The sequence below is a fragment of the Chelon labrosus genome (genome assembly GCF_963514085.1).
Source record: "Chelon labrosus genome assembly, chromosome: 2".
Lineage (NCBI taxonomy): Eukaryota > Metazoa > Chordata > Actinopteri > Mugiliformes > Mugilidae > Chelon > Chelon labrosus.
The window spans coordinates 28768553-28912731 of record NC_140338.1 but is presented as its reverse complement, the minus strand read 5'-3'; the positions used below and the strand labels follow the sequence as shown (position 1 = coordinate 28912731).

The window sequence follows — 144179 nt, the reverse complement described above, 5'->3', positions numbered from 1 at the left end:
CATTAGTGAGTAGGTACTACGGATAAAAATAAGACTGTGTATGCGAGGTTACAGGTTTTAATGTGTGTGTGTGTGTGTGTGTGTGTGAGAGAATTTGTGGGTGTGTGAACTCCAGCGTGCAGTACATTGTTGCTCTTCTGCGTGCACGTGACACAGCAGAGCATTGTTCGTCACTGTCACCCCGCTATTCAGCATGGATGATGGATGTCGATGGGTCAGCTGCCAATTATCCTCTTTACACTGATGAGGGAGGCCCATCCTCCTCTACATCCTCCTCAGTTCCCTCACCCCGCTGCCTTTCTTTCTCTTTCTTTGTCATTCATGTTCTCTCTGCCTCTCGCAGTGTTTTCATCTATTAAGAATAACAATGAGCATCTATATTTATGTAGCAGATTTTACTGTTTATAGATCCATATAAATGTGTTTCCGGCCACACATATCTTAATGGTTTTATCTGCAACAAAACTGAAGAGTATAAAAGGGTAGATTATAGGGAGGGTTAGTTCCTGACTCCACAGCTAATTAGCGCTGCTGGTCGATGAATTTTGTCACTGTTACTTTTACAAGCTAGCTGTCTCTCCAGTTCTGCTCTTTATCAAAAGTGTATCCAACCATCTGTTGGCTGTTGCAAACAAGCGAGCAGACCGGGAAGCAGAACTGTGAGGAAAAAATAACAAAATAAAAGTCTGACAAAAATGTTGCAGCAGAAATCTTTCTTTCTTTCCTTTCTACATCGTCAACCACCTTCCTCCACCTCAGATTGATGTTGCAGCCACCATGGATTGTGATGTTGTTATAGTCAAATAAAATATATTGCAATGTAAAAAAACACTGAGTGCAATATGAAGAAAAACATTTGTTCAGTCTGTTCTGTACTATTTCTTTGTTATAAAAACAACAAACTACACCACTGTGGGTTGGTGGTAGTTTGCAAACAGGACTTAAATTACTTCATCCGTGTGTATGTCATCTAAGTGAGATTAGATAGGGACTGAAATGTTTGGAATTTATAAAAAAAAAAAAAAACTTTTTGACTAAAGTGCACACAGCTATTGAACAAAAAAGTGCAGAGACGACAATGTAAGAACGCTACTCTGTAACATTTGTCATAAGACATTGCGGCCCTATAATTAACTTTGCTCTGGCCCACTAAATGTTGCAACATTACCCAGTTATCCAAGGCGACAGCAAAATGCAGACGTTAACTAACGATAATGCAATTTATGACTTTGCTGAGTGTCTTGAGCCGTCACACAGGCTCGTTAAAGAGGCTCAAACACACCGGCACAGCATATGGCCGTGCATATGTTTAAATACTATACATGCACCTGTGAAGTTGCATACCTCTGTGACATTCACAACGCCTGCCGCTGTAAAATAAAATAGGAGGAATAAGGATATTTACAAAAGCGGTGGGTGAAACAAGAAAACAAGAACTTAACGTATGGGTCATACAAGGCTGTAGTAGCTGGAAGTGGAAATGAGGTGTGAACACTGTATGGCAATGAGGGCACAAACAAAGGAAAACCCAGCAATTAGTCTGTTAGTCTAAATACTACTCCATAACGGCTGCAGTTAATTGCTCTTACTGGCTGGCAGGGAAGAATATGTCCAGGCCGTCCCCTGGAGAAAACATATTGTTCCCCTTTCTACAGTGATCCAAGAAAATCTCCCCACAACGCTACCCCATCTGAGCCATTTAACCTCTCACAGAGGGTGACTTTTAGCATAAAGTTAAATGGGATTAATATCAGCTTTTCCTAAAGTGTATGATTAAATTTAGTCTCTGGCACAACATGTTGACAGAAGGTGTTAATCTCATAACATGCATGTTTTGACATCTCTCTTCCAACAGAAGTCTATAAGCTTAGAGAAGGGATTTGAACTCAAAAAGCTATCCCAGCCCTCCATAATTTCCTCTTCCTTCCTAGCAAATAAACCTTTATGAGGCTATATAACCCACTTACACTTAGTACTAATTGGTTTATAATGGAACTTAATGGGGTTTGGATCCTCCCAAACTGTAGGTGGTTGAAGCTATTGGATTCTTATATTCTTACATTTATTTGTTCTTACGCTTTACTTTTCTCAATGCTGTCCTTTGGCTTAAGCAATCCTCCTTAATTATAGTATCCCAGTAATTGCTGAGATCTCAGGATGCAAACACACCAATAAAAAAAGGTGCAACAAATAAAACAAATATGACAGTTGGGTGATCACACAGGTTGACAGACCTACAACCAGGATTGATGATGAACCCTCTGTTATGTTAACCACAGGTTTCCTCAAGAGTGGACCGGAAGCTCAGTGTGGTGTCTCTGGCCGTCAATTTGGCATAACTCCTGAATAATTCAAGCGTATGGAGCAGCCAATTAGCTTTGGACCCCAAAAGTGGTTTGGTCAGTAAACATGCTTGTTTCTGCTGGATCAGGATCCATTTGGACTGACCCACTTTTGGAGCCAACCTCAAGTGGCTGTTGTAGCTCTCCCACGCTGGCTTAATTTTTTTGGCTCCGGAAGTTGGCGCTTGAGTCAAAGGGAGCGCAAGCTCACCCCAAAGTCACCAGTGGTCCTCCCAGTTTAACAACAATGCTGAACAAACAATTTGGGTAATAAATTTAATAAATGCTGTTTGCATTTGTCTTGCGCACCCTGGACACAAACTGTTTGCCCTCTTGCCCTCTGGGAGGAGATATAGGACCTTGACAAGCATGACTAATAGACTTAACAACTGTTTTTACCCCTGGACATCTGTACCATGAATGCTGCTAATTCATAATTAAAAGCAATGTCTTGTATGTTAAACACCATAGTAGTTATTATTTTTAAATCACGTATTATTTAATGCATTCATGACTGTATGATCATGGATCTTAGTGGCTATGTGAATGGGCATCTTTTATAAATTTTTTTGTTATCATATTGACAATAAAGTATTCAAACATAAATTCAAATTTGATGGCCTGGTGGACCTATTTTTAGTGATGTCAGTATTTACTTTGGTGAGTGCAGTTGTATTATAACTGAAGCAACTAATACCCTGAACTACTATGAAAACACCCAAGTTATAATAAACCACAGTTTTCCTCTAAAACACCTGTCAGAGCTAACCTGTGTTTGTGAATGTGCGTGGTCTTTAGAAAATGTTCTAAAAAGATTCTTTTGGTGAGTATTAATTTCTGAAGTTACACATAAAACCCCCTCATTTCCATCCTAACCCTGACAGTGTTAATCATAAACCCCTTCAATGACGGTTTCCCCTCATAAAGAATTTCACATAAGCTTTTGAGATTCACAGTGAGTGGACAGATCACGTGTGAGGCTAACCCTCCTGTACAATGTGACTCTGATTAAAGGACTTTATGGGCCCCTGGCCCTGACCTGCCCTCTTTAACAGATGGGCACACTGGCCTGTACCATCAACAGTTGCAGACAAAGCCATGGAATGGATGGTCTAATTGATTTGGTTGTGTTGAGTCTGAGCAGAAGGTGTCACCAGCAGCTATACATTAAAAAAGAGAAGCATATGTGTAATTACTGAGGAACATTGCAGGTCTGGAGGGTCACTCTCTAATTCTCTACTAACATGTGTGCCACTGTGTGTGTGTGTGTGTGTGCAAGTGTTAGGAGGATATAGCAGCCATGGAAATGAAAAACACCCACTACACTGACACTGACACATAACCACACATGCAGAATAATTTCTCAAAGCTTTTCATCGCCAACAACCTAAACGTTACACTGATTTTGCACTTGTTGAGGCCCACGCTGGAATTGAAACATCAAATGCATTACTGCAGTCTTTTTTTCCAACCATTTTAAAAGGTCACTCAGCTGCAGCAACATACCCAAAGTCACGTCACTAAACTCTTCAAAACCCATTAGAAAGGTTGCAGCAACATTTTGCACAGACTGAATATCAAATGCTGACACCCATTTGCACATTACTTTAAAAATGAGAGGAAATAAAACACATTATCAACTCAAATGTGCATTCTGTTTTATTGCTACCAGTTGTCCTCCCCCTGATGGACTGCACGCGATAACAAAGACAGGAGAGAGACTCGCTTCGGTGTTGAATGTGGTGCTCACTGTTGACTGTCGCATCAATGCTCCTGTTAGATAAATGAACCCTCTGTGCAGACGCTGTGATCCTAGACGCTTTGCTTTGCGGATCACCATTAACCCGAGCGGTCACTGGTTCACACGATGTGGAGTTTCTGTTGATTTATGCACCTTTGCTCAGCGGACAGCAGAATCGCATGGTGGTGGCAAGAGATCCGGCTCGACATCCTTCATCCAGGGCCCATCATTCACTATGTCAATGCTGCATAACAAATTACAACCTTCAGAGGCACTTGGTGTGTGCGTGTGTGTGTGTGTGTGTGTGTGTTCCACTGCTGGTTTCTGTTTATATTTGCACTGAGAGAGTGTATTTGAGCATGATTGCTCTTGTTTGTTCATGTGGGAGGATTCTGTTTCAGTACAACCAAGGATTAACAACATCCTTGTGATAGTTGTGTCTGCACTTTTGTTGCCATTTACGCACTCCAGTAAACCAGAAAAAAAGTTTATTTAATATCTTGTTAGTTGATTTGTTTTTAACCTTTTAACAATGTAAAAAAAAAATATGAGAGGTTGCTGAGAGGGCTCTTTAAATGTCATGAAAAATGCAAGAACCGAATCAGTGAACAGATACAACAAACTTTTCTTTGTTCACTTCATCTGGCGCAACTTGAAGCCAGATTATAAATTTTTGTTTTATGTCTGTCAGGGCCAAAATGTAAAGGCAGTTAGAGGATCTATTTTTGCCACGTATTAGCCTCGTTATTAATCAAATATGTGAGTTCTGCATGATTTTCGCCACACTTGAATGAAACAGGGGGGTTCTGTATACTTGGACCTAACACACATACATTATGCAATGACAAAACCAAACTGTTTCTGAGTCCTAACCTTAAGTCAGCATCGAAACTGGGATTAGACAGGATCTAATTATCACATGAAATATTTGAATACTTCACTGTGAAATTTTTTTCAAGCATAAATGTCGTAAATGCAGTTTCCAGCTTCTTCAGTGTGGGGATCTGAACAGTTGGTCTCATAAAACAATAAAGACACAATTCCTAGACTACCAGTCAGTTGGGGTATTGCACTAAAGCACTGAATGCAAACGTAGGTTGAAATTAACAGATAAATTGTGTTGTCATTCAAAGATCTGACACTGTGACGGGGTTTGGAGAAGTATTTTGCAATACTCTAATGTGAAGCTTCTGTCATTGGCAGGAAACGTATCTCAGAATCTACAGTACAGCCCCTTTGTACAAAATAAAAACACCTGCCATCACGATGACTGTTGTAAAAACACACGGCAGCATATGATGGAAGGAATAATGGAACCAGCCTATCAACCACCAGCCATTATCCACTCTTTAATCCACACATATCCGTTTTAAGTTCTGTTTCTGTGCGTACGTGTTTGTCCCTATACCTGCGGCTGTTGAAATAGCTCACTGAGTGGATGTGTAATGGGAGGCTGGGGTCAAGAATGGGTGGCCTCCATTACCTCTGTTGCTTCTGCTCTCAAACTGTTTTGTTCAGATGTTCTCCACTGATCTGATGGATTTATATCTTTATATATATATATATGACCATTATGTGCTGTGTGTGACAGAGGTGAAGGTTGGATCGGAGTCTCTGTCCACTGGTTTCCAGATGATCTGGCTTCACTGCCTTCCTCCACCTTCTTCTGATAGTGATGCTAAGGTCATCTCACATCTTTATTGACATCCACAATGAGCTTCTTAATTTCGTATGTGCGTTAGTTTACACGATTCACACATGATTCATCACTGTAATATCTAGTGGGAACACTTGTTCCAGCTCCTCCTGGAAGTCATTAGATGGAACATATCACAGTGTGTGTATCCCATTCATTGTAAACATCATTAAAACATCATAAAATGCAGTAAATACAGGAACATACAATAGTAACAGTTTATACCACGGACTGAAGATACAGATGAAGTATACTTCAGTCATGATAAAATCAAACACTGACAAACAGAGACTTGTCACACCATAAGAAATAACACCTGGGATTTGCTATATGCTAATGTTAAAGAGGCAGACAGCTCCACCGCTGTTCCCCTTCGAAAAATCCGACCACTCTCTGTCAGAGCTCACTCCTATATACAGGGCTGTTAAGCGAGCCTACCACCCACAGGACTGTCCCGCTGTGGTCTGCGAAGCCAGAGGAGCCCCTGGTGGAGCGTGACAGGATTACTCAGTGGGAGCTGTCAGGGAGACCCCAGGGATGATATCGAGAGCCTCACTCAGTGTGTAACAGAGTAACAGATGATATCCTGATATCCCCACAAACAAAGCCAGAATTACAGTTATGCCTCAGAGTTTATGACGTAGCTATGCCATAGCACCATAGTCTATGCTGTAACCTGACATGTGATCACAGAACGAATCTGACGCACCAGTATAAAAGATTACCAAAGGTCTGCTTTTGGATTCTTTGTGGGAGTACACAGTACAACAAGCTTAGGGTTTCTCCAAGATCAAGCCCCAGTTTGACTAGCACATCAAATGTTGCGTCGAACAGAAGGTGGAGATTCTTTATTCTTTAAGAGAGTAAAAGTATGTTAAAAGAACAGGACTGAGGAGCATTACTGGTATGAAAAAGAAGGAGCTATAGAAGGGACTAAGGGACTCGGTCGTTTCACTAGTTTTTTCAACAGGGTTCAATCACACCACCAAGCTAAACCTTCCTCCACCTCCTCTAAGGTCCCCATACACACCACTGCTCCCTATGTCATGCCTCCCTGTGGAACCAAAAGACAGAGCCAAGGAAGATACTGCAAGAAAAACCGTGGCGAGTTTTTGTCTTGTTTCTTTTGTCTCATGACTTCCTGTTTTATTATGAAAGGTAACTCTCCTCTCGTTTCAGGTCACTTGCCCTTCCCTCGTGTGTCACTGGTTGTTTCCACCAGTTTCCCATTACCCTCCTGTATATATGAATGAATGAAACCTTTATTGATCCTGCAATGGGGAAATTACAATAGTGGGGGGAGGAAAAAGGGAAGAAAAAACAAGACGAGAGGGGAGGATAATAAAAAGCAGCTCCCAGACTACACTCATCTCGGGGAGTACAGTGTGGGACCGGAAAAAAAAACCTCAGCAACATAAGCACATATGAGCATATGGTCTGCGTCTTCTGCGAGTGTTTCATCCTATCGTGCACCCCAGCCGGAAGTCTAGTTCAAGACATAGCTAAGTCTATTCATCGAGATTGTTTATTGATTCCTTTTTTGCCTCCTCGCGAGTGATTTTTTGTTTGTGAACCTCAAACTCTCAGTTTGTTATTCACCACCGTTGTGTGAAGTCTGCCTCCTATTTGAAGTGGTTTTGAGTTGTTAGTTTTGTTTTCTTGATCTCTCCTTTGATCGTTTTTTTGAGAAACCGTCTCTGCTTCCGACACGAATGTTCTGTCTTCTTTTTGACTGCTACATAAGTCTCAGAAAGGTACCCAACATCTGGAAAATGTAGTATATGGCATTACTGTTCAAAAACAAAGTAAAGGCTTTTAGAAAATTAATCTGCTTTTGAAATGTTGTGTCATCTTCCCTACATTCATCATCTCCATCTGAATCATCTTAACTGCTTTGCCTGTACAGTAGTTTTCTGCCCTAACAGCAAAGGTGCCGACCGTCCATTAGCTGTAAGCTAATTAGCAATGGACATGCTAATCGTGTTTGTGTTCAATATTCTCACCACAAACCATATTTTCATCAGCCTCAAGATTCTCATGACTTTGTTGCTCAAGTGGAAACAGTTTCACTTGACACACACTATGGTTCTTTCCATGTCTGCCTGTGCACATTTGCATGTAATGGCACTTTTTCGTTGCCTTTCAAAATTCACTTTGTGCTCAGAATGAACACTCAGTATGACAGGTTTAATTGTGAGAGTGGTGCTTCTTGAAATTAAACTGAAAAGCACGGCTGTGTTTTCTCTCACCAGGTGTGATCATAATCACTTGTGATGAGAAGAAGAAAAAAATACTGATGCACCCTGAACATAGTTTCACAGAATTTAGACTGGATTCTGAATATTTGTTTCTGATTTAGGTTGAAGGCATACAATACAGTGAGTTTACAACGTTCACTCACCTGTTAGGAATCAAATGCTCTTTTTTTAAGCTCATGCAAATCCACTTCCTCCACAAAGTCTTAATATTGCACAAACATACACAGAGGGATAGGTGACACTCCACAGATGGTGTCCAGTCTTGCAAAACAGCATACATATGCAGATTATTACTCAGCCAAATTCTCTACACTGAGACCTGGCAGAGCGCTGAAGGTCTGCAGCCAACTGACTAACATTTACAGGGAAATCACCCACCTGCACTCAAAATCCAGCCACAGATGGTGCTGAGTTTCTGGTCAGGAAAAGCAGAAAGGATGTTCGGCCTCATGTTTGTTTACAGACGTAAGGAAGAGACAGTTGGATGTGACAGATCATTACAATGAGGACCAGGGGGATGTATTCTTCTTTCTCAGGGCCACCGCAGCCTTTGAATTGTTTGCTGTCAAGGTGTCTCAAGTGATACGATGGTGGCAGGGTCGCCTTGCAGTGAGAGATCACTCTGTTCAATAGCAGCTGGTGTCTGAATAGCTGACTGGTCACGCTGGAGGTTACAGGGATGCTAAGTTCCTTAAATGAGAACTGCAAGCTGGTTATCTGCCACGGTCAGAAGTGTAGCGACAGCCACGTTGTGTAATGTTATCCTTCTGCATCAGTGCACCATCACAGATGACAGAGAGATAGCTGCCAACAGTAACTCATGCTTCTGTTTTACGTCTGTTTTTCAGCCACTTCAGAAAAAAATTATTTTACTTTCAGTTGAATTGGCTTTATCTTTTTGTCTCAACTGAATGCATAAGTAAAAAGGCTGCTGTTATGGTTATTGTCAACACATCCTATATTCATTCATTCATCTTCTGTAACCGCTTGTTCCTGTTAAGGGTCGCGGGGTCTGCTGGAGCCTATCCCAGCTGTCATGGGGTGAGAGGCGGGGTACACCCTGGACAGGTCACACATCCTATAAAACAATTAAAACAAGAATGTGGCAGTCTGCCTCTCAGTTACTTACCCTACACTGTCATGCACCTGCTACCCCCTAAATAAATAATTTCCTCTCATTTAGAGACCCAATCACACATTACCATTACTTCTCAGCGGGACATATGTAAGCATGGTGATATAATAACATTACTCTGAAGTGAGCTGGATTTAAATAACTACACATTTAGGTAAAGCAGAGGTGCTTCCTTTAGGGTAAACTGAAAATGTTAAGAGAGATTTCCACAAAAGGCTGAACATAGACTGATATCGTAATCCAGACAAAATTTAAATTATGAATAGTGGCTAATTCACATTTGAGAATTTAATTAGGTAATATTTTCCTCATTATTAATACAGGCTATTATTCCAGCCAACAGTCAATTTGCTATTAATCACAGTGTTAATTGTCATGACCTGACCTGTGGATTAATTGAGCTGACTGCATCACTAGCTGGTAAATATTGATAACAGCTCCCTTGCTCCAGTTCATCATAATGACAGGAACGTCAGTCATTGAAAAGGGTATGGCTCGCTGTGGAATTTATTTTTTTAGACAAAAATGTAACTCAAAGAAATGAGCTCTAACAGGATTTGTCTACCCAGTTTATACTTGCCAATGATTTTATCAAACAAGTCATTGTTGGTTTTGGTTCTTCCACTGACAACACCCGGGTCAAACCTTGATAGCCAGATCCTTTAGGGCCTGAGTGACCTTGGTGAAGCCATGCTACATCAACACTGATTATGAGTTAAAATAAAAAACAACAACACATAATTGAGCAAAAGACTGTGAATACAGAGATCCTTTGGAAGATCAGAAAAATATCGACATGGAACGTGGTATCAACGACAATTCATGAGTGACTCACAGTCACTAATAAAAGCTCAGAAGCAGTTTCAATCGTGGGCTGCCAGACATTTAAAGCAGATTTATTTCCCTTCTGTCGGCTACGTGCCGAAATAGCAAATACAGTGAAAGTGATCAACCACATTTTTGTGCATTATCTGTGTGACAGACTGTGATGAGTTCTCCTGGTACAACACACAGAGACACAAATAAGTAATCAAACAACTCAACTGCTTAGTCCTCTACAATGATGTGTTTTCAGATGTGCAGTCATGTGTCCGCTTCAAGCTATGGATTTCAGATCTAAAGCTACAATTGTGGTATAAAGAAAATTTTATTTTAGTAGGTCGCTGTGTTTCATCTCCTATCTTTCATCAGGGTTATCAAGAAACACAATGCAAAGAACAATTTTAATAGTGCATAAAAGACCCAATTATAGACATCCATATACACATATGAGCCAATGGGGCACTTGTAGAAGTGGAAAAGGCATACATGCGGCTTTAGGTCAGTCAGGAGCAACCAGTCCTACATATGTATATATACAGTATATATACTGTACATATCAGCAAAGTGGAGCTTTAAAATGTAGGCTCAGCATCTGATTAGGTGGCTTTTCTCCAATCATTATCCCAAGATGACAAAAAAGAGGCAATGTTAAACAAATGCCAAGTTAGTGCCAAACTGTAGAAACAAGGCATTGTAAAAAAGCACCAAAGTGTAAAAACAGTAAAATTACCTAAGGCTGGGCCTTGATTCTCTACAGAGGTCAACTTTCTCATTTGACAAATGTTAAAGGAGTTTATTGGTCAAGGCCCCCCAGAGTGCCTTAAAAAATAAATGAAATGAAAACAGGATATTGTCAATTTAGGTTACACCACAGAAGGCCTTTGAAGGTGCAGAAGGTGCTACTTTAATGTGTGTCACTGACAGGTAACAATAAACAAGGTGGCATTAAAAAGAAGAAGCCGTTTGTCAGTAGATGTTCACATAACAGGTTCCATGGCAACCGTTAATGCATTTATTCAACAGGGCAAATAAATAAATAGGTACTCCTAAGGATCAGTCAAGCCTACGTGCAGCAATGTTGGTAATGACTTCCCCTCATTTCTTAAAGGTTCATGGTGATGGTGAGTCTCCATACTGTTAAAAGCAAATACAGTAAATGCTTCCATCTGTAATCGTCAGATCTATGAGATTCTGCAGAATAAAGCTTCTTGATTTTGTGCTTTGTGTGTTATGCAGTTTTAATGTATAAAGGTTCAAAGGGTCAAAAGATGTAATCTAAAGAGGTAGGAATAAAAGTGAATATTGTCTAAATTCAATCTCAGAACAGGTGCAGGACAAAGGCAAAAGGAAGAGGAAATGGTGCCTGCTCTCCGCATTTTATTGGTGCATTGTTTTGATCTGTAAGGTCATTATTGGGAAAGTGTGTGGGGGAGTAAAAGACCCTTAAGGGAAATGTTGGTTGACCCAAACCCTCCCTTTGTCCCACAACTGCACAATGTCTGAATTTGAAGCATCCAAAAATGAATCTAAAACCTAACAAGCATGCAAAATGTACTCTGACATGAGAAGCTTTTCATTTCCTCCAAATAACTACTATGCCACTTTTCACTTGATGGACGTTCCCATCTAAAAAATCATGATGTCTCTCTGCTCTGTCTGTGACGGTCAGAATTTCACCATGTCTTTGAGCGTGACCATTCAGGAATGCGTTAAATGCATTTATATTCAGACCTGGCCAGACAACATATGATACAAACCGTTTCTTTCATGCGTACTCTCGCTCTAAAGCCACACTGAGAACAGCATCAGCTCTGCATGAAAAACATAGCCCCCTCATTCATTTTAATGGCACAGCGCTGGCTCAGCGGGGGGGGGGGGGAATTCAGCAAAAAAACACTCAATTGTTGCTGGAAATCTTGTTCTACTGGAAGATTACTCTCTGAACTGACGATCTCTGTGAAGATTCTCAGTCGTCCCGGTCATGGTATATCCAAACAACAGCTAAAACAAAGGACTTGCTCAGTTCCCTTGAAGAGGTTTCACCACTGATCCAAGTGGCTTCTTCAGTTCTAAATGACTGGGTGAATTAACTACTTGTATTAATTTCATATTTTACTGTTTTGGTGTTGTTAAACTCATGCATCTGTTACTTCAACTGGACATCCTGGGTTATATTTCATCTTTTAGTTGTTGTAGTTGGAGTGTAAGGAATGTAATCTACTAAACTGTTAATTGATTAGCTTTGTTCGATGTTCAATGAGGCCTCAACTGCCACACCAACCTGCATCAAATCCACATGAACCCCTCTCACACAGCTAAAACTTTGTTTGAGTTAGTCTGCGTTCCTAATAAAAAAATAATATCATTGATTTGTGTATTCCTCTCAGCTTCTTTTACATGGAAATTGGAGCTGCGCAGCCAAATAAATATCCACGGGGGCAGGAGGTTATTTCTTGTAAATTTCCCTAAAAATTCTCAGCCTAACCATGACTGTCCTTATCCAAAGCACCGGACTAGGCAGTGGAACACACAACCCCCCGTGAGGATCAAAAATCCCTTTCCTGTCCCCCCACAACGTCTTCAAGTGACGGTAACCAAGCAACCGACGGCAGCGTGATGATCATTCATGTGGTAAACCACTTACTTTCACAGAAAAACAGAAAAAAAAAAAAGTCCTTGCTGCCCCGCCCTGCTCAGTTTCCAAACATAAATGCTGAGGTCAAATAACAGAGACAGGGACTGCCACTGCTGTGGAAGAATTGTTGTAAATGCTGTTTCCTTGCACAAAACAGACTGGGAGATGTATCAGGCGCTAATAGTAAATAGTATATCAACATTACACTGCAGTGTTTTTGTGGCACAGGGTGTCACATATGTTGATCCATTATTTGGACATAGTGCCTTTGACCCCCTGACCTCTCCTAATTTTCTATTGTGTTGGAAGCACCAATTACTCTACATGGAGCCTTTTATTTACCTAATAATGTGAATAATGCCTCGTGTAACACATCCCCACAGAGCATAAATGGTCCCCTTTCCAAACAAATTCTTTTAAAAACACTTTGTATTCTGTTCAACAGACTACATTTTCATGCAAATGCACTCTCTGATTGCTGTGTTTTTATGTCTGCGCCGTGCAAATTTGGCCACGTCTCTAAAAATCCATTTTATCATTGCTGTGATTTGCCCTGTTTGAGTGTATTTAATTACAAATTGCACACTTAAATTATTGCTGACCATTTTCCGGAGCAGATTGTAGATTGCACATTGATTCCCTTCCAGCGAGCACTTTTCATTTCAGTTTTTTATTTCAGCACACAATGGAAATCACCCAGCAATGACTTGAAACTTGAAATTACTTTATTAATTAGTTATCTTTATTCTGTGTCAGACTTAGTGCAGCTGCAAGCCAAAACCATGTGCTTCATGGAGGTTTAATTCTTGTTTGAGACTGATACTCCATACGCAGAGATTAGCTCAAGGCCTTTAATTTTGTGCCGCAGTCGTATGGAGTGACTATTTTTAAAACACTTTTGACTGATTTGTTCAAGGACACTTGAGTGTGTGGTGCTTGGTAACGCATACCTTCTTGACGCGTGGTGACCAAAATTATGGTGTCTCTTTAAACAGGACTTTTAGCATGGGTTTTCAAAATTTGATCTTATGACATAAACTATTTACAGACTGTAATAATTATTCTAGTACAAATGCATTGTCAGCTGCACAAAAAATGTATGAATTTTCCTATTTAGCAAAGAAACATTTCACTCAGAATGTGAATATATGTTTTCTTTTCTGCCATTAAATGGCCATTAATGAGACATATTAACGCTGCAGGTAGCAACAGGGGCAGAGAACAGAACAGAAGTGACATACAAGAACACAGGAAGGATCACAGAGAATGCAACAGAGAACAAATGGAATGGCAGGGCTATATGTACACAAGGGGGCAGAGGGTGAGGCAGGGGTGAAACTAATGAAGGCGGAGCACACCAGGAGAAACCAATGAAACAATCAAAAGTGGAAAACACAGGAAGTAACACTAGACAGGAAACCAAGGAAGAACTTTACAAAATAAAACAGGAAACTCAAACAGGTTAACAGGAAAACTTCAGACACAGAACCATGACAAAACCCAATAAGATGCATACTGTGTAAAAATGAAAGGGCCCACCACAGCAGCTAGGTGCAAGCATCTCAACAAAGAAGATGTGCGGGCTGTGCAACCTCAAAAACAACGAGACAATCAGTGTTTGGGCCATTACGGTGGCTTAGAAGTTGTAGTTATTATTATTTAGTGGTTAGTTAAAATAAGATTGATGGTAGCAACCCTGCTTCCTGCATTTTATTATTGTTTAGTAAGACAGTTTCTTTAAAAGTGGCTACAGAAATGCAAGCTAAAATATTTCAGAGGTACATGCCCCCTCGGGTTAAATGGGCGCGTCTCCTGTGCTGATCGCTGATTTTGGGTCGCTAGCTACCTTAAAATCAGCTTCCTAACAATCTGCCATAATAATTTTTTCTTCAATTTAATTTCTATTTATTTCTAAGTCCGGCAGACTTTAGACCAGTGACCAGCGACCGAGTTTTACTGTGCCAAGTTAAACTCGGCCAGTGTAGCAACAGAAGGGTATTACTCGTTATCTCTCGTTTTATGATGCCCAAAGAGGACATAGGTGTTTTCTGCATACATCACCCTCCGATGACCCCCTCTACTTTCCTTTACCCTTTTCTTGTTTCAGGGAGATAATTGGGCCGTAAAGTTGACTCAAGTAGTCCAGCTCAAATAGAATTAGCCCCATTCTGCCTCATTTGGCAGAGGCAGAATAATCTAGCCTCCCTTTACCTGCTGCTGGCAGCCCGGCCTGTCGGCTGTTCTCTGGTTAAACAGCTGCGGGTAAACAGAGAGGAGCCTCTTTCTCCTCCAGTAACGTTTGGATGTTCAGTACACAGTGGAGCTGTTCTGGTAACAAAGCTGCAGCGCCAAAACAAACACATGTTTTCTGTTTTTGACAATAGATCACTCATTTTATTTCCTGTTATGTCTCTGATAGAACTGAGTCAAACATTTTAATTTATCATGAATTCCTCTCATCTCCAATGGACAATGCATTTGCCAAGTCTCCAATTTAAAAATAAATCTGTCTTCTGTTCATGGACAGCAGTTATTTGGAATTCATTTGTTGGATTGCCAAAATGAAGATGGATGGCAAATGATAATCACAAAAAAAATCTTCACAGGTTCACAGGAGTTTCTAATTATGATGATAGGTAAATAAATTATACCCTTTAAAAAAAGTTAACGTAGGACCTGCAGTTGTCTGAAATGTACCATTACAATGTGCAAATATTTACTTAGGTAAGAGAACAAGTATCATTTACAAAATACACTGAACGCATCAAAAGTGAAAGCAGTCCAGTCATTGGTTTGTCATACTATCATTAAATTATTGCTGTCATAAACTATAAGCTCATTATATTAACGACTACTGTATGTATGCTAATGACACATTCATTTAACTCCTGTGTGGAGTAATATCATTGCAGAAGGAGGATATACATAGGCGTAAATGGAGTCCTTCTTCTTTAAGACTGCAGAAAACATTTTCCTATAACTTGAGAAAGCACCCCCTATTTATGTGTCCACACTGCAGGAGCTGAAAATTATCATAGTTCCTGGAACTTCAGCTCTTACTTCAGAATATGTACCTTCTCAGCACAAGTTACTTGAGTGACATGATATACAGACATGAAAGCATGAATACAGCACCAGCAACCGGTGTTTAGAAGGAAGCCATTCAAACGCACGTAAAACGTTTGCACTGTTAACAAAGGTTCTTTGTTTCAGCACTGGCCTGAAAACATAGAACAAAACACAAAGAAATGAACTGACAGTGATGTCCTGGTTCTATTGAGCATACAGTGTATGAGACATTGTCGTAGGTCGATGTAAAACGTTAGCCGTGTAAACAACAGCCTCAAATATTGGCCTTAGCAGTGGAAGAAACACTAAAAAATGAAGAGACATGCTTGTCGTTGTATGTCGCTAACCAGTCGGCTATTGCATCACTTCAGCGCTTGTATTGACAGTCCATGTTAATGGAAAAAAGGCTTTGATGCTATGTAGTTCTAGCATCAGCCCCTCCACTGGCTTCTTGTTCCGAGAGAGTCTTCAGCACTGGCTCAAAAAGGACAAGTGTTGTCACTTGGCAGCCGTCTTGATAACGTCAATTTCTGTTCAAATGCTGGTCATTTTGGTCTAACCATACCACGCCCTTCTCGAAAAGAACAGGGAGAGCACAGTCATTAAAATAACTGCATGTATGGAATAACCAGTTAAATCTGATTAAAAAAAAAAAACGTTCAAAACGTTGAGTAATTATCACGATCTTTCCCTACAGAGTTACACTTCTACCACACATGTGCAGGATTTCCCAACACCAACTTCATTTACTGCTCAGCACAGTATGATGATGTGACTGACGTTGTCATCACAGTTGAACAAATGCCAAATTCTAAATCACGTTAAAAATGGAAAATGATATGTACATTCACACTTAATGTTCAAAGTCTGTCCAAATGTGTTTATGGGTTCAGCTTTTACAAAGCAGATGATTGGCCTTTTTGGGCCAGTGATGACATATGTGTCATAAAAGCTCCATTGCAGCTACAGGATCACCCTGTAGGTTTCTCTTCAAGATTCTTCAAGTGGTTTGTTTCTCCAGTTTAACATCTGTGTTATAAATAATGTACATGTCACTCCAAGCTTCAATACCTGAGTAAAGTACAAAATATCTGTAGATTACTTCATTAAAGGCAAAATATGATTATCAGTAGCGCAGAGAAGCTTCAGGGTGCTGTAATGTATTTAGAAGTCAAAACCCAAGACATTCTTACTCAGTGAATATCCAGTAAAGACTGTCATGCTTTTTGAGCCAAGCTGTATCTTCTTTTGAGCCAAGCTGTAGCCTGCATCCTGTCTGTTGACTTACTATGCTGTACGGAGCCTGCACTCCTCTTTCCTGACAGTCACTTTAAAATGCATTTCAGCTGAGCTACTCTGTTTTGCGGAATTACGTTGTGACATTCCCAATTTTAGTTTCTTTTCTACAAATCAATGCACTTTCTTTCCATCTAATTTTCTCCAGCAGGCTGTTTGAGAAATAAAATGTCTCAAATAGTTCACATCTTGTGGAACACTGAGATCTTAGTTTGTGGACAATGACAAGGCCATGTGCATTTGTGCAAGTTGAACATCTTGACATCAAAATGTCTAATTCTGGTGTGCCGGCTGGCTGGCTCTGGATTTTGGAGGAACTGTCTCCTGGTGACACTGAGTGGGAGCAGATTGTACTGTGTGGTGGAGTATTTGTATGAAATACTATGCTGGAACATGAGGAGGAAGAAGAGCTAGAGATAGAGAGAGGAAGGAAAGGAGAGACGGAGTAGAATACAGCCCAGAGCTACTAAATAACAGTGGCTCATGTAATGAGCTGCAAGCTGAGCAACCGCATCCTAAATTTGCTATTGATCTGGACACATCAGCCTGAGCTGGACCACTGTGGTCACATCTACAGGTGTGAGGAAATAAACAATGATAAAGTGTTTTGGTAAAATACCCTACAACAACAATTCTTGTCACATTGTTTGAGTCTTCCAATTGAATAAGATGACACAAAATTCATAGAGCAGCTTGTGTTTGAAGGCGGTGTTTGCATGACATATTTACCTGCACATGCAATATTCTTTCAGATTTCTAATATGTTCTTAATAAATCATTTAATTGCACAAACACTTGCTTTATGCAAGGCACCACACATTGCAACAGAAAATAACAATGAGCAGCCGCATGACTGAGACATCGCCTGAACCTTCCCAAACATTAATAACCTTTTCATTGACACGGTCACTGTTGCACCACCAGCTTTGTGGCCCTCGTGTGCTATTTCGCACCATTAATCTTGTTCTGTTTGCTCTAGTTAAAATCACTCACCCAGACACCTGTTGGGAGGGTTTAATGACAGTTCCCGTGGACAGACCCACACGTTCTAACTCTTTTTCTTTTATGTGTAGCTTTTTATTCTCCTTGCAGCTTTTATACTGACTTACAAGCAGGCCACTCCCATCATCCAGTCACACATATGGGTTCAAAATATTCCTCTTTCCTGCTGTCCTCTCAATCTTTAGACACTTTTTCCACAAGTACCAGAATTATACATGATGACAGAGTGAAAAATGCGTTCCCCTCTCTCTCTCTTTCTTTCTCTTCTTCCATACGCTCAATTTCTCTGTCCAATTCTTTTTCATTTTCTTTCTCCTTGTCCTCCTCCTGGTAGATGGCTTTCGTGAAAAACTGTAACCCATTTTCTCCTGTATCTCATTTCTCAAGGAGACGTTCCTCTCCCCAGAGATGATGTTAGCCCACAATAGATGGCAAAGTGAACTTCTGCTCAGAATCATACCAAGAGTTTTACTTTAGTTGAACAAAAAAAAATATGTTATTGATAAATTGTTAAGAGTGGAATGAACTGGACACACAATGCAGACATATCATCGCATTTTAAAACTGCTGCGGTTGTTTCGTGTTAGCAGAATCGCTGCTTTCACTTCATAAGTGCCACAAAGTCAGCATCTTTTTTTTAGCTCTGTTTTTGGTCTCCACCAGCTTCTCTGCAGTTCCAACTCCAACGTATAAAGCTAGCTTCTAACTTCGCCTACAGTTTTGTACTTACTGCCTGTGTATGGACTGTGTATATATTTTATTTATGTTTTTGCTAAAAACCAACAGCTGATTTACAGAACTGAGGCTACAGTGTTGCCTTCCTCATTACACGGCCAGTTGATATATTGCTGTTATGAAACTATCGATTAGTGCAGCTTTAAACTGTTTTATTTTCACTTGTATTGTCCAGACCGTTGAGAATTTCCTGATGTTTAGTTTTTTTTTAAAGGTTCAGATGAAAAAAATAAAACATAAGCATGATTCAATACAAAGGAAGCTTAAATGAAAAGCAATTTTTTAAATGTCTGTACGCACAGATTCATCTGAAGCTACTGTATGTCATCATGATCGCAAATCAAACATTTCTCTTCCTGCTCACACAGCAGCAAAAGCAATCAAGAGGAGTTCATTGCCTGGAGGTGGGAGGTGGGAGGTGGAGGGGTTGGTGTTAGGTATTTGAAAGTTCATATTCAAGCTCCTTCTCTCATTTACCCCTCAAAGTTCATCATTGTCATGGAAACCGTTTCCCATAACTGTAGCTATAGAGGCATGGAAGCACTCCTCCAGGCAGACTCACGCACTAAGAGTCTCTGGTTACCTCTTTGTGCATATACTTTCAGACTAACTTTGATTCATCTCAGTGTTAACGCCATTCTTTATTCCAACAAATTCAATTTTCCTACTGTGAGAGAGGCAGAAAGAGAGAGGCACTATCCTCGTCTGAGTCGCATTTAAATGGGAAGCACAATGGATGTGTCTGCAGTGGCTGACAGGGTTTCAGTGTAAAGTGTGTGAGACAGCTCTGGGCTGTGAGTTTTCCTCATACAGCTCATCTCAGCCTCGGCGTTCAAAGGTTAACATTGTTATGGATTAATTTAGCATGAACTCAGATATACATCATTGGAGGCAGAACGTGTAAGTTTCAGACTCATGAAATTTCACTACTATGCCGTAATTAACCAATTAACCCTTCACCTGTTTAAAGGACCCGCTATGAATGCACATTAATCATGCCTCATCATCTATGGCAGAAGTGAGATTTCCCGAGCTGCTGTTTTGACCTTATTTTTCTACTGTACGACACCTCAACACTTACATAAGGCAGACTGAGCACTCTGCTCCGCTGTTTTGTGGTGGAAAGCAGATCCGCAGATGTCTCCGGCCTTTCTTGGGAGAGTGCCAGTTTTTGGAAGTCTTGGCACAGTTTTCAGTTTCTCTAGCTGTGGCCACAGCAGCTGAATGCCAATGTTTTCCAGGAGAGTGCAAGTTTGTGAGAGCTTCTTGCTTTTTAGGTAAACTAAAAAAACTTGTGTATTCATAGGAACAGAGCTGAGGATCCAATGTGAGATTCCCTCATTTGCTGTAACTTCTCTGGGGACTAATCTCGACCTCTGATCACATATCACGTATCACATATCATATGATGTGATCTGTTGATGGCACAAATACAAATTCTCTCTCATCACCAGTCGATGCAGCCTCATTAGAGTTACTGTCATTAAAAACTGTATGCAACAACAACAGCTAATCATTGTAACAGAGAGAGACCAGATCCACAAGTCAAACTGGAAAAAAAGGTCTCATATGTTGGGACGCTGTACAAGCCTGTACAAGTAAAAAAGCTTTTTATAATTCTTGTCATTTTAATGACTTGTTTGATGAACACCAGCAATTCTTTTAGTTAAATGAACTGAAACTTATTTCATACTTCAGCTCCACACCAATTGAGAGGGGGTTATTACCCTATATTGTCACTCTTTTTTTTTTATAGGTTAAGATTTTACAAAGATATGAGGTGATGAGATAAAATGGGTTTTATAAATTGCATTATGTCTACATTGTCTCTCTCTCTAGCTCGCAGCATTGGTGTAAACTGTTTTTCTTATTGACCAACTATAAAAGTGCAATGATGTTTGTTTCATATTTGTATTTGTGTGAGCTGTGAAGCCCGGTGGACGGATGGACTATGGACTTAGAAGGGACGGGACATTGATTCGCTGAGTTTGTCTTCAAGGCAGCGCTTCTCCTGAGACTTGCTGCATTTCCATCGTAGTATGTGACCTAGGAGGAAGCTCTCCCTTAAAGTGGACATTGAATGCACTCTCACCTGTAAATAGATGAAGATGAAATTGAAAGGCGTGTCGAGTTCGTTAGGTCCAATTGCTTATTCTTCGAAGCCAATACGACGTGGGAACCAAAAAGTGATGCTGTCAAAGGCTGGAAAGGTTGCGGAGCTGGTGGTCTGGAGTGAAGAGTGCGTTGGAAAGCCTACCTGCTGTCAGTGTGACTGCTGTACGCTGATGCCCACCATGCCACAGTCCATCTGCTGTTGGGAGGCTGATCTGGCCCTTGCATACTCTGTTTATCTCTCTATGCCGGTAGATGGATGTGTGTGTAGTGGCAATGCTTTTCCTGAAAGATGTCTAAGTAAATACTACTAATGTTAGGCAGCAGTAAAAGCCACAGATTATTTGCAGGCTTGCATGGCAACATGAGTATCCATCCAGGGGTGGGTACACTGCATGCTGTTTATACCTCTTACAGTGATGAGAAATCATGTGAGTGCATGTGAGCGGGACAATCCAGAAAAAGACATCAGCACATTTATTAATAGAACAGGATGTTTTCAACACAGGAATGACGTCTAAAAATACTGAAGGAGTCACGTCCTCCTCTCTCAAGTTTTAGTATGCGAAAAGTCCATGAATTCACAAGGTGGGTTTCTTTTAACTTTGCAGGTGAATAGGTTGGATGGCGATGGTAATTAGTTTAATCAGTCCACCACTTTCACCCAGACCCGACAAACACTGGACGGGCTGTAAAGACATCTATCGAGCCAGAAGGTGAATCTTTATATGTGGAATGTACGTGTGTAACAGTGCCTTCAAGTAGAGGCTGTCTTAAAATGTAAGCACATATTTAAGTATTTCCTGTTATAGCTGTTTCCGGACCCACTATCAAGCTGTTTACTGATATTAACCATCAAAGGCCAATTAAATTTGGGGATCTGATTTCCTGCCTGTGCGCCAAGTACTTGATTACGTCTATTCAGATGTTCTCCGTGTTATTTTAAAGCCTCTTCAATCTGATGCTTGTTGAAAACACTGCGTCTTTATTTTGTGTTTTGGATAGTTTAGTTTTCTGTTTTAATCAATGCAGCCAAATAAAATCAGAGATTTTCTCTCTTTGTGCAGACCTCTATGGATGCATAGGGGAAGCCAGCGCTTTAAACTGTATTTGCACAGTTTAACTAGTGTAAACATGCAGGAAATGGGAATTCAGGAATTCTGTATCTTGTTCAAATGTTTTCGGTACATTTCGAGCAGGCAACTGAACCTTCTGACATTAACCCTCTATCAGCCATAATATGACAAAAGCTATGGTATATCAAATTTTTGACAGGACTACACTTCATATGACCTAATGACCATTTCTGATATTCAAATACGGAAAAAAATGCAAACTACATATGCTTTTAACCATCGTTTGCCATTTTTTAAGATGTCATCAGTTGGTAGTTGCCATAACAAATGAATTATGCCTGCATTATTCCTCAAGATACCTCCTTACTGTTAAAAGTAAAACTACAATGTGCAAATGCTCATAAAACTTAAATCCAATAGATAGAGCTCAGCTGTCATGTTCACATGCTTTTCCTACATACTCATTGCTAGTTAGAGAGTGCATGGGTTCAATCCGGTGCATGCGCTCAACTTTTTTGATCACCTTTTTCATGTATTTACTTTAATTTATTTATTTTTTACTGTAATTCTATCAACATTCTAACTCAAGTTGACCATGGGTGACATAAAAATTCATGAGAGAAAAAAAACAAAGAGTGTTCAAGCGTCCTCAACCTCTCTGATAACTAAGAGAGATCACAGAGACTGAGAAAACAAAGGCATCCACCACATTTTGAACAAAGGAGTGCAACAATTATAACGCCACTTTTATGCCATCCAGAGTTCCAGACCTGGCACAGGATGAATACACAGCATCATAAGAGCGGTATTTAAAAACACTGATGCATCATTATCTGCTTATGTCATTGTGCAAATATACCAGTTGTGGAGGATCATGTGTGGAAGCCATATAAAATACTGGGTAAACAGCATTTTCTCCTAAATGATCTTCCCACATCCTCAGATACAGTTTATAATCTGTATTCATCCCATCTGCAATGTATGTTTTTTTTAATCCACATGTGTGTGTAGAGCAGAGCCAAGCAAGCCACCTCTCATCCACAAGAGGCTACAGCCGGTGGGAGGTGTGCCATCGCAAACAAAGCGCTAAATTACTGAACACCGTCACAACACGCAGCTCTGTGTGATGTAAACTCTGCGTGTGATCTTAGTGAGTCAGGGGAATTTTGATTTATAATATTTAAAGAGCTACAGATGTGAAAATAGTTCCGAGAACATATTTCATAACCCATTCAGTGATTCTATTCAGCTCATACTGTTTATTTGGTACAATGTGGCTCCATGGCTTTACATTAAGGCACAATCAGATTTAAAGTACTCACTCTTGGCTTTGAACTTTATTCTTTATTTCTTTCATATTAAATGTGCCCAAACCTTTCAAGCCAAGGACCAAATAAAGATAAAAGGTGCACTTTAAAATATTAAGTTAGTGATGAGCGAATTGTAAGAACTTCATACACTTCTGTGAGTTTCTTTATGAATGTTAAATTGAATGAACAAATATGGTGGTGACAGCCTGTGGTGGTGGAGAGCATCATCACATTTCATGAAGCTCCTATATAGAAGCGACATGAAATGTGATGATATTACACTAATGTTCTTCTCAATTGCAGCAAAATCTTGAAAGTCTAAATCCACAGTGACCAGCTGCTGAATGACCGTCTGTATTCTGAATAGCGTTTATCCTTCAAGCCTGATTAAGCTGCTTGTCCGAATGACTGAAGAGCTCACTAACTAACACCTTGTACAAAAGCTGATGACCAAAGCGGCAACAGTTTCCAGGCAACTGGATAGCATCTCACCCGACACAATAAAATAAAATAAAAGTGTCCTTCTCAAAATGTACATTACTTTAATGTTCAAAACATTTCTATCAACACTGCCCACAGGATGTGCAGCAGTCCCGTTCTCTCAGACTCTTTTTCCTCACAGGGTGCCATTTTGCAACAGTTTTCTTTCTTCAGAGAGTTCAACTCCACAATCATGAGTCCAGACACGTTCTTCGTATCCTACACCTAACAACCAACAGCTCACAATGACCCTGTATTGTTTAATCACCTCCCCTCTGATCTTCACCTCTGCGAGGCTTTTCTGACCGCATCAAACTCATAATGCAGCGACCGGTCCATTTGGTGTTCTGCAGAGCCGACGGAGTGAGAACTGAGCCGACCGTGTATACGTGAAGGGCATTCATGCTTACGTCCTCACTGAGTTTATAAAACCATTATGAACATTTTTTCCCACCCCACCTGCTTTTCGAGTCTCTGTGATCCCTCCACTCCGCTGCCCCCCCCCCCCCCCCCCCCAGCCCCCCAGCCGCCCAGCCGAGATCGATTTGAGGCGTTGTGGGAAAAAAGCTTTTCTCTATAGAGCCGTGGAGCTGACCTACACACTGGTCACAGCAGAATTCGCAACCAGCCTAATTTAGAAGCCAGAGGGTTTTTATATCAGTAATAGAAAAAAATAATAATAAAATGGAACATGGCATTTTTTATTTTTTTTTTTAGAAATATAACACTTTGTTATTTGCAATTTAAAGGTAAAATTACATATCTGTACTCCATAACTTCTTTTTAGGTTTAGTTTCTTTGCTGGGCTCTTTTTCAAATGTCTTTGCAATGACTGCTCAGCAGTGAGAATCTGTCAAGTCAGTCACTGTGACAGTCCTACTCACGTCTCTTACAATCTCACAGTGTTGTTTTGAAAACCTAGATGCATTTTTTTGATAAAATGACATCAGCAAGCAGACAGAGTGCTTATTGTTTAGTTGTCTGGAATAAGTTTGCTAGTCACGTATCTTTATGGTTTCTTCTTAATAAAAGCCGACTTCTTCTTACTATTGTGTTGCTTTCAGAACAGTTCTGAGTTTGTTTTTCAGCAGACTTTTAGTAAACTTTCAGTCACAATTTTAGTTTTTTTTTCTGCTTTTTATTTGTTTCACTATATAGAGTGTTCAGTCATATCAATCCATCAATCAACACACAATAACACATAAAGTGAAAACACCATCAGAGCCTTAGTTCAATACTTTGTAGATGGCCTTTTACCATTAGTTATTTCTTCATGTTTTCTTGGATAAGTCTCTAGAGGCTTTGCACCCCTGGATTAAAACAGTTTGTCCTGACCATTGTCATAGTTTCTGTCAAGCTTCGTCAGCTTGTACTCCGACCATCTGTGAGTTCCAATCTAGGCAACTCATAGACAATCAAGTCACTTTTTGAAGCAACTCCAGTATTGTCCTTGATGTATGCTTTGGTTCATCATCGTGCAGAAAGCTTGCTCCGGGTATCTGGAGCAAGCTTTCTTCTAATTCTTCTCTGTCTGTGCCTGCATTTATCGTGTTCTCCCTTTAACTCTGATCAGTCTGCCTGCCACTGTGGAGCACTGCCATAGTGTGATGCTGCCAAAACCATACTTCACCGTAGAGAATTGCCTGGTGTCCACCAGGCATAGCTCTTGGAGTTCTGCCCAAATAGTTCAGCTTGGCAAGCTCCTAGAGGCTATTTAAAGTAGCTTCTGTTCAACCAAAAAGATCGGACTGATGTAGTGGTGCTGAGATGGTCGTCCTTCTAGCAGGTCCCATCTCAGCAGAGGAATTCTGAACTTGGGTTCTTGGTGACCTCCCTGACCAAGGACCTTTTTGGTCTGATACTCAGTTTGGTTAGACTGAATGCTTTTTTTTAAAATTGATTTTTACCCCGTCTTGATTTTACATTTGCTAAAATATGTTTTCACACTGTCACATTGTCATTTTGAGTTATTGGGTGTAGATATGTAGTGGACATTTCTCTTAAGATTACATTTACAACATTAAAAGTCAGAATACTTCATCCACTAAAGTGACCATACAGGAATCTCATTTGTGCACAACCAACAGAATGAAAACGACATCCAACAAAAAATAATTATGTTTTAGAGGCATTTAAAATTATGAAAAGGAGAGGTTAAGAGTCGTGAACTACTGTGAAGAAAGAAAGGACAGGAAGTTGCCTGCCAAAATACAAAGACAGATGTAGTGACATAATTAAAAAACAGTTGGATGTCTCCTCTGTCTCTGACAACAATCCCCTGCAAGGCCATTTTAGACATACTGAGCTCTACTACAGTCACCCATCTGAGTCAACAACAGACTAAACTGTGGATTTATGACACACATGTACCTGATACAAAAAGTACACGTGAAGCATTTTCTATGTTTCTGAAATGAACAAGTCTCCTGTGGGAGCAAATGAAGGATAGAGCGGCTGAACTAACAGAAATATAGATAACAACAATGTGAAGTTCTACATACTGAAAAGTAAAAACAAATGTAGTTTCAAAAGCTATAACGCAGCTAGGAGTTGCCAAGGACATGCATTCTTATTCTTAGTAAACTTGTGTAGTCAGGGTCCAAATGGAGGTAAGAAACAAATAGTTTCTGGCTGCTAAAGCTGCATCAATAAATCTCATAGTGCATCGGTGTAGAAAGTCTTCATTACTAACGCTCATAGCAAAACAACCACTCGGTCGGAACTCAGTAAACTTTTTGAAGTATATACTTTAGATTATTTATCGGATTGGACTGTCAAAGTCAATGAGTCAAAACACTTTCTTGATCTTGTTTCTTGATAGCCTGGTGTCTGTGGCTGTGACATTGGCCTATGTTACCTACCAGACACATAAGAGATAACATTTTTGGCAAATCCAGTTCATTCAAAGTGCAGTTAGATTAAAAGTAAGCATATCTTAACAACACGATAAACAACAATGGAGAGAGATTGACTTATTTGGGGCTAATCCTGATGTTTTTTTTGTTGTTTTTCTTTTCCCCTTCTGGTTTTGAGAGCTCATTAGTCTCGTCAATTGTGAAGTACGCAGCAGCAACATCAAAGACTACAACGCTGCTGCTAAACATCAAACATATACTTGAGGTGGATGACCTTGTTTTGGCGCTGCAACATTTTATTCATATTGCGCCATGTTATCGCATACAGAGCAGATACTGTCGTGGTGGTGTTTTTAGCATGAAAGGTATATAAGGAAGAGTGCTTTTGAAGCTCAGAGGGGTGGCTCTGGTCGTCACCATATTGGCAGCAACGGACTGTGGGTGTTTGTTAACGACACAAATTTTAGATTTGCACATTTGGTAGTTCAGACTTGACAAGGATGGAAGAATGCAGGGATTCTGGAATTGGAACACAACAAAAATGCATTCTGGGATACTTGTCCCGAATCCAGGGAAAGAACACATCAAGGTGTTCTGACGGGGTGCGTACTTTGGAACTGGAACAGAACTTGGACAGCAACTGATGACATTTCACAACTCTAATTTTGGTGTCCACTGACCCTTAAAGGAAAGATGTGTCATTTTAATTTCCCCTTTGCTAACCAGCTATTGAATAATTTTGTCTTTCTGTGGTTTGGCGCTGGGCTACTGTAGCATGTACTTAGTGTTGATGCTGCTATTTAATGTCGGGAGTCTAATGGTTGTCTTGTTTTTCGTTTAGATTCAAGTAGGTAGTCTAACTTTAGCTACCTACTCACTCTGTGCTCTTATGTGCTGTGTTTTATGTCTAATTTTGATGTATTGATTTTGAAAAATCGTGCCCTGCAACTACTGATGTATCCATCTCTGTTCAGATTTTAACCTCATGCTTGCTGCTTTGCTATTATGCAAAGCCAGGATTCTTCTGAGTTTCGTGTAACTGAAATATTCAAACCCAGATTGTCTCCCCGTCCTGTAGAACAGACTGCTTCTTCCTTGGTTGGCAGTGCAAGACTATGAGCGCTCTGAGAGATACAAGCTGCACCGTGGTGTATGATTACATCTTTCAGTAGGCAATTAAACTTTGAAAGCATCTGTGTTGAATTTGTATCTGCAAGGTGAAGAATATAAGCCCTGACAGTGAATTTGTATGCGTCCCAGCACCTGTCTAGAGACAAGTGACAGATGTGAATTCAGCATTTGTTTTCATTGTAAAGCGTTTAAACAAAAAACTTTTAAGGATACAGGCTAGTAGATTAAGAAGCAAACTGTCATTTAATAAAAAATGCCCGGGGAGGTAAATGTTCTCTTCCTAGTGGGGGACCATGTTGTTGGGATTCATATAAAAGACCAATAAAACACTTAGCAGAAGGAGAACGGGACAGAGGAGCAGACAGAGATTGTAATGAGCAGCAGATGAAGCCATGAGGGTAGCAAACAGCTGCAAAACAATATAAAGTGATCAGGAGCACAAATATAAGCAGGAAAAAACAGAATAAAAGCAGCAGCGGAAGACGACTGCCACAAACAGGAATAACTTGAGAGGCCACTTACACCTCAGGGGAAACCTGTTTGTTTACGACAGATGGACCAGCAGGAGCAAACAGGGCCAGAACACGTTGAAACGAACACAGAAGCGATACAGAATTATTCACTAATTACACCTGTTCAGCCATCGTAACCATCCACCGTTTAATAGGATCTTGCAGGGTTTTCAGATGCTGTTTTGATGCTGTAAATTCATCCCATGTGACTCATACCTATTATGGCATTTATCTGTTCTCTCATGTAACCAGTAAGAACCAATGTTGACGAAAACAACTTTCCTTGCTTCCACTCTACACTACGATGTGTCTTGTTTCCTTCACTTACATGTCAGTCTTTCCTTCATTTGACAGGATGAATATTTTTAATGGGGAGGCAGGAGGTAGGTTTCCCACTCAAAATTTTGATCAGTGATCAGTTTTGTTTTACCACACATGCATGGTCAAACGCGACAGGCATAACATTATAACCACCTTCCTAATATAGTGTAGGTCTCCCTTGTGCCTCAAAAACAGTTGTGACTCATTAGAGAATGGACATGATCCTTCTGAGGGTGTCCTGTGGTGTCTGGCAACAGAATGTCGTTAGTGGGGGCCTTGGGTCCTATGGGTTGATGGGAGGGGCCTCTGTGGATCATCCCACAGATACTTGATCAGTTTGGGATCTAGTGAATTTGGAGGCCAGGTCAACACCTTGTGCTTTTCTTCATGTTTTTTAGTTGTTCCTAAACTGTTTTTGTGTGTGTGTCTGTGTCAGGCTGCATCCTGCTGGGGATGGCTGCTGCCATCAAGGAGTGTCATTGCTATGGGGTGGGAGGTGGGGTTTCCCAGCAGAACATTGGATTGTCACAAAATGGTCAGTATTATTTACTTCTCTTGTCAGTGGTTTTAATGTTGTGGCTGATCGGTGTATATTGGTAGCATTTTTTTTTTTTTTTTTTTAATTTAGGTAGATCATTTTGACTTTGTAAAAGCAGTTTGCACCCAAAAAAGTGTGGGCATCCCTGGTTTTGAAGATCAGTGCTGGGATGGCCATTGACACCTTCAAAGTGCCTGCTTCATCTCACCCCCGGTTAATTCAAAAATAGTCAAACACTTGGAATGTGAGTAGAGCTGAGGTGGAAGGATGACGCACTACACTAATCTGTCACCTAATGTGAGGTCACTCACTGTTCCTTAATTATGCTTAACTGTACACCCTGATATAGTCTATATGGGTGAATTATATTACCACCCACCTCCTCATACAGTTGTCATGAATAGGCATTAGCTATTGAGACCTAGCATCTCTGCTGCAGAGTTAGACATTTCAACATCTTAACCAGCCTCAAGTGGCCATTTGAGGAACTGTTTTTGGCTTCATTTCTTATCCCTGAAGGTTGCTGCTTGATAAAAACACAAGTATTTTAAAGTATTCTGCTTCCCTTACAGTTATGTTCACTAGTCTGCAGTTGTCTCTTCCCTACCTTTGTCGGCACATTTAAGTATGTCTTTCCACATACCACATTTCCACCACCACCGTAGCAGAAACTCTCCACACTCCACAACCTTTCTTCTTGGATGCTTACTACTGGAAATCCTACAGGGACTGCAAAGCAAACATTACATCACTCAAGCTATGCTATGATTGCTCATTGGAAGGGCTTAGGTATGAGGGCATTACAACTGCTGGTACTTGACACCCAGAGTGGGTTAAAGCTTGAGATGTTGTAAGATAATAAGATTAAACACCCAACACACTCCTCCCATTGCAACCCTTCCCACATTATCTTCCACTTAAACCAACAAGCTTTTAATTGAGCATTTTCCTCCTTCAGCTCTCTGGCAGTGAGATATTAAGAGCTAACACTCACCGTTTCCATAACGAAAGCTGCCATCTTAGCCAGGCAGAGCAGATACCAAACCCCTGTTGTCTTTGCATTAATTAATTGTACTAAATGTCAGTAGCTGCTGGCGAGGGTGCGGGCGATTAAAGGCAGTCATCATTTAGCAGGTCATGATTTTGATAAGGGCAATTAGACCGCAAGCTGCTGCAGAAAATCAATGGGCAAGGGAAGAGGCTGCCTCTCAGAAATTACCAGGAATGAGTCTCCCAGCGATAGGAGAGGAGGCGGCAGAGGACGAGAGAGCATCACAACAAAGACTCAGCTGAATAGAACACAACAGAGATGGATACAGGTGAACCCTGAGGCGTCATTGCTTCCCAGCCAGCTTTGAAAAGAGACAAAAAAGTGAAGATTTATGCAAAACAGCCTATCAAGTTTTTATGAAACGGCTGATGGATGATTAATGTGAGAAGTGAAGGCTGGAACTTTGTAAACTTTGTTGGTTTATCTCAGATGGGAGAAACTTGTATCTAACTTTTTGTTTCATCAAATGAAAGCCCAATTCTCATAGTACTCTCCAGTCAGAAATGTGCTTTCTTGTGCTCCAAATCATCCGGCAGTTTCAGAGACCATTATTCAAGCACAATAAAAACCCAGCAAAAGCTGAATGTCAAAGCATTCATTTCTAGATTTAAATAATAACAGTCATTTCCAGAAAACACTTGATGTGTCAATAAAAGGCCTTGCTTCTCCTGCTCGTTGGGCATTCATCTCCATTCCTCTGATTACGTGTCCTGTGGCCGGTTTTGTTCACATGCATATGAGTGATGCCGAGAGAAGATAAACCACCCTCAGGTAATGAAATACTCTGCAGCTGACTAATGGCGTTTTCACAGGATTATTAGGTATAGCCATCTTTAAACGTCTCCTCTGTGGCAACTTTCAACTGAAAGGATCCCAATGTTTTGGGCCATTAACTTACTATCAAGGTATAACTGACGGTCGCTGCCTGTCTCTTTTCTCCCGTAGCTGTGTTCTCTGAAAAACAAAAAAAACACTCATGTGCTAATATTGACGAAGGGCTGAAATTTTTCTGTGACATTTAGAGTCTCCTACACAGAGGCCACCATATTGACATGCTGCTTCTGACACAAGAATCTGTCAGCTATATACCGTGACATACAGAGTTCAAAGGATGATGAAAAATATTGTTAGCTTGGGCCCACAGAACTGACCAGAAAATGAAAGGAAGAGCCAAAAGGTTTTCATACCAGTGGTACAGACTGTGCTAAAGTCTTTTTTTTCTTTTTTTTTCTTTTTAGATTTCTTTGTCACATTGTGGAAAAAAGGATTTTCTTTGCCCTTTGGTTTCCATGAAATGGAATGGTGAGCATTCCTCACTGAAACCACAAAGCGAGCTCTTTTTACTTTTTCTGTGTTTAGACAATAAAAGCAATCCAGTGTATTGCACGTTCAAATGTGAGACGCTGAGACACACAAATACAGAGCATGAACGCATTTGCCTGAGATTAGTATTACCTGGGGGCATCATGAAATTTAAAAATAAGCCCCCTACATCTGGTGCATTCGCACAGGGTATAAGATAACTCTGTGTTTTACTCAGATCTACTGATTATACAGGATATGATGTCTGTTATTTTCTGCTTCCACTCTGCTATATTTCAAAGGTACATTTAATAGCTTTGGTCAATTTGCAGATTCAGTTCTTGTCGTATACATATCAGCTCCACCTTTACTAATGGTGTGATGAACACATTAATCCATAAATAAATGAAATCCAGCACATCAAGAGGTGTTAGCCTGCACATCACCCGTTTTACCACCGTGAGCTTGCTTTTTCTGTGAACGGGTCTCCATGGTAAGTGTCAACATCCTCCTCAATTTGCAGCCAAACTGCTGTCAAAACCTTCATTTATAAATGTCAACAACGCCTCCATACTTCTTGAACACGAAAGAAGCAAAAGAAAAGTGAGGAGGAAACAGAAAAATTATAATAAAAAAAAACCCAGAACAGTTGTGTTTGGAGAAATATTGTAATTTGCTGAGGATCTCTGTAATTATAACAATTACTAGAGGTCCCTAGGTAATATTAGTCATGTGAATAGGGTTTTATTGCAGTGTATAGCTTTGTGCAGCAGAATCAATTCTTATCCGAACGAGTTGGGTAACTAAAATTTTATTATGGTGCATGTTTCAACCAGAATAGAGATAAAATACATCTGCGCGCAAATGGATAGTCCTACAACCAATCAGGTTGTAAACAAAATCAATTCAATATTGCTCTTCTGTCAGTCAATGAACAAAGCTTGCCCAAATGACTTGACTGGCAGATCTGCGTCGAGGCATCATCATTTCCCAATAGAGTGACTCCAGAACAACTGTCCCCACAGATATGTCGTGGCTTGGGGACGCTTGGGCTGGTTTCAAGCCTAGTTTATTCCTACATAACAGAACTCATGTATTAAGGTAGATGGTAGACAGAGAAATAAAACTAATTATAATTTTGTTTTTAAGGTATGCTATGGTAATGTGAATAAATGCTTGTCTTGTTTTTCTCTATCAGCCTAATGTGTGATTCTAAAAAATATATCTTCAAAAATAAATTCTTGTAAAAACTGTTTTACTAGCAGTGAAACTGAAATTTATTTGCCTTTCACTAACTCCACTTTGCTATTTTATTGTTCCACCTCCACCTGTGTGGCCTGGTTTCATACTAGACAAAGATAACACCCCTCTGACCAAAGTCTAATGGATGTACGGTTGGCAACGAGCCATAAAAGCAAAACTGGAGTGTCAAAACCAGACCATGTCATAACCATCGGCAAACAATCACTGTTCTCAGTTAATTTCCATCGTGATCGTTTGAAGTTTAAAACAACAGATGATAGAGAGGGTGACTCATGAAGGGAAAAAAAGAGAAGGCATGGAAGGTTTTATAAGCCTCGATTTTACATTCATGACCAGTTGGTGGTATTTGATCAGAAGCTTTTTTTCTAATGTGTTAATTTTTTGCTGCTTTCAATCTGCATTGCTGACTGCTGTGAGTCTAATTTCAGGCACAACCCTGGGTGACTTTTGATGATTTGTATTGGTCTCAGTGAGTAGTGAGTGTGAATGCAACAAAAGTGTTTATGAATACCGATGCACAGAAGTGTTTCCACAACAACAAAAATATAAAGTTGGACAAATCCTACGTGACATTAGCTACTTATTACTGTAGAATGAATCTTAAGCTCGGTAGCCTGTCTGAGCCACAGTCGGTTCTTATCGGAATATGAGTCTGGTAGCATTTGGATTGCATTATGGGGCATGTTTCAACCAATAAAACCAAAAAAGAAACACCTCTGCATAAAACTGGATAGTCCTTCAACCAATCGGAGCCATTGTGTTGTAAACAAACTCAGCTCTGCAGTGATCAGATGACTTGTATGAGTGTGCATATGTTATTCTTCTGTCCATCACTGCATAAACAATTTGATTGGCCTGGCAGATCTTTGCTGAGCATAATGACTTCCAAACAGAGGCGCCCCGGACCAACTTTCCACCACAAAAAAATGTATAGATGAGGAAGTCTGTTTGTCTTCCAGGCTAGGAGCTCAGTGCTGTAAATTTGTCATGAATAGGGAAATTAGCTGTAGAGACCAAATCCTGCACTAGGCTAAAGCTATGAACATATGTGTCTCTGCTGTAAAGGTCTATAGGGACTGACACACTTTCAGAGCCACCCTTAAGTGGACATTTGAGGAACCGTTTTTTGGCTCTTCAGGGTTGGCTTCATTTTTAATCCCGGGACATGTCCAGCCCTGGCGTTATAGTCTTCTGAATTGAAGAGGAAGATGCTGGTGTCTCTTACACTGTAAAATCAAACACGTTGTTTCGACATAAAAATATGTGTGAACTTATTGACATTAAATGGTCAAACTCCTCATTTGCTGCCTTGTTTAGGTAAAACTTTAAACTTTAAAACCAGGAAATGGACCAGCTTTGGAGGAGGTGGGTGCTAAATTCGAACAGATGTCCATCCGTCTGCTGAAATGGGTCTAAATAAATTTGTTTCTAATATCACATCTATTTTTAATGTCATTCGGTGAATCTGACTCAACATTCAGCACTTCCGAAACGATTTTCTGAACAGATTTTCTTGCTTAAAGGGAGAAATCCTTTACATTGATCTCACGAGGTTTTCTGCCGCCCTTGCTGCTTGAATGTGCTGTATGTGTGAATCACTGACCTGAAAGAAGCCTTTGATTTTATATTTCAAGGGGAAGACACCAAACCCTGACCTTTCATGCTGATCCTGTCGTTACAATCGAAGTCATCTATGTTTGGTTAGTCATCCGAGCTGCAAAAATATACACCAATGAACAAAGTGTAAATTTCACAAACCATCAGTCAGTACCTTTAATTACTTTTAAAGCATTTTACCTTTCAGACCTTTCATTAAATAATGGTTGAATGATTTGTCTAAGTCCGATGTTTTCATTTTTACCTGATTACTTCTTTCTACATACACAAATATTTTCATGAGGACCTGATCATCTAGAATGAATAAACTGTAGACCAACTGATCAGCATGATTTAGGAGATGCCAGCTCTGTATGACGGTTTGTAGCTCTCCATAGCCTCCACACTAATAAAAGCAAAACGTATGTGCCGGCTAGTCACTGGTTTTAGTCTTTGCTGTGTGTTCAAGTGCAACTTTTTGGCCAAGACATGGGCAGCCGGTGATATCACAGTTGGCCTCTGTTGCCGGTAAGTGTCCATTTGGTGTGTCTGTAACATTACACATCAGGCCATAGATCAGTAGGTGGATTAATTCTATGTCAGTAGATACACTAACATTTGTTAAGTAAGGCTGAATAAGGACCAGATATTTATCAGTGTCATATTGTAGAGTATGAAAATGCTTACTCAGGACCCCTGTCAGGTATGAATCTGCCTCCTCTGGGGTGTTCATTGCCGATCTGTTTAGACAAAGGCTGAAAAGTGCTACGAAGCAATACATACACAGTCAGCGCAATAGATCGTCAATCATCTTAAACCAATCTGTTCCAGACTTCATCTAATTGTACAAAAATTGCTGTCTGAAATGCATAGGTGAGTCACTGAATGAAAATGCCTTAAAAACAAACACTATACAAGATTAGTGTTTAGTTGTATGCTTTGTGGCTATGTAGAATATGTTGAGGAAATGTGAAATTACATTATTAAGAACACGGGTCCTTCAACAGCAATCTTTATATTGAATGTAAAAGGTTTAACAGATAAAGCTGTGCTAAGGCAGTCCAGAGTAAATAAAATACTCTTTTTTTCTTCCAGGAAATAAGCTTTTGAAAAGCTGTACCGCTTCTCTTTGCTGCTCACATTTTATTCTCCTGTCTCCGTCAAAATAAAAACGCCACAAATTGATACAAAAATAAATCTTATCCCATTAAGAAAATGCAGCGGTCTGTGTAAAGCTGTGGGAAGACACGTTCCCTCTCAGGCTATGTGCGTCATGACAACTCTGTTGTTTTTTTACATAAGTTGTTTTATTCGTATCACCTCCGTACACTTTGGGGAGATTAAGTGGAAACGGAGGGGTGGTAGGCAATGTTAGGAGCAAACACTAACCAGGGGAAAATCACCCGTTCGAAGGGATGAATGAAACACAATGCATCAAGAGGCAAGCGGATATTGCAGAAGCCAAAGCGTCATATGATGAAGCCATTTCTGCAAATTAGATATTTACTCATCTTTGGGAGAAAAACGGAATAGAGCAGATTGGTAGGGGCTCATGTAATGTGAATTCACAGCACACAGCAGACAGTACTTAACGATAATGTGTAAAAATACAGAACAGACCCCGGGGTTTGTTTGTAGCCTAAAAACACTATAACCATAACCAACAAATTACTACCATTAATAAAAATAAACACTCCATTTTCTTAGCGTTTGGATCGCTAAACGCTGGTACAACATGTTCATGCCATTTTGGCTGTGATCAAATCAGAAAGCACAGCAGTGATGTCTCTGTTTTGTTTTATGTCATATTAGAGACACATATGAAGCAGTGGATGGTCAACAGGATAATATGCACATCGGAATAATAAAACATTTGATTAAGCAATAAAATCATGTCCTAGTGGACATTTTAGAGCAGCGTGACACTGAGATGTTCATGTGACATGGATGTACTTGTGTTAAGCTATACGGTTCTGTATCTGCCAGGCTAATCCGAAGCCAAGTCCAAGCTATCCCTAACCATAGCCTGGTGTACACTTCCTAAAAGATTTAACTACATGATTCAGACCAAATCAACTGGGATTGATTCAAAATGCATTTTCTAGTCCATGTCTCATTGGCAAATTCAGCCTTCTGCCTCAGACAGTTCAGTGATTACACACACCATCGACTCTGACGTCTTTTTTACCTCTCTGCATTGTACTGATTCCAGAAAGAGTAACTATTGTTCAGCATTTCTTAGCTTCAACAAGAGCCGCTCAGTTCCAGTTGGCTGAAGGACGCAAAGAAACCCAACACAGTCACACAGACATCACATCGCTGACTAGCATTTTAGTGGCGGAATAAAAGAACCATGCAAACACACCAGCAAAGGCCACTCACGTAGGATACAACACTGGCTCTGCAGAGATCTGATGCAGAAGCACATATCTAGCGGCTTTGCACTCCTACGTCAGTCAATACCACTCAGTTTAAAACTCACCTTACAGTCTCCTGCTATATATCTCCTTTACACCTGCATCTCAAACTTACCGGAGCTACCAGAGTTAAAGATTCATAGAGTCATACTGGAAAACCAGCTATACATAAACAGTACGTTGTCTAAATTGTACAAAATGCAAAAAGCTAAACAGAGGTGACCTAAAGCTGCGTACTGTGCGCAATACGTCAAACTAGTTCCTGATGAAGCAAATGCACTAGTTCAGTTCTCTCAGTCTAAAGTGGCACACAAATGAAGCTTTGGCCTTGCTTCTCCTGTCTTTTATTAGTCTCAAAATGGAATTTTATCTGGCAGAGTCAATTCAGCACTACAGTGAATTTCTTAACAAACTTCACAGAGTCAAGGCAGGGCTAATAATATTAGGCAAAAAACACACTGCCAAATGAAATTAGAAAGCAGAGAACAATATAACGACGGACAAATAAAGGCAGGGCAACACAGACGGAGGAAATCGGGAGTGAAATAAAACAATTATATGAGTCATTTTTCTGTAAGTATTTTTTGTTCACGTTGTCTTGTGTAATTTAGATGACTTAGGATAATAAAGAACCATGTGGACCTGTGGAAACCACATGACACCAGCACGAGAATACGTGATCACAACAACATGAATTCAATCACGCACTTACACAAAAAAAGCATGGAGACACAGTGGTGTGGGGGCTCATGGTTTTCTCTCACTCGCTCAATTAACTCTGTTTTATGATGGACAGACCTTCCTTTGAGCAAACACTTTAATCTCTTTCCAATCACATTTCACCGCAGGCCGTGTCCAAAGCAGATGCCTCCACACTCCCTTAAAACCCCTCCTTGTCCACACCAATTTTGATTTGCTACTTTTCGCTGTTTTTTTCTTTCTAGTCTGCTTCAAAGAGGGAAGAGAGAGATTCATTTTCTGCTCGTTCCTTGTGAGCTGGGACATCATTTGTAACCCTGGTCCCACACACCCATGGTTACTCTTTCACTGCGGTGGCTTTGGCCGAGCGAAATGCTGTAATATTAGTTGTACGGTTTGTGAATGTTCCTGTTTGTATTGCATCTCCCCAGTGTCGCATCAGAATGACAAGTTCATCATCCCCTTGCAAAATAACACCGTAATGGGAGTATGGATGCAGAGCCTTTGGGAGGTCCCTGAAATTACGCACGAGGTCCCTGCAATTGAATCGCTCGTTGGTGTAATTCCTATCCACCAAAACAGAGCAGCAATTACCTACCTGCTCTGCTGCCACACATATGAGAGAGGGCGGGTGTGTGTGTGTCTGTGTGTGATGAGGAGGGAGTCAAAAAGTCGCCAGCAGTTTGCCTGTTATCTCCAGGCGGCAGTTGCATCCCCCAGCCTTGTGTCTGGCTTGTTGTTTTCATATTTCTGATACAAGTTCCCACTTAGTCAAATAGTCATTGGGGAGGAGAGGTCACCCGATACAAGAGGAAAAGGAGGAGGAGGACAGAGGATGGACAGAGTGAGTGATGACAGGGAAGGAAGTGAGAGTAGACGAGGAAGGGAAAGCATAGAATAGTAGAGGAGAGGAGGAGAGAAGATATAAGAGAGTGAAGTAGAGGGAATGAGAGGAGAGGCAGAGAGGAAACAATTTAATAGCCAAGAAAATGAAAAAGAAGAAGACAGGAAATGAGATAAAATTGTGTCGAGAAAAGGGAAGAAGAGGATAGGAAAGAGGGAATGAGAGGAGGGACAAAGAGAATAAGGAGAGGAAAAAGAATTAAAAAGAAAAGAACGTAAAGGAAATAAAACAGCAACAAATGAGGGGAGAGGAGGGAGCGCGGGGGCGTGCAGTTCCAGAATAAGCTGGGCTGTTTATCGTTCAATCCCCTCAGGGAAGTCGAAGTCTTGTGAGAACTGACTACTGTGGAACCCTGGACGGACTCCATGTGGAGAGGGCAAGAGGCACCACGCACGCACGCACGCACACACACACACACCCACACACACACAGCCTAGAGGGTCCAGCTCCAATCATATTTGAGCAGGACGCTGCGTGTCGAGGACCGTTACACAGCGGGCTGCCACCTGCTCGGTTAAATTCCATGTTGACAGCTGAGATATTGATTGAAACGAATATGTTCAGCGACAGTTTTATCAAGGCGTTAAGTCGTAAGAAATAGATTTTCCTAGCTGTCAGGATGTTAATGATGAATAACAAAGACTGATAGGCGGTATGTAAACATCCGCCCGCTGAGCTTGATCGACTGCTCTCAAGACAAGGCGAGAGAGATGTCTCATGGGAACAAAGGTGGTGAAGTGTCTCTCGTGCACACATGCATTTTGAGCATCACATCTCCTAATTCTTGACTGATGCCCAACGACGTGCAGAGAGTGCTACTTTGATGTTCTATTTCTCGTCTGCATGTTATGGGAGATTGATGTCTGTATTTCCTTCAGACAACTCCCCCACGGCCTGAGTAATTCCCCCTGAAACAAACAAGAGCCAAAAAACGTGACGAGGAAAGAGTGCGAGACTGTGCCAGATGTTGTCCACCGCAACTCCTGCTTTTTCTCTCCTCCCTTTCCCCCTTCTCCTCTCCGGTCCAACGCCGACTAGCTTTTTCATGCGCAATCGAAACGCCAATGATTATCCCATCAGTATTCACCGCCAGGCCCTCTCCCCCCCGCCGCCGTCTACCTCTCTGCTGCCCATGTGTTGCCATTTTTTTTTTCTCCCCGCCTCATTTTTCACATTCTGCATCTCTTTATCAGCTCCCCCTCCGCCTCCAAGTCCCCGCCGAAATGCTCGATGAATTAAGTCATGAAAAAAAGTGGAGAGAAAAACTGAATAAATTAAAGCAGAAGTTTGACATAAAAGTCCGCGCACGTGCGTGTGTTGGATGTTTTGGAGTTTTCTCGAAAAGTATCCGCATGGGATGGGAAGGGAAGAGGCAGATGGATGAGAGGTTAAAGGGGGAGTACAGTGTGGAGGAGTCGGAGCTGATCCAGTGAGAAGGATCTTCTCCTTCTGGTACTGCTCACTGTAGATCAAAATGTTTGAGAGTCTGAGTTTTGTTGTTACGCGCACGTGCATGGGTAGATGGACGAACAGACACCAAGACACAGCGTCCATTGATTAACAGTGCCCTGTGAAACCAGGAGCTAATATTGTTGCTCCCTGCAGACCGGCTAGGAGAGCAATTTTAAGGCTGACCTTTGTTGGGAAGGGATGCTGTGAATTCATTGGCATAGTTTAAAAGCCTTTCTGCCTCACACAACATGAGCAGAGGCTTCATAAAGCACAACCACTCTGACATGGCTGGGTCAGTGTTTTTTTGTTTGAGGTTAGAAGACGATTGTGCGACTTTTTAAACGGAATTATTTAGAGTGAGGTTAGAGATTGCGGAACAATGCCTTGTGATCTCCTGCAAATAATAAACCTTTTATTTATACAGTATAATGCAATCTAATGCGCTGCAACAAGCCAGTGTTATCACATCATTTGAAAGAACAATGTCAACACGGTGGCAAAGTCCATCCGTAGCCACCTCTCTCCCCTCGGTCCAACAATGGAATATTTGTCTCGCACCTGATTTTTTCTTGAGCAATTATGTTTCATGTTTCACAGCTCAAATATTTACAAAGGCACCCTCTTGGGAAGGGAGGGGGGTGGGCGTTAAACTCAATTTGTGAGTAAGCGCTCTCTGGAAGAAGACGTGCTGTGGGAAAGAATAAAAGAGTATTTTTTGTTTAATATTTTAAAGGAACATAACCTGAGGTGCACAGCATTAGTGCTGAAGAAAAAAAGAATGAAGGTGCTCAGTTGAAGTGAGAAAGCAAGCATTTTACCAGCGCTTTATTCCGACACATTACACTATGCAGCTGTTTTTGTAATGATTTTTTTTTTTTCTCAATTTTGCACAGTGTCCCAGGGGTCCCAGATCCATATTCTCCCAGCTGCTCCAATGTTTAATGTACACACTGCTTGTCCACTGCCTTCCGAATTGCTGGGAACGTTTCCAGAGAGAATACCGGTGGTTTTCTTCCATTTGTGTTTGCCAGCCACATAACCCAATTCATCCATAAATATGGGCTATCATGTCCATTTTCCATGTCTGTTCCTCAGACTAATTTACCACTGGCACTGATATGAAAGATGAGCCTTTTCTCTCAGGGAAATAGGATTATTCACAATGATGGGAAGAGGCAGAATCTCATCCGCTTTGACAAAAAGGGGCTTGCTACAAGAGAAGGTGACAGTCACAGTGCAGTTTGGGTGGGCAGCATTGACAGGAATCATCACGGCAGGACTTGAACTGTAGAGCTTTCAAGGAGGTTTCATGCAAACACAGAAGAAGGTTTTAGCATATAGATGAGACGGACTTTATGTTGCCACCAAAGTGGCCCGTGGATTCACTTCACTGTCTCTGAAGATTCTTCCAGCCATTATGCGTATAACATGGCTGCTTGTGAACCTCTGGCTCTGATCTCCGTTGGTCATTTGTTTTCACAATATCAAATCATCCAGGGAATATAATGGCCGCTTTTTTGCCTCGCTCCTCATTTCTGTTTGCTTCTTCCTTTTTCACTTTCACTTTCTTATATTTCTACTCACATTCCCATGCATATGTTTCTGAGAAACAAACTGGTTCTTTGGAACATCCACATATTAGATAACATACACTGTTTAGATTCAGAGTCACTGGCACGCCTCTTCCAATTTTCCACAGATATGGATAATTACCTGTAACGTGTTTCTCTTTCAGGGATTTGCCAGCAACTGAGAGTGCTTTAAGTTTCACCTAAAGGCTTTAAAGTGCACATAAAATACCATGCTTCTGAATGATTCATATTTACCGGGCTCAGGCTGGAATTTCTTGTGTCGTAGTTATTCTGAGCATATATGTGGAAACATTACATGAGGAGTGAATGAATGCGTGAGTCATGGAGGTGACAAGGGGACTTCACCTGTACATGAAATAACAAGCTGAATTGTTTCTACATGTGTGTGCTTAATTATATCCTTATGATGCGATGTCTTACAAGAGCCTGTCACTCAGTTTAAGATCGGAGCTCTGACATATGGTTGCAAGAGAGCAGCTCGGAAAACAGTGAGGCTGCTGTCAGTTAGATGGAAGTAAGAACAAGAACGTAGGAGTGGAGCAAAGCACAGAAACTAGGTTACATAAAAACTACAGAAAGCTCTGCACTGTCAAAAACAAATTTCACTTTCTCCATGGTCTCCTGCATGACTTTGCTCAGCCATTCATGTACATTACTTCATGTCATTTCTCTACTTCTTTGGTTATATTTCTGACCTCTCCACTCTACTTTTATTAAGTGTCCTATTAAGTATAAAACCAAAGTGAACTAACCTGTGATTTGCCACCACAAGCAATATTGTATAGCTGGGCAACCACAGTAGAAATGCTCTCTGACATTGGGAATAAATCTTGATCTTACTGAGCCAGTGGGAAAATAATAAAAGGCCTGGTAGTGTCTTTAAAATGTACAAACATATTGCCAGAACAAATAACAACGAACGAGAGACCTGCAATAAACAAGAGGAGTGATTGAAAATCACCTCTTTGTCGCTATGGCAACTTTTTTTTAGCATAACTGTTTTCACTCTTCTTCACAGCTAGTCAAAATCAATTCTGTGTCATTTTGAGACAACTCAAAGGCCCTCAAAGTATATCTACCTCTCAGTGGTATAAAAAGTGTATTTTCATGAACCATCTGGGATCTAGCCACAACAGAATTCAAATGTGATTCTGCATTCCCTGACAAAAGTGTTGTCGCTTATCCAAGTTGTAGGAACAACAAATAATGACTTTTAGCTGATCAGTTGGAATCAGAAATGGCTTATATGAAAGGCAAAGGCCTCTAGAGTATGCTAATTATACCAAAATAAAGTCTTATCATTTATTGATTTTTATCATTTAATTAGGACAGAAAGGTCAGATTTTGCTTGGATAAAAGTCTTGTCACATACACAAATAATGTACGGTAGAAATTATACTTAATTTGAAATACACAAACATGCTACAATAAAGTCACGGTGCCTTGGGAAAAAGAATAAATATCTTCAAAGCCTTCTCCTTCAGCTTACCCCAGACATGCTCAATAGTGTTCATCTCTGGTGACATGAGTGGTTTGTAGTTTGTAGTTTGTAACGTAATGGGCAGCAAGAATTTCTTGATACTTCAGGCTGTTGATGTTGCCATCCACTCTGCAGATCTCTCGCACACCCCCATAGTGGATGTAACCCCAAACCATGATTTTTCCTCCACCAAACTGGACTGTTTTCTGGGTGAATCTTGGGTCCATGCGGGTTCCAACTAGGCTGGTCGTTACCATCCTACGTTTCCGGCCAAAATTTGATTTCGGTCTCACACGGAGTCTGGCCCAATTGCACTTCCGCGGTTCGCGTGTAACCGTGCCAATCAGCCAACAGTTGAGTGATGACGCGGAACTCGCCTGCCAAGTTGCTTGTAGTCCAGCGAAGCTTGTAGTTCAACAGCATAGCAACAATGGCAACTCTCGAGAGCATCACGGAATTAAAACCAGAACAAGAGGCTTGTCTTGTCAATTTTATAAATGGCAAGGACGTCGTAGCTCTCCTTCCAACTGGCTTTGGGAAAAGTTTGATTTAGCGGAAGTGGTAAGCGTAAGAGCCTGAACTTCGGCGCACAATATACGTCATTACCAAACGTTGCTGATTGGTTAAGGGAACTCCAATGATTTTAAACCTCAAAATAAGCATCCGCCCATTACGGAGACAGATTCCTATTACATTGTGCCAGACTCCGTGCGAGACCGAAATCAAATTTTGGGCGGAAACGTAGGATGGTAACGACCAGGTCAGGTAACGACCAGACCAACAGGTCTTCTGCAGTTTTTGCGGCGATTGGGACACAATTCAATAGATGATTCATCAGAAAAATCATCTTTTTGTCACTTGTTCCCCGTCCATCCTTTCTGCCTTGGCAAATAATACACAATTTCTTAGTTGTCCTCTGTTTAATGCTGGTCTGTGAGCACTAATTCAGCCATGGAGACCACTGCATGAGAGAATTTGACAAACTGTCCTTGTAGATACAGGGGTTTCTGGTGAACAGTTCTCATGTAGCTCTGCTGCAGTTTAAAAAGGGCTGACCCTGGGCTGTCGAAGCAACAAACTGTCCTCTCAAACAGCTGTCTTACTGGGTCTGCCTGACCTGGGCCGGCCTGTCATGAACTTCGCCGGTTACTTCAAATCTTTTTCTTATCCCCTCCATGTGACGCTTGGATACATTGAAGATATCAGCCACCTCAGCAGCAGACTTGGTCTTCAGGCTCCTGATGAGCAGCACTTTGGTCTGTGGTTGAATCATTGGCATGTTGTCAGAGGTCAGGTTGCACTTCACAGGAAGGTATGGTGTGCTGGGGTTCTTTTACACACACCTGGGAATGTGTTTACCAACATCAGGTTTCATTTTGCACCCAGTTATTAAAGTGAAGGACTTTGACATTAAAATAAACCATTTATTGTAACAACTGAATGATTAGAAATAAAGTTATATGCCATTTTAAGTTACTATGTCCCTATGCGACAAGACTTTTGTCAGGGGCAGTATTCATAGGGTTGTGTGCTTATGTTGCCAGCACTGCCAGTCAAGAAAAGGTCAACTCACACCTGAAGCAGATAAACTAACTTTTAATAAATGATGAAACAAATAGTGAGAAATGAGCTGTGGACACAGCATTGACATATTATCACATTTTGAGCATTATTTACACTTCAGTCAGGACCACTTTTGTCAGAAATTTTTATTGCAGTTGGGGTAAATTATATTTGGTGGTATTGTTCTGTTCTGGGACCTCCCTGCCCACCCATGTGATTATGTGGAAAGCCCTAGGAATGGAGAGTAGCACTCACACAGAAGACAGACAAGGAAGAGAGTTTTGCCAATGTATGCTTCAGCTTGGCTGTCTTATAGATCAATTATGAGCTGAAAGAGCTGGCCTTGTGAGCTGTGCCTGAACTAACTCTATGCTGCTTATTCAGCAGTTACAGAGGAACTTCAGCATTCAGTTAGAGTCGAGAAAACATTTGACTTTTTAGCAATGACTACACAAAAAGATGGACTACTTTTAATGTCACCCAGAGGTTTGCTTAAGGGGGGGGGGGGGTGAAACAATGTGGTGGCTGTGACTGTTGTTATCTTGGCAGTGCCTGACTCAACCAAACCACTTAACAACATCATCGCTATCAAAATGCGGCCACATCCCCAGACTGTTATTTTGTACCAGGATGTAAATATGTTTAGTTGCTTATTGTACTGTAAACTTGACTATTTTAAAATGAAAACATGAGAGTCCATGGGGGATTGACGCACTTTTGGAGACAGCCTCAAGTGGCCATTTGAAGAACTGCAGTTTTTGGGACTTTCTCTCTGGCTTCTTTTTTTGGTTGCTGGTTGCTTTTTAGCTGCTAAGCTCAGCCTTGTGATTCAGATGAGAACATGCACAGCTTTTTCAGAGGAAACAGCTGCCTCCTGTGACTGAAAATTACAAAATCTACCCTGCAGAGACTCATGTTAGCGTTTTAGGTAATTGTTCTCCGTAGGTTCATCACTGCGAGTGACTCCTTCCCCAGTGTGACATGGATATCAAAATATTATTTTAGGTTTAACCATGTTTAGTAATTAACATCTTGTGTTGAAGAAAGTCATTTCTAAGATTTTTATCCAGTGTAATCCGCAAGCACCAGACCACTCCACGGGGCCATGACTGAGATAAGTTAAAGACCATAACCTTAAAAGAAAAATATGAATCTATATATGTGCTCCCTTAGCAATCATCATCAGAGTGTAAAACACAAAATTAAGGCGCAGTCACGCTTTCAGAAAAACTTATTATTACTTATTATGTTTGCCTCCCTCTGTCTTTAAACCACTCAAACACTTGGCCAAACTCATGCCACACACAATGAGCTGCTATTCACAGCTGCTTTCATTAAGTCACCCTCATTAAAGGCTGCAGCGATGAAACAGAGGAGTGCTCTGGTATAATCTCCTTCAAACGCCCACCGGCCTGTCCATCAGTACACACTAGACAGTCATTACACACACTACAGCAACCCACTTCAACTGCCCTCTCTGCCTCGCGCTCACTTTGCTGTTCCTGTGTCACCGCACAGATATTCTTCTCTGCTGTCCGTCGCTCGTGAAGAGACTGGGATTTCCAGCACAAAGAGTCCAAACAATGGAGAGAGAGTGCTCAAATCTTTGTTGCTTTTATCTGCGGTAATTACAGAACCACATGTTGTACTTGGGACGAGAAATATGTTGGTTGTTTTTTTAATCTTCCACCTCTGTTAAACACTCCCTTGTAATGCTTTTTTAACCACCGTTCTGCCAAAACACCACTCTGATATATTAGCTGTCTGGCTTGTGCTTATTGTGTGACAGGTGTGTGTGTGTGTGTGTGTGGCATCTATCAGTGTAACTGTATAGAGTCTGCCTGGACAGATTTTATGGGCAGGCTCTATTGCTGTTAATAAAGTTAATCATTTACAACAATGACAACAATTAGTGTATATAATATGAATCTGCAACATTCTTAATAATTAGTTTGATCTAATGATTTAAATATATATATAATTCATTCATTCATCTTCTATACCCGTTTAGTCCTGTTAAGGGTCGCGGGGTCTGCTGGAGCCTATCCCAGCTGTCATCGGGCGAGAGGCGGGGTACACCCTGGACAGGTCTCCAGTCTGTCACAGGGCTAACACAGAGAGACAGACAACCATTCACATTCACATTCACACCTACGGCCAATTTAGAATCACCAATTAACCTAATGAGCATGTCTTTGGATGGTGGGAGGAAGCTGGAGTACACACAGACACAGGGAGAACATGCAAAACTCCACACAGAAAAGCACAGTCAGCCCATGGATTCGAACCCGGGACCTTCTCGCTGTGAGGCATCGGTGCTAACCACCTCGCCCACATAATGCTGTGTGGTCCCATTTCAAAGCCAAATGGATCATCGAACACAGATTGTCATGAGATATTTTACAGTTCATCGTTTCCATGGGACAGCTGTGATGTGTTCATCATTGTGTGGAGCTACATCTGTGGCGAAAACTGCAGTTCCTCGAATGACCACTTGAGGCTGGCTCCAAAAGTGAGTCAGTCTCTATACATCACCATGGTACAACTTTGTAAATCTACAAACTGTGAAGGGTCGTGGGGTCTGCTGGAGCCTATCCCAGCTGTCATCGGGCAACAGGCGGGGTACACACTGGACAGGTCTATCGCAGGGCAACTTTGTAAATAGTTACTATATTCTTAGCACATACCTATATGCAGATTCTTCTATATGCGGATTCTAATGCTGCTGTGTTGCCCCGAGTTCCTTCTACAGGAGATCAAGTGGATCTTATCTTATCTTATCTTATCGTAGATGTATATATGTGCAAAACTGTTTTTTTGTGACAGGACCGGCTCCAAATGCACATATGAAGGGCTTTTTGTAAACTAACAAATGCATAATGATTCATAGTTTCAGGAAATTATACTCTAGTGAAAACATAATTAAGAACGGCATGTTTTACTGCTGCTGATAGATCCTCTACACCCTACACACTAGACATCTGTTTAGACTTTTAAACATATGTGGGCATAGAGTGAAAACATTAATCAACGCAACGCATTAATTGCACTTCTTTTAATTGTATGCATGCATTAAATTGTATGAATCAGTTTCAGTCTTTCAAGTGCTGCTATTAGTGTCATTAAAACTGAACCTGAACAACGTAAAAATACACACAGTTACTTTTGAGTCTGCTGTATTAAAAGCTCCTAAAATTCTGTTCAAAGTCAGACGTTTGTATAAGTGTTTGGTGTACTAATTACAACTACAACTCTAAAGCTCTACAGGTAGTCTAAATGTCTCTACAACTTCTCTTCTGAACTGCACATCTACAATCCAGATTGTGATGTAAGGGCAGTCGAGCCACTTTTGATATTGAGCCCCTGTTGCTCCAACTCACAAATCTTTCGTATGCAGGTCACAGGAACGTTAAAGCCTGCACCTGCTCCTTTTCTTCAGCCAGAGCGAATTACCTCACAGGTCTAATAATCACGCCACATAATGCTGTGTGGTCCCTGGGACGATGGGAGCTGATTGCTCTCGATCATAATGAGCTCCCAGAAAATAGATTTGTCTAGACAAATTATTTTCCAGGGAAATATCCAATGCCCGGTGTCGTTTTGTGTCTTCAGTCAGACCCAGAGGCCTGACAGCTAATCAGCCTGCCGTTAATGAGACTGGGACTCCGTTTTAAATGACAATCTCTCCTTACAAAGAGGAACTGACAGCCAACCAGGAAACTGTTAGAAAATATGATCCTACTCCAATAACATGTTCGGGGATGGTATAATTTAGATGACAAGCACAGAGCTCCTGTGAAACTGCATTGATGGAAGGCGTATACAAGTAGGAGCAAACAACAGTGAGTCATTTGCGACACTGTGAATAATCATGCATACTGCAGGCACCTCAAAAAGGCGGATGTCACTGAAAAAAAGAAAAAAAACAAGTTGTAATATGTGGGTGCCAGAGCCAACATTCATCGTCATCACGACCTTTTCACCCCGAACACCTACAGAACATGAACACAACACAGGCACGCCCATCCTCCCACAGCCACTTAGAAACACTCAAACACACATATGCACAGGCACAGACTGTTATCTCGGAGCAAGGCAGCCAAGTCAAGCGCATCTTTATCCTCGCTTGCATCCGCCGATTACAAATGATTCTTTGTCCTATATGATTTTTGCTGGCTTTTTGAATGGTAGCCTCGCCGCCAAGCTTAGCCTTTTGGAGATGGATGTGCACTCTAACCTGATGATCCATGGCCCTACTCCCACAGGCTAAATGTGGGCGTGTCTATGTGCGTGTGAAGAGGGTCTGCTGACTTCAACAGCTGGCTTCTTCCAATAGGCTGTCAGCAAGCACATCCGCCTAATGATATCACTGCTGCTTGTTGATGTGAAAGGTACAGAGCGGCAGACAGAGAGGAACAGAAGGACAAGACGAGACAAACACACATAAATACTGTATATCACTCTTAATAAAGGAATATACTGACATGCCTGAAACGTGCATTTAAAGCAGCTGCAGCCGTTATCATTTACATTACATTAGTTGTATCAGGTGCAATGCAATGCAGGCAATGCAACCTGCTCAGCGCCAAACAAACAAACAAACAAACAAACAAACACAGGAACTAATTGAGATATTTCCCTCAAGAGTTGGTGGAGACCAAAAGTAGAGGAAAAAAATAAGTAGAGGCAATATAATGGATATATTCACCAGACGTCCACAAACACAACACCGAGGGAATAATAATGCTGCTCCGTGACTGCTAGATGTGTAAACAAGCAAAAAATAAAAATAAATAAATCATGTGTGTATCATACAGTAACAATGCTGGTTTAATTAATCTTTGTGTTCAGCAATGACAATCACTAATGTGGGTTGCTGAGTGATGCTGCTCGCATTAACACATTAACAATAACATTAGACAACGCAGGCTACTGGTCAGACGAGACCTCAACAGACTGTCTAGACTGTTTACTCTAGAAAGAGGAAGAATACACAACTATGACACAAGTAACACAAGTTCGCTGTGAAAATGTATGCAAACAGACATATCAATATATCACTATTAATAAAGGAAAATACCAGCATGCCTTAAAGTTGGTGGAGACCAATAGCAGAGCCAAAAGGAGAGAGACTATTACCGATATATTCAGTGTGGGCTACTCAGTGATGTTTGCCCACATTGACAATGATATTAGGCAACATAACTACTGGCTAAGAGCATCAGACCGCAGAATGCGATGTATGAACTTTGTGCCCAGAGGTTGCCCAAGGAAGAAATAGAGAAGGAATGGTAACACCAACCAGTAACTCGCTCAATGTACTGTAAATATGGGCGTGTAAGTATCGGAATATACTTGAAAAGTTGTTTCCCTTGGGAAACGGGGTCCTCTATCTTCCTTCATGAGAGGGAGCAGGATCTAAATGAAGTTCCTGCCCAAGCCTGGGAACTTTTGGGGTCAGGCTTGAAGTGTGTTTGCTTTCAGTATGTGGCTACTGGTTATCAGGACAGTGCAGCCCAAGAGATTTTACAGCCAACGTGCCAACAATGAAGGATGAAGGCTTGGATTTGTTTTCCTTGAAGTAATCTTTTTTTTGTTTTGTTTTGTTTTTTACGGCAACATCCTTATGCCTTCCACAAAATTTCTCCTCTAATTTAAATTGAACGTGGAGTTTCAGCACGACTGCAAACTCGTCTGTCCAGTGGGAGCTCACCCCGTGTTTATATGTGCTGCAAATACACATGCAGATTCTCACACACGTACACTCCCTCTTTCTCACAGACTCGCGGCACTTACACATTTTGTAAACGTACGGAGAGGCACTCCAGCAGCTGAATATGAGTATACATCAGGCTCTGCTGGATGAGGTGCTGGGTATACAGTCGGAGAAAAACTCCCAGAAGGACCATTTAGCTTTCTGAAGATGGTGCTGCTCTGTTGCCTCCCTGACTGTCAAAAGAAATCCATTTACTTACTCTCCGTCCGCTGGGGAGAGCTCTTTTCTTTGTATTCAGTGCACAGATGATAGTCACTCTTTTGTTTTATTCTCTCATTCTTCGAGACTTAATAGAGGGAGCAAAGCAACACAGGGAGAGAGACCAGTCAATCAGGTTCTGGTTTGACAGGCTCTGTGTCTTAACTTAATGACGCATATGGTGGTAACACAAGACGGTAAATGAACCGTTACTTCTCCGCTTCCCGTGCCTCTCATTACAACTGTATTCACCATACAGACTTAATTCATAAATTCATAAACTCTGAAATCTGAAGCCTCGCTAAAACACACTCTTGGACAAAAAAAATATGTAATTTAATTTTGGGAATTTGATATCTCAGACTAAAGAGCCCCATCTTATCACTATGAGTGATTAATCCGGGAACCAAAAGAACATTTGCACATGTTCTGTTCAGGCTCATTAAGAGCTAAGCTCCTTGTTAATCTCTTGCAAAGGTCAGATTCAGCAGACCATCGAATTTGCACTTTTCTGTTGATAGGACTCTTTGCCTCTACGTTTTCACACCTTGGCATATGGCAGGTAAAAGAGCTTTTCACTTCGGGAACTCTCCTTTAAATCCTGATCATCTCCTCAGTGACTGTTCGTGAATCTGCGGCTTCCTTCTGCCTCTCCCCCACTCTCTGAGCCTCTTGAGACGCTGTTTATGTGTACGACAAGTGCGCGAATCAATGTGTGTCAGCAATGTAATGAGATGACGTCACCAAGTCAGATGTTTTACATGCATCCTTGAGACAATTTCAGGAAATGGGTTTTATTTATTCTGCATTGTTCCCACAAGTCGGCATCATCATCCTAACCGTCATCATTTCATACAAAATGGCACAATACTGTATCCATAACAACGGAAATAAAGACAAATATTTAGACAAGTCATTGTACAACATACTGTACTAGAAAATACAATACACATCATGGATTTCACTGTGTTGCTCTTATAAAAAATAAAAATAGCAGTTACAATAAAAACATGTTTTCACTTTAACCGGTGTCTGTGTCGAAGCTGTGGAATGTTTTGACAAGAAGATGCAGCACGTAAAGCTCATCCTGGCCTTTCCAAGCAGTTACACCTAGAGTTCTCACAAAACAGTCACCCATGCACAATAGTCAATGTGTTTACACCTTATGTACAATATAGTAAAAAAAAAGTATGTACATAAAGATGGAGTCAGTCATACGTATCTCCTAGTGTCCCTTCTGCACAGTATCTTTTTAAACGACCTCCTAAAGTCGTTGTTGAAGATGGTGTAAATGACGGGGTTCAGAGCACTGTTGCAGTAGCCAAACCAGAAGAAGAACTTGAAGAGTTTCTCAGGTACCTGGCAGGTCACGCACAGAGTCTTCAGCATGTATGTAAAGAAAAAGGGAAACCAACAGATGACAAACACTCCAATGACCACGGCCAGGACGAAGGTGAAGCGTTTCTCCCGGTTCTGGCGGCCCTTCCACCGGCTGCCCTTTGTGCTTGGCACCCGCTTTTGGACATCACTGTCCCCCGGTTTGATTTGGCTCGATCTGGCTTTGCCCTTCGTCGATTTCTTTTTAATCGAGCATGGATTGTTCACTTTGTGGTCAGAGGAGGATGACTCCTCAATGTCCACCCCGTTGGCCTCACCTTTCTCCTCATCTGCCCTCCCTTCTCCTCTCAGTCCCTCCTTCAGCTCAATGTCCTGTTCACCGTTTAGCTTCTGGTGGCCGTTTTTTTGATCGGCAGCAGCGACGGTGGCTGTCTTGGGCAGGTCCTTCCGCTTCCGGTCTCCTGGTGGTGCCCGAGTCCTCTTTTTGGCGATCTGGTAGATCCGCACATAGACCAGCACCATGATGAGGCAGGGAAGAAAGAAGGACCCGATGCAGGAGGAGATGACATACCATTTATTATCATTGATCTCACAGGCAGGGTTGACCTTGCCAATTTCTTTCTCCATGGTGATCAGAGGTGGGAAGGAGATAACAGCTGCTATGACCCACACAATGAAGATGATACACTTGATGCGCCGTGGCGTCCTCTTCAGGTTGTACTCGATGGCCTGTGTGATGGACCAGTAGCGGTCCAAGCTGATAGCACAGAGATGGGCAATGGAGGCAGTGCAGAAAAGAACATCAAGTGCAAGATATATCTCACACCACACCTCCCCAAAGTACCAGTATCCCATGAGCTCGTTGGCCAAGGAGAAAGGCATCACGAGGGTAGCCACCAAAATGTCTGCCGAAGCCAGGGACACCAAGAATAAGTTCTGCGGCGCCCGCAAGGCCCGGCTTGTAAACACAGCTATGACCACCAGCACGTTACCAAACACTATCAGCAGAATCATGATCCCCACCAGCACAGTAAGCAGCAGGGACACCTCGAGGCTGTAAGGGGCCTGATTTGGAGCAGTCTGGTTGGTCTTGTTCGACTCCATCGAAGCAGATTGTTTCGCTTCCTCCATGAGTTCACCTGAGGTTAACAAATATCATCCACCAGGAAGAACAGAACTAGTAGCTCGCAGCAGGGCTGAGAGGGAAAGGAACTGAATCACTCCTCTGAGGCTTTCCCGGATTTTTCTTTTTCATTGTGTACTGCCTCCTCAACGATAAACCCTCATTGATTGTAAGGGAGTCAGTTCTGATCTGAAAATATGAGGCAACAAGGGGGACAAATCAGATCCATCAAAGCTATTAATACTATTTTAAACACTTATCTGTTATCTGTTAAATTATTACTAATAAAACTGTCTCAGACATCGGAAAAGCACTTTAACCTGAATGACACTGAGAAAAAAAAAGCCATATAAAGAGCGGAATAGTCTTACCTGTGGCTATGAGCGGGGACACAACCTCTCCAGTGCCGGGCATTAAAAAAACTGGCAGTGGGTAACTTCTTTAGGCAGATCAGTAAGAAGCAAAGGAGATCCATGAGACGGATGAAACGTTTCCTCCGCGTCTCCTCTCTCTCCCCACGCAATGATCTCTGCGCTCCATCTAGTTGCGCTCAGGAGCGGACCTAATAGAGCGCTAATCACGTTATCCCGGGCGCTGCCGTGCTCCTGTCTGTGTGTGGAGTTTCTCTCCTCAGTGTTAACCAGTGCGCCACTCCCTCTCTTTATAGCCCGCACGCTGCAAAAAGTGTCCCGCTCACTGGGTCACCCTGCGTCCGCAAGACTGTCAACACTGGCACTATGCCATGCCGTGTTTGTCTGGCAACACCTGACAAAGACGGCAGGATCGGCTGCAAGCGTGTTGAGTCCGGAAGGAAGGAAGAAAAGGAAGAAAAGAGCACCAGAGAGAGAGAGAGAGAGAGAGAGAAAAATACATGCATTCATGAACATGAGCATGCATAGGAAACATACAGGTGCAGAATTATAAAATGACAGGTAGGGAACTCAAAACGTGGTTAGAACGATGCAAACATGATGCAGAAGTGTGAAACATAAATTTACATAAATTATAACTCATGAGCAGGTTCAGTTTTATTTAACAACACGTGTGTCAACCAGAATTTATTATACAAGTAAAAAATAAAACTTTTTTTTTTTTTAACTGACACAAGTAAGCAGCTTTTTAGTGAATGATTATTATTTTCTTACATGAATTTATCCACAATTTAAATCACTTGATGTGATGCCAATGCTCTATGTGTGTTCAACTTTATACCTCACACTCATGATCATAAAAACAGTGTATAGCCTAAGCAAACACATAATAAAAGGTGAGCTACTCCCAGCCAAGTTCATTTATAGCACAAATGTGAAGGTTGGGCCTCATTTGTTTTAAGAAAAGCGTGTTCCAGTTTGAAGATTCAAGTTGTTTCTTTCTTCAGATAGAAACATTACAAACAGAGTGAACTGTAGGATGTGGTGGGGCAGACATTTTTTGCAGCGCGGCTGCTAGTCTCTGTTGCTAAGCAGCAGCCAGAGCCACACCATGTGGACATCAACAGAGGCATTTTATTACTTTGTTCAATTTAATTTATTTAGCCACCTTTTACACTTTGTGCTGAACACGCCGAGGGAGTTCCCCAAACTTCGTCAGGGGCAATGCCCAGGCTGATTCTCTGGTCCTGTTTGCCCAACGCACTCATCTGACAGCGTAATTTGGTGTTTACAAAAGTGATGCTGGAGCAGTGGCACGGGCAGGTTGGAGGAGATTAATCACTGTGAAGAGTCTGAAAAAATGAACCTGCTGTTGGGGCGTTCCTTACGTGGGGCCTCATGCTGAAGTGAGTTTGGCGAGGGCTGTTGGGAATTTTAACGTACTAAAATGAAGGAAACCTCCCATTTATTTTTATGAATTCAACTGAACAGCTGACCTGCTGCTTAAAGACAAATATTTAACTTTATCCCTCGCCTGCATTAATGGCTCCAGTGCTGTTTAACCACATCGTATTTAGCTGGTAAACCATACATACACATTCTGTAGGTCTGCACCGCAGCAACTGGCTGAAAATGTTCAGATGTAGCAGCATAAACTGCAGTTTATGTTTCGTTTTCACTCCCACAGACACTAGTATTCCACTCATGTAACCACCTCATTCAGGAGAGACCCATCTGATCAGAAGGAATTTTCAATCTGATTGAGAAGGGTGGTGTAAACCTTTGATAATCCATTCTATAGGAAAAATATTAGCTCCTATTAATCATGTAAACATGTGATCTGATGGTCTGTTTCTCTCTGGTTGGAATAAATCAGTTCTTTCTGAGCATGTTTGTGTCCCGTGGGGTAAACATGAGGCGGCGTGACGAGTTTCCAGGAGGGACAGAAACATGGAGGTAGCAAAGCAATCAGTTGTTCAAACAAGTGTTTAAAAGGATGAACGAAGCTGGAAACAACATGCTCGTCTTTGTCTACTAATTCAGTCCAAGGTTGGAGAAAAAAACATCTTCTTCCTCTCTTCCCCTTCTCTATTCTTCTGCTTCTTCTCATCATCTTGTCTTCATCCTCCTCCATCCTACTTTCCTTCGTCTCTTCTTCTTCCTCCTTCTACTATTTCTTCTTCTTCTTTTCCTTATCTCCTCCTCACCCTCATTACTCCTATTCGTCATCTTCTTATTCTCCTCCTCCTCTTCTTTCTCATCTTCCGTGTTCTGTTTCTTTTTCTGCTCCTTGACTTCATCTCCTCCTCTTCCTCCCTCTTCTTCTTTTATTGTATTCTCAGCAGATCTGACGCTCCACAGCAGCAGAGAAACTTTGTCAATAAAGTTCTTTAGTGATTGCTGTTTCACACACACATACATCTGATCAGAACTTTATTTAGCATCTATGTAAACAGCTAAATTGAAATCTCAGATTAGAAGTATTGATCTGGTGTAAGACATATTGTTCATGTGAACACTTCATGCCCGCTATCAGCATGGTGAATTCAGCTCTGTGTTTCATAATGTCATTTAACTATCAGTTTCTCCCACTGGTCCTCAAAGTTGAGATTAGTTCAGCTTGGTACCACCCACTTCATGTCTCCAATTTGTTTCTCTCCTATCATATAATAATAACTCAGAATTTCATTAACTTTCACGGCGTCTGGTCGACACACCGCCGCTGTCTCTTCCTGCGTGGACGAGCCTTGCTGCTCATTTTAACAGGATGTCGGTGTGCCTGGTGACATTACGGAAACCCTCCGTGCTGCTTCACTCGGAAGATCCCACACAGTGTTTGTACATTCGGACTCATTGTGTGTAGTACGTTTAGAATAGTTGAGCCTCAGCTAACTGCATATGGAAATCATTTTCCTCTTATCGCTCCTGTGATAACAACAGTGGCCATACAGGTAACAAACTCGGATCAAACGTCCAACAGGTGCTTTGGGGAAAAGAATGTGTGTGTGTTCTTGTTTTTATTAAAGTGTGAGTAGGAGAAGGCCCAAATGCTGACCTTGTGGGACCATTTTGAACGTGTATGGGCTCCACAACAATTTTAGGGTTAAAACCTGTTAAGGCTGCATGGTTTTAGGGTAAATGTTGCAATTAGTTGCACTTAGTTGAGATGCTTATGGTTAGGGTAAAGGTCAGGGAATACGTCATGTCAATGGAAGTTGAAAGAAGAATTTGAAAGTGTGTGTTTATTGCCTCTGGCATTGCTGCCTGTTCTCCACATCATCAGTCATGTGGTTGATGGATGTTTCCCTGACACCCTCTCCAAAAATCATTATTGTAACAACCATTGCTGGTTGCTGTTTCTGACCAACATTTTCCTTACTTCTCCGTCATGTCCTCTCATACCTCCATCTATCTCTGTATCTGTGCTATAAGTAAGACCTCCAGCTGCTGGCCTCCTTCGCCAAAGAACGTCACATGGTTTGTAATGTCTGTAATGGCGATGCAGTGCGGGATGGCATCGTCAGTGTCTCCTGCAACATGAGCTCATTACTGATATGAAAATGTGTCTGATACTGATACTGTTTTCTTACCTGGACTGCATATGGGTTTCTCTATTTCCGTCTAAGGTGCACACAATCCACAAGAATGTAGTGAATTGTATCAGAGGTTTGTCTGAAAAACACATTTGATTGTTAATGAAAAGCTAAAACTGAATCGAGGTTAACCTCTGTATGAGCTTTTTCCAGTACTTCATGGACTCCTGATGCCACAGATAAGGCCTTCTCCTACTGAAAGAGAAGATGCTTTACAGAACTTAGAGCCTGAAACCTGATTTGTCTCTGCCTTAACGGCCCACTTTGTAACAATGGACTACTTGCAGGATATCAGGTTTTAAAGTATTCCCGTGGCTTCATAGGTGATGTTGGAACCAAAATGGATCCACAGGTATCACTAACATTAATGTTTTGACTGCTGCTGGTAAACCTGCTTTACTTTGGGCTCAATTTGGGAAAAATTAGTGGATAACTGCTGCACTTTTGAGCATCTCGTCTTTACTGGGAGCTCCGATACCTCCTCAGAATGGAGACCACTACAGTCGGCACCTGGGATTCAAACTGGAAAAATAGAACGAAAATGAATCTTTTGTAGCTCAGATCCCTCCAGATTTAAACAGCTTCAGTATTTTATTCCTACAAATTCATCCAAAAAGGCATGTTTGTCTAAGCCCTGTTTTTACCAGTTAGTTGTAATGTTCATCCACAGCAGAGAGCTGAATACCAGCCAAACCTATCCTAACAAACCAATACATCCCTGTTTATTTGAACTAGGTTTTATTTGCTTTCGCTGCTTTTATTGTCCTGACTTGATTTGAATTGATTGCGTTGAACTGTCTTATCCGAGTGTGTAACTGTCGCTTTTTAAATAAAGTTATTATAATTAAGATCAATGTCCTGCAGCTATGTTTGTGTGTGTGTGTGTGTGTGTGTGTGTGTGTGTGTGTGTGTGTGTGTTGTTGCAGATGTTTGTACTTGACTGACGGTGTAAACTGTTAATGGGACTAACAACAAGCAGCCTAATAACACAGACTACCAGAGAAGAGAAGCACACATCCCCGGCTGTCGGTGACTTCCCTCCTCTTTGCTGTCACATCCACTTACTGATTTAAATTTGAGCAGGTGTTTCATGTGCAGTACTCCTGTGCTGTAGCTGGCTGGTAGCGCACAGTAGTCGTCCTGGCCGTCCATGACTGACACCAAGTCCCACACGTTGTGGCTGCCTCCTGGAGGCGGCCGCATACAAACATGCTCATCAGCTTGAAAAAAAACAGAGATACCCTTAGCAGTATTTTACATCTGTAGGAAACAAGATCCGACACACACAGCTGGAAATATTTCTCTGCTTCTGTGACGTTATTCAGCTCGTTTGAAATATGCACCATCCTAACATATGCTTTATTTGTGGGCACCTGTTAAATCTCTCAACATGAACAGCAATGCACAAAACATCACAAGAATGAAACAATGTCATAAAACAAAAACTCTTTTAAAAGTATATTCAAATGATTTAAAGGAAAAAGTGGTTCAAACGGAATAAGTAGTTGGAAAACAGAGATGATATGTCATGAAGCTACTGCGTTTTCTTTGTATCCTACTGAGAAAAAGCTTGAAACTTCGGGGCTTCAGTCACAGCTGAAACAGTGAATTCTGGTGGCTTCCAAAGCTCATAAGCTTTCAGTTCATGGTTTATAATATAGACATAATTGAGCAGTGTAAAATGATTTAAAAGTGAGCTCACTATAGATAGGCATTGTAGATCTTACTGCTGTAGTTAAAGTGGCCATTTTATGGCTGATATTTATAGAATATATTCACTGAGTAATCCTTTATGTCGTTATTACTCCAGGAAGCTCACCTCTTCTCCTGTCATATAGGCCGGTGCTGTTTAACTAGATCATATTTAGCTGTCTAATGATACGTACATCGCGTCCATCAAAAACAAACACCGTCTTGTTTACTTTGTCCACAGTGTTGAGATGTGGCCGGTAATGGAAGACACTCTTAAAACGAGTTCAGCAGCAGTTCATCAGACCGTCGCTTTGTCTTAAACCAGCAGGTACACTGGAAAATCCAGTCACTTGACTTTAAATCAAACAAGGTAACATGGTGAATTAGAGCTAAGTTGTTCAGTTAGTAACTACTTAGTTACTATTACCTGAATATATAGTACAACTAAAATAAATTGAGTTTGTTTATGTCACTTCATTTAGCGTCCACTGCTTGACACACTTCTTAACTCAGCTATTAACTTTAAGGAATATAAATGTTGGCATGTAAATGATCAGTGTATTGTTTTTAGAAGATTGTGTAGATTCAAACACTTAATTTGATATAATTAAGTGAATCGGAACTATTGAGTGAGTGTAATTAAATCGAAATATTTAACACAACAGGTCAGGAGTTAACAGTAAACCAGGGGTTACTGAAATTAAATATATAGGCGACTCCAATATCAATGCAGAGGAGATGAACTAGAGGTAGAACCACCCTATACCGTGATGAATATCATCAGTATGAAGAACAGTCACCACCAGTTATGAAACAGGTAAAAAGGTGGTGAGTAGAAGTGGACTGATCTGTGCATGTCCAAATGTTGGAAAAAAAATAAATAAATAAATCTTTATCCAAAAACAGGGGACTGAACTTAAAAACAATGAGCTGGTCCAAGTTTTCGAACCCTAAATCTCTGCAAACTTATTTTTAGTAAAAGTAGACAACAAGTTGACAAAAACTAGGTTAGGGCCACTAAATGTATTTGATTAAATACCATGTTAGAATTTACAGTGTATGAAATAAACCAGCAGTAAGCAGGACAAAGCTTCCACTTTTATTAACATCACTGTTATTTTAAAAAGGCTAATCCTGACTATTAAAGTCTTATAACAACAATATCAGTGTCAGTCGTAAGAAGAATGTGTTTGTCTTAACTCTGGCACAAGTTACCAACTTTGATTTATATATACAGTATATTCCTCTTTATTCTTTCATTTTAGTTCTTTATATTCCTCTGAAATTACACACATAACTAAAAATTTGCAAACTATACATAAAATAATATATTAAAAGTAATTGATGGTTATTTTGCATCCTTTCTACAGATCAGACATTTCTTCATTTTCTATCCCTCAGGCAGATTCAAACTTCCAGACTCCCCCTGAAGCTCTGTTTAATGATAGGTTTGTGTTCCACTGCTGTGCTAGATTTGAAATCACTCCAGGGGCGTGAGCTGGATAAGGAAAGTCCCGAAAGAGCTGAGCTGAGGGAGGACACAGCGTTCGCCGCTCATCATCAGAGTGTGCCGGACAAAGTCTGACTCAGAGGACGAGGATGGCAGCGTCACAACAATCCTCAGTGCAGTTGTAAAAATCTTCACATTGTGCTGCTGCTGCTACTCTCTGCATAATAAAGTCAACAAATTATATGTTTATAGATCAAGGATGAAGGTCATACAGCGAAGTGTTGACCTCCATTCGGCTAATGGCGTTTCTCTCTTATTATGTTTCATGTTTTCAGCTGAAGAGTCCCCTACTTGTATGTGTGTTTGCTTTTTGTCTGGCTGGCCTTGATCGTGTGTCTTTTACTCTGATTTATTTTTAAATCCGGTTTTATATTTTTAAATTTTGTTGAATGCCACGTGGTTATGTCCAATTCAATCATTTCCAGAACAGTTGCTGAGAAATGCCCTTTTCTCAAGGGAAATAAAGAACGTGTTGAGGTGATAATAGTATTTTAGTCTTTATCTGTAAGCAGGCATTAAATGAAGAGTAAATGTTTTTCTCTCACTTGCATTAAACTACCTGTACCCCGCTTGGCTGCTATAGTGGCTAGTAGTGTTTCACTGTCAGTGTTTCCTTTGGAGGTCAAGTACCTGAGGGTGGCGTCGCTCACACCTGTTCCCACGGAAGTGTGCCACTGACCCCGTGCTCCCTTCAAGAGAGAGAGACAAGAAGATGGACCGGGTAATTGGCACGAATGTACTCCGACGGAAGCTTAATGGCTTGTTAGGGATTCAATTTGCCCCGCGATGATTGGTACCTGTTGAAAGCCCTCAAACGCGAAATATTTGACGAATGCGCGGAAGGCTTTTAACGGGAAGTGGGTGAATATTCAATGCGCCCACCTGCGAAGGCGACGCAAACACACAAGACGCACACACACACAGACACTTGCTTCGGGTCGGCCTGATAACCCGGTCTGTGCGTTGTTTGTGGATAAACACCAGGCTGTTCTGTTTCATGGCGGCGCACGCAAAGCGCAAGGATACAGTGACACCTGTCGTCTCCTGCAAGACAAGCTTCAGGAGGACGATAAAATATACTATTACTGCGGGCATGGCGACGACTGAAGAAGGACGAGGGGTTGGAGGTCACTGCGGCTCAGAGTTTTCTCTTGTCTGTGGGTCCTTATTTACTTTGCTGAGGACAAAGGTGTGAAGGAGGCTGTAGTTGCACTCCAGTCACTACAAGATGACAGCATCAGTGCGACAGGAAAACCAACTTTTGGTTGATCAGTGTTATAAAAGGCATCGCACTTCTTAGTATGAAAAGCTCACAGTATGATTATGATAATTATTAATAATTATTACAGAAGCGGAGGCTGCTTCAACCTTTAGAAAGACTGAGTTTAATTCACCAGCAGGGGGCGGTGTTGTACTGGACAGAGACACTCAGTCATTTGCAGTTGATCTCCCCATCTCATGCTCACACAAAAAATACAACTATGCACACAAGTCTGAAAACTTCAACCTCATCTATGAACAACATGCTAAATGCAAAGCAAAATGTCAGTCTGAATCACAAATCTCTCAGCACAAACTGTACCATTTAGCACACTTTGTTCACCTGCAGACTGTGGCTCTCATTATGCAACACCCTGATTACCAAGTAGTCTCAGTCATGTTGTCGACTGTGCAAACTCACTTGGAGGGTCAGGTCAAACATGTGTCCGTTCAGCTGAACGCTTTGTATTGCATTGATTCTCTTTGTAGTGCTTCTCCTTGTATTAGCAGTGGGTGAAATGAATGAGTTACCACATACTATATAAAGTACATACACGAGTTACTGTGAATACATCAAAACAAGAAAAAGAAAATGCATTTCCATACACTTGTGTGCATCTGACTATGCAACCACTCCCCACGAAGCCAAGACATACAGTGCCAGTGTTTTGAGAAATTGTTTCATTTGTTTGACTGGGTTCTCTTTGTCTACTTTCAGGACTTGCGTGAAAATCCGCTGATGTTTAGAGTGATTTCGGAGCAGAAATGTAGAAACCTTTAAGTGGCACTGGACATGAACACTTGAGAACGAGGGCAGTTTGTGTTTAGAGCTTTGAGAAACGTGCTTAAACGCTTGGCAAAATGTGCATGTGAACCACTGACCCTTTCACCACACGTCACATTACACATTCTGTATGATATAGGAGAAAATAATCACGGCGCCCAATCATGTCTGCGCGTGAACAGCCGGCCTGTGATCAGGTTTATGCAGCAGAGCACATCGTTGTGGGAGAACATAAATCACGATGCACCTTATTACCGCTGCAGTTTCACAGGGTTTAGGTTATAAAATGATTAAAATGTTATTAAAATCATCAATCTGAATAATAGGAAAATGAGTTGTGAGAAATGCCGCATATAAATACACGGAGACAAGAGCAACCTGTTTACCTCTGTGGTTCTAGGTAAAGTTTGCGGGTGTATGCTCTGAATGATTGTACCTGGGTATGAAAATAATGAGTCACATAAATATTTCCAAGAAGAGCTGTGGAGAAGAAGAGGCTTGGCTCAGGCAGGCCAATGGTGACACGTACTGTAAATAAGGAATAATAACACCATTAAGGTAAAAACTGACATGAAACGTGCGGAGTAACACAACAGGAAATATTACAGCAAGGGCTTCTGTTCAGAAGAGTGTACATGAGTGAATAATAGGTTTTCTGCATGGCATAGACTGCAGTGTATGTGCAAGATGCTATTAGGAACGATTACTTAGAGGAAAATGTGTGAAAAAGTCTGAGGGACGCTTTTGTAAAGTGCCTCAATAGGTGACGAAGAGGAGGAGTGAAGATTCCTCCATGTGAGCCTTGAAGACAGTCTAATTAAATAGCTGGCGTTCACTTTAAATAGGACATTAAAAATGTAATGATGTGTTTTATTTTCCCCGCATGTGTGCTTTGGTCGACAGATCACCCATTAAGTTTCATGTGTATTGTATATGTACATTGTATATCTTTGAGGAATCTGAGGTTTAGATTTCCTTTTTGTTTGGTTTAGCTGATGTGAAATGCAGAAGTTGTGATATTCTGGTGTTATGACAGTTTAGGCAAGAGTTCAGAATGGAAGGTCTGCTGACAGGTTCTCTCTCTATCCCTTTAGAGCCAGTTATGGCTTATTTGTTTCACTTCTGCTTTGCCATCTCATCCCAGCTGGCCAGGATGAAAAGCATAAATAATAAAATTATTCCAATTTCAGTTCAGGGAACAAGAACATGCACCATGTCATTCTATTTCCTGTGCTCACTTACACCGATCAGGCATAACATTATGACCACCTTCCTAATATTGTGTAGGTCTCCCTTGTGCCTCCAAAACAGTTGTGACTCATCAGAGAATGGACATGGGCCTTCTGAGGGTGTCCTGTGGTGTCTGTAAACAGAATGCTGTTAGTGGGGGCCTTTGGGTCCTATGGGTTGAGGGGAGGGGTCTCTGTGGATCATCCCACAGATACTTGATTAGTTTGGGATCTAGTGAATTTGGAGGCCAGGTCAACACCTTGTGATGTTCTTCAGGTTTTTTTAGTTGTTCCTAAACTGTTCTTGTGTGTGTGTGTGTCTGTGTCAGGCTGCATCCTGCTGGGGACGGCTGCTGTCATGGGGTGGGGGTTAACACTTGTTTTACACAACTTTTTTATATATATATATATATATTTATTTATTTTTTTAAGAAAACCTCTCTTTAAGCAATAATCAGTCAGTTCTTCCATCTCAAGATTCTTGTGTTAGAAATTAGCTTGTAATACCTATACCTATTTTGTTGGATTAAATCAGTAGAGACAGGGCCGCAGTGCCACACATTTTTGAAAAAGAGTCCAAGTTGTTTTTCGCTCTGCAAGCATGTATGATTGGCATTTCCCATATGTATACAATTAATTAATTAGCCATAGCTTTGTTCAGAATATTGGATAACACATCTGTTATTGTCAGTGTTTCTTTGTACCCGTTTCTTTCAAATCAATAAATAAATGCAGACTGAGATGTGAAAAAACTTTTGGATGCCATAACCTCTGTGGTCATTGTAACTGAAATATTCACACGCATCATAAAGTTGTAAATATTTATCAGTTTATTACAGTTAAAAAGATGTATGTACATACAGAACATCACCAAACATGGTCATTTTCACTCATTTGCAAAGTAGCACTCTGCAACTAGTTGGTTTCAGGGTAACTGTCTTACAATGGGGCGGCATTGATTAAGTCTGTCATTTACAACCAAGCAGGTACGGTAAAATCAGTGTCTTCGTCCTCTTTTTCATTTGCCAGATAATGCTTGAGTAAAGGCATATATCCAAAATAAATCAACAGGAGGGTGCTGTGTTAAAACAAACTGTTGCTGAGTTGCTGGTCCAAATCCCAACACAGGTAGAAACCCCTCAGACTGGATCTTGGTCACTGTGGTTAGCAATGAAGACTCACATAGAGGTAGTCATGTCTGCATCTGCTCGTCCAGTCAAGAGACAACCGACCCAAAAAAAAAAACAAACAAAACTTTTAACATCTGTCCGATCCAAGGTCCCTTTACTGACGTTAAAGAAAGAAGAAATGATTATCTGTCTTTGTGGTTTAAACGGTCATAAAGGTTTTGCTTGGTGCGCGTAAGGCAGTCAAGTAAATGTGTGAAGTCACTGTAGAGAGGTTGAGTGGATGGGGATCAGATGCAGTGGGGAAAGAGCGGGCAGCTTCACATTGAAGGGTCGTTCCACCAAAACTGACATTTAAAAAAAATAAAAAATAAGGATGTTTATGACATTATGTGCTCTCACCATGAAGAATACATGATCCTAAAAAACAGAAAAGAAGTTTTATTTTGTCTAATCTCGATATTAACAAGAACAAAAAAAATGAAATGAGTTTAGTCCTCCAGATGCTGCAATGTAATGACTAAAATCTGATTGACCTGTAGATCATATTTAAAAAAAAAATCAAGATAAAAATGTTCCTGGTAAAATAACAATACAAGTCAGTTTTGGTGGAATTCCCCTTTAATGCCAAAGACAAGCGAGACGTAAGCTAATGCACATCCACTTGGTAGCATAATGGCATCATCTTCCATTGCACTCTTCTTGTAAAACTCTCATCACATTACAGATCTTGTAATACTGAGTCTACCAGATTACTGTACAGAGTAAAAGGAAAAATAAGACAGAAGAAATTAGACCCAAATTTACATCGTAACGACCAGTTGCTTGTCATCAAGTACAGTCAGTGGCCATAGACACAAGGAATAGCCAAACGAACACATAAAAAAAGACCATTAAGGCTGCTTGTCAATGTAGATTAAGTAGGATAAGCATTGCCACACAATGCTTTCAACACCCTTTGCAATATACAAAAAGGGAGCATTTGCAGATACACCAAATAGCCACTAAATCGAAGTCTTCTATGCAAAAACGCCCGATTCTGACCCAGACAAATCATGTCAAATATGTGTTCAACATGCTTGTTTCCTGTACAAAATAACCAGGCAAGAAAATGAACCGGGAACAGAAAGCAAAAAGGAGCGAAATGACTTTGATTCTGTGGTGCTCTCCATGGCCTAAAATCACAGACGATAGAAAAATAAACACAAATACTCCCAATTATTCTGGATGCACCAGTATGCAACACGTCATCGCTTTGAACCAGCAACGAGTCGCGCCTCTGACCGGGCGGGCCAGTCGGGTGTTCTCCATCTCGCCCCAACAGCACGTTAAAACTACATTCCACGATCAGGTAAATGCTCTCCAGTCGATTTAGCCCGCCTCGGATTCACCTCCCATCATCCTCTGCGCCTTCATGCACTGGCATTCATTCTCAACCTTGCAAAATGGCACATGGGAAAAAGTCAAAACAGAGAGACTGAATGTAAAAATGGGTCACAGCACTCACGCTGCATACCTAATGCACATCTCACTTTTGAGTACTCGTTGAAGGCATTTTTCACACAATTGTTTACAGCTAAAAGTAAATACACCAAAAAAAGAGAGAAACTTCCAAAGCTTTTATATAAAACCCAGGAATGCAATGCCTCCGGTGTGTTGTTGAGCGTGAACACAGAAAGCCCTTTTTACAATTTTTTTGTCTTTTTCCGACAGTCTTGTTGTACTGTAACTGCGTTAAGCTCAAATATGCACCTTGTTGTTGTGTCGTCGCATCGTTGTGTCCGAACGATTTGATCTGTGTGAAAACCACCGGGCCTGACGCCAAATAAAAAAAAAAAAAAGGTCAGTGGATTTGTCCCCTCATCAGGTTTTTGAGTCAGTGTTGGGAGTGGATCGTTTTCCCGCCTCCTCGCCCTGCTCGGCTCCCTCCGTCACAAACAGCATATGTTTGAAGTCCATGAAAAGCAGCAACAGGTTCTGCTGGTAAATTAGAAGCAGCGTTTTGTCGTTTTTTGTTTTTTTTCCTCCCGGATTCCGTCCCCCATGACCCCGAGGTGACCGTGGGAGCTCTGGTCACCCAGGAGGCCGGACCACAGCCCACCAAAACACACCAAGCTGCTGCAAAGAAAGTCGACCCACACAGTTCAATAGATAAACAGAATCATGATTGAATATAGAACTGGGATGCAAAACATTTTCAAAAAAGAAAAAAAAAAAGTTTGGTTTGATTACCTTTTGTTGGGATTTTTAATGTACAGTCTCTTGAAATAATACTAACTGAATACACATTTCATCATTTAGAAAAAAGAAAAACACTTGATTTAAAATAAACTATGCTCATCTGAATCGGTGTAAGCCTTTTCCTTGCAGGATGTGAGAATCTCAAAATGTCTCAGAGACCCTTATACAGTTCAAGAGAGCAAGCTCCTTTTAAGATTGACAGGATAAAACTTCCCCAAAGAAAGTTACCGTTATATTCTGAGCCCACAAAACAAATATTTAATCGATACAAATTTACAGGATAAACCGCTTCAACAGATAAAATACTTATGAAACAAAATGCCCCTCATTTAAAATAACCAATGAGAGGCTATTGCGTTTTTGTCTAAATATAGAGGATGCCAATGTCTTCAATTAAAAAAAAAAAGTGCATAAGAGCAGCAGCATTGCTGGGACAGTGTGGGACAAAAGATGTTAAAAAATAAAATAAAATTACAAATCAATATAAATCAAGGGAGTATTTTCCTTAATGTGATTTATATTCTAAGGAGACTGTGTCAAAGAAAAGACTAAAGAATATTTAAAAAAATAAAAATAAAAAATAAAAATTAAGTGTCCAGAAGGAGTTACCTGTTAACGTTTTATTATCAAATCTTTTTATGAAGCTCCAGAGACTCATCTTTTGAAAACGCTTGATATGTCGGTCAATGATCAACTGGGTGACAGCTATGCAACACTGAATATCATATGAGTAAACAGGACTAAAAAAAAAAAAAAAATGTACTCAAGGCAACAACCAGGATTCGTATACATACATTAAAAAGACATCTATCATTTATCCCATCACCTATGCATGTTTGGCTTTTTCCCACCAATACCTATTTTGTTGGATTAAATCAGTAAAGTCGGGACCGCAGCGCCACCCGTTTTTGAAAAAGAGTCCAAGTTGTTTTTTCCTCTTCAAGCATGTATGATTGGCATTTCTCATATGTATACATTACTAGCTTAACTTTGAACAACTACTGCTGCTATTTGTTAAAAAAGGTCTCCTCAAACTAATAGTGACGGATTAATGCAAGAGGGTCACTAAAAAAAACATAAAGAAAAAACAAAAAAACAAAAGTAACAGCAGTAATAAAAAAAGTTATTGAAATAATTTATATCTTTGTATTCTCATGGACAATTGTGTTTAGAAATGAACCACTGGATCACTCTAAACATAGGCACAGTTTTGTTTCTTTTAAAACGTAAGGTAAAAAAAGGAAAAGAAAATACAAAAAAAATATAAGCACACCCATCATTAGACCTTTGTTCTTTATGGTCAAGAAGCAGGTAACATAAGTTATGTCGAGGGAGAATTATGTATAAAAAAAGGGGAATATCAAAAGAAAGTAAAACAAGATGACAACGTTTAAATTACGGCAGCAGCAGTAAATGAGAAGTTCCAAAGACTTTTTTGTTTGTTTTTGCATACAGTTGTATCCTTGCTCACATAATAGATGCTTGTAATTACTGTAAATACATTGGCAATGGGAGCACGGTTTATATGGTTGAAAGACTTGCCACTTAGCTCACAGTTACTCAATATATATAACTTTATATATCTTCAGTTTTGGCAAATAGATGGAAATATTTTTCCTCTCGCATGATTCGGAATGACAGATGAGCGGGGGGCTTGGTGGTGGCTGGGGTCCTAAAATGACCATGATAAACTCTGGAGCATCACAGAAGTCAAGTTTCTAAAGATTCGCCTTATTTCTGCCCAAGGATGGTGAAAGAAACGTTTTCCTCATCAACCTCCTCCTTGTATTCACACCCCCAACACCAGCTGTGGCGAGTCTGTTTTCTTTACAGTGTATGATACACGTAGTGGGGGCGGGCAGGCGAAAAGGGTGCAGAGCGATCGGAGGGTTTGGAGTTAGCAGGACTGGCATCGAGCTGCTCTTGGCTCAGACCATGGCACGGTACGGTCCTTGCATCTTGAGGAACTGGATGATGAAGGATGGTCCTCCTGCAACAATCTGGGGCGGCAGGTGGGTCAGGGGACAGTTCTCAATGCTCATGATGGACAGTTTGCTGCAGAGGGCCAGCTCGAACGGGAGGCTATGCAGGTTGGGGTTGTCGTTGAGGTACAGTTCCTCCAAGTTCTCCAGTGTGCCTGAGGACAGACATCCAGTAGTGTTAGTTATCATCTTGTACTGACATCCAGGAAAGGTCTTATATCAACAGGCTTTCAGCAATACATGACAACACAATATTATTTTTAGGAATTAAAGTGGTTAGCCCTGGTGACTCGCCCACAGTGTAACCCCACCGCTCATCACAACACCAGATGAAACTGTCTCCAACCAAGTGCTTAGTATCCCTTTGAGGCACCTCCTTGATCCAGGTCAGAGCTTATAAACATTCACTTTCACTTAATTTCACAGCAACATACAAAGCACACTGAGCTTACTGATTTAGGCTCTAACTACTAATTCAACTAACCCTTTGTTGGTCTTCTGATTGGTCTGCTGGCCACTAACCAGAGGGCGTCTAGCTTTTGTCCAGTCCTGACTTCCTATGTTACTGTTGCTATACAAACAATGTAATTCCCATAAAAAAACGTAGGAAGTCAGAACTTGACAAAGGGGAGGAGCCCCAAGGTGGCTAGCAGACCAATCAGAAGACAAATTAATCTTTGTTTAGTCAGGAAAATGTCAAATGGAAATCTCCAAAGCATTTTAATTGCTATTTTACACCATCTCCTATCTTATATATGACAATATACATGTATTTTTTTTTCAAAAAAAATGTTAATCAACCTTTGGAAAGTCTATGCCAATCTATCCTATTATTTTAATTCAAATTCCAGCACATTTAAGGCTGTCTAGAGGAGACCTTAAAAAGGCTGAGCAAAACCAAGCTTAGGGGAAATCATTTAGATCCTTAGGGGATGATGGAGAGCCTGCTGCGGTCTCACACACAAACATGTATTGAGTTGCGTAGCCACAGGTCACTCTCAATTCTTCATGCAGTCTGAATGCACTAAAAATACACTCACCTCTAGCGCCTTTCTCTGCTCATTTAAATCTCTGGCTTAACTCTTAACCTCAGTAACTAACCTGTCCAGCTCGAACCAAAGAGAGGAAGGGTGAAAGGTGGGATTTACTGTTGACTACTAAGCTCTTAAATCCCAAAGGTTAAATAAAACTTTAAGACAAAATAAACCAAATGATCAAATGAAACAAAACATTTGATCAGATGTAAATGGAGATTTTCAAAATGTGGACTGTAGTCGATTTCAGTACAAATGAATAACAAAAGATGTTACTTATTTAATATGAATAGTCAACTTCTGCCCATTACTGAAACTCTTACACCCTGCATATAAATATAAATATAGGATGTGCAGGCCTCAACACTACCTTCGAAACATGTGTTATAGAGCAGGTGTAGGCAACAGTATGTCGAAAAAGTGTCGGTGGTCAGCTGTGCATTTCCTCTATATGAGAGGATTGTGGAATTTAAAGGACAATGTGTTTTTGTTTGTGTTTAGTTTAATGGTACATGGTTTTTAAAAAGACTCTCAGTTTTAACAGAATTGTGAGCCATAAAACAGTATTGTGTTTTTATAAAGACAGCAACAATTTCTGTTCCATCCATTTTCACCTCCAGGAGAAACACAGAGTGCAGTTCTCTCATAGTGGAACATCCCTGGACCAGTTCTGATTCATCTGATTTTGTGGTCTGATTAGTACTTACCAATCTCTTCAGGAAGGTGTTGCAGCAGGTTCTCCCCCAAACCAAGATGAGTCAGGTTGGTGAGATGGCCGATGCCTCTGGGTAACGTTGTCAGCTGATTATTTGTCAACACCAATTTCTAATGTGTACAATAAAAATTCTGTTAATTTACATGTTAGTCAAAGCGTGAGCGCTGCAGAGGAATAAATCACATTTACCAGTCCAAGTGTGCAATTAAAAAAATCACAGTTCAGTTTAAATTAGTAAAGATATTGAGGGAATGGACCTCTGGTTGTCAGCAGATAAAAGCCTTACAGACCCCAAATTCAATACTGTGTGGAAACTCCATTGATAACAATTATAATGTAAAGTCTTGTTGGGCAAGTCTCAACTAGGTTAGTTTGGGTTAGGGTAGTTTGTCCTCCTCTTCCTGGCAAATGCTCTCTAGCTTCATTACACTAGATGAAAGGAATGGAGGAACTTCGATATTCAGGTCTCTTCACAAATGTTCTGTAGGGTTTTGGTCTGGGCTTTGGTTGGGCAACTTAAGGATGGTTCGAGACCTGAGGCCACTTTAGTATTGTCTTGGCTGAATGCAAACTGCTGCAGCAGTCTCAGGTGACTGGACTCAGGAGTATGTTTTCTGTATTTGAATGCATTCAGCTTCCCCTTCGTTCTGACCAGTCACCATGAGAGAAAGTAAAGAACAGCAGATGATGAGCTGTATCGATGTTTCCCAAACACAGTGCTTGGAGTCCTGCCCCAAGATATTTAATTTTTGTCTTGCAAGGCCAGTCAATCCTTTTCTATCAATTCCTGCCAAGCGCTTTTGGAACTTTGTTAGAGATCATTGGATCTTGGCCAAATCCCTGACAAAGGCTTCACACTCTGGTACCAGACTGTCAACTCTAGGAGCAGTCATGGCGGTTGCAAATGTCTTGGTCTTGGGAACAATCAAAGCTAATAATGGTTCTATAACTTCTAGGTTTATAGAGGGTAGACTTGATGTATTCAATCTCAGGGTTTCCACACTTCATAGAATAACTCTTAAACATTCATTTGAAGATATTTCGATGGCACATGGCCATGGAATGGGAATTGTGCATTTTCTTCAATATGACAGTCTCCTTTGAAACATAGTAACTGGAAAATATTTTAGCTACTTCCGATGTTTGCGTTTTACTCCTGCATGGGATCTGTCTCAGAGTCATTCTGCAGCATAAGAACAGGTCCAAACATATGGCCAGAGTCATAAAAGACAATCTACAAAAAAAGTAAAACAAGGAATCCTGGAACAAATGTTATAATCTCCATATAATCTTAACAAAACTGTGTCTATGTTTAGAGTGATCCAGTGGTTCATTTCTTAGCATGCCAAGTAAATTAAAAAGTGTCTGTTAGTATTCTTAGGCACTGTTTCAAAGAAATGGTGCTGTTTCAAATGTGAGGAGTTGAGCTGAGAACTGTCTATTCCACCAACTGTGATTGATCATTTAATGGTAAGAGAGCATGTACAGTAATTTGTTCCTTAAAACTAAAAACATTTAAGAGAAATAACAGAATATATATCAACACAAACTACACCTTTTAGACCAAATTTAACTGCAGCTGAGAGAATTGTGTGTTGGGAAAAGTACCTGTAAATCTTTAAGATAAGCGATTTCATTAGGTAGACATTCCAACTTGTTTTCCTCCAAGTCAAGTTCCCGTAACTTTCTCAAATTCCCAATACCATGTGGTAACTTCTTGAGAAGATTATTGGACAATATTAACACCTGTAAAAACAAGAATGTATTTCAAAATGAGGAACAGTTAAGTAACAGTCTGGCCATGAAATATAAGCTATGAAAGTATTAGTAACAGTAATAAATCAAGTGCTCCAATCACAGAATTGAATTGTATCGTGTTAAACTAATGATTAAACTGCCTAAAGCATTAACAGATTTGAGAAATGTGTGCAAAGTTGTACAAATTCATACATGGACCACATTGTTCATTTGAGAAAAAAGTATTCAAAGTTCAAGAAGTGGCCTTCCCTTTAAGCTTAGAAAACAAGTATGACCTTTGAATTCTGCACCAGCAACCCAAAATCATACTCCGTGTGTGTGTGTGTGTGTGTGTGTGTGTGTAAGAATTACCTCAAGGGAGACGAGTCCACAGACATCCTCTGGGATCTTAGTCAGCTGATTGGTGGCCAGGTTAAGCTCAACCATGCTAGTCCATGTGCCAAAATCCAACGGCAGAGATGTTAGCTGGTTGTCCTAAGGAAGTCAGTAGCATACCTATATTAGCAACATGACTGACAATTCAATGGATCGACACAAAACCAGCACTGTTCAAGAAGCTAAACAGCTGACTGGAATATGGCAGATATGTAACACCAGGGTAACGTGTTTTCATGGGACACTGAAATACAAACAAGGTTCAAATGTACATGCCTGACAAAATGATTGATATTAACTTCAACAGGCGTGTCGTTCAGACAACTGTTCCACTCGAAAACGAATATGACTAAGCAAATATTGTTTAAATATGACAAAAATAACATATAACCATTCTCACGGTTCCAGCTTAGCATATTAAAAGCTGTATTATAAATAGCCAGGCCCATATTAGGATAATGAAGATGTATTTTTTTACGTGAGTGCATAACTTTGGTTTGTCAAGTATAATACCTCAAATGTTTTTCAATGAATATATTTCAACAGATCGCCTTACTGTCTTGTGGTAAATAAAAAATTACACACATTTTTACCAAATTGTTGTAATAAGTACAGTAATTATTAACCTGAGACAATTTTACAGACAAACATGTATACCTTCATGTTAAGCTTGCTTAACACTTTGGCCCTGGAGAATATCCCAAAGGGGATCTTGTTGATACGGTTGTGCTCCATGTTGAGGGAGTAAATGGTGGAGAACTGGGACGGCCCACCCACAGGGTATGACTGGAAGCAGTTCCTCGCCAGTGTTAAACTTGTCAGGTTTACCAAACTTGACAGCAGGCCCTGACCAAGAGAAACAGAGACATGGCAGAAATCACATGATTTAGACAAGACTCTATTACCATAGGCTGTGTTATGTTTATGCTGGATGCACTAGTAGCCCCCCGACATACGGAGGAATTTAACAGATTAAGATATAAGCATAAACCGTTTTTAGTGAAGAAATATCCCAAGTGCTACGATTATGTTGTAATTTGTGGCTAAGTTGCCCATATATGATGAAAACATGACATGACAATGGAGTTATCATTTCTGCATTCTTTGCATTTTAACGGCACTACAGGAAACAACAGAATACAGATTAAGGCTGCAATAACTCAAATGTTCAATATTTAAATTTGGATTAAAATTAATCTTCTACTTACCTCTGGCAACACTGAAATGTTGTTGTTCTCCAGATTTAGCTCCTCCAGTTCTCGACATTTGGCTAATGATCTGGGAATGGCTGACAATCTATTGTATCTCAGACCTAAGCGATTTATGCTTGCAAGATTGCCTGAAATAACAAAAACACGTAGTATCAAGATGTTTTTCCCTCCACAAATTTTCAAAACTAGCTGGAATCACTGATTGGTAAAATAGAACAAATATACAGACAAAAATGAACACATCTTTGCACTGGAGTCCTAAAACATACTGTTATGACATACTCAACTCACCTATAGTCTCCGGGAGGTCCAAGAGCTCATTGTGCTGCAGGTCAAGGTTGGTTATCTGTGTGCAATTTCCAATCTCCTTCGGTAGGTGTTCCAATTGATTATGAGCAACATCGAGAGTAATTAGGCTGCACAGCTCCCCTGCAGAAAGCACACCGAATGTAGAAAAAATGTAGAAAAAAATGAGTCAAGCTGGGTTTGTCTATTATGCATGATCAAATTTAAAGCCATGGCTACTTCCATACACTTAGACAGGCCCAATGATAATCATCAAAACGCTGAACAACAGGATATGTAGTACTGTTGGAGTTGGGTTAGGGTTAGATAGTGACCATCAACACTAGGGTCCATAGGATGAGAATGTTTTGTGAGAATATAAATAGAATATAAACACAATATCTGGAAAATACATACACAAAAAAAAACTATACCTTGGATGGAAATGAACAAATGATATAGACTTGATATTTTCCAACACTTATCTGAATTCTTATATTCACTAAGAAAAAGATTTACTTATGGTTAAGCGTCTTTACACGTAGGTCTCACTCACCTATCTCTGCAGGTAGTTGTTTAATTTTGTTCTCACGGATGCTAAGCATGGTGAGCTTGGATAGGTTTCGGATGTCCTTCTCCACAGTTGTGATGCGATTGAAGCGCAGGTACAGAGTGGTCAGAGACGTCAGTCGATAGACGACAGCCGGTATCTCTCTCAGCTTGTTGTGCCGGAGGTCGAGCATTCGAAGCATTTTCAGGCAGTCCAAGGAGTCAGGCAAACTGGTCAGGGAGTTCTCGCTGAGGGCCAAAGTGACCAGGCCCGATAGGCAACCCACCTCAGCCGGCAGGCTCTGCAGCTTGTTGCTGTATAGGTAGAGTTCAGCCAACTGTGTCAACTCCTTAATGGAGGTGGGCAGCATGTGAATGGACCGTTTGGATAGGTCCAGTCTCATTGAGTTCTCCTCCCGACACTTGTTAAGCTCTTTGATCACCTCCGCATTACTGGATTTCTTGCGTGTACCTGGTGCCGGGTTTGGCCGCTTTATCGTATTGTCAACAGAGAAGGCAACACCTGGTGTTGAGCTGCTAGTGTCCTTCTTTCCTTCTTTGGCATCTTTCCCTTTGGTCTTAGCTTCTTTGCCCCCATCCTTCACTAGGCTGGCCAAAGCCTTGGCCTCCTTTTCCCTTTCTTTACCCGCTGGACCACCTTTGGGGTCCTTTTCTTTTGAATCTTTTTCTTTACCTAAAGTACTACTCATGTCGACGTTATCGGGCCTCCTGCAGAGTTGCTCATGAGAGTCTCTCTTGTCAGGTTATTTATTCAGAATAAAAGGGACAAAAACAGCCAAGGAGGCTTTTAAAGAAAACATCCCCGTGCAGGCCCACACATTTATGATTACCCTAAAAAAAAAAGGCTTTGTGATCCAAAGTTTTTTTTGGATACTTATGATACTTTGTTCCTTTGTTAAAATGCCATGGGAGAAAAAATCCTTTGAAGTAGCTGGACCGTGGCATCCATGGGCCACATGCTTGAGTGTTTGAACTACATACAATCCCAGGACCTCCAGATACAAGTTCTTTCAGGCTGCAAAGGTCACCAAGTTTTTTTATAATCCCTCTGTTGTGGCTGTTGGGAGGAAAAAAGAAATTCTGTTCACATTTTCAATTTCATTTTTACATTTTACAAACATTTTCTGCAGTTTGAATTTTTAACAATTGAGTTACTCTGCATGAAAAAGGAAACACACTTTTTTTGTATTTGCTACATGCTATAATAATAATAGTAATAATAACAATAACAAAATTATTTCAAATCAACATTACAACTGCTTCACATCAACACAAAAACCTGCAACTGTAGTTAATAAAAACAGAAAAACAATAAGTCAAGAACGTAAAGTTTCAATTAAAACTCACTTCTATACTTCAAAGTATTTGCTTCTGACAGTTTTTACAAAAAGAAACTATGTTGTACTGAAAGGAAGACAAGCCACAAAACAAAAAGATTTTCTGTCTCTTAAACATTCAGCAAATGTTAAATAAGTTAGACCTAGCAATATCCATTAGGTTGGCATGTTAACAGTGTGTAGGGGAGAGTCCTCGTTATCAAAATAATATGGCCAATTGTCAGATGGATAAGAGGATACTGTCCAGCCAGTTGATCAGTACAGTGGTCGTACTGGACCAAAAATCATGTCTCTGAAAAATTGTTAAGGTGGCAACATTTAATCAACATAAACTGGATTGTCTTATCGTATTTATTGTTAGATATCTTAAATATACCACAGAAGCACTACTACAGCCCTACTTATTGACAAGTTGCACCTATAGTGAAGAGATTCTTCACTGACAAAAATGTTTGATGAATAACGCAATTTCTTGAGTGTAATCATCTACCATCATTATAACAAGGGAATTTACAAGGTCACCTGGAGTATCTTTTGTCTTTTTATCGCATTTTCATAAAAAGACAAATTCAGTTCATTCAGACCCTTTCATTGTTTGCAACGGAAGGCAACATTCATCCCCACATTGCTCTATACAGTGACGGCAACGCCAAAGTGAAATCAAATAGTAATGAATGGTTTCAAACACTAAAAACGCATGGAAGAATACGTCATTATAAATTTCTCCACTGTGTACATATTTCACTGACACTTAAGTTTGCTGAAAACTTTTTTCATGCAGGAAAGAAGGTACACCCCTCTTCCTCACCAAGCCCATGCTTACGCAGTTCTCTCAGCGTTTAAACACGAGCACACACGCTTTCACTTAAAAACAAATATTAAGTTGGTCATCTGTGTGTACATCTTCTTTGTATATGAGCAACAACCAAACATAAAAGACTCTGTATATTTCAACAGGTTTGGTTGTATGTCACTACCATGAGATGTATAAGATATGTGGTATCACTTGACAACCCAAGAAAACCTGTGTAATACACAGAACACAACCTCACATCAACTGACTCCACCCAAACAAACATGGCCCAGCAAAGGGTTGACATTATGGTAAGCCTACAGCCCCACCTAAGCATGAACTGAACTAGTTAACATCCATATCAAAACCTGTAGCACAACAATCATAAAGAATACTTATGTCTCAAAGACACCCAGACAAAACATGCTGTCCTTTGGATCCTTATATGACAAACGTGTGTGTTAGCTTGCTTTGGCTTTGTCTCTATTTAGTCTCTGTTGCTGTTGAACCTCAACGCCTGTGTAAGGCTCTCCAGCACTAGTACAAGCTAAGCTGTGGCAAAACGAGAGGCAGGTTTGGCTCAGGATCAGAGCTAAGTGAAAAGGTTACGACTGCTGCGAGTAATCTTTAGAAGTGGCCTTCAAAGCACTAAGTCCCCACAAAAACAGATCATATGACCTTTTGGGTAAAAGAAATGTTTGGTCAATAGCAGCACCTCTTACATGACAGAATGCCTTAGAGTTTGTTCTGTAAATAATAAAAGGTATCCACTGCTCTTTTTGCCTGTCATAAATAAAGAGATGGACATCTAACTCTTGCTAAAACACACATACCTGTGCACTAAATAATTCTTAACAAAAAATGAGAATAGCCAGGCCAGCCCTTCTGTTGGGGCCATGTAAACCAAACTGTGAAAGCCACTTCCTTTTATGGTTGTACACTCTGTCCCTGTACTGGTACATCACCCTGGTTATAACAACTCCATGTAAACACTATCTCTATAGATTTATATCTGCATTCAAAGTCTAATGATTTCTTTTTGAACATAGTGAAAGACCAAAAACATCAGAAGTAAATATTTAGCATTCAATTGAACATGTTAATTTCCTAAGAAATGTGTTATTTATGAAATTTACAATTATACTAGCAATAGTAATTTGGCAAAGAAATCAAGCCTTTATCATGAAGGAAATCTGTATTGGCCTTACTCATAGAAACTAAATATTAATCACAGCAAAGACGTGTATTCTTATTTACATCATTCAAATGAATGCATATGTTTCTGCAAAATAACTCAACAAAGTAAACCACAGGTGCATGATATTCAGTCACTTTTCCACTGATAATGTTATGGTTGTGTCCACTTGTTGAGTGTGAATGTAATACCTAGATGCACAGAGCTCATTTCAGTTTAGATCCCTTGATTGTTTACTCTGGTAAGAAGCATTCAAAAACTCCAGACTGTGTTATGCGATGACTATGATAAAGCAAAATCAAAGAGGGATAAGCACTTTCAAATACTAAATACTGGTGACACATGGCACCATGCGATGAATGCATTTCTTCACCCGTTTCAACGACATTTGGGAAGAGCTGCTACTAGTTGAACATTTTTTCGTGCTGAAAAAAGCAGAGAATTCTTGTCTCAACGCATCCTCACTTAACAACTCACTCAACAAATATTATGCATACTACTATAAATATGGCACTAAACATTACTAATATGTTTAAACAAATTGAAACTAATATCAAGATGGGTTTTCATTGAGCTTAGTATGCAATTTAAGCAGACAGTAAAAGAAGTATTAATATCTTCATAATATTTATTCTGACAGATGCCAGGAAACACAAACACACTTGAAAAATGTTGGAGGGTTATCAGTGTCATGTCATAGAATTCAAATGTGCTTTACCAGACCACAAAATCTGTTTAACGTACTAAGCAAAACCTCACACCAACTAACTGTGGCTAAACAAACATGGCCCAGCGGGTGTTGACATTACTGTAAGTCTACAGCCCCACCTAAGCATGAACTGAGCTAGTTAAACATTTCCTAAAAAAAATCTGTTGCAAAACAATCATAATGAATACATAAGTATGGCTGGATAGCCTAGACAGTACATGGAAAAAGGGAAGAGATGACCAGAAATTTAAATTAGCTATGCATAAAATGATGGAATCACATAGTGGCTCAACGGTCCAGCTTATTTAGATCAGAAAAACTGCACTATTGATAGGCACTCTTCTTCAAAGCCTACACTGCCCTTCACTGCCGTCTTCGATACTGATCTGTGGCTGTCTTAATGGGTGATTTTATATATGCACTCGTTGTGCCTCTTTTTTTTGGCAAAAGATACTGAATCATTTTGAATCAATGGGGAAATGATCCAGCAGTGACATAACTTGCAAGCACCCTGTAAGTTAGAACTACTCATTTAGCCAATGTAAATATGAGGATCAACTCAAATACAGTTTTGCAGAAAAGGCTAATGTGTGTCCATCAACACTACCACAACTCCATCATAAAGTGCTACTCGGACTTCCCACATACGGACTAATGAAGTTTCCATTAAGGATATCTTGGGCCTATCTGCTAATGCCAGTGCATTTAGGCCTGTTCTCCTTTGTTTATCCATTACAAAGGCTTTATGATCAAATAAGACAGGCACCAATGTTAGCTAATCAGCGCATACAATAAAACACGCGTGTAAAGCAAACAAACTTAAGTGCTGTGATGTGACTAAAAGCAGCACAGATTCAATCATATTCAAAAAGATCCGAGACCAGTGCCGCTGCTTGACAGAATGTTACGACACCAGTAGGGAGGAATACCAACTCAGAAATGATCTGGCCTGTGAGTTGAGACAATTACCAGTGTGATATGGTAAGCAAAACTGAACAACAAGAGGTGAGTTGGCAACTACTGCTACTACACAGCACTCCACATGATCCAGCTAGCTTGATGGCTACGTGTGCCATTGACAAATCCTTGGAAACAGATTACCGACAAAACCGTAGCTACCAGGTCAGGAAGTCAAGTCGCCCTGCAAGATTAATAAATCCACATAACACGATGACCAAAGAAAAGCAACGGGCTTGGTGACGCTGTGTTGTCGCTGGTATGATAGTTGTAGCCTGACGTTAACAGTAATACTGCGTTAACGTTGTGACTGTTGACCTAACATCTTCAACTAGCCAAGTAATAGTCGTTAGCCAACTCGCGTAAGCTAAAAATGTTTCATGTTAGCTAAACCGTCCATGGCACTGACATCTCCAGTGAATATTCCAATAGATAAGTATTCAAAATGAGCTAAGCACAATAGCAGAGCCTGCTAAAGCGACTGACAACAAGACAGGAAATAAACACAGCTAAGCTAAACGTCAACAGCAAAGCAAACGTCCGTTATGCCAGACTGCTAACTTGCTAACGTCAGCTAGCAAGTAACTTAGCCCAAAAGCTAACACGATTTTAGCGAGCGATTTTCTCGCAAAATGGAGAATAACATTACATTCAACGTGGCATAGTGAAAGGTTGCTATATTAATAGACGGTGCAGGGAGTGTCAGTATTTATCACCTAGATCTTTACTACTAAATCCAGCGGTTAGCTTGATTTGAAGCTGAACAGTGAGTGTAGCGTAGGCCCGAGCAGAGCGACTGTCGGACGCAGACCGACCCGTCCGCCGAGTTCGACCGAGAGGGGAAATCTCTGCTGCAGCCAGCTGGGCGCAATCAGACACCCAGGGAGGAACAGCCGGTGGAGGCAGCTGATATCCCAAGCCGGGCATACACAGAAGGCGTACAGGGTGCGGATTCACTGTAACACAGCATCCAAGCGCCGTTCCCGTGTTGAATATTAGCCGAGGAAAAAAAGAAAACACTCAGAAAAACAGCGGCCATTCCGAAGCTGAACAAAAGAGTACGTTCGTACTCGCCACCGCAAAATGACACTTGAGCGTTACATACGCCGTAATAAGGGGCTGGCGAAAGTATTATCTATTGAGTGTTGCGTTGCTGCGGCGCGGTGCTCAAACGTCAACATTTAATGTGATAAAATAACAGTTTTACCTTCAGAGGTGTGACTCCGCCATCCTTGCTGCTTCCTCCTCTTTTCCTACACTGCTGCTCCGCTCCCCTCCCTCCCCGGACACCAAACTGCGTCATTCGCACGCCTAACCAATGTTATCACGAGACTTTGAAATACAATCAAACCTTCACCATTTCATAATTTTTATACATTAATTGCAAAAGTCCCACCAATAATAACTTATTATTATTATTATTATTATTATTATTATTATTATTATTATTACTACTAAAACTGCCAACGTATACAACGTATTCAAATGTTTGCTTTTTATATTACATTAATAATAACAATAATAATAATTTTAAAATATATGTATTACTATTAGTATTATGTTATTAGTTGTGTATTTATCGTACACAGTAAGTAAATGTCTTGCTTGTATTTATTAATAATAATAATGATAATAATAATACAAGTGTTTTTTCTGTTCTAAATGACTGGTGGGAGGTTTAGAGGTTTAGGTTTTTATTTGGAACATCTGTGGGTAGTGCACTCTTGAAACCCACATGACTACACACCAACCCCAAACTCATCTGAAAATATATGAGCAAATACATGAGGAGTGTGAGCATTGGAGGCTCCATGTGTCCACATAGCGCTTGTTTATTAGAACATTCCTTGAAAATGTGTTTTCATGTTGGAGCTGGAGCTAATTTTAAGTACTATATGGTGCGTAATTTTATCAATGTCAATACATTAGGATTCATTAGGGTATCCTCATGTTTTGTATAAAAGTAGTAAGATAGCTTCTCAATAAATATATTGCTGTGCAGAGTGCGCATGATTCCGAGCATAAAAACGAAGTACTCAAATACAATAAAGCACGTTCTGTCCAATGACTGTAATACAAACATTATAATTTAATATATTCAGTATTTATCACTAGAAAATGATGCAGTATTTTATGGGATTGTATCCAGTCACTGTCTAGACATGATTTAAACCTCAAAAGAATAGTACAATGACAGAAGTATGAGGCAATTTTTAGTGACTGTCCTGTGACTATGCCGTTTGAGTTTAGCTGACTGTCCGAGAGCTGCCTGTAGGTATCAGTATAACACTATGCAAGTAAAATAAAGCGCAGAAGAAGGTCACGTGATACTCGCGGAAGTGTTGGCTTGACAACTGCTGTAATCTCTACCTGGCGCTAAAGGTAGGATTGACAAAAATCTCATTTATATTCATACATGAGAGCGGTGACCTAATATCGTGTATTTTAGAGATAGAAAAGTGTACGTGAGAAGCTGCTTGTTCAAAGAAAATGTACCGTTAATTTAACTGGGCTTACTATGTTAGCATATCTTGCGTGCTAATGCTAACAAGCGTTGGAACTAACAATCCAACTACAGCATTAAACGGATCAACAGCTCAGCTCGTCACTTTGCTTCCATGTTTATGGCGACATATGCGGACATATACCAACATTAACGCTAATATACCAACGCTATCTAGTGTAAATATGTCCGCCATCTGTGTATTAAATGTACGATACCCTGAAATATTACACCGAAAAAAATGAATTAAAAATACTGTAGTTAGATAAACCACAGGACAGCTGGTGCTGCTAATATATGTTTTGTTTATATCTACTTTGTGTTAAACATTAACCGATGTTTAAATTAGTGCAAGCCATATTTTTAATTTGTATTTTATTATGTTCTCTTTTACTGAATCTCCTTTATCACCCTCCATATGTTGAAGCTCTTAAGTGTTACAAATCCTGGTTTATTGCAGAAACTCTTAATTATTGTGTTCCTTGAATCTATAGATTATGTTAGAAGTGTGTCATATTTAATAAACTAATATGCTTACCTTTCAGCAAGCACTCGGAAGACACAATGCCAGAAGTCAAGTCAATATTCAGAGAAGTTCTGCCTAAACAAGGTTTGTAGCTCAGCAGCTAGCAGTTTGGACTGCAGTGGTTACAAAAGGTTGTCTGTGGAGCCCAGTACAACGTGTCAGCTGTTTAGAAAATGCAAAAGCTTGCAAAATTGGTGAAGGGGTGCTGTGTGCTCCCTCTTTACTGACTCTTTTATAGCTCAGAACCATTAGACATTTTGGGTCAGTATCACGACTTACTGCGATAATGCATTTATAGTAATAATAGTAATAAGTTAAATATGTTCTAGGCTATCTGCCAGATGAGTAAACTATCCAGATGTTTCAAGCAGTGAGACAAATTAGTAACAATCAGTAAAACAGAAATCAAAAAGATTAGTTAGCTCTATCAAACAAGTGTCTCTCCACACATTACAGGACTGTGAATGCAACACTGGGTATGTAAAAAACCTGCAGATCAATTTGTCTATGCTACCCGACCAATTGTGATACTTTATTTAGTGGAGAGTATTTCTCACTGCTAATGTGCTGGGTGTTTTGTGAAAGATCGCACCAATACAGCCAAAATTATACGTATAAATGTGAGAATTCATGTTTGTTCCAACATCCACAGGGCAGCTTTCCATGGAAGACGTCCCTACCATGATTCTGTGTAAGCCAAAGTTGCTCCCACTCAAATCGGTCACCCTAGAGAAACTGGAGAAGATGCAGTTGGAGGCTCAAGAGGCTGTCAAACAGCAAGAAGTGGCGATGAGGGAGCAGACGCAGTAGACATCTAATGGAAGATTCGTATGAACAGAACTAGTCAAATGTGGCAAATTGATGGCACAGGTTAAAATGTTTTTTTATGGCCAGTGAATTGCAAGTTCATGAAGCTACTGATATGTGGCTTCTCAGAGCAGAGTGCTCAGGAAGTGGTGAGAAACCACTCTTTAAGTCTTGCTGTTCTTTAGCTATTGTTGAATGATCAACAGCATGTTGTTAGTAAGGATCACATCTATTACTTGTCAGTTTGTTCGGTGTGATTGACTACCTCTGTGCTTCTTTAAGCTTTTCTTTTGTATTATTGTGTCTTTACTTTGTGTCTTTGTCTTTACTTAATTTAACGATTTCATAAAACGAGTGAAGTTGAGGTAGAACAGTTAGTGTGGGTAGAGCAAAGCAGCAACATGCAGTTAGTACTGTGTTAATATTGCAACACTCAACAAACTTAGGTCATTTAAGTGGTTTAATTAACAAACAAGGAGCAATATGTGGTGTAATACACACACTAGTACTCTTCAAATACAAAAATAAACATTCTCAAAACACCATTTTCCTGAAGTTGCCCGACTGGTATTTGTTTTTGCACGTGTCATGACACCTTCAATAATGACATATTTTTATTGTAATTTAAAGAGTAAAAAGAAACAGTCAAGCACAGCATAGAAAAAGCAGCTAGTCGGGGAAACAATTGTACTGAACCAACATGCTCCCTTTTATTTTTTGATACTTTTTTTTTAATAAAGCTTTCGACACTAACCAGTCTTCTCTGTACAAACACTGCTAGAAAACACAAAAGGAGTGGCAGTGCAATCAAGAAAATACTGTACAAAACAACATGGAATGACTGACACTGAGAGGTGTGGCACTTTGAGGGCTAGCTTATGTAAATGTTTATACTGAAACACTTGGGACAAAGTGATCTACTTCAGTTTCAATCAAAAGTGCAGTTTTGCTGTTTTTTTTTTTTGTTGTTTTTTTTTACCCCACCTCAGTTTGAGAAATGTACATTGTTTTGACCAGTAGAAGAAAGAAAATTGTACTCAACTATTTTGAAAAATATGCCTGTAAAAAATTAGCTTCATCCTCTTCAGGAAATCTGGCACATAAAAAGTTTTCTTCAGTAGCTTTCAAGTTTGACAACACCTCCGTCTCCCTCGCTGACAAACCTCTTCCGGCCGCTGATAAGTGACAGAACAACCATGATTAACAAGGACAGGAAAATTCATCTCCAGAGGTAAGTGTATCTGAGAAAGATGGTGCACTCACCGACAGGGACAGAGATCTCTTAGCTTTATATCAATGATTCCCATGCTGAAGCTCTTGTCAACAAGTTGCTCCAAGATGAAGTATGCACGAGGGACATCTATGTTAATTTCAGCTATGTCCATATAAACTCTTTCATAGCCCTATAAAAGAAAGAAAAGTCACTGTATCTGCTACCACAAAAACTGATGTGGTGAAATGATATCCAGTGCATCATTTCAACACCAGGTGGCACCATACCCTTCTCATTTGGTCCACAGTGATGATGGAGGACACAGAGAGTGACTTCAGAAGCTGCAAAATCATTTTGAATGTTTTGTCTCCTTTGGACTCCAACACCATAACTATTGCCTGCAGGAAACAGAGGATACATTCAAAGCTTTGCATCAGTACTTACAGACTCTGTATTCACAGACCGGGCAAGAAGTGTTTGAACTCGTCAGTCAGGATTTTAAGTACACAACGTTACTATTGTTCCAGTAGCTTGTCAAAAGTATACAGCCTTTTACCTGAACACACCTTAGTAATCAAGTGTTAGTCACACCCACATCTGTGTTTCAGTTTGATGTCTTAGGAGTGGTTTTTCTGCGTGTCGCTAAGTCAAATGTAGTCAAGTATTCACCTCATAGACAAACTCGTGATGGAAATGGGGAACCTCTAGATCTCTCAGGCACCTCTCAGCTTCCTTGCTGTCTCCAGACAGGATGTACTCCTTCAGCAGCAGGTTCATCTGGCAGGACAGAGAATATACATCACTGACCTTCATACACGAGATGATGCACTGATCAAAGTGTATCATAGTGTATCACAGTGTATTATAAATGATGGCTTCACTTTCATGAGTTCTGTTGAAATAAATGGTCAACAGGTCATAATCCTTCCCCTGTTCAAATACCAGTGTGTCTTCAGTTCTGCTTTATATGAGTTACCTCTTTAATGAGCTGTAGGACAGGTCTCTGGCCGCCCCCTGTTCCCCACAGGTTGTCTATGCGAAGCCCGCCCATATTCATCTTCAGCAGCACGGCCGCCCGATCTAGTGCCGCCCTAAGAAAAAACAACACACATTAGAATTACGCGAGAAAGTGAATGCTGTGGTTCAACAAAAATAAATTGACACAACTTGATGTTCAGATTCTATGGATGTCTTATTATTCCTTCCTTATTAAAATGTTTTTTCCTGCTGGAATTATTGCTCCTCTTTACACTGGCTTTTTAGAGATCCCTCCCTGTGCACTTTTAATGTAGAAGACAAAATCCGAAGCCATCTTTCCATGCTAAGCTAAAGCTGGGCTCAGACTACAGGAGTTTTGGGCTGATTTATCCCCAAATTCACCACTCAGTACCAGATTAAATGGTACAGACCAGCTCTTTAACCTCTTAAACTGCTCTCACACCCATCGGGGCCATCCTGCTTAATATCAGAAATGTCTGATATTAAAAGATTTAAAATCTGAATATGTCAGTATTTTCCTAATAACCAATAAGAGAGACAGGACTACAAAACACAGAGCAGCTGGCAGTGTTGTCAAGAAATAGCAAACATATTAGCAGCCTAACAGACTAGAGTGCGGATAAGTAGATTTACAACAAGTTGCCTGAGAAAGCATATTCTTCAAACTAAACTGTTTTCTTTCAGTCACATGTCTGACTTCAGAAGTCTGAAATACATATTCACACAAAGCAAGGCTATTTATTTTGAGTCCCTGTACTTACATCAAAATCACTTTAAGAAAAAATATTTTCAGTATGAACAGGAGTGATCATGACAAGAAAAACCTATTGTGCAAATAGTCTCCTGATAACTGGTTCGAGACAGACTTAGTAGCCTGACTGATTATATGCAAGAAAAGCTTTTGTTTATTACTGAACAAATACCCTCTCATCTTTAATAAGCAGCATAATCTCAATATTACACATTTTGGGGCATCTGCCTGACATAACAACATATTTTTATGCTAACGGAATAAACAGGAAACTTAGAGCTTTGCCAGCAATCACATGCCTGGTGTATTCACAGTCAACTCTGCCTTTGTAGCCCTCGATGTAGCTCTTAGACAATATCTGGTCAGTAACGGCGCGTGCAATGAATTGACCCACCAACTGAAAGACAAAGACAAAAGAGGGAAACATGTAAACAATCCCAAACACAACACATAGCAAGTACAAGGTTAATCCTTAGACCAGTTAATCTCTCTACTAAATCAGAAAACAAGTCATGAAAAAATGCTGGAACACATTACAAGGTAACAATTACAAAATCCTTTCAGTTTGGAGGCCCTACAAAAAACACTGACAGGACAAATGACTGACAGTCGCCTCTGGGGCACGTGTCTTTGTTTACAGTAGTGCGATTGGGGGAAATGAAAAAGCTGGCTTTGCTCTTCTGGCCTCCACAAAGCCAGTGCCCGTTGCTGCTCATTGTTCCTGAATAGACAAGAGCTATTGCTGCATCTCATCTGACCCGTCGCTGTGGCTAGACTGGCAGGCATACGAGGAGAAAAGGAGCGTGTGAAAGCGAGACAGACAGGGTGAAAGAGCATGGGGAAGAAAATGGGGGCAGGGCAGAATGATAACACCCATTTAGAGCCACTGAGAACTGAAAGAGAGGGACAGAACTGACCAGCGAGACCAAATGAGGCGGTGAAAGGAGGGGGAAAGGGGGGAGGGACTACGAATAACCCTTTTCAGCGTCCTTTGCAGCGTTTGCATTTTGCGAGCGCAGAGAGACAATAGCTAGGGATCTCATGTCTGTGTAGGCTGAAAAAGTAAGAGGCTCTCTCACACATCAGTACATCCAACCACAGTGCTTCCTCTGTGCTCTACCACAGGCTGCAAACAGAAACCATTATTTTAGCTGAAAAGGAGTTTCGAGTATTTTCTATAATGGGACTGATGCCACTTTGTTATATTTCCTGGATGGTAACAAAAGGGCAAAATATTCTGAAGCATAAATAAGACAGATTGTGTAATGTGGATTGAATGTAGCTCCATTGGACTTCATTTGTTGGAATGAACTAACGCCCATGTCCTTCAACAAGTTCATTCTGTATTACTGCCTTCACATAAATGCTTATCTAAAAATGCAGCTCTGAACGTATCGGCCCACCTGCTCGTACAAATTTCGGTCCAATTAAACCCAACTGGCACAAACTTGGAATAATACAACATCTGAAGGTGATAAAGTCGTCTGGAGTTCATACAAGAAAAGGGCTCATAATTCACTACTATTTTAGGTGATTCTGGATAATATGTTGTACTATAACAAACACACACCCACAAAGTTTCTAAATGATTAATAGACATATACTCCCGTATCTCAGGAGACTCACCTGAGGGGCTCCGGGTGTGTCCAGGACTAGATCGGGCAGCTCTCTGAGCAATTTGTCAAAGGAGGTTTCCATGTCGCTGTGTGACAGAACAGGCCCACACAGGTCAGACAGCAGCCTGGAGGTGAGCTCTCTGTGACTGGCTTTGGCCTCCAGGGCCAGTGACACAGCCAGTGAGGGCACCTCGCTCCGCATTGACCCCAAGTTAAGTTCTGCAAGCAGCTCCTGGAAATGGAACGGGATGTCAGTTTTTACTATGGCGTTCATGTTACCCGAGAGAACTTTGTAAATGTATGTGGATTCCCGTTTCTGTTTCTGAAGCACTTACAGCTACTTCATTTGTGTCTCCGTGTTCAAAGTACTCTTGCACTATAGGGCTGACTGTCTTCTCAAAGTCATTCTCATCCAACGGGGGAACCACAGTCTCATACACACAGTTTTCCTGTCAAAACATAACCTTGTGTTAAAGGGACACACTACAAAGGAATACTTTACAATATGACGCACTTTAGTAATTTTCAAACATCTACAACAATGTATCAACAGTCCTTACCTGAGCTTCATCATAGTTGGGGTCTTTCTCATCTACCTCCTCTGGTTCATAAACTTCACCAGATCTGCCCCACACACCTTTTCCTCCAGCTCCACCTGCAAACAAAGGTCAATGTTGAATGTGATAACAACAACATAATTGCTAAGGCATTATAAGGAACAAACAAGGTCATGAGTGATGTAATTTTCAAAAGATATAGTGGCCTACATATTTCAACTACAAGAAACATGAGTTATTATTGGACATGTAGCTTTAACTTCCATGAAAAGAACCTTAAGTAGCACCTTTTCATGGTATGACTTCTCTGAAAGCAAGACTTTTCAGAGGAGACACAATAAGGGTGCAGGGTAGTGACAGTACTGAGGTTTATGCTGACACACTGGAAGTAAGTTATTGTTAGGTTAAATCTCACAAACTGAGATTTTGCTGAATATTTTGCTTACTGGCCATGTAGTGGCAAGTCTTAATTAATTTGTGGGTAAGGTTTTGATATGGAGAAGGAAGTTACAGTCGAAAATTGAGATGCAGTTCAACAAATTGTGGGTGGATTGTTTCTTCACACAAAAATCAAACCGGAAAATAGCACATTCTCTATCTCACTTCCTTATCTCTGACAGCACAGTCGCACTCAGCTTTAGCATTTAACATACGTTTGACTTCAGTAAGGTCTTGTCCAGTGAGCCACGGTACATATTTTTGGTATTTTATTATTGCTTATGTTAAATTTATCCCCGTCTGTGCGTGTGTCTATTAAGTTAAAAATCCCAAAGTACATTTTTCAATCCTGGGACCAAAAATGCTGTGCCATTATCCCTCTATGGGGACTGTATGTATTGTGCTGTGTTAAACATCCGTCTGTCTACACAGGCTGTGTAGCATTTCAAATCTTACTCATGCTATGTGCCTTTTCATGCAACCCAAAGTGGATTTAACTTAAATCTGTGATGTTTACATTTTACATGTGTACCAGTGATAGTGTCTAGGGCCTTGAATGCCTCTTAACATGGGTAACCTATACCTCCATACTGTGCCCTGTTACCAGTGAATACACACACAGAGCATTGAAGCTGCTGCTAAAATGCAGCTCAGACTACACAAGCAAAAAACATCTGCTGGGTCTGAGGTCAGCACCAGCAGATTGCAGACAGTTTAAGAAGCCCAATACCAAAGCTGCTTGTGAGACACGCTTTAAACCCCCCATTAGTCCCACCCAGTATGTGGCATATGACATGCAACTATATTTAGCTTAGCCCACATTCGGTGCCAGCACAACAATGTTTACGCTAAATTTGCTCTCACCTGACAGTCTATACATCAACAAAACTGAAATGCATAAAGTTTTAATGCAGGAAAGTTTGTGGATAAAATTACACAGGTCCTCTGGTGTGCCAGTTCGGTTATGCAACAACAAAAAAAAAGAACTGAGTTTGTGCCAGGAGTAGCTTGATATGCTCCAGTTCTACATGGGCAGAGGATGGTGCCTGGACTGTACTGCAGTCTGTAGGGATATATAAGTGGGCACGGTACTCTTAAAACTAAAAATAAAAACCTGCAGTGAGAGACGCTAGAACAATCTTAAATTCTGATCTCCTAACACATTTCTGATGTAATAGACAAAGGGCAGTGGAGCTGGCAGGTCAGAGGAGCTAACTCTGGCTAGTTAAATAAATTAGATAAGGAATCACAGGAAGCATTATGCAACATTTTCAGCTAAATGGCCAATGCCATTTTCAGCATAGTCACAGTATTAAATAGTATTTATCTATGCCTTGGCACACGAGATAGTGTTCTTTAGCAACACAAACACTTATAACAAAAAGAAAATCAGAAGGTCAATAACCCCAGTGAAAGTACATGTGTATCTAATATTTATCTTAGTAAAATGACGGACAGCTTTCCCTGTTAGGTCAGATAAGCTTTATTAGCACAACAAGAAACGTCTGTTGCGTTGCATAAAATGCTGCCAAGACTTTAACTGAACCTGTCATGGCAATTTCCAGAAAAGCCTGGCGAGGCAGATGGCAAGAAAACAAAAGAATACATTTAAATGGCCACAAGCTGCTCCGGATCACCTAGCCATTTGCTAACAAGCTAATTGGTTTATGGCTCCAAGATGGAAAGCCAACAGGTGATGACAACACAGGAACAAAGTGATGCAGCACCTTCCCTTTGAAGTACTGGCATGTGAAACACTTGTGGCACTTTCACTCGTCTGTGGCAATGACCACCAAGATGTTGACATTCAGTGAAACCGACTCATTTGATGTCTTTGACAACATAATAATTATCTGTACATTCATTAATATATCAAGTCTTTTTACCTTTCTTTGGTAGTCCTCTGCCTTTCCCCAGTCGAGACTTTCTGTCCAGCAGCTTGCTCTTTGGGCTTGTGGGAGCCGCAGAGTTTCCCCTAACCACATCGCCGTTATCGCTGAGGGAGTCCCCTCTTCCAGAGTCCCTGGAGGAGTTCTTCCTCAGCCTCCGCTTGGCCTTCGCCTTAAGACGTGCCTCGTGGATGCTGTTACTTGATGATAACAGCCAGTTACCATTGATCTCGTTGTTGATATTTTTATTGGAGACAGCTAGTCCTCCATTGTCTTCCTCTGCAGATACGAAGGAGTCACTCAGGTCCTCGGCCTCTGTTGAAATAGAAGTATAAAATGAGATTAACTTATGTTTAAAGGATCATTAATGTCATAATAGTCACTAGCCAAAATATTAGGGAAAACAGTAAAAACAATGCATTCTGATATGACAGTCCAGCACTAAATCCCCCTTCATGACTGTTGTAATGTTAATAAAAGTGTGTCTGATATTTAACCTAGCCCACTAACAAAAATGAGATTGTCAAAATAATATAAACAATAGTCAGTACAACACAATGCAATTCAATACTGCTACCAACAACAGCTTCCAAACAGCTTTCAAGGGCTCTCCCTGTTATTTCAAACTAATGCTGACTATCATAACCTTCATGAAGCAAAGATTTAGTACAGGACTGTTATACTGCAATGCATTTGTTCACATTAGTATAACCAATAAACTGCAAAGTACGCGTATATTCAATTTCTGTCGGCACAAAATAGGAAGGGCAGAAGAAAAAAAAACATATCGACAGTGCGTGAAAACAAGCATTCAACCACTTCCGCACGAAAAAGTCCCAGTACCCTACATCACATCACAACACAACCAGCTGAGGAGGCATTTAAATGGCTCACACTTACCAACAGGGTTTGCGTTCAGCCAGGCCACGCAGTCAGTTGCCATGTTTTACAGTATTAAACAGATTTTGCAGCAGAACCGTGCAGATATTTAAAGATACACCTGCAATGTTGGAGAAGAAACTGAATTTATTAACAGCTAACATGCCCAGACATGCTGCAACACAGCAGCTCCCCTCCCCCTTATTCATTCAGTCATACTGTTGACAAACAATGGCTAACGTTGCGTTGGCTAGCTTGAATGTTCACAACCAAGAGAAGCAGCAGGTTAAAACACTAGACTATATATAAATACGCATTTACAACCAATACTTGTACATTAAACCTATCTAGTTAACAGTTAACCAACAGTCAATGGAGTTTTCGTCTGTCGAAGCACAGTCGAAAACGACCAAAACAAACTGCTCACTCCGCTAGCTTCGTGTATAAATGATTGTATCGATTAAATTGTTAAATTCTTGACCTCATATAAAATCTCGTTTCCTCTAACAATTTAATAAGTTCCAATAAAATCACTGACCGTCTGTCGTAACCCAAGCTTCAAACTCTGACACAAACGCCGTTGTTTTTGTTTTACCTTCCCAGCAACGCAGGCACGTAGGCTGGTGTTTTCTTTATCTGATTGGCTGAAGGGTCGTGGGTTTTTTAAGCAACCAACCAATGAAAATGCAACACGGGAATCGTTCTTCTCGTAAATTCTGTGAGGTCTACGCAGTTTATAAAGTGATGCCCCCTATCGTCGGTGCTGCACAGCTGCAGAGCTTGTGTCTGGGATGCTACTGTTAATCACAGCAGTCTGTTTTATAACGATAATAATGACATGCACTCACTTGCAAAAACACCAGGGAAAACTAATGCAGTCTAATACAACACCTGCCTGCACCAAATCACCCCTAAAGTTCAGTTTATGTAAAAAAGGTGGTCATTCAACTGTATGATCATGTTAGAAGTTGTAGTTTGTGGTGCAGTTAAACTAGATTTAATTAATCACAAGAGTGTTTCTGTTATTTGGACTCACTGACTAAAAAAACTAGAAACATGTATTGGCACAATAGAATGTGATAGTACAACTTCACCAGATCTGCCCTACACACCTTTTCCTCCAGCTCCACCTGCAGACAAAGATTAGCGACTATGTTGAATGTGATGACAACACTATAATTCCTAAGGCAGTATGAGGAACAAAGCCATGACTATAGTGTCTTTTTTAAATGATCTAGTGGCCCACATACTGTTATCTTAGTAACTAGAAACATTAGTTATTTGTGTAAATTAACAGCTATAATCTAATTTAGTAGTGTGCAATTCATAGATCATATGGAAATAAACTAAGCAGCAGCTTTTAACAGGCTGAATACCATAACCTTCATGAAGATATGTTTTTAGTGCAGGTTATATTAGAAGGCATTAGTTTTTACCAGTGGACTTAATGAACTGCCACGTGAGTGTATATTGATGTTAACTATTTATGGATTGTGTCTAAAGAGTTATAATTTGGGGCAGAAACATGCTAACTACTATGGACAGGTCATATATTATCATGTGGTCCTATATTCATTAATAAGCTGAATAAACAGATGACAGCAAACAAGCAGAATAACAAATAGGACTGTAATTTTGGATGTGTTCTCTGCCTCAACACTTGGGGGAGCTCTTACACAACAGTCCCAATCTAATCTCACCGCATGAATACAGTAAGTGAGAGCGATGGAAGTGTTATGTTACCACAATATCACATTAAAATACATTACTAACCTGTTATAACACTGACAAAATGATCTTTACTTGGGAAAATACAAGCTACCCGTGGAGACAAGCTGAATGACGTGGAGGCAGCCAAACTTAAACATCTGCAACGTTTATTCAAGTTTTTGGCATCAAAAATCATATTAAAAGTTCCTCAAAAGAAAACAGCACTATCACTGATGTCACAGGATCAGCGTTATTCACAGTATACGAAACCGAGAGTCTGGCCTGACTATCCTTCTGTTACAAACCACCGCAACATGAAACACTTCATGTTTAACTGATTCATTAAACACATGGTCCAGTTTAAGGTCTTTGATATTTAAGGCATTACACATAGTGGCAAATATGACTGGGGTCGACTTATGAATGAAATGCAACATAAAATTTCAAGAAAATAAAAAATAAAAAACGTCTGCATAGTTGCATCATTATTAATGATGTACATTTTTACCTCATAGACAGATATAGCGCACAAACAGAGTGAAAGAAATTTACCCTTAAATCTCCAAATATAAATGTTATGATCTATACACCGAAATCCTGAGAGTCTGACTCAGTCTTTTAACTGAGAACAAAAATACAGAGGCCTTGAGCTCGATCTGCGGCAGCAAAAGGCCATTTTGATAATATCTGTTGAGCATTTTGAGAAAAACTGTTGTTCTTTGCTCAAGTCGCAGCTCACTGAGCTTTCAAGCCGACCGTAAAAAAAAAAAAAAAAAAAGCATTTCTTAACACAACACATTCAAGTCATTTTGCAGCTGTAAATGAATCACTGTTGATTGGATGATGTACAGAGAAAATTAAAAAGCAGACAATGCCAAGAACTGATTTAAACACAACAAACTGACATACTGTAAGCCCCTATTGTAAAAGACTGTCTTCTCATTTTCATGCCAGTAAAATAACAAAACAACTTAAAGTCACACAAGCCAATGAAATAAAACTGTAAGAAAAAGCAACAGATAAATTAAAATATCATGGCCTTAATATACATTTCACTTCAGATATGTACAAAATAGAAAGTATCCATGGCACAAGACCTGCAAACATCAGTCCACCTAAATATAAAAATCATTGCAACCATCCACAAATTCTAGCCGCAGTGCATCACATCATCCATGCTGTGGTTGCTGATAGCTTTCTTCTGCTGTTCGCTATGCGAGAGGTGAGAGGTCGAGCTGTCACTGTGCAGCCGAGGGTTCAGTGAGTGCACCTGCCAGACTTTCCTCCGCCAGCTGAGACAAGTATTTCTGTGAAAAAAAAAAAATTAAATTAAAAATGTAAATCCAAGCAAACTAAGCATACAGAGATGGGCCACATCATGAGAACACCCTGGGCTACTATGCTGCTGGGCCTTTGGTGCCATACCCGGATGCTTCACAAGACCTGTGACGGTTTTCCTGTGGTATCTGACACCAGGACATTAGCAGAAGATCCTTTAAGTCCCGTAAGTTGTGTTTTGGAGGCCGCGTGGATCTGACTTGTTCCAGCACATGCTCCAACACCCTGTCACCTTTTCATGGTTTGTCCCTCCTCGGACCTCCTGCTGATAGGGAGCATCTTTCAAGCTTTGCAGTTGCTCTGGAGGATTTGGCTCATCAGCGTGCAAAGGATTTGATTGCACTAATGTCTTTTTGGCTAAAATAATGTAATGAGCCATGTGTTGTACAAATCAGAAACTAGGAACAATATAAGAGTGAACTTTTAAGCTAAAGCTAGACAGTGTCACTCAACAAACTAGCATTGTAGATAAGAACTGTCATTTCTTTTAAGAAACATTTTTTATGAAAATAGTTTTTAGCCAAGTGTGGGAAGTATTAGTAACAACAGCCGTAATCACCAGTAGTCCAAATGCTTTCTAAAGTGACAATTAAAAGCTGTCTTGATATGCAAAATATTCAAATTAGCCTCCAAAAAGCCACATTGGCAAGTTGGCTTCATGCAACGATAATGTACACACAGGCCCTGTACAGACCTGGTTATTTGAACACGTCTTGAGTGATCAGATCATAAGTGACCAGCTGAAAATACGTGCCTGCAATCTTCATACCTAACATTCGAAAGCCGCCTCCAAATCCGTCTCGAGATACGATCACAGTTTTGCACTCTGAATGCGAATAAACACCAACATCATTTGGCAATAGTCCAAATACTTTATGATGTGACAGTTATAATCTGTTAAATTAATTAGTTATCGGCATATAATATCAACAATTATTAGTTGTATAATGAAAAATTTTAGAATTAGCCTCCAAAAACCAAAGTTGGCTTCATATCGATTAGTAAGCTGCATACTTGCTTTTTTTTTTTAATATATATATATATTTTTGTAGATACACAGAGACATGGATCTACGGCCAAAAACAAATCTTAAACACCAGAACACACATATACACACAGAGCTTTGACAGACAGCGCAACTGTTTAAATCCGTTTTTTCTTTCCCTCTTGGAATGTAATCCATCAAATGTGAGGGAATCACGCTCCTCTGGTGTGCTTCAGCTGTGCAGCTGGGTACGAGAGAAATGCAAGATGGCTTGGTGCTGACTGGCCAATGATCAGAAACCTAATACTGTACATGTGCAAGTGTACATGCAATGTATATGTTGTGTGTGTGCTAGGATGTGACAGAATATGGTATATTCTGCATTTGATGTCTTAGTGTTTACTAATCTGACATTTTAATGTTCTGTTGATTTCAAATAATTAATTCAATTATTTTTAAAATGTACTTTTATCATGGTGCGTATGGAAGTATGCATCAAAAAATAATTCTTCAAGGTATAAGAGTTACTTTTCAACTATAAAATGTTAAACTAATGTGAATATGTTTTTTAGTAATATTCTTTGTGTCAGGTCATACAGTTTAAACAGCACAGGACATTACTGAGGATCACGCTAAACACACTTGTATCAACTTACAAAGAGTTTCTGAATTTATATAGTAAAATTTATAAATCAAGATTTATTCCAGAATAATCCAAGCATGGGAAGAACAGAAAGTTGACATAATATGCATGTGCTGTATGTTCTTACGTCTGAAACAAAGAGATTAGTCACCCGGCTCAACAACAGGTGGTATAATCTCAAGGTTTGTGCTACCAGACCACACTGCCTGTGTGGACCACACACTAACAGTAACCTCAGAAGAAACGTGCAGGCATACAGATCGACGAGTATATGCAAACGCGTAAACTGCCAGATACCTCCGCAGAAGTCAGTATTCCTGAGTACTTCACGGAAGAGAGTCTGAATAAATGCAGAAAGGTATAATTCCCTCTTGTCTTCATCAGGAGTGTGTGATCTTGTGGGGTGTACCTGTAGGTTCCTGTAGTGTACAGTGCTGCGGCAGTGAGTGGCCTTGGCGGTCTCCTCATTGGTGTAGAACAGCCCGCAAAGTTTGCAGTAGAAGCCAGTCCTCGGCACAACGAACTCCACGCCTATGACACGGTGAAAACAAAAATTCAGTTACAGAAATATACACGTGACTGATGGGGGTCTCAAAAAAGATATGAATCATAAAATTTGAAAACAATGAAACATCTTAGACTCATTTCTGTGCTGTATTGAAATACGTGTGAAGGAGAAACACAATCATGTCTCTACTATCATGCACCCCTCACTACACCTTCTTATGTACTGCAGGCACAAAATGGGGCCAGTTTGTTTGACTACAGATGAATTTAATGACATTAGAAATCTTTCAAATAGACGAAAACCTTTTATTTTTTTTTTAAGTTAGAAATGTTTAATAAAACTCAGCTATAAGATCTAAATTATAAACCCACTACTCTACAGAGACTCCTCTGGGTCTGTGTGGCTACAGGATGGGCTCAGATTACTCCATTTTTATCTCTGGCGCCCGGGTACTAGGGGGGTATATCATTTATTTATTTATGTTTCTTAAAGCGGCTGAGAGTATTTTTGTTGATCTCCCTACAGACTGCCTCCAGTTGAGTGGGCTGAGGCGCTGTTACATCACGACCACCAGAAACTACAAATTGTACAATTATCAGACTGACCACAATTACTCTTTTCTCTTTCCTCGATAATAAGCAGTATTCTTTATTTCACTGGAGCCTATCCCAGCTGTCATCGGGGCGAGAGGCGGGGTACACCCTGGACAGGTCTCCAGTCTATCTCAGGGCCAACACAGAGAGACAGACAACCATTCACACTCACACCTACGGCCAATTTAGAATCACCAATGAACCTAACCAGCATGTCTTTGACGGTGGGAGGAAGCAAGAGTACTCGGAGAGACTACCAGGCATCAGTGCTAACCACCACATCACTGCGCCGCCCGATTTCTCAAGTTATGTCTATTAATTAAAAATACATAACGTAACGAAAGGGAATTGCATACATATTCATCTCAGTCAAATCAGTATTTGGCTGATGCACATTTAGCCATAATCACAGCAATCTAAGAATCTTATTTGATGACTCATGGTTAAATAAGTTATCCGGAGGGCTGCAGGTCGCCAAGTCTGGACAGTCCGGACTGGTCGCCAGTGTATCCCAGGGCGAAGACAAACAACCATTCACACTAACGTCAACACCTACAGCAAATTGAGAATCACCGATAAATCTAAGAGGCACGTCTTTGGACTGTGGGAGGAAGCTGGAGTATCAGGAGAAAACTTATGCAGGCACAGGGACAACATGCAAACTCCACACGGTGTGTTCTTGCTGTGAGGCGTCAGTGCTAACCACTACACCACCGTGCCACCCTGTTATATTATTAGTATATATAAAAAAAAACTACTAATATTAAGTGACATGTTATTCTGAAAGCAAGTCTTTAACTGCAACACTTACTTGTATTGCTATTTTTACTCAGGTACAAGATCTGAGAACATCCACTACCACTGCTTATACGTAAATAACCTAAAATATATACATCAAAGTGAGGGACTTCACACACGCAAAGCAGGACGTGCAGTACCTAGAGAAAAATACAGTGTCATCTTAAACACCTTAAGCTGAGTTTCTACAATCTTTAGCAAATTAGAGAGAATTGGAAAATATTCTCCCAGCATCATGGCACATTTATTGAGCAACTCGTACGTGTCTGCCAGCTTTCTCATGACAGATCAAATGGAAGCAGCCACAACCAGACGACTCATCAGTGCCAAAGTTGTCTCAGTCATTCTATCAATGCACACAGTTTGCCACATCTACACACGGACGCACACGCACACACACCCTTGAGGCATCATACCACTGAAACAGCCACACAGATCATGACACACACTTTTTTTCCCCATATCTTGTCGCTGCGTTGTCGTGACACAGCACCACAACTTAAACACAAGTCTCCATACATCAGGCACTCCTAACACTGTCCATGTGCTTGACCATGTCATTCCAACCTTAATGATAACATAAATACTCCTCTCTCAGGGGTGCACTTCACAACCTACAAACGGAAATAGGCCGGCAAATGGCGGCGCAATACCAGTCAATTAGAGTGCTAATTCAGCCGGTCGTCAGTGTATTTATTAATGGGGGGCAGGATAATGCATTATCTTTAGAACTAAGGCTGCAGACTAACGGCTCCATCAAGCTGTGTCTGTGAGAAAGATTAAATATAGCTGTGAGTGGTGATAAGCGGGTCCCAAGCACATTGTTTTGACATATATGGATTAAAGAACTGCCACAGCAGACAACCGAGAGGCACATTAGGATGAACACTGAGGATCCTGAGCTGAACTGGTTTTAATACCTGGACCACAGGGCCATCAGAGACCGCATTGGACAATGAACTTGCAAATGTAACAGGGTTATATCTGGCTGTCAAAACGTTAGCAGCCACTGTGTAAGTGTCACTTACTGTCAGTGATTTCTTCTTTTGTGGCACCCCCTATATATTCTTTTCACTCCTTTAGCTTTTCCCCTTTTGTATGGTAGGTGTCACGTTTATAATCACCATTAATCCTACATTTTTATAATTGTTTTTGTGTATATTTTTGTTTTAATCACCACTATTACATCTGTTTCTGCCTTACCATGCAAAGATTGTGATATGTTGGTTACGCTAAAGTAACGTCTATTTGTTATATTCACACAGGACCAGGAGCGGGCAGCTGAGTTACATGGTGGTTTGTCTTGTTGTTTAAATTCGCCAGTTGCCAGAATAAACGGAGATCACCTCCAAGAGCTAGCGGTGTGTCAAGTCAACATTTATCCAACACAAATAGGAACCCTAACCCTGGTTACACAAGCAGACAAGGGATTCACTCTGACTAACTTCAGTGCTGCACTTTATAATCCATCCATCCATTATCTATTACACGCTTGTTCTGTAGAGGGGTAGGGGTCACAGGGGCTGCAGGATATCCGCAGCGTCGGGGTACACCCTACACAGGTTGCCAGTCTATCACAGAGCTAACACAGGAAGACAAACAACCGATCCCTCTCACATGCAGACCTAAGGCAAATTCAGAATCTCTAATTAACCTAACACACATGTCTTTGGATTGTGGGAGGAAGAAAACCCACGCAGGCACAGGGAGAGCATGCAAACCCAGCATAGAAAGGCTGGAGCCATCTGGCAGGATCAAAACCCAGAACCTTTTTGATTTCAGTACACTGTAAAACATTACAGCCGCATTAAGTTATGTGAATGCGATACCTTTGAAACAAGGCTCTACAAAGAGGATTAAACCACGGTATTACAACGATTTTGTGGATTTTAGAACCTTTTTAAGTTGGAACAGAAGTTTTCTACAGGTTTACTCACATTTCCAGGGCAGCAGGTGAACTTTTGTTTCTAAGTTTTACTGACTGATGTTTTACAGTGTAGCATTTTCTCGCGTCTTCGTTAATAGGCGTCAGAAATTTAGGGGACACTGGATTTAAATAACAATGCAACTCAAAAGCAGAACACTAAAACAAAAAGTATTAACCATTGTGTTTTTTTGTTCCAGTGAAAACACCAAATCAACTTTGAAGTCTGTGAAAACCCAAATTGGACCCAGTTTTCATTAACCCACAGAAAGTATATTTCGTACAAGCTGCTGCTTGAAAAATTAGATCCATACAGACTATATTTTGACAGTATGACAGTCAGGGTAAAAAAAGATCATTTGTGCTTACCCAAAGGGATGCTGTGTTCACTGACAGCTTTGTCTTGTTCAGGAGATGGAGAGGGGGCCTCAATCTCTATTGAAGGCATGTCAATTATGAGAAAGGCAGGATGAACAAAACCTACATAGGAGATTATTTTTTGTAACTTATTGTACTGTTTCTAAATAATAACCAGAAATATATGCTGAAATGTAAGATCTTGTAACAGCAACTTTATCAATCTCTGTTTAGACCATACTCAAGCACAGGTGCAAAAAATAAGTACAATTTAAACAGCCAAAACGATAACGTCACTTAATGGATGTCGAAAAGTAATAACGTAACCAGTTAGTAACAGAAAATTAGTAGCCTAGATTATTTTTGCCACTGGACACTAGTTTTTCTTCTGCAAACATTTCACTTCACTTCTGAAAAATACCTTTTTTAAGAACGCCATCCTTGTGTTGCACTCCATTATTACTGATTGTTTCCATGACCTGTCCTACTTCCTGGGTTTTACTCTCGTCTGATACACAAATGTGATTTTCCATCGGTTCTTCTGGGGGCCCATTGTTGGTTACTTTATTCTCCTCTGAGCACGTCTCCTCCAGCGCAGCCTTGAACTCCTCACTCGGGAAGTCACCAAGGATAGCCACCGGTAGCTGAGAAGCTGCTGGATTTGTTTTCTGCTCTTCATTGCTGGTTGCGGTTAAATCATTTTCTTCTTTTTCAATCACAGTCGTTGTTGCCTGATCTACAGCTTCCCCACAAGGCGTTTCCTTCTTAGATTTCTCATTAGGTGTCTCCTGCACCTCCTTGGAAGAGGCAGACGTTGACACATGCTCTTCTACTGATTCTTCCACTTCAGACTCTTTGGGACAGGATGCAAACTCTTCTAGCTCGGAGAGGTCAGGTTCAATAATGGAATCATCCTCTCCTCCCACTTCATCCACAGTGACCAGTTCCTCCATGTTCTTAGGGTACCAGCACTCTTCGTCCGTGTCACCACCACTTTCCCACTCTTTCTCCTGAGAAATGGATCAAGAAAGGTGTTGATAATACAGCTACAGCTTTAAAGAGGCGATGATCATGTTAACGCTTGAGGAGTAAGTGATTTGGAGTTATTACAGTCTGTTTACTCACTGTGTCTCTTTCTTTATTACATTCAGTAGTCTCTTTCGGCTTATTGCTTTGCTGAGGTGAAACAGATTTTTCTTTTGACTGGCGTTTCTGAAAAAAAGACAACGGTTAATAGAGGGACGTGGGAGTTGTTAGCAACAGTAATGTTCACCTACAAAAGTGACTTACATTATTTTCAGGAGCGTTTTCTCTCTCATGTTTCTCTGCAGATGTGTACCTCCTGCTGTTTTTTTTGCTCCTGCCTCTGCCTGGTGAACCCTGCCTTTTGTCCTCTGGCGTTCTGCGAAGGGGATCCTCTGTCGTTTCAAACTCAGAATGCCTCGTTCTAACGTGGTAGTCACCACCATCTCTCCTTTTTGGCTTTGGATCGTGCCGTTGATACGGAGGCCTGGGCGGCTTGTCTGACTTGTACGCCTTCTCCATGTAGAAATCGTCCTCCATGTTCCTGTAGGAGTTGAAGGACGAGCCTTGAGGGCTGCTTCTTGGGTGCCAGTCTCTGTTGCCCCTCATCCCTTCACCTCCTCCTCCTCCTCCTCCTCCTCCTCCTCCCTCCCGCTCATCTGCAGATCTCATGCTGAGATGATCTAAGGGCTTCTGGAAAGTCTTCCGACGGTCAGTCGTTCGTCCATTGGACCTATTGTCAACCACGCTGCTCCCGTTCCTCCATGGGTCGTCCCTGTCCCTTTCGTCTTCACCCCTTCTTAAGTGGGATGACCAATCCCAGCAACTCCGGTGAGGGCCCATGCCATTGCTCCCTCTTTCTGGACCCCTGCATGATGTCCCTTGGGGGCTGTGGGCTGAGCTGCATGATGTAAAACTTGGGCTGTGGGAATGAGGACTCAGAGATCGGCTGACAGGGCTGCGGGAGCGCGCTCTCTCTGGCACGTAGCTGGAGAAAGACGATGAAGTGGATAACACTGAGAAATCTTTGAAAGCTGCACTTTGTGTTCAGATCAGATAAATCACATTCATTCAACTCAACTTGAGTTTGTCATATCAGAGAGTTTACATGAACCTAAAACAAACATTTGAGAGCAGACTTTTTCTTACTGTTCAAGTTCTTGCATCTCATCCCTTTCCCGCTGTGATGCAATATCCTGGATGATCGATTTAACATCTTTACCAGGTTTCTGGAAAACAGAGGAAAAAAAATGTCAAGTTTAGTGACTGCTCAACACACACTAAAACCTGCTGTTTACTTTGTCCTTCATTCTTACCTTAAGCTGCAGCTCCTTGTATCTCTTAGATATTCGTATGAGAAGTTTCTGATTGTTAATCATAGCCGGAGTAAGTTGGTAGTACTGAACCATGGCCTGAGCTGCCTCAATATACGCCATCTCCAGAAATGCCTGATGGGAGAAAAAAAAACAGTCGCTGTAAGTAATAATCTCCCAACAGCTCCTTCCATCCAGGGCTGATCTGCTCAAACATATTTCACGTGTCACACATCAGTGGAGTGGACGCAAGAGAATCATCGTCAAAGGGGATCATATTTTATCACATTTCACCATAATAAATCACCAGAACAGTCGCTTTAGTCCCCGCAACCAATCATAGATTTTAGTATGAATGGTTTACATTTGATAGGGGTAATATTCATGTTGCAGTTCAGTCAAATGAAACCTTGGAACTTAATTGAGTCGTCAAGTACTGGTAGTTAAACCGCCAGAAAGTTACGACAAAGTCCATGATATCACATAGCAGCTGTGACAGAAAAGAAGATGCAGATCATCAAAGACCATTTGGCGATCATGAAACATTTGTTCCAAGCAAACATAATCTTAGACTTAACGCCTTCTATGGAAATCATCAGGACAAAAATCTGTAAAGATGTAAAGTGATTTTGAGTTTGGTGGTATGTAATTAAAAACGCTGCCACTGGTAGTAAGTATTACTCAGCTGTGTGTCTGACAGTCAGCAATAAAAGGTGCATAAATATCAAAATGAATGGCTTATGATAAGGTGGATGTAAATCCTCTTAATTATTATTAAGATTACACAATTATTAATGCATAATAAAATATGAAATGTATTCCTTTTGTAGTGACGTACTACCAAAGTGAAGTAAAGTTGAAAATATCATTATTAGCTGATAAATAACCCCATAACTGTACCTGATGGGTAGACCTCATGAGGATGTAGTTGGTGACTTTGCCAAATGGTAGTCCCAGGTTGATGACATCGTTCTCCGTGCAGCTGCCTTCAGGGAGGTTGCAGATGTGAACAACTCGGCTTGCCGTGACCTTCCTCGGTGGAAAAGGCTGCGAATACAAAATACAGTCTTTGGGCAAACATATTGTTTTGACTGAGTCAACAACTTTATTAGTATTTAGACGTTTAAACTTACACCAAACAAAAATTAAAATAACCTCATCCTGTTTACGATGCTATTAACGCCATGACCAGTATATGGAGGTTTGTGCGGCAGGGAGATTCACTTCAGAGATGCTACGAGCGGTCACTGAAGTGCTCCTGAACTCAGCTGTTGGTCAAGGATTCAGGAATTGGCAGTGGGCGAGCTAAGCTCTCCAAACACCTCTTTTTCTATTACTTGACATATCCAGATTCTGATGATCTAGTCAAGTAAATATAGAGATATTTGCCTCAGTAATAGTTTTTCGGGAGAACTTTTGATGTTTATTCCCCACCCATGCTTCCAGTAAAGCTGTGAGCTCGGAACTAGACACATCTGACATGGATTTGACACTGATTTGACGCCATCTGAAAGTGATGTTTTAACAGTCTGTGCAGCAGGTTCAAGTCAAACACGCTCTTGTCTGTCTAACAGCACGGCAACACTATCACACAGAGCGTCATGCGATTTTCTCTCCTTGCTACAGGCCACCTCGCTGCAACTATTAATAGTTCCTTGGCAGTAGCGCGGCAGTGATAATGAAAGTTTTCTTGTTTGGATTTGCAGACCCGTCAGCTGACTGGCCGCAGACATTTCACACATTTGACACAAATCCCCGTAGGCAGCCAAGGGTAGCGACCTGCAGTGTTTGACATCCTTTCCCTGGTCTCTTCTGGAAGGAGGGCAGGGGACATGAACAGTGAATTATTATTGTTTTTTCTTTATGGAAACACATTAGAATTTAGACTGCAGAAACTGGACAGGTGATTTTGACTGTAGTTTACTTACATTGGCTTTAATGTAAAGGCAGATAAAAGGTGTATATTTTACATTAATATTATACTCAAATCTCTGTCTGTATCTGACTTTAGAGAAGAGGCATGGTAAACAGTTAACAAAGATAAGCTAAAAGACAAGCTCCTCCATGGCAGAGGTGTAGCTAAAAAGCACATGTGGATGACAACTTTCCTTTAATTTATCGACTACATATTGCAAGTTTAAAAATGCCAAGGCTATATCCGTGCTCATGCCGTTTGACACTTCGTGTTCCTCTGACATCGCTGCAGAAAGCAGTTGTAAATTCAGCTTGTTATGTCGCGGGGTCTTATTTCTGCAGTCATTGTGCTGCAACTGCAATTTTTTCCAGAGCCCCTCCTCCTCCTTCCTTCTTCTCTGGCTGACAGACATGACAGACAGTTCCATGTGTGGGACAGACGGGGGTCCCGATTCCAGCCACGGTCTCAGGTTTTACAGGGAATTTGTCCAGGGAAAGCCGAACAATAACATAGACTTCACTGAAGTGTAAAATGTATATGGAGGAGGAGGAGGAGGAGGAGGAGGGGGAGGAGGGGGAGGCGGCTTTTACAATTTCAAAGTCACACAAGATAACAAGATAATCTGAGGCAGTGCTCACAAGTAACACGGACAGTATTTTACAAAAACTTGAGTTATTCAGTAAACCTTTTGTTTAATAGTGCACAATGTGCTACCACTCCGATAATCTACTTCTGCGACATCTATCTAATCCTAAGGCTGTGTTGCCCATTTTACCAAAAGGTGATTTGATTTCTGTGCCAGCAAGATGACATTAACAACTTCAGATGTAAGAGTGATAATTCTGTGAACATCTATATGCCACTGCCACCGCCAGGATACATGAAGGTCAGTGCAGGTTGGGCTCAATAAACAGATCCAGGAATAGGCTGTTTATGTCTTTGGAATATTAGAGAGAACAAGAGTCTTGCGTGGCCTGTGTCTAGGCCCGCAGCACTGATGTCACTGTCAAGGTTGGCTCAGACTGTGAACAGAAGCCGTTTCTGTTCACGGTAAACAAGAAGTGGGGAGTTAAGCCACGTCCTTATGAGGAGGCACGCCGCACACCACACGCCAGGGCCTGCTTAAAATGATCTGATTTGCAGATAGAATAACAAACAGAAGAAATTCGCTGTAGCTGCTTCTAAATAATTTCAAAGCACCTCCCCAGGAAGAAATATATGAGTGGTTTTGCAGTCATACTGAGGCCAGTTTTCCACGTCTGTTCTAAATGACTGTCAGGAAATAATCTTTAAATTGAACTAGCAGTTCAGTTGATGAAATGTCAAATAAGGTTTCCCTATAAAGAAGGCTATATCGCATTTCTAAATGTATTTTTTTTCCAAAAATTGTTCTAATCTTAGCCCAAATAAAACACTTTTAATGTGTGCAGAAATCATCCCTGACAGCTAATAATTGCCTGTCACTGTGTGTTCCGCCAAATAATCTGCCGCTGAAAACGTTACACTGTCACCACTACGACCTTGCGAACTAGGGCCAAAAGTTGTAAACCATTTCACACTTTGTTTTCCCTTTTTCCTCTGACAGCACGCTGACTGACATTAGCTGGAGTCTCTCCTCGGGACGCGTCTGTTTATTTATACAAAGCAGGAACCGTGTTGGAGGATCCAAGGAGATGGTCAGTTTGGTTTGACAGTCTCTCCACACGTTCCTACACAGAGGGCTCGCACGCCAATGCCCCGGATCACTTTACCAGTCTCTCACCAGGCTGAAACTTTACACCGCTGCTTGTGGGTGTGACCCAGGGGTCTTTAGGTCTGTGCTCCAAGCAGCAGTTAGCTGTAATCCCGTGTTTATCTCTGTTCAAGTTCTCTCGATAGAAGCTTCTGTGCTACTTCAAGCTGAACGCTGCAAACCAACAGTGTCTGTGCATGCTTTTATGTGTGCGCTCAGACATACTGTATGTGTCAGCATCTGTGATCATAAAATCAATTGATATTTTTGCAAAAGCGGGCTTTAAAAAGGTTTTTCCTTTAGTTAGATTTCTGCGTTTGTACAAATGTTAAATGCATTAAATGTGTTTTCTGTGCACATTTAATAAAAAAATAAAGTGAACATTTTACAGATTACTTATAGCATGTGTGCATCTCAGTTCAATGCAAGGTTTTAAAGACAGTAAACCCACAGATGTTATGCTTAGACAGGTGTGAGTTTATAGCAACTAACATTAGCTCATGTAGCGCAGCCTGTAAATATTTCCACAGTGATACAATAAAATCCTTTGTCAATAACGGACCACTGAAGCATGTGGCGTATCACATCACTAAGTTCAGGCTCCCGTTAAACAGATTCTCCTGGCAATGAAGGAAAGAACAAATGGCAGTTAAAAAAGCAGAGACGAGTTTTACAGTCGAAGGGACGCAGTTCAAACAACACGGCATCAGAATCTGGATCAGCATCTATCGCTCATACAGTCGTGTATTCTCAGAGCTCTTGACTATTTTTGGCATGAAACAAATCCTCCTGTGCATTTTAAAGTCGAGTTTCACAACATGTTTTTTTTTCATTCGTCCTCATAAATTATATACTTACGTATGTTGCCCCAACTGAGGAGGTTGTAATGATTTAAATAGACACATGATAAACTGAATCCAAAAAAAGCACGCGTGACTTCAGAGAAAGGACTCGAGATTTTGCAGATGTCTTTGTTATTTGTGTTCTCAGAGTTTTCTTAAAATGCTATAAACTTTTATTTTTATTCTAAGAATGCATAAAGACATCCAAGATATAAAAATACGCCTGGAAGGAAAGCAGGGAAATTTATTATAGCCGCTCAACAATAAAAAAAATGCATATGGTGTTTGAATAAAATGATGAGAGCAGCTTTACCGAAGAGCTAGTAAATGCCTGCGTCTGTACAGTATGTGCCAGTATAGAGGTATGTGTTCCTACATTGTGTGCGTGTTGATGCCTGCTGACTGCTGAAAGCCGCTCGCCGGGCACCAGCGTAGTCTTTCCACAGGTTTGCCGGGGCTAATTTCGGGCGCGTTTCACCTCACTCATCATGTGCACTGTGCTTTTCAAGAGACCTGCCTCCGTGATGGACGCCCATCAACAGCTGCTGTGTTTCAACCCCAGTCAAAAGCCAACACTTTTAGACAGGCAAACTGACGGCAGGGTTGTAGTATAGTGCAGCAATTATCCTAAGAATATTATTAATTATTTGTGGCTAAGATTAACATTTATCTTTGCTTCAATTTTGTAACCCTTCACATTTCTTAAATGGATTATATTTATTACCCCCACTGTACTATCCAGCTGTTAAATATGGGTATCTTTACAGATCATGGGACCAAGCAATAAAACGAAAAAAAAAAAAAAAGAAAATAAGTTGAGTTGAGATTTTGTCAAGACAGATGTGTGTGTTGTATTTGTAAGATAGACCTGTACATAGTTTGTGCGTCCAGCTGCTACAGTTAATATGAAGTTGTTTCTGTTGTGTAGGGAAGACAATTAAAGGCAGATCTGAGTTTAGTGTCTGATCCAATCAGAATAACAGAATAAAAATATAACAATAATAATAATAAAGAATAAATCTGTTAATGTAGTTACCCGTCAAAGGTATTATAAAGCAAGTGACACATATTAAATATAAATAATTTCACAGATGTACACTTTAATTGCATCTAGGGTAAAAGAATATTTAAACATTAAGTGGTTAAATAAGAATATCCCTATGTGTGTGTGTGTGTGTGTGTGTTGTTATATATGTTGTTTAATGAGAGTTTTTCTGAGCTATCGAGTTCAGAGGAAAAGAGCTGTCAAGCCCAGAAAAAATCTGCTGCCCCCGCACCTGTCAACAAGAGGATCTGGACCAATTCATTAGGCAAAGAACTTTCAGGGTCCATTCATTATACACAGTCGAATATTAATCGCTACTTTGTCTTTGTTCTTTTTAATAAAAGAGGACAAAGTTAAGAGTTCACGGTCTAGGATAGCAGCTGTTCTCACGGCTTTAACAATCCTGAGGAAGAACACAACAACCAAAGAGCATTTGTCTGACCTTTGACTCGGACTGGTGTGAGGCAAATCCTGCGTCTGGCATGGGATAAGTCTTCATGGCTGTAGCTGGCATGTATGACGTATTGCCTCCTGAGGACACATCTGTGGAAACAATTTGAAATGTGGATTTAAAAAGCCGAAACAGTCAATTAAGTGCAGACTTTGTGGCTCAGAGTCAATAAACGTGTCTTAATATTATTTTTGCTTTTTTTAAAATAAAATAAAATAATATGTTTATTGATTTTTTGATTGCAGTTAGATGAGAAGTGTTAAAAATGCGACATCAGAACTGACAACTTGAAAATTCTCTGTTATACTCTGTGGTTGGCTCCTAGCCTGGAAGTCTGCCCAAGGTTTATCCACCCACGAAATCCTAGTGGGAGAAACTCCTTCTGGACTCGCTCTGCTGGACCAATCAAATCGTTTAAGTGGCGATGGACAGAAGAGTAACACAGACGTAGTCCCGCATGTCATCTGAGCACTGCTGAGTTGATTTTGTTTACCACAAAATGGCTGCCGTCAGAGAAGCGACATGTTTAGATGTTGTAAAAAATACTGGTTGTAAAGGAGCAACAGTCAAATGCTATTAAGGAATTTAGTGAGAAGTAGGATGCATGATGTGTTGCTCTGATTGACTATCCAGTTGTGTGCAGAGATATTTTTTCTTCTCTATATCAGTTGTAACACACCCCATAAAGAAATGCAAGTGGAGTGTTACCACCAGGCTGGTTTGTTTCAGCAAATGAAGTTTAGGTTACCTCCATAATACCGATTCAACTACTGAGCTATGGTTTATTCAGGCTCTGGAGATCAGATTGTCCTTAGAATTTCTGTAAAATCGTGCACAGTGCTTGCTGGCTCACTTCCAACTGTTGTGCAGTGGGCGCCTAAAAAAAAAACATATTTTTTACAGCTGTTGTTCACCAGCGTTTCTAAGCATGAAACGCTTCCATGAAAGACAAGGAATCAATGAAAGGCGGGCAAGAGCACGATCTCTCTCCTCAAGCACTCATCCCATAAGGAACTAAAAAGTGGGGGTAGCATAGGCAGGAATGCTCTTTTATACAGACAGGTCAACCTGCAGATGGTTTGTCCTGAGCTAATCTGTAGATACTATGGTGGAGAGCTTCTATTGCGTACCGTATGTGTATAAAAAGTTACCGAACAAGTTAAAATTATGATCTGGATTAGTGCTGTCCAAACACAGCATACACCAATGTATCAAAATAAACTGCGTCATACTAGAAAAGCGCGTTGCCTCGTGCTCTCATGTAACACTAAAAACACCCTGTTTTCCATTTTCTGCAAGTTCTACTCAGCTGCAGTGAAATATGTATGCTCCATTAGTGGCGGCGGCGTATCGGTTATCGTACCTTGATTTGCAGCAGAGCAGACAATGGGGTTCGCTCCTCCGGGGTTCAGACCTCCATCAGAAGGCCCGCCGACAGCATAATGAACGGCTCCAGCTGAAACCACCGCTGAGCTGCAACAATCACAGAAGGCTGATTTTAGCTTCCTCTCCCCTGCCTTGCTCACTCCTATCTTATGACAGAGCTCATATTCATAGAAAGATTAAGACAGCTGTATGTGGAGAGAGGAAAAGGAAAATAAAAAGATTCCAGCACCCCAGAGAGGTTTGCTCTGAGCTGATCTACAGCGCTTTAGCGCTAAAAAAAACATGAGGGGAAGTTACCAAGTGATGGTCAAGGATAGCACTGTAAAGTGAAATAATATTTTTACTTATAACGATTTGTAAATCTAATAAATACAGAAGAAATTACACATTTGTGATGCTTTGTGAACATCTTACGGTGTCATTTAAATGTGGGACAATGGCAGGGTACATTTTGCAATTTTGCAAGTCTACTTAAAACTTAATATTAATATTTTTTATGTGGTTAAAATAACTCACCTTTCATTTGTGTACAAAGTTCGATTCTGCAAGTGTAGTTTCCCCTTTACATGCTGGTCCCAGTCCTAAAAAGCACATAGACAGAAAGACAGTCCAAACTTAGACTCAAACCGCTTGGTCACGCTGGAAACACCCCCTGTAAGCTCCTGGCTAGGGGGCAATTAAAGAGACAACATTTTGGATGAGTTTGTTAGTCTGAAATACATAATCCAGATCAAGTTTATGTTTTTTGGAAGTCCTGTTTTATTTGAATCCAATCTACATTACTTGTTTTTTATTTAGGTGTATACATTCACTATACATTTATATGGTGGACACTTGTTGAAGCTCAGTCCACTCACCTTGAGGTTGTAGACCTTCTTGTCACAGATGCTACACTGGTGCGGCAGCTGAGCGGGGGTGATGGCATGGTAATCATTGAACTGATAGGGCTGAAGTGTCCTGGTTCCTGAAGAAAAGGTTTCCTCAGTTCCATGCAGGGACTGGTAGCCTCCAAACCCCTGTGTGCCACTTGAACCAAAAGAAATCCCACCGCTGCAGTTTAGCTTGGGGTCAGGGGTCGGCTCCTCCGGGTTGTACAGTTCCGTTCTGGAGCGAATGGGCTGCCCAGCCGCTGTCCACACCGTTTGAGGGCTAGAAACCATATCCATCTTTCCAGTGTGAGTTAGATTAGCATGGCCTTTCCATTGCTCCTTATGCCCTGAGGTGTTATAAACGTTCATTTTCTGATCACTGACATTAAAGCCAGCTTGTTGACCCTGCATATCCTGCCCATAGAAATCTCTCTGAAAACCAACATTGGTCATGTTTTTCACCTGAGTGTTAATCATTGTGTATTGTCCATCACCAGCTGGTGCTGCAGATGTCCCTCCAGTTAAGTTGTACTGAAGACGCCTGTCAGTGTCAGAGGGGTAAACTGATCCTAACTTTTTACCATACTCCCCACCCTGTTGACCATTTGTGCCCCCTCCACCAGGATGGTTCAGTCTCACGTTGTCTGGATTCTGGTTGAATCCTCCACCCACCAAGGCCCCCATGGCTGAATTTGAAGAGGGGAAACCTAGCACCCCCGTGGGGAAGGCACCCTGTTGATTCCCAACCATAGTCGATGTCCGTAGCTGATTAAATAAGGGCTGGGACATGGTGACATTGGAAAGAACCTGGTTGAGAACACTGGCAGCAGTGGCTGTATTGCCTCCCTGTGCAAGCTTCAGGCGATGGAGGGTAAGCTGGGCCTGGAGCTGCGCGAGCTGGAGGCTGGCTGGTGTCAACAGGAGCTGCTGGTTCTGCTGCTGAGGTCCCGTCTGCACATTGGCTGGCAGCTGGATGCCTAACTGGAGGCCCTTCTTGTCGGCACTGTCCACAGGTGCCGCAGTGATGCTGCAGGAGTTGAAATGTCATGTAAGTCAGGAATCTCAAAGGTCAACTCCATTTGCTTTTTTCTATGTCACACAAATAGAAAGCAACGAGCTACAGCCAACACAAACACAAGGAAACTTGCAAGAACCTACAGAAAACCAACGTGACATAAGGTGGGTGATGCCCACTAGAAAGCAATGTATGTTTACTTTTGAACGTATTATACCGATTAGAAACAGTTAATACGGCATACAAAAATCTTTAATAACTTGGTGACCTGGAAGAACAATGCATTTCAAATGGTATCCTTGTATCAGCTGATGAGCAGCGCAAATGTTCATTATTACAAATTGCAAAACTGTACCTCGTGCCTCCACTGTATATAACAGTGAGGAAGCCACCCATTGCAGCTGTGCTACATGTAACATACACAAGCAGCAGAACTTTGGCATACTAAGAGACTGAGGTGAATACGGAGGGAAAACTTGGTTCTTACACCTGTCTATCTCCTGATCTCACAGATACGGCAGGTGCAGTAGACGCGGCCATTGCTTTGTTCATATTACAAACCACATGGTTAGAAAATGGTCAGCCATATTGGTACGTCCATCACGCGGCATGTTGGAGGTCCATTTGCAGCTTCCACTGAAAATGACTCATGCTGTTGCCTGTTCACACTAGCATAAGACCCACTGAGCCTTTCTTCTTTCACAAAAGCATTGCTGATCTAGGGTTTGTAGCTTGGGAAACATTGCACTGCCTTGGTACTCGATACTACTTTACGTTCTCCGATATGTTGGCGTTAAGTCAATGGTGAGCACAGAGTACTTTTCAGTGTGAGCTTTCAGACCTTCTCTGCAGAGGCTCGACAGGTTGTTTTGATACCTTACTCACTGTTCTCGTAGTGATGGGCTACTGCTGCACAGTGGGAGCAAATTAAGGAGCACCAGAATGTGGTCTCGTCAGAAAGATATACACCAAAGACATATGTTCTCTTGACAAACTAATAAACAATTTGTAGCAGTGACAGAGTTCACATCCTGGTGGTGGGATGCAAACAGCAACCACACTGGTACATGTGAACTTGATCAGCATTTTAATAAGGAGAGCTCAAGTACATGAACATTTACTGAGGAAACACATGAATGTGGAAGGTAACAGGTTGGCGGTTTGAGTCTGAAAGTGATGTGTCACAGAAGTGAACAGATGATGGAGGCAGATAGAGACAGGACCTCCTGAAGTCTAGAGACAGGTGGTGGTGGTGGAGAAAAAAAAAGTTGACTGGTGGACACAGATTCATAGGAAAGGGTTAACTGTGTATGCTACAGAAACAAAGCTTTCACAGTAACATACACATCTGTAAATCAGCAAATACTGCAATTCCCCTCATTTTGGTTTGTCTTATAGCTAGAAACTGTGGGCCTGTGTGTTCTGTAAAGCAGTGAGTTAGAGTATGGATCATATTCATGCCGCTAGAGCTCAGTAAAGCATACTGCATTCCTGACATGCCCTCTGGGTCGTAGTCAGTGCACCAAGCTTGTTCATTTGATTCATTAAGGGGCTCTCACATTTCCCACAATGATATAATGAAAGAGGTTTCAAACATTCTCCTCCTTGATCTCTGTTCGGGCCCAACCCTCCATCCCCAAGGTCTCCTCCTCAACTAATGGGGAATTAGGAGGCCTACAGTGGAAAGTACTGTGGCTTCGAAGACTGCAATCAGCTGACTGCTAAGGTAAACTATCCATGTTTAAACCAATACAGAGGAAAGAATACCTCTTCACACAACTGAATATTCCTACAACCAATCAGAGCCAACAAATTCAACTCCACAAATTCAACCGTGCGACCATGTTGCTGCTATTCCTCTGTCCACTATCGCAAAAACCCGCCCAAACAAACAGACTGGCCTGGCAGATCATCGCAAGAGCATAATCAGTTCCCAGTGGAGAGACTCCAGATCAGCTTTACGCCACAAAAAAATCTGCGGGTGAGGGAGTTTGTCTGGCTTCTAGGCTGGATGTAAACTCCTCAGCACAAAGAATATAAAAAGCACAATGAAAGTCTTTATAGTGTTATGAATGATCAAAACACCTTTTTTTTCTTTTAAACATTTATTTCTGTTTTACACTGTAACATCTGTCCAAGGACTGCAGGTGAGTTAGCTGTAAACACAGAAGGGTCTCAGCCTCTAAAGCATGCACCAGATGGTGTAACATAGTTTCAATTTCCTCAATAAACAGAGAATATAGTTGTGGAAGTAAAGGAGTGGCAGCTGTTCAGACATTAAGACGTTAGCTGCTTGTTTTCCCGCTGCCGTAGTGTACTGTGATGGCACTGCGATGTGACCTCGTACGACTGGTCTGCCTTTTCACTTTCTGACGAATGCTCTGACACGGTGTCTAAACTTAGTCTACTCGACTATTCGTCGCATCTTCTATGTTGGGCAACTGACACGGCACTGTCTGCCTGTCTGCTCTAATCTCGGCGGGGTACAGTTTGTTTGAGACAAAGCTTTGTCAGCAAACACATAATGACTCATACTGCGGGGTGTGAAGAGACATAAAAAGATACCGATTATAAATGCGCCGTGTTTAAATATATATTCGTATATGAAAAGTTTAGAAGGTGTTTTCAAATATTAATTCGTGAAACGGAATCTTGCAGAGGATTATCACCTCCAGAGTCGGTCTTCCCTCTGGCTCCTTTAGTTGGTTTTGTGATCAAATTGCCACATCGTAAACTCATCATATCACAACCAGCGGCTCACTCTCCCTCTGACCTATAAACTATCCTGCTGTACTGTCTGTAACTGACTCACTGTAACGTAATGCGGAAATACTGTATTTATTATGTGCATTTCCAGTTGATTTCTATCCACTAAGCAGGTTTAATGGATTACACGTGTCAACAACTTATTAAAGCAATTTTTGTGCACTAGTAGAATTAAATAAAAACTAAACAGTTGCCAAATTTGTGTGTTAAAGTTAAAGTTGCATGGTTTCATTTTAACGTATCTGTGACAAATACATCTTACACAGACGCAAAATCAAATGAGTTGCCAATGCAGTTCTGTTAATTTGCTCATTTTGGACGATTGACAGCCCCCAGTTTCTGCGCCGATTGTACACACTCTTAAGTGAACAAGTATGCTGATGGAGAGATACACTTACACCATTCCAGCTTATGACTCAAAGCTATAAATACTATGGCTGCCCTCTACCATCCCGATACACAGTGTCCTTAATAGACTAATATGGACTCTTGGGCAGCTGGCACAGAGCGCTAGACACTTCAGACCAATCTTGTGATGATGATAGGGAATATTGGTGTCAAATAAACCTCAACCAGGTGTGGAAGGGAAGGGTTTAAAAGAGTAACACCGGATAGTCTGTAGATGGATGACAAGAAAGGCTTTATCAAATTGTGTGTGTGTATATATACAGTATATATACTGTGTGTAAACAGAGACTGCTCTATATGTTTAGGGGAATTGATCTGAATCAGATTACGTTGTATACTTTAATGCTCTGTGTTTTAAATGACAAATGAATTAACCCATTGATTGAGAAAATGGGTGCAGCTGACTCTTATTCAATATTATTCAAGATTTGCTAAATAGATTAGTCCCTGTATGTTGTCTGTTTAAGATTTCTGTAAGAATATTTGCTAACTTGAGGGATACATCTAGCCTAAGACATTCTTCCTTCTTCTGTAACCGAAGAATTATTCTAAGGACAAAAAGAATAAGATGAACGTCTAATGAAAATATCCAGATCAACAAATCTTTCAAGTACACCACAGAGTTAAGTTCCCATTATTTTCAATCCACCGACACAGTTGTACTCTTTCATCCCAAAGAGAAGCTAATATTACATCATGTACTGTGACCGCAGCCTTGGAGCTGATGTCTTAAATTGTCTATGGTCTTATTTATTTTCCAAATATTTCAAAATAGTTTTTCATTTGTTGTCGTTACACTGCCTTACGGTTATTTTGACAGATGTAAAAAGGTCTCTCACAGTCACAGTCGTAGCTGGGCATCCTGTGCAGACAGTATAAACTCAGTAGAGCAGAAATTCAGGCACATAAATAAATTCACATATTACATAGTGTTTGACGGTATTTAAAAAACGTATACATATAAAAATGTTCAATACTAGTACACGTTTTACATCCGAATTAAGTACAGCATACGTTTTAACCTGACCAGGTTTTATCAAGTAACTACTAAATAAACTTGAGGAACTGTAATATAAAACTACAGGCTGCACTTAAGCGTGATGTTAAAAACATCACTCAAAGGCTGCTGCTCACCCCTCCACATATTCTTCTGAAAGCATTTCTCTAATGGTACAAGCCATTTCAAGAAGCCACTGCCCCAGTAACAATAGCTTCTTACTTAAAAAGAGCACTTTCCACATTTTCTGTCATCTACAGTGAGACACACTTGATGAATAACTAGGTGCGGCGCCGTATTTTCACCGCAAGAGTCCAGCGAACACAATGCGTCCAAGCTCTTAGTATTTTCAGTGGAAAAGGTGGTGAATGGTAAGGACTGAAGATGATAATCACATTTCATTAAGGTTGCAATATTAGAAACAAATTGTAGCTCTCCCGCTGCTCCTGAAGCTTTCTTTCTCCTCCAAGAAAAAAAAAACAAAACAACCAATGTCACGACCAAAAGCCTAATGGAAGGAAAAGTAAGAGTTCGTGTCGGCAACAGCAGCTCTGATAAATACCTTCTTCTCCTGCATCATACAAGCATGACACTGCTTTATTATGCCCAGATATGTCTTCACATTATAACCTAACTTTACACTAATTCAATAAATCAACATAAACCATGTGTCAGTGAAAGTATGATAACGTAAAATAGAAATGTATGTACAAGCAACAGCTGAGACACTGCTGCATCAGTTTGACAAGAAAATCATATCACTGAGATTTAATACTCCAAAAAGCCGACGTCAACATCAACAGTGATGGACAACAGTTTCTTATCAAACCGTAGCCGTAATAACACAATATGTGTCATTTTCAGGATAGCTTTGAAGAAATTCAAAGCCACATTGTCCTTGCACAAGGCCCTAGTCATAACAAACCGCCACATGGTCCCAGTCAGTCGGCGGAGCCTCGTCGGAGGAAGTAACAAATTAGAGGAAGGACTCAAGTCCAGTCCACATCCAAGAGAATATCCCACACTGTCCGAACGCGCTGCAGCTCCATAGGCAGCTATAAATCATGCCCCTATGCAGATCCTCAACGCAGCTGACAAGACTACAACCAGCTAAAACTGAAAAGCACACCTGGACGTTGCTGAAAGAAACACAGACCTTGAGAAGTCGGCCGGCGGAGGTCCAAGTGACGCTAAACTCGGTGCAGCTCATCCATAGTGTGACCTCTGTCCAGCAGCTGAGACCGACGTACTTCCCTACCTAGATCGTGTACACTAACATCACAGCTACTGGTCTTCACCCCAGTGTGAGTGACGCCGCTTTCCAGTGTTAACTGGACAGGCACAGGCGCATGTGATGAAAAGTCACAAGTGGTCAGCATGTGTGTGTGTGTGTGTGAGTGAGGACGGGGGTAGACCAACACACAGGGAAGAAAGTATTTCCAGAGGAGACCTTCAGGCAGCGCCATCCTGAATCTGCTGCTTCCACGGCCACAGAAGTAAAGATTAATGTAGAGTCCACTGACAAGTTCAGAGTAAAAAAAAAAAACAAAACAAAACAAGAAAAGCTTGATGAGCTCTTTTCTGACACATTTCCATTTTTTCTCTTGAAAGCTAGACACAATAAAGTCTGATTTTATCTCAAAAGAACACTAACCTAAAATGTTTATAATTATATGGGCCTCGTCTATGACGTGACCCCCTAGGCTGCCAAAAATTAAAATGGAAAAGAATAATGTACAGAAATAAACTGGCATTGTAGGCTTTGAACCTTTATTAAAACTACTAGATATACCTAGATATATCTTCATACGTTACTATTCAAGTTCAGACATCATTAAGTTAATAATAATTAACATTTTAAAATAACCTTTGTAGGTTATACCGTGTATAAGCTATTATTAGCAATAAACTAATGTTTTTTTGTAAAAGAACTGTTTGACAAATCAGAAAAGACAGACATCCAAACACCCCCAAATAAAGGGCATTTATTAAGTACTATTTTAGCAACAAACGATTAATAACGAATTAAATAAATTTCAGACACTGAAGCTATAAACTTAAAGAAGCATTATTGTCAAATTTAAAGGTTTTTGGGCAAGCACATCTCTCATTACCAAGCAATGATATAAACACATGACCGTGTTTTTTTCCTCAGAACTGAATTATTATTTTCTCTAAAGGTTGCCACCTGAAACACCCTAAAACCAGAGAAGCGTTCTTTGTGTCCACAAGTGTCTTCACCTTGTGGACACATTTAATCTGAATCCCCTATAAATTATTATAACTTTTATGCTGTGCTTAATTTCCTTTTAGTTACAACTACAAAACCATTTATTAACGTAAAGTTCTTTCTATGTTTGTAATACATTTGTAATACATTTTTGCACACACTGTGTTTGGCTTTCACTTAAATGCTCGATTACTAAATAAAATGTAATTTATTTTTTCTTTCCTTAACTCTCATGTTATTTTTTGGAAACATCATTCAGATCTTTACTATTTACACTGCTAGTCTGTTGAGGCTGAGAACACAAATTTAGATTTTAACACAGACTTGTATCATATGAAACAATATTCAACACATGATTTCATACTACATATACAGATATATATCTGTATCTATATATTATTTTTATGTTCTACATTTTCTTGTGGTGTTCTGGAGTACATACAGCTGTAAATTTGCACTTTGCATAAGCACACAAGCATTCGGCTCCCGAGGAGGCTTCACTTCACCCTGCAGATTTATAGTCCCTCCATCTGTTAGCATCACACCCCGACGGAAAAGTGAGAACACTGATTTCTTATACACTGCATCACTACCAATGAATATTTATTATTACTATTAATATTGTTAGAATTGTACTAAGCCATTAAAACAAATTCACTGCATTTTTAAAGACATCTTATTGATTCCAGGAGACAAATAGTGGTACAACATTATTGGCCATAAAGTTGGAATAAAATATATTTACCTCTTATAATGAAATGATTGTAACGTAATGTGATGTGATTTATTATTGATAGATAAAGTATATATCATCTCAAAACTTTATTGATCAATGTTTTCCAAAAAGGAATGTGTCTGAAAACAAAATGATTCCAGCTTTATGGGCAACAGTGTATTTTGTCATAATATATTATATTATAGTATGTATTTTTTTGTGCCTATAGCCGTTGTTTTAATTCTTTGTGGCTGAAATGTGCTGTTTTGCCGGCTGCTCCGTTGTGGTCATTGGTGAGCAGCTATAGAGGGCGGTGTGTGTGTGTGTGGGGGAGTTTTTGTTTCAAAACTGGGATACAGCTGGGAATGGATTAAAAGCCAAAAATCTCCCTGGTATTTACTGATTTCGTTCCATGAAGGCGAAGAAATTGCAGTTCTTCTTTCTGACATTTTATTTCATTATGTTCTTGAAGTTTAAGATCAGACACACGCTTATAGGGTCATAGAGACACAGAGTTATATCTCTGTCACCTCAGAGGAAATTACATTGACTTGCATTTTTCTCTCAAAGACCAGAGCCACTACTGGGTAATAATTGGGTGCTTGATTTTTGTCTCTAAAACAAAATCCCTGTAATAGTAACACAAGTGCATGCACATAAGCACACAGCTTACGTTTCCTCTGAGACTTTTTCTGTGTGGTCCACTAGGTGGTGCCATAACTGGCCCCATGAGGTCTGTCGGATGCATCAGCCCACCGAATGAGGGCACTGTACTCATTTTAACCAGCAGGCCCCATCCAGCCTGATAGATTGGGAGTTACAGTGTTTACATTTGCAAGTCATGGTTTAAATGGTGTAACTCATGATGAAATGTCACTTTGGTGACATAGCGACCTTTGAAATAAGTCGAAAGTGCTTTAAATTTTACTTTTTCCAATCCCTTGTAAAGACCTGGCATTTAGACAGAACACATACATACGAGAACTTCGAGAGAATGAGTGACTCTAATCAAGAGGATCCTATGCGACCCCTCCTCATCCAAATAAGGCATAAACACTTACTCACATTCCAGAGCCTTAATTTAACTTTTCAACAAATGAGACACGTAGCCACGGCTTGCACAGTCAACACATTGCCACCATCAAGCCATGAAAGACTGTTGTGCGGGCGAGGTATGGGCAGAGGAAGCAGGCTCAGCTTGCCTGGCTCCACATTTGGCACAGTTGCACGGAGGGCGGCTCCTGATTTATGGCACCCTCGCAATGGGGGTTTCTCGTCCCCAGAGTCACGGGGTCTGCGACCCACGTCCACTTTAATGCATAGCTTTGATTCATGCCATGTTTCTCTGATGGTGCCTGTAAAAGTGGTCAGATCTTTGCTGTCAATCAGACGCAGCGTTTTATGAAGTGGTATTAAAAAGGTAATTTGAAGTTTTCGAGGTGATTACAGTCGTATGTACCTTGGCCGTGGGCTGACATTGGACACCGAGTCGCACACACATGCATGTTGGAGACATGCAACTAAATACTGGACGCCTTACGCTGGAGAAAGTTTTTTTCCTCCACTTCTCACATGCACACGGTCGCTGTACGTGCTCTTGTTTCAACCATTAGGATGGAGTAACATGGGATATTGGGGTCACAGAGAAACATAGAGGTCAAAAAGAACCTTCTGACTGGACAGCTGCCGCCCAACTGTGGACTCTTAAGAGCATTCCCACAAATATGTCCCGTAGCAGGAAAACAGCAATTAGTCTTTAAAGCTCTGCTGACACAGTACTCACTTGGGGATTATAGGGTGACACCTGTTTGAGGCATTTGCTCGGAAATAAAATACTTCTGAACATAAAAAGGAACAAGGCTCTCTAGCCTGGAATAAAAATGTGCTCGCCACGCACTAAAGCAAACTAATAATAAAATTTAAGCCGTACATTCCCAATCCACCACAGCTTTTCTGACAGTTGATCAACACTTTCTGGTCTATCGGGTGTCCTGTGGTCAGTTTTGATGCAAGAGTGCTGACAGAAGCTAAGAAAAGACCCTCATTTACCTGGGATCTGCTGACATTGAGTGTCAAACTGGGTGCTGAGAGCTGAGGGCCAGTCGACTGAGTCTCCGAACAGCTTGCTTGGACTTTGGACAGCGTGACGTCAGCGATCCGTCTGGCTTGTCACGGTCGCTGAAGGATGACGAGCTCACAGAGAAAGTCTAAACCTTGCAAACGGCAGCTATAGCTAGACACACACACACAAAAAAAATCCTTGCTTCTTAATCCTCCAGTCAGATAAAAAAAAAAAAAAAGAGAAGAGCCCCAAATATCAGGAAAGCATTTTGCTCCTTTGCATTTTGCTCCTTTGTTGTCTAAATTGGATTAGAGAAATATTTGAAAGGTGGGAATTCAACTACAGATACCATCACAAGACTCAGAGGTGAAGTAATATGATGAGTGGGGGAGGATTGTGTTGGCTTTGACAACTGAGCTCAACCAGCCATTTTTCCTGCTGCTCTGAAATAGTTATTTATAGCTGCTGGCTGGGTGAAGTAAGTCAATTTCTTTTTCACTGGCTGCTGCTGGGCGGGTTAAAGTTTAAATGTTTCTTTAAGATTATCTTCACTTCCAAATATAAACATGCAAATAAGATGACATTTTCCACGGGGTGACTAATCAGCTCTGTTCACGAGTAGCTGCGGGGCACGGCGAGGAAGCTGGAGTCTTCCCCGGCCGTGGTCAGCAACATCAGAGCTAAATTGGTGCACAAGATGACGTGATTCCCACGACCCCTCCTTCTCTCCTTCCTTCCTACCTTCCTTCCTCTCAAATCACCCTCTCTCGTCGGTCTTACCTCACTCCCCACTCTCCTCCATCTCTGTCCAGAGCAAGCATTGCATTTTACCATCTGTCACTGCTGTCGTGCTCTCAAATACCAATCACACCCAGCTGCATCGCCCCACTCAGTCATTCAGTAGCCAATGGCAGCGCAGCTTCCTTCTTGCCTCCCATCATTTAAAAAAAAAAAAAAAGTTATTTAATATCTTTCGCAGCACCTTAATGCTTCCTCGTCTGCCTTACAACATTCTGTGTGTGTGATCCATAAAACAAACAGTCCGAGCCCGGTGCTGTTGTGACAGGTGGTTAAACACAGTTGCCAAGTAAAAGCCCACGGTACAAGAGGCTGCTCAGAAAACAAATACCACAAATAAAGTCCCTGCAACAGCGATCACTGCATGCTTCCTCGTTTGCAACAATAAAGTGGTATCCAAATACTGTAGTGCCAAAGCTATAAAGCGGTATGATTTCCATAGGGGCAAAGACTCAATTAGAGGTAAACTTCCCCACATGAAGATGGCTGCATAAAATTGCATAAGAATTCTAATGAAAACACGGTATTTCTGAGAGATAAAAATTCTGGCAATACATTTTCAGTCTTTACGAGCGATGGGAAGGAGGATTAAATCCAAGTGCATGGGGGAAACCTCAAAAAAAGGATATATTAAAAGAATGTAACGGCCTCTAGTGTAAAATCTGTTATTAAAAATAGATAGATTTTGGTGTATTGTGATTAATTTGCAAAGAATTTGTGGGGGTTTGTGACACAGTGGTTTGTTGAACTTTTACTTTCACTGAAAATATGGATACTATACGGATGTATTTGGTAGTTGCATGTGACTAAGTCTAAAGGAAATCAGAGAAAGACAAAGTAGGAGCATGATTAATATGAGAGTGAGGTATTGTTCAACAGTGACAGAGAGGTTATAAGATAAATATTAATCTACTCAGTATGTTAGCTGTTGTTAATGTGTGAATATCTAATGCATCCGAACATAATTTTCCAAAATTCCATCAGTGACAACTATACTGATTAAGACGGATTCCACCCAAAACGTGCTGGGCAACAGTTGGATTGGAAAATTGATTATTATGGTTGTCTCAGATGTCTCAAAACGCTGAAATACAGTTCATAGGCGCGCCACGAGGGAATGGAGATGATATTCTTGTTCAAAGTGGAGCCAACAGATGGATAACACATTTAGGGTAAAACAGCGCCAATCACACACCCACACATGGTGGGCACAATACAGGGCTGACATTGACAGGGAGAGCACTGCGACCATATGGCTCAACACGTCTGATCTCAGGAAGGCCCTGGCCACTCGAGCAGCCATTAGAGCAAATTAGCCCGAACAACGAAAGCAAGTGAACTCAGCAACTTTTTTCAACAGCTGCTCTGGAGAATTCCTCAAGCGGCAAAAGGAGGAAAGGGAGAAAGTCGTTGAGCCAAACCCCACTGTGAGTGAGAAATCCCCCTCAAAGCCAGTGGACAGAATGGGTTGGCTATGCCAGAGAATGATAACTGTCAAGGGATTTCTCTGCAGAGCTGCACCACTGAAACAGAACACACTCATAAAATAGAAACAATAAAATAGACTATTCATTTAGCGTTTTTTTTTTTTTTTTTTTTACTTTTTCATTTTGTGGCTACAAATAACCAATGCAGAGGCCTATCTTTAGTTTTATTCACATAAAGTAAAAAGAAATCAATGCAAAAATCTAAGACTGCTGCCAAGGAGAAAGAAAGGTGAGACTTGTTGGAATTCAGTTGCATGTTCAGAAAGTGTTCATGCATTGTACAGCTCACTTCTACAAAGCAGTCATGATCACACGTACCCACAGGAAATAGAGGACTGCTCTATAAACTGACCACACCAGTCACTGAACATAAAATTATCATCACATAAAACTAAACGCCCTTTTCCAAACTTCATTCTTCTCACACATTTGCACAATATACAGTTACATACTGCATACAGCGATTGCTGTCTATTTTTGAATGCACTGTGGTCTGATTACGAAAAGGTGATGATACGGCACACTCAGCGACCACTACTCTATTAGAAGATCTAGTTGTCTGTGAGTGTTAATCACCAACAGATCAGCAGATACCAGTATGAATGTTAATTTGTTAGTTTGTTTATCTGGGAGAATAAATAAAAATATGGAAAGAGAGACAGCACTGGAGACAGGGAGCTGAGGGAGCAATAAACCCGTGAAGTCAGGGGCTCTCTGGGGGTGGTTAAGTGATGCAAACTGCAGTTTATTGGGTTTTTACAACACCAGCCTCACATCGCCTGTGTCTGGGGCAAAAAAGCTGCACTAGAACACATCACAGAGACTAGACTAGAATAGCAGGTGGTTTGAATTTGTCATTTAGAAGGGGAAGAGTGACTCTAAGCTGGGAGGTTAGGGAGCCGGGTTGTACGGAGCTGACCTCCTGAATCATGTTCATCAGTTGGTTTACACTTGGGAAAAACAACTGGGGAAATAATCGCATATTTGAATGCTGAGACGGTGGAGATCTAAAATGAGACGAGCCTTCCGCGTGCCTTTTGAACTTTGACATTTTGTCACTTCCATTTTTAAGCTGAACGGCTGATCGGGATGATCTCTGTGACCAACATTCAACATAGTGAATCGACTGTAAAGCAGACGACAGGGCCCAGCACGTGGCAATAGTGCGGGACACAGTGGAAAAGCTAGACTATGTGACTAGACTACACTTAAACATGTAAATTTAAATGAATGTGTCCTATGCTGGTACTTGTTACTGTTTACTGATTATGCATCTAAAAGTCCACAGTTTATTTTTCCACAGATCTTGTTAACTCTGTCTTTTTTTTTTTTTTAAATAAACACTGTTCATAGAAAGATATATGTCTTCTTCAGGGACATGACATCCAAACTGTCTGCATATCACTTGTCTAAAAATATGCTTATCTTCACTATAGTATATGCATTTGAAGCAGACATGTATTTTTTGTTTGTTTCTATGGTTGGAGAACAGACAGAGACAGAGAAGTTGTATCTTCGCTTTACTCTCTGCTAAGGGAAACAGGCAAATCCCAGCACAGCAGGGAGGCAGGAAGGCCACTGCCCTGCTATCTTCACACTGATGAGTCACTGACAGCTGTATCTGAGCTGTTCCAGACCCACACACAAAAACACGAACGCAATTTTGTTTATTTCTTGTGCGCTGTCACTCTGCAAGTTTTATCTGGAACCGCTTGAAATCAGCGCCGCAATTATAGCAGTCTGATGCATAATAAGCCGCCACCACCTGTGCCCTCCCACCTCCCTGCGGTGCAGTTGATTAGCTGGGAGGTTACTTGACAGGAAGCTCTTTGCTATGGGTTTTGACCTTGTGATGACAAACAGAAAGCCTCCACGCGCCCCCTACCCCTCACCACACACGGGGTATTTTAGGTGGTCCATTAGCATGCCTGATTTTCTAATCTGTTCCTCAAACTGCCAAGCATGACGATGGTCTCCTTCTGATAAGCATCTACACTCCTATCTGACTGTCTCTGTTTCTTTTTGTGCTTCGCCCTCTCTGCCTCCTCACTGTTTCCCTCTCACAGACACACACAAAGAGAGACATCTCTTCATTATCCATGCCTGGCACTCGATGATGGTGGTGGCAGAGTGGCTGATAGCAGAAGCCAGGAATAGCAGGTTGACGCACTATTGTTTCTGCCAGCACCATGAGGTCGTGTTGTCTTTACAGTATAAAGGAGTTATCTCTTATTCCAGGTATCTATCCCCATGCTAACTCAGTGCATGCTTTGAGCTTCGACTCTTTCATAGTGACAAGTCCACCATCGTTACCTGACACTGGATGGACTGGAAGATTTGTTTTGATACTTTGAATCCAAATTTCAAATGGAAAGGCAAAGGAAAGCCGCTTTTTTCCACATACCCGAGGCATGTAAAGTCCTGCCCACTCTTTACCTTTAAATGTTCAGCTTTGTTGTCCCTGTTTTAGCTGTCTTAGCTAACTATTCCTGCGTAAGTGGACTAAGAATCTAATTCCTTGTATTTGTTCAAAGACGTGGCCAATAAAGGTGATTCTGACTCAAACACTCAAGGGTGTTCTGTCGATATCCTTCTGACAGCTGGAGCAAAGAACAGGTGCGATCACACCTCTACACAGTCATCCAACCCAGCGTGGGTGAATGTACGTACACGCATGTGGGAAGACAAATAAATAGAGATAATAATGGAGGGAAAGCGTAAAAGAAAAGTTACATAACAGCGATGAGTCAAGGGTAATGATAAAACGGTCCGTCTTCTTTCACACATTCATTTATCATTAACCTACGAGACAAAACAATTACAAAGTCAAGGTATTGTAAGGTTAATGCAACCCACACCAGATTCTGGTTTGTTATGTCATCCCAGCCATGATGCACGGCCTGACCCAGTTTCCAAAGTTACTGTTTTGGTGTTATGTAAGGTTTGTGCTGACAGACGAGGCAGTGACTCACTCCAGACCCACAAACCTTCACATGATTCATCACTTCAGCCAAAATATTTGGAATCCTGCACCCATGCTGCTCCACACTTCAGCAAACTCCACAGCACTTAAATAAAGAGGAGGCGGCGTTTCGTCACTGGATGGATTATAGGAAAACCATGTGATGGAATTATGACTGAGAAATCAGGGTGATAGTAAGTAAATGAATGCTGCTTTCTTACAAGCTCAACTTAAATGCCTTCGAGGAAGCTACTTAAACTTGCAACTGATCCCGGGTGCTGTATTTCTCTTTAGTACAGAGTCCTTTTTCAAGTTAAAGGTATGGACAATTCCAACCTGCATCAAATAACTACAAAGGCAGACCGTGTCATCACCTCCCATCGCCTGTATCTACACCAAAAAGTCAAACAGTTACACCTGAGCACACTGCAAAGACGAATGCCAGTGGCCAGCTGGCACATACCTTCTGCACCTGCATAGGAAGCTCTTTAGCTGGGAGGCTAGGAAGCTAGGAAGGGCTACAAACTGCCATAGAGAGATGATCAGCTGGTCTACAGTTTATCTAGTCTAGATAATCGTGTATTTATGTATCTGAAAGCTCAGATCGGATGGTGATGAGAAACGAGCAGGGCCGTCTGGATGCCCCATGAACGTCGTAGTTTTGTTTACTTCCGTCACTTCAGTTCTATTTCTCGTGCAGTGTTTCTCTAAGCTGATCAGCCAATGAAAGATGATATCTGTCACCAACTTGTTCCGCTGTGGATTCAACATGTTTGCCAACCGACCATAAAGACTACTGCCAGCACTGCAGGCCGAACTGGAAATCCTAGGGCCACAGATGCGCACTGACAGCCCAACACCAGAAAATGGTGTGTCACAAGAGATTAAAAGATTTTGGACGGATTCCTGCTGTAACTTGATATTTGCTGATGTACATCAAAATAATGAAATTTCTGAGAAGAGTATTTGTAAAGACCTGCAGAGCAACTCTCTCCCTACAAAGAACATGCTTTAACTGAGCCATCAGCTGATATACTCCAAGCAAAGAGATATATAGCCAGAGGTAATTTATAGATCACTACGTTACATGCAGTTTAAATTTACCAGTCTTCCATGAAACATATATCCAGCCTAGAAGGCATCAGGTTACTGACCAACTGCATGTTAGTCCATGTCAGAACTAGGCTTGTATCGACAGTGCAGCATAACTGATCATGTGAATAGTTTGACTTGTGTTGCAGCGTTTATGTTCATTCCCAGTTACGGCAGCTCCCAGTGCCAGGTGTCCTCACAAGCAGACTTTATCCGAAAAACACACAAACCCAATCATCACAAATGAGGTCACTCTTTGAATGCAGACCTACAACGATTTGTAAAACTGAAACAGCCAACCGCAGCAGCACAACTGCATCCAACAGAATGTTTGTGGTATCATCACGTAAAAGTTAGTAAGTTGGATATGGTTCATTCATAGATTTCTTGTTAAAATATGTTGCTAGTGGTACGTTGGCCAAAAGATTAATCTAAAATAATCTAAAGAAAGTACTCCATGGATTAATTGGCTGTCCCATAATGAATAGACAGACTAATCAATTGTTGCAATCCTTGTCATGACCATGTTACTGTATGGTAAGTAAAATCATATTCCTCATTTTTTCCCCCATATCTCAATTTCTTCAAGTAACTATGAATAGATTTCATGAATGACTCTCATTAATTCATTTGCCATTATGGTGGCGAGGCTCTGGCAAAGTGCTGTGCATGAAAGATAACACAAAGTGGGGTTGGTGACAGACTAAGCGCTTCTTACTGGTGGCAGTCACCTCACGGGAATCATTCTTCCTATTACCACCCTACTCAGTCCATTTAAACCTTATCCCTGACTGTAAATCCAACACTATTTAAGATCCCTCTGGAGTAGAATCTAGAGATTAATAGCAAAATGTTTTCAGGGAAACGTGGTTAATGTGTAACTGTAGCTGAAGCCTCTCTGGAAAACTGAGTTGCTATGGTGGAAGTTTCATTCGTTGCAGGACCCAGGGGACAGACTTCAAACTCCTGCAGCATAATGGGAATAATAATGAAGTGCTATCTCTCTGTTTTAATTCCATGGTGTAAGTTACCGAGGCCATAAAGTGAACCCATTAATTAGAGGAAGACCAAGATGGGGCCAGGTCACACTGATTCCAGCTTCATTCATCTTTTCAGACACTTGGAAGATTTAAATTTCGTACCACCATGTTTCCACTCTCATAACGTCAAAGGTCGTGTTTATTCCATCCAGAGAGAAACAATAGGATCAACTGTTTAACCCTGTAAACAGTTGAGCCTATTGATCCTCTGATTGTTCCTTTATTGATCCTATACTGGCTATTGATCCGATTAACACCTCTTTAACCTCTACTACAGACATCCTCACACTTTTTCTTGAGCCCTTTCAGCCTCCCAAATTCCTGCAGGTTTGTCTTATCAATTTTTTTGCAATGTCCAAACACAGGAGGCTTAAACTCCATATAATCATACATACATACAGCCATATGGACGACCACAACCATCGCTGTATCATCTCAAATGCAGCATGTTAGCTCCCATACTTTGTGAGGGAATTATGTGTAGACTTAAAATGTAATTAAAATACAAAAATAACAATCATTCTGACATCTCTATTCATCTTGCTTTCCACACAGTCGCAACCACCTTTATTTATCTTATCACGGGACACGGGGGAACCTGTTCACAGCTGTCAATAACTCTACATAGTGTCAGCGATCCAGCTCACCTGCTTCATCTGTTGGCAAAGGCTGGTCACATGATGGGAGACCAAATACTCCACAGTGAATATCAGGCATTGCGATCCATTAGCATTGGTGTGGACAGTATCTACAATTACAATTTGCTGAGTTGTAAAGTTATATATTAAGTCTAAGAGCACTCCGACTCCTCCGGTGTTGGAATGAAGAGGGGGGCCGTTTGCAGATATGGCATGTGTGATAATTTATACATTACCCACCTGGTGTCCTCCAGATAGCTTAGGTTCTGAATGTACCAGACTGAGAAGAGCCTCTACCATGTACAGCTTTCCCTTTGACTTCACAGTGGCCAAAAGCTATTACATGTCAAACTGTATCTCTATACCACCACAAATCAGCAGGCTTCCTGACACCTTCACTCACTGGCACATATGTTTGAAAGCATATGGAAGAGTGAACAGTGGCAGTTCTCTCAGTCTCTCAATGCTTCAGTTAAAACACAGAGGCGGTTCATTAGACTCAGTGACACGAACCGTAGTCATGGCTGGCTCGTGATGTCATTGTGGGTCAGCGGACCATAAATCTAGATGTGCAAGATGATCCACGTAAAAGCTTGTTTTAGAAGCTACACATGCTGCTTTTTTTTTACGAGATGGACAACAAACAAAATCAGTTTGGTAACGCTCAGGTTCTTTGTACTCTCAAAATAGATTAAAACCATTGAAATGACACCCGCTAAGAAATTCCTTATGATGATCGAATCACAAATAAGGTATTCACATAAGGTCAGTGTGTTTGTAAGACCCGCTGCAGCATAATTGCACTGCACAATCACATACCTTCCTCAAACTATTTGCTGCCATTTTTATATTATTATAATCAACGTATGCCAACATGTGTACTGATGGTAAATTTGTCTCCAGGAGCTGTCAAAGTAAACTGGCACTTTCAGTTGTTACAAGGACATAACAGCTCATGTCCTTGGAGACCAATGGAGACCAAAAACAGTTCTGTTGAGATACACTATATTACCAAAAGTATTCGCTCACCCATTCAAATGATCAGAATCAGGTGTTCTAATCACTTGGCCTGGCCCCAGGTGTATAAATTCAAGCACTCAGGCATGCAGACTGTGAAACAAGACATTTGTGAAAGAATGGGCCGCTCTCAGGAGCTCAGTGAATTCCAGCGTGGAACTGTCATAGGATGCCACTTGTGCAACAAATCCAGTCGTGAAATTTCCTCGCTCCTAAATATTCCACAGTCAACTGTCAGCTCTATTATAACAAAATGGAAGCGTTTGGGAAAAACAGCAACTCAGCCACGAAGTGGTAGGCCACGTAAAGTGACGGAGAGGGGTCAGCGGATGCTGAAGCGCATAGTGCAAAGAGGTCGCCGACTTTCTGCACAGTCAATTGCTACAGAGCTACAAACTTCATGTGACCTTCAGATTAGCCCAAGTACAGTACGCAGAGAGCTTCATGGAATGGGTTTCCATGGCCGAGCAGCTGCAGCCAAGCCACACATCACCAAGTGCAATGCAAGGCGTCGGATGCAATGGTGTAAAGCACGCCGCCACTGGCCTCTAGAGCAGTGGAGACGCGTTCTCTGGAGTGATGAATCACGCTTTACCATCTGGCAATCTGATGGACGAGTCTGGGTTTGGAGGTTGCCAGGAGAACGGTACATTTCAGATTGCATTGTGCCAACTGTGAAATTTGGTGGAGGAGGAATTATGGTATGGGGTTGTTTTTCAGGAGCTGGGCTTGGCCCCTTAGTTCCAGTGAAAGGAACATTGAATGCTTCAGGATACCAAAACATTTTGGACAATTCCATGCTCCCAACCTTGTGGGAACAGTTTGGAGCGGGCCCCTTCCTCTTCCAACATGACTGTGCACCAGTGCACAAAGCAAGGTCCATAAAGACGTGGATGACAGAGTCTGGTGTGGATGAACTTGACTGGCCTGCACAGAGTCCTGACCTGAACCCGATAGAACACCTTTGGGATGAATTAGAGCGGAGACTGAGAGCCAGGCCTTCTCGACCAACATCAGTGTGTGACCTCACCAATGCGCTTTTGGAAGAATGGTCAAAAATTCCTATAAACACTCTCCTCAACCTTGTGGACAGTCTTCCCAGAAGAGTTGAAGCTGTAATAGCTGCAAAAGGTGGACCGACATCATATTGAATTCTATGAGTTAGGAATGGGATGGCACTTCAGTTCATGGAATGAGTAAAGGCAGGTGAGCGAATACTTTTGGTAATATAGTGTATGTGCTTTTTCATGCCCCAAAACAAATCAATCAGAGTGTAAAGTGATGTTGCTCACCGTGGAGGTCAAATCTGACAGAAATAGAAGACTTTACCAACAACATTAAATTGAGTTATCAGAAGAAAGTGAAACAAAATTCTTGTTTGAACAACTTGTGTTTCTGCACATTTGCTAAAAAATGGGTTTATTCCACCTGGAGAGAAACAATCTGACCAAGCGTTTGCATGGTTATTAGGCACTAATATGTTTCTGTTCAACATATTTTCTACTATTTTTCTTAATCCAATCGAATATTCCTTCCAATCTGGCCACGTATAGCTTGGTAACCTCACCGTAATTTGCCCCTTTAAAAAGAAGTTGCCACATTTTTCTGAATACAACTATCGTGGCCAAACTACGCTACTCAAATATCAATGCTTTATCACCTTCACCTTTAGGCCACACGTTCCTTTGAGACAGAAGCCAGCCTACCACAAACACATGACTTACTAGCCTGAAGCGGAACGATACAGTGGCTAAATGTGCATCAGCATGGAGTTTGCCCTTATGGAGTCTAGAGTCCCTCTTAACTTGAATGTATTTCCTAACTGAATGACATGTATTAATGGATCAGTGCAACATGTAACTTAAACATACAGTCTTGTTGCTGAACTGCATCCAAGTTCTTCATTGAATCAAACACATGCTCAGTCATCTTAACACTTGACAAGGTTATGAGTAGGCTTTCCATCATATTAACTATTTAACACAGCCAAAGCCTCGACCAGCTGACTCTTTTTTTTCTGGTTGGTGGCCAGACAAAGACATAAACATCTTTCTGAACTAAAGCACAAACAAACAGTGAATCATATTTCACACAGATCATCTATCTGGTGATTATGAATAATTACACATAGGTAATTATCACCCTTTGCCTCCCCTCTGTTCTCCTGCTGCTCCCTGAGCAGCAACTCTTTTAGCCTGCTATTAGACACCTATTCATAGCCAGACTCCTCATCTCTGCCCTGATACCGACAGAAATCAGTTCCTAATTTAATAATCAGCAACAGTTGTGCTCTTTTGATTTACCAACTGCCTAGTTTCACATCCTGAGCATGAGGTTAGAGCAAACCCCTGACACAACCCAACAGGCTGGATCTACACCTGACCTCAGGAGCTTTGTCTGATTTTCTGTCTGCCTTCTCCAAGATAAACGAACAGAGATTATCACCACATAGTCACATAGATTTATTGGTGGTAATAGGTTGTTCCAGATTAGTTTACACGGTACTCCTCTCTAACCCATAGACTTAAATTGTCTTATACTGACGCAGATAAACACAACTTATGTAGAAATGACTCAAAAAGCTAAAACAAAAACACTAAGATGCTTCTGAATATATACATAAAAAATATCTATGACTGCGTCAAGGGATTAGGCAAAGTTGTCGACTATTGCCTCTGAGTCACTGATCATGATTCATGGAAAGCTTTAAGACGTAAAGCACAAAGGATTGGACCGTGTTGGCGAGCCCACATCTTACAAAAAGTCGTGACAAAGAAGTGGAGGACAGCGTAGAAAACGGCCCTTTTTTTTTCCCCCATACAGAACTTGTGGAAACAAATTACTTCTCCTTGCCAATCAGTGTCTTATCTGGTGCTTCAGTTTGTCATTTAACAATTGTATGTCTGACCTTGTGAGCTCCACCTGTGTGTGTGTGTGGTAAATCTGATTTCCTATATTCTGGCCCTCTCACCATGTGGATGAAAGGAAGATGCCTTTGGGGTGAGCACACGTGCTACAATCTCCCCCGGCCTCAGCTGTTGGTGCGGGCCTAACAGGGCAGAGCAGAGAGGCTGTGTGGGTCTTAGACACCAGTACTCTCCTACTGTTAAACCTGTGGAGCAACATGCATTCAGTACATTCTCAAAATTCATAGCTGAGGCGCTTCATTGAACCGTGCGTCTGGTGTGTGACCTTGCACTGATGGCTGGCATAGCTGTATGATATCAAAACAAAGACACCTATTTCTATTAATCAGGAAGACTTACAAGCCAGCGCTGGCCTGTTATTAATAACACTACCGTCTGCCCAAAGCTTTCTTGTTTAAAATAAAGACCTTACTTCCAGGTCAGTTACCAACTGTCAGGTTTTTTGAATGCACACCAAGGTTGACACACAGACATTCATTTAATTTAGAATAACTAAACAACGAACCAACAACAAATAGTCTGAGATATATCAGTTTGATTTGTCAATGGTTTGTCCAGTAAACCTTAAACTACACTTTCTGCATCCTTAGGGGGTTGGCGAGGGACTATGCATACAGATATGACACCAAAGCGACATCAAAGAACTGCCGGCACTTGACCACACTACAAAGACCATAGCCAGTGAGCAGCTGGCACAAAAGTTCTGCGCCTGCATGAATGGAAATAACCCCAGGAAACCAAAAGAACTACTATTAACCAGAAGGCTAGGAAACTAGGGGTAGCTACAAACTGAATCTGATCTGTTGGTCTACAGTTTGTTTATTCTAGATGATCATTATGAATATTTTTAATGTTCAGATTAGAGAAAGATGTTCAGTGTACATCCTTTTTTGTTTACTTCTGTTTCTCTTCTCAAGCTTTGGTTCTCTAAGCTGAGAAGCTGATCAGAGGGATTTCTCTCTCTCGTTCCACTGCGTGGATGTGATGAACGGTTTTCACCTCCGGGAACGAATTTTATAGCAGCCAGTTTTGGCAGGTGACAAAGTACTCAGTGTGAGCTCTAGAACACTGTCTGAAGTGTCAAGAAATAAAACTTTGTTTGTGACACGCAAAGCCTCTAATCCTCCCTCTTCCCTATCCTAAACAAACACCACTAAACGCCAGACTGACATCAAGAAGCAGAGACCTCCTACTCATGTTAGCCTTGTCAGAAGAAAATAGCACAGCAGCACCAGTACTGATAGGATCTTAAAACGGTATCTGACTCACTCATGACTCACGGAGCTAAATGTGAGGATTAATTATGCCAGAGTGCCCACGTACCCAAGCTTACCTGCAGCAAACTACCTACACAGTACCTGATCAACAAAGCCATGAAGAATTCAAGTGAACATATGAACTCCCTCTTTATGCTTTACTGACAACAAGGCTTTTACTTCCCTGAAGTTTGTCAGCCACGCTGAGAGACCTGACCTTTCTTTAGTTTGAGATTATATATTGTCAGGACTACTCTGAGTCACAGTATGTGAATACATGCTCAACCACTAGAACAACAATGAAGGCAGCCTGTTCCTGGATGTAACCACAGAGGCTTGTCTTTGATTCAGCTCAAGCAGACAGTTCTCTTGATGAAAGAGATGTTATGATCAGTTGCTGCTCCACTTCCGGATTTACTGGACTCCAAAGGGTCAAGGTGGCACTTTGTTTACTGAACTACTTTTAGAAAAAAAGGTTGAACTGTACTGTGATGCTGTAACATGTATTATATATTATACCAACACTAGTTGTGACCAGTGACAGTGAGAGCGTCATCATCTGCTACTATTGAATAACAATTTGTAATACTTAGAAAAAAATAGTTCACTGCTGCTGAGGCTGACTGAGGCAGACTGTAGTCATGGGGTGGACGTAGCTGTTGCTATGCTTGTGGCCGTAGGCATGACTTCGGTTGTCATGATTCCGGCAGTGACACAATTGTCCTGTGTCAAAAAGTGTGAGTCAAATGCTCCTTAATTTTGTTGGATGTTGTCATCAACGGATGAAACAAATGCACCGTAACATTTAAGAAAGCACTGAAAAAAGTGAAGCAAGCTCCGCTTTGATCATACAGCAGCCGCCAGGTAGTGGGCATCATAAACTAACTATTAGCAGCAGTTGTATGTTTGGGGTGAGTGGTTTAGACTTATACTAAAGGCACCTGAACTCCTGTGGTGTATTGGAAACACATGTGCCATATCTGACAGAGGCAGCGCAGGTTCAGATGGTTGTAAAACTGACACGTCCACAGCACCGTGGATTCATACATGCAGCTGAAGCAGAGCGAGGCGCAGCAGCTGCAGCACATGTACGTGCACTATTCGAAGACCAGAAACCGGTACAGAGTAATAAATGTGTCACCTCATCATTATTTCTTTCTCTTTTACACATTAACTGCTCCTATGGAAGATAAGAAAGGAAAAGAACTTCCCAGCAACCACCGATTCATTCTCACATAGACTGAATGACATCTGGTCTCCATTAATCCAAGAAGAGTTGTGCTTGCACTGTGAAGAATACCAAGACCATATGGTCTGGATGTGTGCAAGACTGGGGTCATTCTTGTCGTTTTAAGAGCTTCTCTTATCCTTCAGGCCTTAAAGAAGCCAACATGACGGCCTCAGATTGACAAACTTCAAAAACATCGGCTGTGTTCTCAGTAAATTCTTTTAATCCTCTAGAAACTTTAAGAATGTCTGATGTCTCTAAGAACTGATAAGTGAAAGGCTACAGGAATTTAATTTCTTCTCGAATTTCCCAAAAATCTAATTACATACTAGTGCACCATCCTTTTACTCTCTAATAATTAGAGAGAAGGTCACAGGGCCAGTTCATTAGTTTTACATGAATAACCCTTTAAAGTTAGACTGTGTTACACTGAAACCTTTAAACCTTGCCAGCTCATTTAATTGAGAATTAAGAAGAGGAAGAAGTTGTGCTGAAGAGACGATCCCAGAGGACTTGACTGACAGCCTCTCGTAATTTGAGCTAATCTCAACTGCTGCTTAAATGTCCAGGGAATCAAAATGTCATTAAGTTACGCAATAACTACTTTTTCAAGAAAAAGTATAGTAACAAGGTAGCACGGGTCTGTATCTGCAGTCATTTATTTCATTCCCCACTTGAAAATGTACAGACCTACCTAAAAAAACTATGATTAAATATATTCCTGCTAATCTTCATCAGATTTGAAGCAGACAGTGTTAGAACTACACAATCAAGTGAACTTAATTTGTCAGCAATGACTCCAGGCAATCAAACCCCACAAGTCCCACCACATACCGCCTCGTTTGATTAATACCGCCGTGACATGTTTTCTGCGTCATGTCCGAGGAGCATCACGCCAACCGAGTCACGTTACAGCTTCATTTATAGAAGCAGCAGAACCGAACCCTGAAACTGTGATGATTTTAGGATTAGCTGCCGTATCCCTCTCAAACCCGTCCAAGTTATGTGCAAATCTTGTTGGCATACATACACAGATGGAAATATTTGACAATGCTCTACCCTAAATACTATCTTTTAATGTTGACACAGTGTATAAAGCCTCTTAACTCTGCCCGCTCCCATTGTTCCAGATAGTTAGCCCCTGCTAAGTCATTCGACTCAGCGCCTGCAAACTCTTTTAGGATTTAACCCTCTGGAACACCACACTAAAATCAATAGTAAGGACACTTTTAACAAGTTTACTTATAAAGTCTGAAAATCTGGCATTACAAGCTTGTATAATCTCCGGTATGAAACTCAAATGAAAGTTTATAACAAATATAATACAAATATAAATATAATATGTGAAATACAGAAACACAATGCAACGATCATATTTTCCTTATGTTTCTGAGTCATGCTGAGAGATCTATTGCAGTATAAACATCCACAAGTGTTCTCTGGAGACGCATTTTGATGCCAGGTGTGAACATACGTAATTAGAGCTGCCCACTTGTGAATGGATCACCCAGAACGTATGTTAATGTGTTCTGGGTGATGCGGTCACAAGTGGGCAGACACCTGGTCTGAACAGAGCCTTTGTCTGAATCGGATGGAGTGGAACATTGGCCTACTCATATCATGGGTGCATTTTACAAAACATCATTACGCCGACCGAATGAAGCGGTCGCCCACATGGCCACGGCCACTGCGAGGCCTCCGAGGCTCTTCCCTGGTGCCATGCAACTGTCAGCCATTTAACATCAGGATTAGCCACAGTTGTTGCCACGTGTCAACGCAGCAGTGAACACATGCTTAAGGTGGTAGTGGGGGAGAGATTTGGTACAGGAGGTGACACAATAATTTACAAATCCTGTAAGTGAAGGAAGAAATAGACCTCATGTATGAGAGGAAATAATCCATCTGCTGCCATTTGTAGTTGGCTCCACCGATGCTGAACAAGAGGTAATATCCACTCAGTGTGGCAGTGGGGGGTTCATCATCCACCTAAAGGTATTTCAAATTCATTTTGTAAGAGGCAACAAACACATTATTTTCACCGCACGCCGACTTTCTTTTTTTATCTGCCAAACTGTGAGCTGCTACTGAGGTCCAGGATTACAAAATATTGGGCCCCTCTCTGAAAAAAAAACTAAACAAAAAACCGAAATACTTGGCATTTATGCAGCTCATCCTTCTTCAAAGGCGGCCCCCACTGTCACAGAGCTGTAAAGCCGGCTCACTAATCAATCGCCACATCTAAGTCCAGACAAGCAGTTGGGCAGAGCCATAAGAGGTGTGGGGAAGCCCGGCAGATTAGCTCTTCTTAATGACCTTCCACGGTATATAGGACTGAAACTCTCCACTGAGCAGTCTGGTTAAGTTAGCTACGGAGGTTTGCTTTGAAATCTAAAAAAAAATAAAAAATAAAAAATGAACCACGCAATCAGACCGACAGCTAGGGATAGACAAGCAGGTCGGGAGAGATTGCAGTTAATCAGCTAGAGGACAAAACAAACAGACGCACAAAATCACATCTCCTCCTCAAGATAAAAATAAATCTGTCTACTTTCATGACTCACATTACAAACCAAATAACTGCAGAAATGAGTCACTACTATAGGATTTTTTTTCAGTGTTGAAGGGTTGAATTAGGAAATAAATAAAGCGTAAACATCTAAATAAGTAATTAAAACTGTTTTCACAATTTTTCTCTTTTCGAAGGTTTTTACAACTAACCACAAAAAAAGGCAATACAACATCTCAAAGACTTCTTCTTTACTGCTTTCCAGCAAATGCCACCATTTACAACGTGTTAGAAAGGCCGTACAACAACATTTGGTTGGCTTTGGGTCATGTCATGACATATAGCTGAGGCTTTGCTGGTGTTGCAGCATGAGGAAAAAAATAAATAAATCAAACCCGAAATCACATAACGTGTGACCCTCGATAAAGAAGGAAGGCGGAGGCCCAGTGGGATTTACCCTTTCCGTGGCATTTTCACACGCCGGTGTGTGCTGAAGAGGAGCAGCAGGGGGCTGTGGTACAAGGTGCTCGGACAACCGGCTTCCCCCTCCGAGACAAGCCGTCGGAGTGATATAGAGCCAGCAGGTGGGGAAAGGGCAGTAAGACGAGGAAAGCGAAATAGCAAAAAGACGGAAGGTATGAATGCTAATGTGAAAACACGTTAACCATGCTTAGCTAATCTATTTGACCTCAAATCTGTAGCAGTGCAATCCATCACAGGATGCTCGTCATCAAACCAGCAAAAAAAAACAAGAACAAGCTCCTGGACCCTTTGCTCTTGTCATTCGTCACTACATGAGACCCCGCCGGGTTTTTAGCTCAATCCAGACTGAGGAGCTAAATCTCTCCACCACTTGCAATGATGCGTCTGTTTCTGTACTTTGTCTGGTTTACAGCTTACACTGTTTATTTTGCAGGCGTTTACACAGTGGACGGTGTACTTAACAGCAAGTCAGCAAAACATATGCTACATGTAAGGCCTACGACAATATACAGAAAGTCTTTTTACACGATTAGATGATCTGTTGGAATATATTAACAGCTGTGTTCAAACATGACAGCCCTGTATTTTACCCTTAAACCTGTGTTTACTGTGTAGGAGAGATGTTAACGGACAAATTCCTTTTGTCTAATAAAATAAACAATAACATCTCTTACTGCTAGTCATTTTCTTTCTGGCATTATACGGCGACTTAAACCGATTCATCTGGTGTCCACATTAAATATTTGATGGCCTATTTAGAACGGGTTTTTAAAGAACTTAAAGGACCAGAACAGATGATCCTAATGCCACTATCCTGTGACAGAGTAACTGCAAAGACCCCGACAGGTGCAGGAGAAAGTAACTCAGAACAAACAACTTGCTCCTTGATATTCACTGGAAACGCATGAGATCCATATCACCAGAGGAGCTGCTCTTGTTTCTGCTTTAAAGAGTAAAACCGAGACAGATGAGTGACGTGAACAAAAAAGGATTTGATCATTTGATTTTATTATGCGGCAAGTAGCGCCGAATATATTTGATTTGCTTTAATATACTGATCTAGTAAAATACAAATACGACTTGTTAAATGAAAATAATATATAATAAATTGTATTTGAACTGAAGGAGCTTCTTGGGTGAGTGGCGTACGTCTTCACGAAACTCTAAAAGTTGTTTCAGCTGTATTTGTCTTTTAGTTATTGATGCGCCTGTTAATTTCCAGAATGTTTTAATGTAATGTTTTATTTGAAACCCTGCTTGACCAAAGTCCAACTATATTTGTTAATCATCTAACAAACAATGATAAATCTTAAAAACAAATAGGGTGTAAGGTAATGTGAAGTCATAAGCTGCACACATTGTAAAGCCCTTGAGACAAAAGTATAATTTACAATATGGAGCTGTGTAAATAAATGATCGCTTGACTATTATGTCAATATTAGCAATATAAAGCCAACGGGTTAATTAGTGTAATTGTAGTATACTGTAACATTTAAACTGTATAAGGAAACAGTAATATACAGAATCTCTGATTATGCGTGTATAAAGAAATACTCCTACAAAGATATTTATCGTACAAAATCTGATTGGCTAACACAAATGCTTAAAAAAACCCTCCTGGGTATCAGGTAAGGTCCTTAATTCACTGAAAGTCTAAAATAAGCTGCAGACTTCAAATCCATGTATGGGATAATGCACAGTTTACTGTGTAGATTAGCAAGTAAACAAACAAAACACATTCACACAAAATACTGAATCCGAATTTTCCCCTGTTCATTACTCCTCTTGAGTCTCTGCCATATCTCTGACCAGTAAAGCCCTCCAGTACACAGAACACCACACAGTAAGGTTGCCAGAGACTACACTCTCCTCCATGCTGACAGGTTGATATTCAGTCTTTAAGACAAATTACACTGTTTGCTAACGTGGACACATCTGACTAATGAACAAACACTCGTGCAGAAATGCTTGAAAGACAAACTTAAAAACCAACTTTGGAGTACAGTTACTATAAAAAAAATATAATGCAGAGCTGTGATTCATTAAATGGGGGATTAAATACCATTTACTGCACTTTTTTGTTACATTGCAGATTAGCTGTGAGACCTGAAAAATATCTAGTGCTGCTAGATATTTACAATCTCGTAGCACAGTGTGGCACAGCTGGTATATAAAAGCTGACAAACTCAGTGTAGGGCCTAGTCGTATTATCGCGGGACGAGGCCGAAAGTTAAATGACTTCACCAGACGCAGTTACACTGAAAATTCCTACTCCCAAAAAGACAAAAAGGTTTCGACAAAAGTTACAAAAGTTAGCATTTGAATTTTTTTGGCTATATGTACAGAATACATACTGAAATATCATATCTTAGTTTTTATAAATAAAAAATGTTATAAATTTCTGGGTTTTAACAAAATAAAACAACTATTTATTTCCTCCAAATTTTTAAAATTTAAAATTTAAAACTAAATACCCAGTTTTATTTTATTTAATATAAATGTTAAAAGATGCAGGATGTAAATTTTAATATCTTTTGAAAAACAGTTACCCGGGTTTGTTTTAAATGTATTTTATTCTTCTTGGTATACACAACGCACGCCTATGTTGTAGGAAAAGTTTAAAATAAGATTCAGCTTTGTCTGAAATTAAATCTTTTTCTTTTTTGTTCATACCAAATTGCCAATTTGGAATGAACATTATATTAAAACTTGGTCAAATTTTAACGAAACTTTTGGTAAATATTTTTAATATCAAGTAGTACAATGTTTCTGTTAATTAGCATTTAATAGAAATTACTGCAAAACTATATATTCATACTGTATACGTCATTCATCATTCAAATGTATTATTTTTAAGAATATTTAGGCCAGTTTTTATGTTTACACAGACATATTTATCTTATGTATAATTTGCCATTTCACAAAATGAAACTAAAAAATTAATATTAAAGCATTTGTTTTGTTTTAGAATTTACATACAGATTCAATATAAGAAACCGTCCGTCATAAAAATAAAATTTAAATTTCCATACCGTTTTCTTCACATTCATATTTTCACATTAAACTAAGAAGTGTAGAGAACTTCTACAATAGGCTGATACTTTGCTTGCGGTGTGAAGTATGAAAATCATCTATTTATTTATATTAGATTTAGAGTAGACATCGTGGGAGGTTTCATGCAGGCGGATATTCCAGCACAGATGCAAGTCGTCTTTCATAAATATTTCCCACTGGCTCAGCCACATTTGTAAATTACAGTATATTCATGAATGCCATCACCCAAATCCCATGTGGATTTTTTTTTCTTTTTCTGCCATGTGTGCACCAGGCATGTGCGTACACTGTATATGCCTGCTGATCTTGTGGTTTACTTATTTTCCTCTTACCTCTGCAAGGGTTCACTCGCTGTCTCGAACGGGTATCCGCCACTTTGTCCTTTTCCCAGCATTTTTGCGGGGCCTCTTTTTACACTCTCAAAGCTACTTGTCCGATCCCAAGCTTGCTGCATGGTAAAACAAACTCCCTAGCACCACCTGCAGCTTTAACACCCCGAACCTTCCCAAACACCCCCCACCCTCAAAAATAACTACCACTGTCCAAAGACAGCAAATCCTGATGAGACAGCTTTGTCTGGTCTGCTGTTCTCTCCCCTTACTGAATGGACAGATGACAGGAGGACAAACAGGCGGGAAGAGACTGGCTGGTGAACACTTCAGCAGGGTCTCTTCCACGCAGCCACTCCTGATCGACAGCAGCAGCAAAGCCAGCAAAGCCCCCCTTTAGCCTCGTCTATCCAACTCTCTTTCACTATAAACTGTGCTACCCACACTTCCAAGGCTTTCCTTCACTTCCCGTGTTCTCTCCGGGGCAAAGAGATGGGGGAAACAGAGCTGAATCTCTTCAAAGGGAAACAGGAGGTTGACTGAGTGCAGTTTAAGAGGCACTAACAGAAGAGGTGGGCTCAGGGGACGGCTCTCGGGGGTGAGTTGAAAAGGACCAAATGGGAGTCCCTGCCCAGGACAGCTTCACGGGGTACAACAACAGGGACAAGAAAGTTCCCCCCTAGCCACTGCTGATTATCACCTCTACAGTCACACACACACACACACACACACATACCCTTGCATAGTCTGGCCAATGATGGCGTGCACTGTGGTTCTGGGAATGCCATCAGTCACTCAGTGAGTGTTGGGATGAATTTAGTTGCTGAATCACTGGAGGGGTCCAGTCTCCAGCCCTGGAACACAGTGTTAGATTATTAACATTTTGTAATGTCCCTGAGCCGAAAGGTAGGGCATGTTCAGTAATAAATCACCATTAGGGGTGGAATAGCACTGAATGCGAGCACATCAGCAGTCCTTTATACTGTACACCACACCTCGAAGGGAAGAGGCGGCAGATAGCTTGTGGGGTCGGATTTTTAATCATTTCTTTCGACTGGATAAGAAACTGTCATTTGGCAGAGGATAATTATTGTAACTGTAACTTCGGAGTCGGCGTCGACTAGTCGATGGCGTCACAAATAAAAACACAGTAGAAAGTAAAGCTTTGCAACAACGAAATCTATATTCTTGACCTGAGTACATATAGTAAAAAGAAGCTATGGAGGCTTTTCTGAAAGGTAATTGAAGCTTGAACACGGGCTACTGTCGGCCGTCCACGACCACGCCATAAACACTAAACAATGTCAACTAGTATCACAATAGAACTGAACAGAAACACATAAGCTTATCAATACTGTGCACTGCAGATATCTATAGCCTTTATAAATCGGCACCGTCAATAGCATTTAATAGTACTTCATAGTGTGTAAGATAATGTAGCTGGGACAAAAAAAACGGAGCCTTTTCCGTGTACAGCAGTTAAAGGTCCAATAACTTTAGACAATGAAATCCATCAACCAACTGATGGTGTGCAGCCTCCTTCTCTCTGTTACCGCAGATGAAGTTGTTAATTAACTGTCATTAAGAGGATTTGGACCGTCCCTCTGTTAGCATAGCGGATGCCCTTTCATCTGAGTGTGTAATGCAGCTAGTACATTTGTTGTATTTCAGGACTGACTTACATATTCAGCATGTCACGGTAGAATGGGCTTCATCTTTAGTGAAGTATTTCCACACACTTGATGAACCGCTGCTAGTTTGCTGCGGCAGTTTTTGGCGAGAAGTGACAAATAGTGCAGTTCTTAGAGTTGCCACTAGAGGCTCTCTCCAAAAGTGAGTCAACCCCTTAAACCCCCATGTTTTACAAGTGCACATGTTTACAGTCTGGTACAAAAAATGTCATCTGTTTAAATCACATCAAGGCTATAAGTTATGCATTATTTAGAGCGTAATCAATTTAACTGCCAGGTGGTTGGCCTCACAGGTCACTAGCTGCCTGCAGAGTTATTGA

General features: G+C 40.8%; 5 protein-coding genes across 6 annotated transcripts; 1 reads left to right on the top strand and 4 right to left on the bottom strand.

The window, feature by feature from the left end:
- Positions 1 to 51020: 51020 nt before the first annotated feature.
- Positions 51021 to 53439, bottom strand: adra2a (adrenoceptor alpha 2A). The gene has a single exon (XM_084556131.1). The coding sequence runs from the start codon at positions 52826 to 52828 to the stop codon at positions 51572 to 51574; it is 1257 nt and encodes a 418-aa protein (XP_084412257.1). The 5' UTR covers positions 52829 to 53439; the 3' UTR covers positions 51021 to 51571.
- A 10634-nt stretch (positions 53440 to 64073) lies between these two features.
- shoc2 (SHOC2 leucine rich repeat scaffold protein) lies at positions 64074 to 80815 on the bottom strand. Of its 2 annotated transcripts, XM_084564686.1 has the most exons (9): positions 80756 to 80815; positions 74544 to 75614; positions 73994 to 74131; positions 73700 to 73830; positions 73149 to 73337; positions 72468 to 72590; positions 71967 to 72104; positions 70351 to 70468; positions 64074 to 68764 (listed from the first exon to the last, which is right to left on the bottom strand). In XM_084564686.1, the coding sequence occupies exons 2-9, from the start codon at positions 75244 to 75246 to the stop codon at positions 68556 to 68558; spliced, it is 1749 nt and encodes a 582-aa protein (XP_084420812.1). In that variant the 5' UTR covers positions 75247 to 75614; positions 80756 to 80815; the 3' UTR covers positions 64074 to 68555. The 2 variants fall into 2 exon arrangements, with proteins under 2 accessions (XP_084420812.1, XP_084420813.1); XM_084564687.1 differs by lacking the exon at positions 71967 to 72104.
- Positions 80816 to 81870: 1055 nt separating this feature from the next.
- bbip1 (BBSome interacting protein 1) lies at positions 81871 to 83902 on the top strand. The gene is made up of 3 exons (XM_084561989.1): positions 81871 to 81930; positions 82597 to 82661; positions 83230 to 83902. Exons 2-3 carry the CDS (start codon positions 82616 to 82618, stop codon positions 83385 to 83387), a joined length of 204 nt encoding a protein of 67 aa, XP_084418115.1. The 5' UTR covers positions 81871 to 81930; positions 82597 to 82615; the 3' UTR covers positions 83388 to 83902.
- Positions 83903 to 84052: 150 nt separating this feature from the next.
- pdcd4b (programmed cell death 4b) lies at positions 84053 to 92355 on the bottom strand. Its single transcript, XM_084561976.1, has 12 exons — positions 92265 to 92355; positions 91748 to 91847; positions 90845 to 91162; positions 88524 to 88618; positions 88299 to 88412; positions 87974 to 88195; positions 86647 to 86744; positions 85574 to 85688; positions 85267 to 85374; positions 84885 to 84995; positions 84648 to 84787; positions 84053 to 84559 (listed from the first exon to the last, which is right to left on the bottom strand). Exons 2-12 carry the CDS (start codon positions 91788 to 91790, stop codon positions 84499 to 84501), a joined length of 1425 nt encoding a protein of 474 aa, XP_084418102.1. The 5' UTR covers positions 91791 to 91847; positions 92265 to 92355; the 3' UTR covers positions 84053 to 84498.
- A 2175-nt stretch (positions 92356 to 94530) lies between these two features.
- rbm20 (RNA binding motif protein 20) lies at positions 94531 to 142437 on the bottom strand. The gene is made up of 14 exons (XM_084568437.1): positions 142172 to 142437; positions 111147 to 112185; positions 110806 to 110870; positions 110267 to 110376; positions 108895 to 108995; positions 103819 to 103965; positions 102922 to 103053; positions 102755 to 102834; positions 101873 to 102593; positions 101708 to 101794; positions 101004 to 101592; positions 100595 to 100660; positions 96812 to 96933; positions 94531 to 94743 (listed from the first exon to the last, which is right to left on the bottom strand). Exons 1-14 carry the CDS (start codon positions 142291 to 142293, stop codon positions 94675 to 94677), a joined length of 3450 nt encoding a protein of 1149 aa, XP_084424563.1. The 5' UTR covers positions 142294 to 142437; the 3' UTR covers positions 94531 to 94674.
- Between the last annotated feature and the right edge of the window lie 1742 nt (positions 142438 to 144179).

Coding starts and splice junctions, on each gene's coding strand:
- bbip1 (XM_084561989.1), top strand. CDS start 82,616: ATGCCAGAAGTCAAGTCAATATTCAGAGAAGTTCTGCCTAAACAAG. Junction 82,662..83,229: donor AGAAGTTCTGCCTAAACAAG/GTTTGTAGCTCA, acceptor CAACATCCACAG/GGCAGCTTTCCATGGAAGAC.
- rbm20 (XM_084568437.1), bottom strand. CDS start 142,293: ATGCAGCAAGCTTGGGATCGGACAAGTAGCTTTGAGAGTGTAAAAAGA. Junction 108,996..110,266: donor CTGCTCTGCTGCAAATCAAG/GTACGATAACCG, acceptor TTGTTTCCACAG/ATGTGTCCTCAGGAGGCAAT. Junction 102,594..102,754: donor GAGATGCAAGAACTTGAACA/GTAAGAAAAAGT, acceptor GTCTTTCTCCAG/CTACGTGCCAGAGAGAGCGC.
- shoc2 (XM_084564686.1), bottom strand. CDS start 75,246: ATGAGTAGTACTTTAGGTAAAGAAAAAGATTCAAAAGAAAAGGACCCC. Junction 73,338..73,699: donor ACATTTCAGTGTTGCCAGAG/GTAAGTAGAAGA, acceptor TCTCTTGGTCAG/GGCCTGCTGTCAAGTTTGGT. Junction 72,105..72,467: donor GTGGACTCGTCTCCCTTGAG/GTAATTCTTACA, acceptor TTGTTTTTACAG/GTGTTAATATTGTCCAATAA.
- pdcd4b (XM_084561976.1), bottom strand. CDS start 91,790: ATGGCAACTGACTGCGTGGCCTGGCTGAACGCAAACCCTGTTG. Junction 91,163..91,747: donor GCTGAACGCAAACCCTGTTG/GTAAGTGTGAGC, acceptor CTATTTCAACAG/AGGCCGAGGACCTGAGTGAC. Junction 88,196..88,298: donor GAGACACAAATGAAGTAGCT/GTAAGTGCTTCA, acceptor TTCCATTTCCAG/GAGCTGCTTGCAGAACTTAA.
- adra2a (XM_084556131.1), bottom strand. CDS start 52,828: ATGGAGGAAGCGAAACAATCTGCTTCGATGGAGTCGAACAAGACCAAC.